The sequence below is a fragment of the Odocoileus virginianus genome, chromosome 2 (genome assembly GCF_023699985.2).
Source record: "Odocoileus virginianus isolate 20LAN1187 ecotype Illinois chromosome 2, Ovbor_1.2, whole genome shotgun sequence".
NCBI lineage: Eukaryota > Metazoa > Chordata > Mammalia > Artiodactyla > Cervidae > Odocoileus > Odocoileus virginianus.
Genome location: NC_069675.1, coordinates 46,693,302 through 46,813,638, shown reverse-complemented (window position 1 = coordinate 46,813,638; position 120,337 = coordinate 46,693,302). Strand labels below are relative to the sequence as shown.

General features: G+C 43.9%; 1 protein-coding gene, 1 long non-coding RNA gene and 1 other non-coding gene across 7 annotated transcripts; 1 reads left to right on the top strand and 2 right to left on the bottom strand.

The window, feature by feature from the left end:
• Positions 1 to 28,238: 28,238 nt before the first annotated feature.
• On the bottom strand, positions 28,239 to 101,511 carry ST3GAL5 (ST3 beta-galactoside alpha-2,3-sialyltransferase 5). 5 transcript variants are annotated; one of them, XM_020889448.2, is made up of 7 exons: positions 101,295 to 101,511; positions 72,259 to 72,382; positions 68,692 to 68,806; positions 56,704 to 57,047; positions 52,837 to 53,023; positions 51,470 to 51,628; positions 28,239 to 46,795 (listed from the first exon to the last, which is right to left on the bottom strand). In XM_020889448.2, exons 1-7 carry the CDS (start codon positions 101,377 to 101,379, stop codon positions 46,547 to 46,549), a joined length of 1,263 nt encoding a protein of 420 aa, XP_020745107.1. In that variant the 5' UTR covers positions 101,380 to 101,511; the 3' UTR covers positions 28,239 to 46,546. The 5 variants fall into 5 exon arrangements, with proteins under 5 accessions (XP_020745107.1, XP_070335580.1, XP_070335588.1 ...); XM_070479479.1 differs by lacking the exon at positions 101,295 to 101,511 and adding an exon at positions 100,833 to 101,036; XM_070479487.1 differs by lacking the exons at positions 72,259 to 72,382; positions 101,295 to 101,511 and adding an exon at positions 58,533 to 60,318 and having other exon boundaries at positions 68,692 to 68,777.
• Positions 72,507 to 72,579, bottom strand: TRNAE-UUC (transfer RNA glutamic acid (anticodon UUC)). Its single transcript has one exon. It is a non-coding gene; the product is annotated as a tRNA-Glu (tRNA).
• LOC110134783 (uncharacterized) lies at positions 94,623 to 100,872 on the top strand. The gene is made up of 3 exons (XR_002313166.2): positions 94,623 to 94,756; positions 99,955 to 100,096; positions 100,786 to 100,872. It is a non-coding gene; the product is annotated as an uncharacterized lncRNA (long non-coding RNA).
• Positions 101,512 to 120,337: the final 18,826 nt, after the last annotated feature.

The following is a 120,337-nucleotide window of genomic DNA, read 5'->3' as shown; positions in this document are numbered from 1 at the left end:
TTTCTTCAGTTTAACATCTCCCTACCCGACCCCAGGTCACCACCAAATCCCAGCCTGAAAACAGGAGACTATAAAATACGATGCCCAGTGGAAAGGTCATAAGCAAATATGACAGCTGGCTGGGCCTCTCACCCACACTCAGCTGAGCAGGCATCCAGGTCTTGCCTCTGGGAGAAGAGATGCAGGGCCTAGACCAGCCACATTCCTCTCCCTAGGCTCTCCTATAATCAAAGCTTGTCCAGAGGCAGCTGACTGGCAATACCGTGGAGAGGAGGGGACAGGACAGAGCCTGCCCCTGCCCTAAGAGGCAAGTGGAGCCCTGAATTTAGCCGGGTACCAAGGCTATACCCCAAACCACCTTCAAAGACATCTGGTCCACAGACACCATGCGTTCCTCTGCTGGGATTTCATTTCCACAACCAGAACTTTCTAGAATTTTCCTCTTGCATGCACACATATGCATGCAACTCACACCCTATTTTTTTTTTAATTTTAAATAAAGAACTCAAAATCCTTCCAAGTCCCAGGAAATAAATCACCATTTTTGGAGAAGAAAATAGAAGAAAAAAGCAAGCATTTGGTACACATTGGGATAGCTATGTTGACCTCTATTTTCTAAATAAAAATCAGGGTAAGGGGTTTAACAAAAATTTTAGTGCCTCTTGGTGTGAGAGGCAGCCAAGGAAGTCAAATGCTGTAATTTGGGATCAGCCCCAAGATGAACAGGACTAGGATTTTTAAAAACAAAGAGTTCAATGATCCTCTCCACTGGGAACTGTAGCTAATATTTCCCCATCATAAAGGCTCTGAAAAGTCCTGCGAAGTCCCATTTAAAAAAAAATTTTTTTTTTTGTGGCTCTGCTGGGTCTTTGGTGCTGTGTAGGCTTTTGCAGTGAGTAGGGGCTACTCTTTAGTTATGCATGGGCTTCTCATTGTGGTGGCTTCTCTTGTTGGGAGCACGGGTTCTAGGGAGTGCAGGCTTCAGTAGTTTTGGTATGTGGGCTCAGTAGTTGTAGCTCCCAGGCTCAGTAGTTGTGGCCCATGGGCTTAATTGCTCTGTGGCATGTGGGATCTTCCTGGACCAGGGATCAAACACGTGTCTCTGTTGGCAGGTGGATTCTTTACCACTGAGCCACCAGGGAGTCCTAAATTTATTTTTGTTGAATGAAATATTCTTTAAATTCTATAGCACATTACAATTCTCAGAAGTTTTACATACATGATTTCATATAATCCCATAAGAAACCTTTTTAAAAATAATTTAATTAAATTTTTATTTAAAAATAAATAAAAATTTAAATTTAAGAGGCTTTTAATTTAAAAATTTAATCCCCAACCCCTCTATTGCCCTTCCTTTATTTCTTTTTTTTTTTTTTTGGCCCCTGCATTTAAATTTGAGAATTCAATGTCTCCCAAACTTGTTTGAGCACTCACTACATTAAAAAAAAATTTATTGCCATAAAATGTGTATAACATAATATTTATCATTTAAATCATTTGAAGTGCCCTAAATAAGATATGATGTTTTGAAACCATAACAACTAACTATATTGCAGATTTTTTCATCATCCCTAAGAAAAACTCTGTACCCATTAAATAATAACTTCCCTCTTCCCCACCTCCTCCAATCCCCACCCCTTGTAACCTCTATCCTACTTTCTACCTCTGTAAATTTGCCTATTCCAGGTACCTCATTTAAGCAGAATATAATATTTGTCCTTTTCGGTTGGGCTTATTTCAATAAACATAATTTTTCAAAATCTGTCCATATTGGGATTTCCTAGTAGTCCAGTGGCTGAGACTCTGCGCTTCCAGTGCAGGGGACCGGGGTTTGATCCCTGATTAAGGAATTAGATCCTGCATGCCACAATGAAGATCAAAGATCCTACATGCTACAACTAAGGTCTGGTGCAGTCAAATAAATAAAAATAAATATTAAAAAACAGATCTATCCATGTTGAGCATATTCCTATTTATGGCTGTATAATGTTCCACTGTACATGTATGCTACATTTCATTTCTCCATTCATCTGCTGATAGAGTGTATTTATTCTTTATTTCATGCCCCTCTCACAGGACAAGCTTTCCCCCGCTCTGGCCCCGGTGGCTCAGTGGTAAAGAATCTGCCTGCAATGCAGGAGACACAGGAGATGCAGGTTCGATCCCTGGATTGGGAAGATCCCCTGAAAAAGGACATGGCAATCCATTCCAGTATTCTTGCCTGGGAAATCCCATGGACAGAGGAGCCTGGCAGGCTATTGTCCACGGGTTCACAAAACATTGGATACGACTGAGCACTCACACATGCGTCTCACTGGATACCACTGGCAAGGCAAGGTCCATGGAACACAATCTGGGGACTGCTGGTATCAGGGCCACTAGAACATTCGGCTTTTGGATAAGCTAGGATTTGCTTGTGCATGTGGTTGCCCCAGGCACTGCCAGAGGGTCTCTGACCAGCTGAGTCTCCAAACTGAAGGCAGAGGCTACAGCTTTGAGAGGACTTAGGAGAGGGGGCTCAGCCGTCAGCACTCAGGGGAGTGCACACTGGAGAGCCTTGCTCTCCAGCCCTCACAGGACCGTGGAGGGGGTGCTGTGGGGACCTGCTGGGATGACTGACAGCTCCGTGCTGGTGACATCTGTCAGGGCGGCCTCCCTTGGCTTTGATGACAGGACTGGATCAGAGCCAAGCTTGAGGGGAGCAGTTGCCTGAGAGGCCCCAGCCCCCTTTCGGCAGCCTCATAGGTGCACCCTGTCCCGCTCCTCAGGGAGCTTGGACGGACTGTTCTGAACCACTGCCCCTCCCATCAGCACTTCCCACAGGCAGACCCACTGGGCTCAACGCCCATTTCCAGTGGGCCTTCTCCTGCACTCTCCTCTCCCAAGCACAGGGATGTGGGAAAAGCAAGTGAGGAACCGGCCAGAACCAAGTGCCCTGTGACTGAGGGAGAACATGGCCCTCTGGGAACCCAGAGACCTGGGGTCCAGCTTGGCCATACCCTCAGTTCCCCGAGTGACCCATCTTGAGTGCAAGTAGACAGTGGCTCTGTGACCTCCAAGGTTGCTCGTAGCTCATTTCCAACCTGGGCCCCAAACTGCCTGCATGCCTGAGTTCAAGGCTCATATTACAGCCCACACGGGACCACACGGAGCCTGAGGTCTTGCCTCCTTCTTGCTAGAACAGCTTTATTTCTCCTCTTGAGGGATTCTTTTGAACCAGGGAATAACTGGAAGGAGCTGATAGCTTCCAGAGTCGTTAAACAAAACAAACACCAACAGAGCATCTTTAGAGATATTACAAATAAATGAGTAGCTGTCCTTCTGATCCGGGTAGAGGTCACCTCCCCTGACTCCTGACCTGCCCCTCCCTCAGCGAAAGGTCCTTTCGCCTTTATCCAGATTCCACATGCCTTGCCTTGGGCCTGTTGGGACAGCTCCTTGTCCCCTAGTGGCTCTGTGGCTTGTCTCTCCAACCATCTTGCTGGCTCGACTGTGGGCTCCTGGAGGGCAGAGAATAGGTCTGTCTGTCACCACATTGCAGGACAGTCCTAGGCCCTGAGGCCTCAATCTACAGCCTGAGCTGGGAGGGCTCTTGGGGTTTCTTTGCCCTGGTGAGAAGCTATGGGGTGAGCCCCGAGGGCCCTGTCATTCCACTCCAGCCCAGGATGTCTGGCAGAGCCCCACAGAGATGCAGGCCAGGGAGAAAGTCTTAACATGGTGAGAGTCCTTAGCAGGAAATGAATAATGAGTGGGAGCCGGATGGAACTCACAGGGAAGGGAACTCCAGAAGTAAATTGAGGTTCTGAGTTCAGTTCAGAGGGTTGAAGTGAAGTGGTCACACCCACAGGCAGGCTGCTTGTTCCTCCCAGGGCCTATGTGCCTCTTCCTCCAGGTCCTGGGCCCACTGAGACCCACCCTCTCAGACCTCAAGGCCCCTCTCCATGATCAGGAGCTCATGGAGTCCACTCTGCAGGGAGCCAGGCCTCTCTCTCTTCTGTTGGAGCCCATTGGCTTCCGCTGTCTCCTGCTTTCCCCTCCCCAGCCTGGCTTCCTCAGTCCATGGATTCAGGAGGCAGCACTGTTTCCCAGGCACCCCCTCGGCAAGTACAGGTGCCAGGGATCCTGATCCTGGTTCTCAGCCCTGCTGCTCACTGGCTGCTTGACCCATGGCAAACACCTCCCACTCTCTGAGCCTCAGTTCCTCTATTTGTAAAATATGTGGTTCATGGGCATAATGACTATAGGCCTCTTACAATTAGATAATTTCTCTGTCCAGAAAATGTCACTCAGCCCCAGGGTGAGCTGAAAATCTGTTTCATTTCTATTTGAAATTCGCCTGCCCTGTCCCTCCAGGCATCATCCACATCAGGAAGGAAGAGGCATTTCATAGCATCTGCTTTTCTCACTCAGGACAGACCTTCGCTGGCCTTTCCCCAGCAACTCCCCGTCGCCCCCCCGCCCGGCTCCTCACAGGGCTGTGGCCTTCCTCTGGCCCGGCCCTCGTCGGGGACTCATTTCCTCCTCCCAGCCTTAGCACTTTTCTAAGGAGCCAGCACCAGTCCCAGCGTCCTGGAAGCTTCCTCAGAGGCAGGACTGAGATCAGGCCCCACCCGGCAGCTTGGCAAGCACCGACTTGCTGTTGATGGGATTTAATTAACACAGGGATCCGCTCCCCTCCCGGCCACCCGGCCCTGGGTGAGAGGCGGCCTCCTTGGAGCTCAAGGACACAGGGCCCTCCATTGTTCTCCAGAGACGGCCAGCTGCCCCATGCAACGGCTTGTCGGGCTCATCAGCTGCTGTCCTCCTGGTCCTCCTTGCTCTCGCGGTTCTTTCCACGTCCCTGCCCAAGGGGCTTGTACAAGTGCCCACCCTCTGTGACAGAAGTCCTCCACCAGGCTTGGGCCAGCCCATCTCCTTCAGGATGTTGGTCCTTAGTTCCCATCAGACTTGATCTGTCAGCCAGCACACTGGACGCAGCCCATCCATCCCCGCCGTGAAGCACAGCCCAATCTCCCTGGGTTGCCCCCTCCCTCCCTGGCTACTCCTCCTTAGCCTCCTTTGCTGGTTGGGATGCCCTGGGGTCTGGTCCTCAGTTCCTGCTATCTCCCTCCCTCCCACCCTCAAGACTGCATGACCTTTGTAGGTTGTTGACTTCCTAATTCTTGTCTGCATCCCCCAGATGGCGAGATCCCACTCAGAGTGAGCCAGGTCCTTGCAGTGACCTCCAATGGGCCCACCTGCCCTATTACCTCCCTGACTTCACTCTGGTTCTCTGACACAGTGGAATCTGTCTGCTCCTTGGCCTTGGCATCAGCTGTTTCCTTACCTGGAATGCTCCACTCCTAAATATCCCCATGACTTGTTTCCTCCCCTTCTTCAGTTCTTGGATCAAATGCCACCTTCTCAGTGAAGCCTTCCCTGATTGTTCTATTAAGTGAACCCCTTCCCCCACCCCACACTCTTCTTCCCCTGGCATTTTCTCCATCTTTTTTCTCTGTTCTGTTTTTCTCCACGCTATATCTTTCAAGTGTACCTGGGGGTCTTTGGTTTCCTTTGTTTTTTATGGATGATCTCCTCCCTCTGAAAGGTAAACTCCATGGAATCAGGGATGTTTTTTATGTTTTAGTCACTGTATTCCTAGTGCCTGGCACATAGTAGTTAATCAACAAATATTCATTGAATAAATGAGCGGGTATTTCACTAGATGTCCTTGTACATATGTCTTCATGTTCTGTATTTTGTTTTTTTCTTAACTTTTATAGAGGAGATCCTGGAAGTAGGGTCATTCTGACAAATGTACACACAGAGTATTTTTAATTTTCATAAACAACTCTAGATTACTTTCCCAAGAGGCTATAGCAGTTTAAGCCCATTGCCTTGCTTGTGCTGGATGCTCTTACACTTGACTTCATGCCAGTATGCTGCGGGAGGGGAAAATCACCTCATTGTTTTAATTTTCATTTTCCTGACTGATTAGAGAAGAACATGCTTCTTAATTATTTACTTGTGAATTTTCTTGTTTATAACCTTTGCTCTTGTTTTTTTGTTTTTGGTGGGAGGGGGGAAGATTTACCTTTTCTAATGAGTTTGCAGAGGGAACCCTCATTTCTTAAAAGAAAATCCCATACAATTCTGATACTTATGGAAGTGTTGGAGCAATTGTTCTAGAGTGACCATCCTCCTGGTTTGCCTTCCCTGACACACAGCACAGTCCCCCTGTGCATTTTGGAATTAAAGATGTTTTAAAGTGTTTTTTTCTTGTTGATTTTTTGTCTCTTCTGCAATGTACTCGTGTTAGTTTAAAAAAAGATATTAAAAAAGGATCATAGGAAAATCCTTGTGTTGTAATGCCAAATGGAAAAAACATTTACAATTAGGGTGTACTTTTGATGACAGCTTCATAAAAAGGATCTCTGTATATAGAAACTCTAGCAGTGAATCAGCCGAAGTGAAAAGCGTGGGATTATGTATAATTTTTCCCTACTATGGGAGGCAGGCAAGTGAGGGGAAAGGGGGTGGTAGTGAGTCCCTAGAGGAGAAGAATAAGCCATTGAAATCACGGCGCTTGGTTTATAGCTCTCTCCCTTGGGCCTTGGGAGACATCACTAATTATTGCTTCAGTGGTTCCTCCCAAGCCCAGACTCAGCCTTAGAACCTTTCTCAATGCAAGAGTACAGGGAGGGACTAGTCATAGCTCAGAGCTTGCAGGCAGATTAAACCCACTTGCCCAATCCTTGTTCAGTGCTGTCAGCATCAGCCCTGGAAAGGCCGCTCTTGCTGGGGCAGTAACATGCTCTCCCGTGTCCTCCTGACTCCACCACAGCTGCAGTCTGGTTGACTGTACCTCTTCAAAAGTGCCCTGAATGAGGGGGGTCTTTACAACTTGCATTGGTTTTCAACCCATCACTGATACCAAGCATCACTTTCTGAAATCTCTTTTCCTCCTGTTCCCTTGGACTCGTTGGAACTGCGAACACTGTCCTCAGCATGGACACTTAGATGCTTTGCCCACACCCTGGCACATCCCCTTGGACACCACACCTTGGCTGCTCCCACTTTTGGACTAACTCTCTGTTCTGACTTCTGTTCCAGTGGCATGCCCCCCACCCCCTACTCAGCTGCAATTTCAAGCCCTGGTCCTATGACTGCTTGCCCATCCTCACTGTCTAACCAGACCCCTGGCCCTGCCCTTTTGCTGCCCTGTGCTTGGCTTGTCTCTGATCTGAGAGATTACCTCGAAAGTCTCATTGCAGGACACCCAGGAATTTCTCACTAACATTCTTTCTAGACCAGCTTGGGGAGGTGAGTTGATTAGAAAGGATAGGAAGAAATACTGTGTATGTTTCTTTTCTGTTTGGGGGAAAAACAGTAAATGATACAGAAAAATGACAGAAATGGATGAAATGACTGTGAGGGTAATTCAGTTACCTGGAGATACCCACAATGACTGGGCTGGCAAATATCCTCTCAATCACCTCTCAGCCTCCGCGCCCATTAAGATCTGCGTCTATCAACTGTCTTGAATGAATCCACAGTTATTCGACCTGTGTTTTTCACTCCTCCATCTGTCACAAGCATTTTCAAGGATGCCAATGATGAGAAACATGCTTTCCCTTTTCCAAGAATGTAAATTATATTCCACAGCGTTCTTTTCCTTTTCCCCACCAGCACATCTGCACATTTGCTTCTTCGGAGGCAGAAACTTTACTTGTGTACCATTTCCCTCCCATAGTAACAGACCACCCATTTTTGGTTGGGTGTCCAGCCACTACAACAAAAATGATACCTCCCAGCTCCCCTTAACTGTGTGTGGTCATGTGACTGAGTTCTAGCCAACAGCGGGTGAGCAGAAGAGGAATATGTGCAACTGTTTGGATGTGTCCTGTGGCGGTCTTACATGTGTTCGCAAATTCTTTCACACTCATTTCATTAAGGTAAAGCCTAATTCCCATCCCTTCCTTAGATATATGCTATACTTAAGGACTTATGCCTTTTTTTTTCCTGAAAAATTTTTAATTGAATGGAAGGTTGTTTAAATTCTATAGTGCTTTACAATTTTCAAAAGTTACACACACATGATTTCATATAATTCCATAATAACCCTCTTTCCCCCTACCCCTATACTGCCCTTCCCCTCTTCTTTTCCCCACTGGCAACCACTAATTTGTTCTCTACATCTATGAGTCTGCTTCTTTTTTGTTATATTCATTAGACTGTCATGTTTTTTAGTTTCTACATATAAGCAATAGCATACAGTATTTATGTCTTTCTGTGTCTGACTTGCTCCACTTAGCAAAATGCCCTCCGAGTCCATCTGTGTTGCTTCAAATGGCAAAATTTCATTCTTTTTTTTATGGTTGAGTGTGTGTCCGATGTGTGTGTGCTTGCCTATATATATATATATATATATATATATATATATATATATGTATGTATATATATATATATATGTATGTATGTATGTATATATATATATACACCAAACACACATATATATACCACACTTTAGATTTATTTTATTTTTTGTTATTGAATTACAATAAAGAAATTTCTTTATTGATTTATAATGTCCCAGTCTCTGAAGTGCTGCAAATTGACTCAGTTATACACTTATAGATGTTCTTTTTTTTAATATTCTTTTCCATGTGGTTTATCTCAAAAGACTTTGATATAGCTCCCTGTGCCATATGGTAAGGACCTTGTTTATCCATTCTTAATGTAACAGTAAACATCTACCAACCCCAAACTCCCAGTCCCTCCTTCTCCTTTCCCCTCTCCCCCTTGGCAACCACAAATCTGATCTCTGTGTTTGTGAGTTTGTTTCTGTTTTGTAGATAGGTTCACTTGTGCCATAGTTTAGATTCCACATATATGTGATATGATGTAGTATTCGTCTTTCTCTTTCTGACTTAATTCACTGAGTATGGTAATCTCTGGGTCCATTCACATTGCTGCAAATGGCATTACTTTGCTCTTTTTTTTAATGGGTGAATTCCTTGGTGGCTCAGACAGTAAAGAACCCACCTGCAATGTAGGAAACCTGTGTCCAATCCCTGGGTTGGGAGAATCCCCTGGAGAATGGAATGGCAACCCACCCCAATATTCTTGCCTGGAGAATCCCATGGACAGAGGAGCCTAGTGGGCTACAGAGCCTGGGTGGCAGAGTTGAACACGACTGAGCAACTAATACTTTCACTTTCAACAATCGATTGTATACATGTACCACATCTTCTTTATCCACTCATCTGTTGATGGACACTTGGATTGCTTCCACACCTTGGCAATTGTATTGCTTCTATGAATAATGGGGGGCAGATACTTTTTGGATTAGTGACTTGCTTCTAACGGGTAGAATATGGCAGAAGCTGTGTGTGACATGTGAAGTGAGGGGGCAGAGGGCTTCCTCCTTGCTCTCTCTTGTAATAAGTGCAATGGGGAAGACAACTGCCAAGTCATGAGGATAATCAAGAAGCCCTCTGGGACTTCCCTGGTGGTCCAGGAGTTAAGAATCTGCCTGCCAATGCAAGGGACATGAGTTTGATCCCTGGTCCCCACATGCCTCGGGGCAGCTAAGCCCACACCCTAGAGCGCTTGCATTGCAACAACTACTGAGCCTGTGCACACTACAGACCGTGCTCTGTCATAAGAGAAGCCACCACAATGAGGACCCGGAACACCACAACTAGAGAGTAGCCCCCACTTGCTGCAACCAGAGGAAGCCCGTACACAACGACGAAGACTCAGTGTAGCCGAAAGTCAACTAAAAAAGAAAAAGAAGCCTTAAGGAGCGGCCCATGTGGCAAGCACCTGAGGCTTCCTGCCAATAGTCATATGCCGGAATCATTTTGGAAGTGAATCCTCAAGCCTCGGTCTAGCTGGCATTCGGAGGATCTTGGTTTCGGTCAGTGTCTCGACTGCATCCTCTGATCTCATGACTTGCTGAAACTGAGATGCTTGTTGCTTTAATTAAATAAGTTCTGGGGTAATTTTCTATGCAGCAACTAACACACACCCTTAAGAGGATGGGCAAGCCTCTGCTTCCCCTTCACCCTCTCTCTGGATGGAAGGTGGGTGTGGGGTGTGCCATCCTGGATCTTTCAGGTGAGGGCAATGTGCTAAGGATGGAGGAGCAACAATACAGATGGGGTCCAGGCCTTTGATGGCTTCATAGAGCAGAGTCAGCATAACAACTCACTCTTCCATCTGACAGGGAAGTGAACATCTACCTTAATAAAGCCAAAACTTCCCCAGCAAAGTTGAGCCTCCCTGGTGTGTGGGTACCAGGTGTGTGAAGCTACTGATGGTCTCCATCCTTGGTCCAGTGGAGCTATATACTGGGCTGGCCAAAAAGTTCATTCAGATTTTTTTCTACACAGCTTATGGAAAAATCCGAATGGACTTTTTCACCAACCCAATAACTGTTGTCATTTTCCCTGAGTGCCAGGATGAGAATACGATTGAGGAAGCTTTGGATCTCGATCACAACAGCTGAATTTGATCCTAATAAAGACTCTGCAAAGTGAGCTGATGCTGAGTTTGACACGTGCTTCTCTCCTTGATGGGCTTCCCGGGTAGCTCAGCTGGTAAAGAATCCGCCTGCAATGCGGGAGACTCCACTTTGATTCCTGGGTCGGGAAGATCCCCTGGAGAAGGGATAGGCTACCCACTCCAGTATTCCTGGGCTTCTCTGGTGGCTCAGGTGGTAAAGAATCCACCTGCAATGCGGGAGACCTAGGTTCAATCACTGGGTGGGGAAGATCCCCTGGAGAAGAGAACCCACTCCAGTATTCTTGCCTGGAGAAGTCCATGGACAGGGGAGCCTGGCAAGCTAAAGTCCATGGAGATGCAAAGAGTCATACACAACTGAGCAACTTTCACTTTCCCTTTGATAAGCCTCCCCTCCCCGAGTGATCATGCCCTGACGGGGTCTCTCAGACCTTGGCAAGAGAGAGCTGGCCCCACATCTGTGCAAACAGGAATGTCCTTCCTTCTCCACCTGAGAGGACCGCTCTCAGGGGACTTTGACTGCTCCTCTCTTCCCCTCTGAGCAGTCTCCACATCCCAACCTGACTTCTCTTCAGGCTCAGCTTTTCTCTTTCCTACATCCTTGTTCTATTTGTCCTTTGTGTGGTGTCTGCCATCGAGTACTGACTGGGCAAGGTGCTTCATTCTTTTCTCCTGGATGAGAAGGGGGGCTCCCAGGCTGGAGTTTATACTGGGAAGAGATGTCTCATGGAGTCCATGAGAAGACTCTCTCTTTGGTGATGGGTCAGGAATGCTCACTGTTACCCTCCACTCCCAGATTCTGTAAGCCTGCCTAACATCATGCTTTGGTTTTTTTTCAATATGGCTTCACATTGCTTATTTGATTTAACTCAAACCCTATGATGTAGGCTGGGTGTCAGTTACCCCTTCTCACTCCAAGGAAGCTCAGGCCCAGGGAGGTGATGAGTCTTACCTGCCCAGGAGGTCAGTGGTGTCACTGAGACTGGATGAAGGCACCAAATCCAGGAATTCTATGACCTCATCAGGCGTCTTGAAGGTATCAAAGGTTTCAGGCTCCCTTGTTGCACTGTTGTGCCTCCTCCTGCCGCGAGCGGATTGGATGGAGAGATTAAGCTTAGAGAGCATGGACAAATGGAGAAGAACGAACAGCTCTTCCCACTCTTCAGCTTGTGGCGACTCCAACCGTCTTTTGTGCTACCATTAGGGTGAGTCTGGCGCCCTCAAGAGGCCAGGGTGGGAAAATGGGCTGCATCGCCTTCTGGGAACTTAAGCCTAAAGCCAAGGGGCTCAGGAAATGTGCATCAAATTGTATTATCTAGGTACTTCAGAGAGGAGCTCAAGTGAGGATACCGGGGAAGGCCTGTTCAGGGAAGGCCCCACTGGGTCCTGCTCAAGTACATATCCAGTAGCCAGATGTGCCTAACAAGCAACTTCAACGTGGCCATCCAAATGAAGGGGCTTCCTAGGTGGCGCTAGTGGTAAAGTACCCACCCAGAAGATGAGGGTTCAATCCCTGGGTTGGCAAGATCTCCTGGAAGAAGGAATGGCCACCCACTCCAGTATTCTTGCCTGGAGAATCACCATAGACGGAGAAGATTTAAAAGTCTTATATCGTGACTTGATTTTTGTATTTTTAAAGTAAAATATCATTAATGCATTTTTATATGTAAATATTCTTATTGTCGCTCAGTGAAAACATGCCTAATTTTAATATAGTCAAATTAGAATCTTTTTCTTTATGACTGTTTTTGGCATGCTGCTTAAAAAATCCTACCCTATCTAAAAAATAGAGATATTTTCCTATAGCATCTTCTATGATTTAGTTTTAGCACTTATATAAAGGTTTTTTTAAAAAAATTTTAATTGGAAGATCATTAACTCATTTTATATTGATTACATGTTGAAATAATTATATTTTGGATATCTTGCGTTAAATAAAATTGAAAAAGAATAAAGCCATAGGTCTGGAATCCTTCTCCTTACCTGTGTAGTTTGCTTTCCTACAGGAAGTACCAGTAACTGCAACCTTTTTGAAGAATAAACGTTTCATGCTCATGGTTCAAACATGGTGTGATACAAAGAGAATGCAAGGAAAAATTTTTTCTCACTGCTGTCACCAGCACCCAGTTCCTTTCTTAGAGGCATCAATATTTCCTACTTTTGTATATCTTTTCTGAGAAATGTTTTATATATACATGCAAATACATATATTCACATATGTGTGCATGCATATATGTGTATATGTATGTATATATTTACTTCTTGTTTTATTTCACAAATAATCACATATTATACATACTGCTCTGTGGCTTGCCCTTCTCCACACTCCCACAATATTTCAGAGTAATCATAATAAACATTTATTAGTAGTTACCATGAACTAGGTACTGTCCTAAGAACTTGATACCTATTAATTGTCTTAATTTATTTAATCCTCACAATAATCCCACGAGGTAACGTTATTATTTTTTCAACCCTATGCATAATGGAAACCATGCAAACTAAAAAACACAGAGATAGTATTTTTCAATCATCATGCTATTAAAGATCAACAAGCTTGCTAACATACCATGTGAGAAAGAGTGTGGGGAAATTGCCAGCCCATAGATTGTTGGCAGGCAATTTAGTAACATCATTCAAAATTATAAAGGTTCATATCTTTGGCGGAGAAATTCCACTTCTAGGAATTTTCCCTGCAGATACACTTCACCAAGGCTGAATGACTTGGGCACAAATTGTTCATATAGCATTGTTTCTAACAATGAAAATTTGGAAACAGCTTAAATGCACATCAGTAGGGACTGGCTAAATAATTATGATATATTGCCATCCATTGAGTGAAATACTAAGTTGTGATTTTAAAAGTGAGAAAACTCAGCTCCCCTGGTGCCTCGGTGGTAAAGAATCTGCCTGCCAATGCAGGAGACAGGGGTTCCATTCCTGATATAGGAAGATCCCACAAGCCGCAGAGCAGCTAATCCTGTGCACAGCAACTGCTGAACCTGTGTTCTGGAGCCTGGGAGCCTCAGCTACTGAGTCCATGTGCTGCACCTACTGAAGCCTGCACCCCTAAAGCCTGTGCTCTGCAACAAGAGAAGCCTTTGCAATGAGAAACCTGTGCACTGCAACTAGGGGAAAGCCCTTGGAGCAATGAAGATCCAGCATAAACAAACAAACAAAAAAAAAGTGTAAAAGGCATCAAAGTGGATTCTACTCATTAAAAAAAAAATGAGCAAACTCTTTAAGCATAGAGGTCAGTTGCTCCCCAAGAGGGAGAGTGTTTTAGTCTGTTGGGGCTGCTACAACAAGATACCACAAACTAAGTAGATTGTAAATAACAGAAATTTATTTCTCACAGTTCTAGAGGCTGAAAAGTTCAAGATCAAGAAGCAGGCAGATTCATTATCTGGTGAGAGCCTGCTTACAGTTTGATAGGTGCCTGTTTTCCCCCTGTGTTCTCACAAAGCAGAAGGGACTAGAGAGCTCTCTGGGCCCCTTTCATAAGGGCACTAATCCCATTCATGAGGGCTTCACCTTCATGACCTAATCACCTCCCAAAGGCCTCATCTCAAAATACCTTGGCACTGGGGATTAAGTGTCGACAAGTACATTCACACAGAGGAGGGACACAAACATTCAGTCTGTAGCAGAGGGGCAAGGCAGTGCAACGTAATGGTTTAAAATCCAGCTATGAGCCACGCTCCTAGGTTTTCATTCTGGCTTTGCTGCTTATCAACTGTGAAAACTTAAGACTGTCACTTTACCTCTCTTCACCTCTGGTCTGAAAAGTGAAGATTGTAATAACAACTTGTGATACCCCCAGCCAACTCAAAGACAAGTGATGAATAAATTGTTGTTCAGTTGCTCAGTTATGTCTGACTGTTTGTGACCCCATGGACTGCAGCACACCAGGTTTTGCTATCCTTCACTATTTCCCGGAGTTTTCTCAAACTCACGTCCATTGAGTGGGTAATGCCATCCAACAATCTCATCCTCTGTCCTCTCCTTCTCCTCCTGCCCTCAATTTTTCCCAGCATCAGGGTCTTTTCAGCGCTTTCCTTCAGGTGGCCAAAGTATTGGAGCTTCAGCTTCAGTATCAGTCCTTCTAATGAATATGTAGAGTTGATTTCCTTTAGGATTGACGATTTCCGTGCTGTCCAAGGGACTCTCAAGAGTCTTCTCCAGCACCATAGTTCAAAGGCATCAATTCTTTTTTTTTTTTTTTTAGTCCAACTCTCACATCAGTACATGACTACTGGAAACACCACAGCTTTGACTACACGGACCTTTGTCAACAGAATAATGCCTCTGCTTTTTAATATGCTGTCTAGGTTTGTCATAGATGAATAAGTACTTACAATTATATGCCACTGGGATTTTGTGCGTGTTTGTTACACAGCATGATTGTGGTAACAGCTAACTGATACAAGCACATGGTAGGTGCTTATTAAATATGCTTAGTAGGAAACCAAGAAAGCTCTTTCCTTATCATGGGGTACTTCACAGTTTACCTGAAGAGTGGCTCCATATAAGACCCAAACAGAAAGCTCACAGTTAATATCCAAAGTATCACCAAAGCACTGGGGTTTTATTTATTCAACAGGCTGTGTTTTGAGTACTAGACATTCTGGAAGCTAAGGTACATACAAAGAGTAAGGATTGGCCCTCGTTCTCAGAGCTCTCAATCTCTGGAAGGAAACTTGCAAACAAGTTATTATAAGGGGAATATCACTTGCTATAACAAAAGTGTGGACAAAGAATGCAAAAGAGAGGAAAAGCACATTACACCAAGGTGGATGGGGAGGGGGGCGTGGTGGTGGCAGAGATGGCTTAGGAAGGGGATGGGGGATGGTAAGGAAGGAAAGGATTTAAAGCTGCAAAGGTAAACTGAATCCAGGGTGGGAAGGACCTTGAGGGCTCTGGAAGAGCATCTGAGTGCCATTCTCAGGGTCCGAGAGAAGGTGGTAGGCTCTGGGGCAGAGTAGCGCCATGTTCAGGTTTGTGTTTTGGGGGCGATAACTCTGGAGCAGATGTGAAGGGGCACCCTGGAGGTGGGGTGCTTAAATCTTATTTCCTGTTGCAGTCGGAACTGACTGGGGACAACTTCTGGGGACGGGATTGATCTGGGGCCATGTAACCTCAGGTGTGGAAAGGGGAGGAAAGCAGGGGCTGATAACCAGAAAAAGCCCTTTCTTCCAACTCCCCTGCTAGAAACTGTATCAGTTAGGAAGGTATTTGGCTGCAAGGGGCAGGAAGCCTGGTTATAGAGGTTTACACACACCAGGGGGTCTTTTTCTCATAATGAGAAATCAGAAATCAGCTATAACATTGCTGTTGTAGCTCAACAACTCTGAGGTTTCTTCTGGCCTTTTCTTAATTATTTCTTCAATTGAGATACAGTTGATTTACAATGTTTCAGGTGTACTGTGAAGTGATTCAGTTAAATATACGATTACATCTTTTTCATATTCTTTTCCAATATAGGTTTTTTTATAAGATATTGAATATAGTTCCTTGTGCTATACAGTAGGTCCTTGCTGTTTATCTATTTTATATATAGTAGTGTGTAATTGTTAACTTCGTATTCCCAACTACCCCTCCCTGCTCCCTTTCCCCTTTGGTAACCATAAATTTGTTTTCTAAGTCTATGAGTCTGTTTCCATTTTGTATATAAGTTCATTTGTATCATTTTTCTGAGTCCATATTTAAGTGACATCATATGATGTCTTTCTCTGTCTGACTGACTTAGTTCACTTAGTATGTCCATCCATGCTGCTGTAAATGGCATTATTTCATTCTTTGTTATGGTTGAGTAATATTCTCTTGTATCTGTATTCTCATATATGCCACATCTTCTTTATCCATTCACCTGTTGATGGACACTTAATTTGCCTCCATATCTCGGCTACTGTAAATAATGCTGCTATGAACATCGGGGTGCATGTATCTTTCCAAGTTAGCCTTTTCATTTTTTCTGTTTATGTGCCCAGGAATGGGATTACTGGATCATATGGTAACTCTGTTTTTAGTTTTTTTCAAGGAACCACAACATACTGTTCTCCCATAATGGCTGCACCAACTTACTTTCCCACCAACAGTGTAGGAGAGTTTCTTCTGGCCTTTTCTTTGTGGTCTTAGATGACTGGTATAGCACCATTTCCTTCTCCAGGGAATCTTCCCGACCCAGGGGTCAAACCGGGGTCTCCTCCATTGTAGGTGGATCCGTTACCTACTGAGCCACCAGGGAAGCACCCTGGGTATCATGCCCACATTCAAAACAAAACAGAGACAGAAAGATGAAAAGAGAGAGGCCACATCAGCTGAATCTGTCCCCTTTTATTAGGAAAGCAGAAGCTCCTGGACTTGACACTGTGAAGTCCACTGTGTCTCCCCACTTCTACTCCAGAGATTCGCTGCAGTGGGTCCCAGGTAGTCCCTATCTCCCCTAACAGGAGCCCTTAGAAGTAGATCCAGCTGCTGTGTGACTGGCGTTAAGCAGCGCAGGGAGGGCTCCCTGGGTCACCTGACACAGGTGCTGAATACCCTGTGGGCCTTTTCCAAGCTGAGCTGGTGCAGAGGGCCTGGGGACTGCTGCCACTCAGAGTCCAGTTTCCTAGTAGCAGAGAGTTCTAGTAGCAATATGCTCTAGGGGCTGTATTGTCCATATAACTCTTTGGCTTGCCTCCATTCCTGGCAAGTCCATTGTGCCCTTATGCCGGAGTTATCGGCCCTCCAAAGTTCAACTTGGTGGCTGTATCAGTCAGGAGAGGATGAGTTAGGTTGTGGTAACAAATGCCCTTAAAAGTGTAATGGCTTAGGGACTGGCCTGGAGGTCTGGGGGTGAAAACTCTGCACTGCCAATGCAGGAGGCATGGGTTCTATCCCTGGTCGGGAACAAAGATCTCACATGCTACAAGGCTCAGCCAAAAACAGTTGGGGGAAAAAAAAAAGATACATTTAAAAAAAAAGTGTAATGACGCCAGTCAGGATGGCTGCTATCCAAAAGTCTACAAGCAATAAATGCTGGAGAGGGTGTGGAGAAAAGGGAACCCTCTTACACTGTTAGTGGGAATGCAAACTAGTACAGCCACTATGGAGAACAGTGTGGAGATTTCTTAAAAAACTGGAAATAGAACTGCCATATGACCCAGCAATCCCACTTCTGGGAATACACACTGAGGAAACCAGATCTGAAAGAGACACGTGCACCCCAATGTTCATCGCAGCACTGTTTATAATAGCTAGGACATGGAAGCAACCTAGATGCTCATCAGCAGATGAATGGATAAGGAAGCTGTGGTACATATACACCATGGAATATTACTCAGCCATTAAAAAGAATTCATTTGAATCAGTTCTAATGAAATGGATGAAACTGGAGCCCATTATACAGAGTGAAGTAAGCCAGAAAGATAAACACCAATACAGCATACTAACGCATATATATGGAATTTAGAAAGATGGTAATGATAACCCTATATGCAAAACAGAAAAAGAGACACAGATGTACAGAACAGACTTTTGGACTCTGTGGGAGAAGGCGAGGGTGGGATGTTTCAAGAGAACAGCATGTATATTATCTATAGTGAAACAGATCACCAGCCCAGGTGGGATGCATGAGACAAGTGCTCGGGCCTGGTACACTGGGAAGACCCAGAGGAATCGGGTGGAGAGGGAGGTGGGAGGGGCGACCAGGATGGTGAATACATGTAACTCCATGGCTGATTCATGTCAATGTATGACAAAACCCACTGCAATGTTGTGAAGTAATTCGCCTCCAACTAATAAAAATAAATGAAAATAAATAAATAAATAAATAAATAAAAAGTGTAATGGCTTATAATGGCTTAAACACAAAGATTTATCTTGTTTATTTTATTTTATTTTATTTTATTTATTTTTTTTTTATTAGTTGGAGGCTAATTACTTTACAATATTGTAGTGGGTTTTGTCATACATTGACATGAATCAGTCATGGATTTACATGTGTTCCCCATCCCGATCCCCCCTCCCACCTCCCTCTCTGCCCGATCCCTCTGGGTCTTCCCAGTGCACCAGGCCCAAGCACTTGTCTCATGCATCCAACCTGGGCTGGTGATCTGTTTCACTATAGATAATATACATGTTTCAATGCTGTTCTCTCGAAACATCCCACCCTCACCTTCTCCCACAGAGTCCAAAAGTCTGTTCTATACATCTGTGTCTCTTTTTCTGTTTTGTATCTTGTTCATTTTAAATGTCCATCATGAATCTACTCAGATCTCTGTTCTATTTCTCCCCACTATGGGATGGAAGGAAATCCAACCAGTCCATCCTAAAGGAGATCAGTCCTGAGTGTTCGTTGGAAGGATTGATGTTGAAGCTGAAACTCCAATACTTTGGCCACCTGATGCAAAGAACTGACTCATGTGAAAAGACCCTGATGCTGGGAAAAATTGAAGGCAGGAGGAGAAGGGGACGACAGAGGATGAGATGGTTGGATGGCATCACTGACTCAATGGACATGAGTTTGGGTAAACTCCAGGAGTTGGTGATGGACAGGGAGGCCTGGCGTGCTGCAGTCCATAGGGTCAAAAAGAGTTGGACACAACTGAGCAACTGAACTGAACTGAACTGGGATGCAGGCTAATGAATGGCCACCAATTTGAACTTGCTGGTTGCTGGAACAGAGGGACAGGAAAGATCTGGAGGGTCCTGACTGGCATTTAAATGCTTTGACTTTGGAGAGACTCATATAATTTTTACTCACAACTCACTGGTCGGGACCAGTCACATAAATCAGTTCAGTACATGACTAATGGAAAAACCATAGCTTTGACTAGATGGACCTTTGTTGGCAAAATAATGTCTCTGCTTTTAATATGCTGTCTAGGTTGGTCATAGTTTTTCCTCCAAGGAGCGTCTTTTAATTTTGTGGTTGCAGTCACCACCTGCAGTAATGGCCCCACCCAACAACAGAGGGGCCCCTGAGGTGTGATCCTACCACATGCCTGGAAGAGAGAGTGGAAATGGCCAGTGAACAACACTCATGATCAACATAGTGATTTGGGGAAAGTTGTCTAATTCCTCCAAGCTTTCTTTACTTTGCCTAAAAATGGAGCTCCTAAGGCAGAAACTGTGTGTGTGCCCAGTCGCTCAATCATGTCCACCTTTTTGCAACCCCATGGACTGTAGCCTGCCAAGCTCCCCTGTCCATGTGATGTCTTAGGCAAGAATAGTGGAGTGGGTTGCCATTTCCTTGTCCAGGGCATCTTCCCCACCCAGGGACTGAACCCGTGTCTCCACAGACCGATTGTTAAGTGGCAGTTCAAGTCACCAAATGAGTTCTGTTCAGCTCAAATGCAGCCCCGAACATCACACATGTGAGAGAGGGAACTTCAGAGCAGAGACTGTGGAGGACAGGCTGAAATCCTCCATGCACAGATACCCATGTGACCGGGGCTGTATCCACCACAGATCGCTGTGCTCAGGGTGCGAGTGACCCCTGGAAAGCCCCTGACTATGAGGGGTCCCCAGGGATCTCTTTCTGGCCATGAGACACCGCCGCCACCCCCCAGTGTCACAGCCCCTGGGGGAGGGGATCAGACCTCTCTTCCTCAGATGGGCTACAGCCTGCAGCCCAGGTAGCTCACAATCTCCTGGGACCCCAAGATGCCAAGGGCTGGGGCTGGCAGGAGCCTGAGATGGAGCCACACCAGCTCCTTGTCACAGGTGAGAGAACAGAAACTCAGTGAGCGTGAGTGAGTTGTATAGACTCACACAGCCAGTTAGGGAAAGAGGCTGAATGATTTCGGACTAAGGTGGAGGTGCTGTGGGCAGGTTTAAAAGCAGGCATTGGACAAGCCTCCCCCCACCTCCCCCACCCCTGCCCCCGCCCCGGGTACAGCCTAGACCAGCCCCTCGGTCACCGGGAGCCCTCCCCACCCCCATGAAATCAGAGAGGTTTCCAGCTCGTAATTTCTTCCTCCAGGCGGCATGGGAGGGGGGGGGGGGGTGAAGCAGTGGGTCACGCAGGCAGTCCGGCCCTCGCCTCCCGCCCTCAGCGCCCACACCAGGGCGGGGAAGGGGGTTGGGGGGGGCTGGGGGGAGGCTCGGCGGCCTGGGCATGGGCGCCCTCTGCCCCCCAGGGACCCCCGCGGGCGCCCCAGCCCTGTGTGGGCTGCTTTGACTCTGCGCCGGGAGCCGAGCTTAGGCAAACCACGCCGCACTGGACGCCATTCAAGCTTTTACAGGCCCTCAAATTGGGGCTGGAGCCGGAGAGGAAATACTAAAATCCTGTGTACACAACTTCTGTCTGTGCGCGCCGGGCTCCGGGAGAATCAGGCGCGGGACACATTTGCACTGTTTTAAGGGTTCCACGCCTTTCCCCCTGTCCTGCTTTGAACAGGGAGGGGCTGATGTGTAGCCTAAAACCTAGGCTGCTAGGCATGGACCTGGGGAGGGGTCTGGAGGGGGCGGAGAGGGGCGGAAGGGAGTGGGGAACTGAACTTTTTCTCCTAATCTCAGGATCTATAAGCCACAGAGACCATGGCCCACGACCCTTCTCTGGCAGCGGAGAGATGGTGGCTTAGAAGGTCCCTAGAACCAGGCAGGTGGGGGAGGGAGGAGGAGAAGTGGGCCGGGTGTTCAGGCAGGGGTGTGGAGACAGGCTCATTACTTTGCTGTTCTGTGACTGTGACCATCTTTTCCCATCTGTAAAATGGGTGCAGTCATTGTAAGGTGATAGTACCTCTGAGGTTTCCTGTGAAGGTTAAAGCGATGATGTGGAAGACAGGGAAACAGCTCAGAGTCTGGAGCATCCTATGTGCTGCCCAAATAGCTGTTGCTATTATTTATATGCTGTAATAGCCAGGCACTTGCTAAGTGCTGCACACAGTTGAATTTCTTTCATGCTCACAGTAGCTGTCATATTTGAACAACATTTTAGGTGAGAAACTAGAACACCAAGGAACCCAATGACTCACCTAAGGTCACACAGCTAGTGATTGCCTGGGTTGGGACTTGAACCCAGGCAGTCTGGTTCAGAGTCTTAGGTGCTTTGCTGCCCTCCTGAAGTGCTGGTCAGCTGTATGTGCTCGTGGCATCCTCAGCCTGACACGTAGCTCCCCACGCTTGCCCCCTGCCCGTCTTCCCTATTTCATCCCTGACAAACGCCTTTGAACATTCCCCACCACCACACATTCTCCTGATTCTGAACCTGGGCCCCTCCTGTCACCTCTCAGCCTGGGCTCAGCCCCTCTCCTAGCGCAAGGCTCTGTCTGCTGACCATCAGTCAGTGCGTCAGGTCCTCCCAGGCCCTCCCCACCAGACAGGGTACCCCACACTGTCCTCACCTTCAGGTCTCCCATCCCCTTGGCCTTGGGCCACCTTGAGCTGTGGATGTCTTCATCTCCCTCATTCTGGTCCCTCATCAAAACCCCTGCAGGTTTGACCCAGTCTCTCGTGCAGACAGGAATCCCCATTTGGGGGAATTGAATTTTCACTGATGGTAAATCTGGGCTGTTGGGTGACATCACATTGGTGACCTCCAAGAGGGAAACAGAAAAGGGCCTGGAGCCAGCTTGCTCGGAGGAGCTGGGGGACAAGGTGGGTGCCAACTGCCTGGTGCTGACATCGGCCGCCAACCCAGGAAACAGGACAGTGAGAGTGTGGCCTGGGCTCCCCTGCCCACCCCTGCCTTTAATTTCCCTAATTGTCCTGTCATCAGGGCCTTCCAGGAGCCCTGCTCAGCCTCAGGGATGGACAGACACCTCACAGGGTCTGAGCTCCTTCTGATGGGGCTGCCCCAAACAAGCTGCCTACAATGGGCATCTGATCTTCAGGCCTGTCCATGCTCCACATGATGCCAACCTCAGCTTGAGCTATGCTGGCCTGTACCTGCACAGTGCACCATCTAGACCTCTGCTAGGCAACTAGAACCCCCGCCATCCTGCTTCCCCCAAACAGCCCAAACCCCTGGGCCCACGTTCAAGAGGCTCAACTCTGTTGTGGAAATAACATGGCCTTTGGAATCCAAAGAGGTCTGGGTTTCAGTGCAGTTCCATGAGGTCTTGGCAAGTCACTTTGCCTCTCCTGTGTCAGTTTCCCCACAGGGTGATGGTCTGTATCTCATTTCTTTGAAATTAAGTGACATGAGGGGTCTGAGCAGGCCTGGCATATTATGGGAGTGGAATTGATGGTGGGGTTAAAGAGGAGTCACACGGTTGTGTTGACCTGGACCCTCCAGAGAGTCTGGAAGCTGGCCTGAGTGGAGACCCAGTGACCTAGTCCCAGGGATTAGACAGCTCCTCTGGGTTTTTTTTTTTTTTTTTAATTATTTAATTTATTTTTTTTTAAATTTATTTTTTCATTTATTTTTATTAGTTGGAGGCTAATTACTTTACAATATTGTACTGGTTTTTGCCATACATTGATATGAATCAGCCATGGATTTACATGTGTTCCCCATCCTGAACCCCCCTCCCACCTCCCTCCTCATCCCATCCCTCTGGGTCATCCCAGTGCACCAGCCCTGAGCACCCAGACAGCTCCTCTGAAAGGGGAGGGGGGGTGGATGCTGGATAGCACATCTGCTCCATACAGCTGTGAGTGCTGGGGGCCTCCTTGAGATGAGTCCTGCAGGCTGAGGCAGAAACAGGCTACACGGCATGACAGTGCCCTCTGCTGGCCAGGCTGGGCTGGCATCGGCTGCGCCTCGGTGCAGAGTGACTCTGTAACACTTGCCACCTGCAGGGCCTCCACATCCCTGGACTGGGCAGGCGGGCCAGACCCTGGCGTGGAAGGGACCTGGTAGGTGTGAAACCCATTTCTGCTTTACAAATGAGAAAACTGAGGGTCGGAGAAGTGAGGTAAATTGCTGTCGAATGGCTGAGCCAGACCTGCCCTGCAGTGGTGTTGTTCTGTTGGTGGTTCGGTAACAGAATTCTCGCCTCCCACCCTGCGATGCTCTTCCTCCTATTCCAGGAAGAATCATTTTATGTAAATATCATAGGACTCAAACGCTGGAAATAGTGCCCTTCCCTATTTCGTTAAAATCAAATTAGACCTGGGGTGGGGGAAGGATAAATTAGGAGTTTGCAATTAACATATACACATTACTATATGTAAAATAGGTTGTCAACAAGGACCCACTATATAGCACAGGGAACTATACTCAATATTTTGTAATTACCTATAAACAAAAAGAGGGACTCCCCAAGTGGCTCAGTGGTAAAGATCCAGCTGCAGTGCAGGAGGCTCAGGTTTGATCCCTTGGTTGGGAAGATCTCTTGGAGAAAGGAATGGCAACCCACCCCAGTATTCTTGCATGGTGAATTCCATGGACAGAGGAGCCTGGTGGGCTACAATCTATGGGGTCGCAGAGTCAGACACTCCTTAGTGACTGGACACACACACACATAAGTAAAAGGACTCAGAAAAAGAATATATACATAAGAATATATATATATATATATATATATATATATATATATATATTGCGACCCCATGGACCATAGCCCCTCAGGCTCCTCTGTCCATGGGATTCTCCAAGTAAGAGAACTGGAGTCGGTGGCCATGTCCTCCTCCAGGGGATCTTCCCAAACCTAGGGATTGAACCCAGGTTTCCTCCACTGCAGGCAGATTCTTTACCGTCAGAGACACCAGACTGTAAATTAGCTATACTTCAATTAAAAAAAAAATCAAGTTAGACCTGACTTCACCTTGCCAGGGCTGAAGAAGCATTCGCTGTTACTTATTTTTGGAGGTGGGGTTCCTCCTCCCTAGGCCCGTGCAAGCAACCAGGAGCCTAACGGGATGCAAGAAAAAAGGGGAGGGGGAGGCAAGGGAAATATTCAGTGTGTGGGGGCCACTGTGAGAGCTTCACATTTAAGCCTTCAGGAGTTTCTGCTGCTTCGTCACCAAGATCAGCAGCCCCAGGGCCTGGAACCACACCCACGTGCTCCCCGGACGTCCCACACAGCTTACCGTTGCCACCTGAGGCTCTGTCCCTTCTGGTGGGCACTGCTACTCTGGACCACCACTCTCCCCAAACCACCTCTTTCTCCTCTCCCCAAACCCCCAGACCACTTCCCTTAAATTGTTCCAGATCCTGAAAATAAAAGCAGGAAAGGTAGGTTGAATACGGGGAGGAAAACAGATTAAGAACAAAGGGTAAATGATTATCTCGGGAAAAGCTCCTGCCCCCCTAAACTCTGCAGGGCAGCAAGTTGTGCCTGTGGGAAAATGCTATGTACTTGAAGTGATCTTTTTGCTGCAGCTGAAGCCAACAAGACGTGGGTCCATCAGTGAGCAGATTGTGTTGTGTTGTTAGTCCCTCAGTTGTGTCCGACTCTTTGCAACCCCATGGAGCCCACCAGGCTCCTAGGTCCATGAAATTCTCCAGGCAAGAAAACTGGAGTGGGTTGCTATTTCCTTCTCCAGGGGATCTTCCTGACCCAGGATTGAATCCGGGTCTTCAGCACTGCAGAACACTTTTGAGAGTCTCTTAGACTGCAAGGAGATCAAACCAGTCAATCCTAAAGGAAATCAGTCCTGAATATTCATTGGAAGGACTGATGCTGAATCTGAAGCTCCAATACTTGGGCCACCTGATGCGAAGAACTGACTCATTGGAAAAGACTCTGATGCTGGGGAAGATTGAAGGCGGGAGGAGAAGGGGACAACAGAGGATGAGATGGATGGATGGCATCACCAACACGATGGACACGAGTTTGAGCAAGCTCCAGGAGTTGATGAACTACAGGGAAGCCTGGCATGCTGCAGTCCATGGGGTCACAAAGAGTCAGACATGATTGAGGGACTGAACTGAACTTCTGCATTGCAGAACTTCTGCATTTGAGCCACCAAGGAAGTGGGTGAGCAGGTTGATTCAATCCAACTGAAGAAGCCTGGGGGAGGAAGGGACTTCCCTGGTGGACCAGTGGGTAAGACTCTGTGCTCCCAATACAGGGGGCCTGGGTTTCATCCCTGGTCAGGGAACTAGCTCTCATGTGCTGCAACTAGAGAGCCCACGTGCTACAACTAAGACCTGGCAGAGCCAAATAAATACTAAAAAAAAGAAGAAGCCTGAGGGAGGGGTCATGAGGAATGGAACATGCTAATTCATGTTCCAATTAAGCCAATAAAAGTGAAAAAAGAGTTTATGGAAATCCGGGTAAAGGGTTAAATGCCTAAGGAGCCTAGGTTGCAAAGCCATTTCTATCTGAAAGGGATGAACTTGGGGGCCTCTCCTTGTCATCTCAGGGCTTCCCTTGTGGCTCAGGAGGTAAAGAAGCCATCTGCAATGTGGGTTCGATCCCTGGGTCAGGAAGATCCCCTGGAGAAGGAAACGGCAACCCACTGCAGTTTTCTTGCCTAGAGAATTCCATAGACAGAGGAGCCTGGCAGACTACAGCGCATGGGGTCGCAAAGAGTTGGACACGACTGAGTGACGACCACTTGCATCTCAAAATATACAAAGGGCCTGGTGGATCCAAACTGCAGCCCTCTGCACTCTGGAGCTACTAGATCCACAATTCTGTCTTGAAGTTCTGACCAAAAAACATCCACCACTTGGCCATACACTATCAGCCATGTTACCAGTTCCCTGAGGGTGGTGCCCTTGGCCTGCTGGAAACAGTGCATTCGATTCTTCAAGGGTCCTTTTCCAACCCGGGAAAGTTTAGGTTTAAACATGAAGATGAAAAGATAAATTAAGCCCTAAGGATCAAACTATTAAGTTTAGGAGTAACCCTTGTATTTATTGTAGCCCATGAGACTTCTCTGTCCATGGGATTTCCCAGGAAAGAATACTGGAATAGGTTGCTGTTTCCTTCTCCAGGGGATCTTCCCAACATAGGGGTGAAATCTGTGTCTCCTGCATTGCAGACAGATTCCTAACTGCTGAACCACCAGGGAAGCCCAACCCTTGGATCGTGGTTTCTTTAAAGTATTATAATAGTTAAGAGATTCTAGCACATTGAAGACTGATAGATTAGCCTCATGCATTTTATTTTTTATTTTTTTTGTTTGTTTTTTTTCCATTTATTTTTTATTAGTTGGAGGCTTATTACTTTACATCATTGCAGTGGTTTTTGTCATACATTGAAATGAATTAGCCATGGATTTACATGTATTCCCCATCCCGGTCCCCCACCCCTAGATAATATACATGTTTCAATGCTGTTCTCTTGAAACATCCCACCCTCGCCTTCTCCCAGAGTCCACAAGTCTGTTCTATACATCTGAGTCTCTTTTTCTGTTTTGCATACAGGGTTATCATTACCATCTTTCTAAATTCCATATATATGTGTTAGTATACTGTAATGGTCTTTATCTTTCTGGCTTACTTCACTCTGTATAATGGGCTCCAGTTTCATCCATCTCATTAGAACTGATTCAAATGAATTCTTTTTAATGGCTGAGTAATATTCCATGGTGTATATGTACCACAGCTTCCTCATCCATTCTCTGCTGATGGGCATCTAGGTTGCTTCCATGTCCTGGCTATTATAAACAATGCTGCGATGAACATTGGGGTGCATGTGTCTCTTTCGGATCTGGTTTCCTCGGTGTCTATGCCCAGAAGTGGGATTGCTGGGTCATATGGCAGTTCTATTTCCAGCTTTTTAAGAAATCTCCACACTGTTTTCCATAGTGGCTGTACTAATTTGCATTCCCACCAACAGTGTAAGAGGGTTCCCTTTTCTCCACACCCTCTCCAGCATTTATTGCTTGTAGACTTTTGGATAGCAGCCATCCTGACTGGCATGTAATGGTACCTCATTGTGGTTTTGATTTGCATTTCTCTGATAATGAGTGATGTTGAGCATCTTTTTATGTGTTTTTTTGCCATCTGTATGTCTTCCTTGGAGAAATGTCTGTTTAGTTCTTTGGCCCATTTTTTGATTGGATCATTTATTTTTCTGGAGTTGAGCTGGAGGAGTTGCTTGTATATTTTTGAGATTAATCCTTTGTCTGTTGCTTCGTTTGCTATTATTTTCTCCCAATCTGAGGGCTGTCTTTTCACCTTGCTTATAGTTTCCTTTGTTGTGCAAAAGCTTTTAAGTTTCATTAGGTCCCATTTGTTTATTTTTGCTTTTGTTTCTAAATTCTGGGATGTGGGTCATAGAGGATCCTGCTGTGATTTATGTCGGAGGGTGTTTTGCCTATGTTCTCCTCTAGGAGTTTTATAGTTTCTGGTCTTACATTTAGATCTTTAATCCATTTTGAGTTTATTTTTGTGTATGGTGTTAGAAAGTGTTCTAGTTTCATTCTTTTACAGGTGGTTGACCAGTTTTCCCAGCACCACTTGTTAAAGAGATTGTCTTTTCTCCATTGTATATCCTTGCCTCCTTTGTCGAAGATAAGGTGACCATAGGTTCGTGGATTTATCTCTGGGCTTTCTATTCTGTTCCATTGATCTATATTTCTGTCTTTGTGCCAGTACCATACTGTCTTGATGACTGTGGCTTTGTAGTATAGTCTGAAGTCAGGCAGATTGATTCCTCCAGTTCCATTCTTCTTTCTCAGGATTACTTTGGCTATTCGAGGTTTTTGGTATTTCCATAAAAATTGTGAAATTATTTGTTCTAGTTCTGTGAAAAATACCGTTGGTAGTTTGATAGGGATTGCATTGAATCTATAGATTGCTTTGGGTAGTATAGCCATTTTGACAATATTGATTCTTCCAATCCATGAACACGGTATGTTTCTCCATCTGTTTGTGTCCTCTTTGATTTCTTTCATCAGTGTTTTATAGTTTTCTATGTATAGGTCTTTTGTTTCTTTAGGTAGATATACTCCTAAGTATTTTATTCTTTTTGTTGCAATGGTGAATGGTATTGTTTCCTTAATTTCTCTTTCTGTTTTCTCATTGTTAGTGTATAGGAATGCAAGAGATTTCTGTGTGTTAATTTTATATCCTGCAACTTTACTGTATTCGTTGATTAGCTCTAGTAATTTTCTGGTAGAGTCTTTAGGGTTTTCTATGTAGAGGATCATGTCATCTGCAAACAGCGCGAGTTTCACTTCTTCTTTTCCTATCTGGATTCCTTTTACTTCTTTTTCTGCCCTGATTGCTGCGGCCAAAACTTCCAAAACTATGTTGAATAGTAGTGGTGAGAGTGGGCACCCTTGTCTTGTTCCTGATTTCAGGGGAAATGCTTTCAATTTTTCACCATTGAGGGTGATGCTTGCTGTGGGTTTGTCATATATAGCTTTTATTATGTGCCTCATGCATTTTAAATATGTAATAGTATTTAGACTTTTGAGTTTCAGTTGGAAAGGGAAAGAAAATTTGATTCCATTTTTGTGAATATTTTGAGATTTTAAAGAAAGCTGGTGCTTCATTATATTAATACATCTTATTTCTTAGGCTTATAAGAATTTGTTGCTTGGAGATATTTTGCTTTGTTAGAGAACCAAAGCAGAACTGATTTCTCTAGGCAAGAATACTGGAGCAAGTAGTCATTCTCTTCTCCATGGGATCTTCCAGACCCAGGGATCAAACCTGGGTCTCCCACACTTCAAGCAGATTCTTTGTCATCTGAGTCACTAGGGAAGCACCATGAGAATTTATCACTTGGAGATATTTTGCTTTGTTAGGCCACCAAAGTGTTTACAAAGAAAATAAAATATATTAAATTTATGAATGCAGTTCAAAGTGTTTAGGGGAATTTAATTAAGTTTGTAAATGAATTTTCAAAAGAGCTTAGTGTCCTCAAGTTAATAGATCATTAATCAACTAGAATTGAAAGGCACTAGACTCATGTTGCCATATTTATAAACAGAATAACAAGAGTTATAAACTGAACATAACAGCTTGAGGATAACTAGGTAATTTCTATGTTATGAAGGGAATATTAATTTAAAATCTAAGTAGTCCTTTGTGGTCTATTCTCAGACTTAAAAAAATTATTCACAGAGATGGCTATTAATGCAAATAGCTAATATTTATGGAGTACTTTACGCAGATGATCTCATTCCATCTTCTATTCCAGATATTGTTGTTGTTCAGTCATTCAGTCCTGTCCAACTCTCCATGATCCTGTGGACTGCAGCACTCCAGGCCTCCCTGCCCTTCACCATCTCCCAGAGTTTACTCAAACTTATGTCCACTGAGTCAGTGATGCTATCTGTCATCCCCTTCTCCTCCTGCCCTCAATCTTTCCTAGCATCAGGGTCTTTCCCATAGAGTTGGCTCTTCACATCAGGTGGCCAAAGTATTGGAGCCTCAGTTATAGCATCAGTCCTTCCAATGAACATTCAGGGTTGATTTCCTTTAGAACTGACTGGTTAGATCTCCTTGCTGTCCAAGGGACTCTCTAGAGTCTTTTCCAGCATCATAGTTCAAAAGCACGAGACAGTGGGAAGTCAGGAACTGGCTCAAAGCCACACATCTAGGAGGTTGTACAGGTTGGACCTGAGTTGTTTCTTACAGAGGCTACACTGTTACCCACAGTGCTGGATGATCTCTGGGGCTTGGGTTTCCAGGGTCTGCACTGAGGTTCCTGGGGAATGGCTCACACTTCGCTAACTTTTATACCAGTGAATGAGAGCTTGTCTGCACCCCCACCTGCCCCACTTCCTTGGTGCTCAGCACAAATAGGGAAGGGGTTTCTTTTTTTTTTTTTTAATATCTATTAATTTTTGTATACATTTGCTTCAAGTCCAATTTTCCCTTCAAATGTATGTCTTCAGGATTCTTTTTTAAAGATATTGAGATATAGTTGATGAACGGCTTTCTTGCCTTGAGAACCCCAGTAACAGTATGAAAAGGCAAAAGATATGACACCAAAAGATGAATCCCCCAGGTCAGTAGGTGTCCAGTATGCTATTGGAGAAGAGCAGAGAAGTAGCTCCGGAAGGAATGAAGTGGCTGAGCCAAAGCCTAAATGATACCCAGTGGTAGATGTGTCTGGTGGTGAAAGTAAAGTCCAATGTTGTAAAGAACAATATTGCATAGGGACGTGGAACATTAGGTCCATGAATCAAGGCAAATTGGAAATGGTCAAACAGGAGATGGCAAGAGTGAACATCAACATTTTTGGAATTAGTGAACTAAAATGGATGGGAATGGGTGATTTTAATTCAGGTGATCATTGTATCTACCACTCTGGGCAAGAATCCCTTAGAAAAAATGGAGTTAGCCATCATAGTCAAGAGTCCAAAATGCAGTACTTGGGTGCAGCCTTGAATGTGACAGAATGATATCAGTTCATTCCCAAGGCAAAACATTCAACATTAGAGTAATCCAAGTCTATGCCCCAACCACTAATGCTGAAGAAACTGAAGTTGAATGGTTCTAGGAAGACCTACAAGACCTTCTAGAACTAACACTGAAAAAAAAAGATACTTTTCATCATAGGAGAATGGGATGCAAAAGTAGCAAGTCAAGAGATACCTGGAGTAACAGGCAAATTTGGCCTTCAAGTGCAAAATAAGCAGGGCAAAGTCTAACACGGTTTTGGGAAGAGAACACGCTGGTCATAGCAAACACCCTCATCCAACAACACAGTAGAAGATTCTACACATGGACATCACTAGATGGCCAATATTGAAATCAGATTGATTATATTCTTTGCAGCCAAAAATGGAGAAGCTCTATACAGTCAGCAAAAACAAGACGGGGAGCTGACTGTGGCTCAGATCTTGAATTCCTTATTGAAAAATTCAGACTTAAATTGAAGAAAGTAGGGAAAACTGCTCGGTCAATCAGGTATGACCTAAATCAAATTCCTTATGATAATACAGTGGAAGTGACAGATAAATTCAAGGGATGAGTTCTGACAGAGTGCCAGAACTAGGGATGGAGGTTTGTAACATTGTATAGGAGGCTGTGATCAAAACCATCCCCAGGAAAAAGAAAGGCAAAATGATTGTCTGAGGAGCCCTTTCAAATAGCTGAGAAAAGAAGAGAAGTGAAAGGCAAAGGAGAAAAGGAAAGATATACCCATCTGAACGCAGACTTCCAAAGAACAGCAAAGAGAGGTAAGAAAACCTTAACTGATCAATGCAAAGAAATAGAGGAAAACAACAGAGTGGGAAAGACTAGAGATCACTTCAAGAAAATTAGAGATACAAAGGGAATATTTCATGCAAAGAGGGGCACAATAAAGGACAGAAATGGTATGGATCTATCAGAAGCAGAAGATATAAAGAAGAGGTGGCAATAATACACAGAAGAACTATACAAAAAAGGTCTTAATGACCCAGATAACCATGGTGGTGTGATCACTCACCTAAAGACAGACATCCTGGAGTGTCAAGTCAAGTGGGCCTTAGGAAGCATTACTACGAACAAAGCTAGTGGAGGTGATGGAATTCCAGTTGAGCTATTTCAAATCCTAAAAGATGATGCTGTGAAAGTGCTGCATTCAATATGCCAACAAATTTGGAAAACTCAGTAGTGGCCATAGGACTGGAAAAAGCCAGTTTTCATTCCAATCCTAAAGAAGAATAATGCCAAAGAATATTCAAACTACTGCACAATTGCACTCATTTCACATGCTAGAAGGTTAATGCTCAAAATCCTTCAAGCTAGGCTTCAATAGTGTGTGAACCGAGAACTTCCAGATGTTCAAGCTGATTTTAGAAAAGACAGAGGAACCAGAGATCAAACTGCCAACATCCATTGGATCACAGAAAAAGCAAGAGAACTCCAGAAAGACATCTACTTCTGCTTCATTGACTATGTTAAAGATTTTGACTGTGTAGATCACAACACACTGTGGAAAATTCTTAAGTAGACAGGAATATCAGACCACTTTACCTGCCTCCTGAGAAACCAGGACAAGAACCAACAGTTAGAACCAGACATGGACAATGGACTGGTTCAAAATTGGGAAAGGAATACATCAAGGCTGTATATTGTCACCCTGCTTATTTAACTTATATGCAGAATACATCATGGGAAATGCCAGGCTGGATGAAACTCAGCTGGAATCAAGATTGCCGGGAGAAATATCAACAACCTCAGATATGCAGATGACACCACCCCAATGGCAGAAAGCAAAGAGGAACTGAAGAGCCTCTTGATGAAGGTGAAAGAGGAGAGTGAAAAAGCTGGCTTAAAACTCAACATTCAAAAAACTAAGATCATGGCATCCAGTCCCATCACTTCACTGCAAATAGACGGGAAAATAATGGCAATAGTGACAGACTTTATTTTCTTGGGCTCCAAATTCACTGTGGATGGTGACTGCAGCCACGAAATTAAAAGATGCTTGCTTCTTGGAAAAAAGCTATGACAAAACTTGACAGCATATTAAAAAACAGAGACATCACTTGGCCAACAAAGGTCTGTATGGTCAAAGCTATGGTCTTTCCAGCAGTCACGTACAGATGTGAGAGTTAGACCATAAAGAGGGCTGATGCTTTTGAACTGTGGTGCTGGAGAAGACTCTGGAGAGTCCCTTGAACAGCAAGGAGATTAAACCAGTCAATCCTAAAGGAAATCAACCCTGAATGTTAATTTGAAAGGTTGATGCTGAAGTTGAAGTTCCAGTACTTTGGCCACCTGAGGCAAACAGGGACTCATTGGAAAAGACCTTGATGCTGGGAAAGATTGAAGGCAGGAGGAGAAAAGGAAGACAGAGGATGAGATAGTTGGATGGCATCACTGATTGAGTGGACAAGAGTTGGAGCAAACTCCAGCAGACAGTGAAGGACAGGGAAACTTGGTGTGCTGCAGCCCATAGGATCACAAAGAGTTGGACAGGACTGAGCGACTGAACAACAAGGACAGCACTGAACCCATGTGCCTACAGCCTGCGCTCTGCAGCGAGAAGCCTGTACGCCACAACTGGAGAGGATTCCACACACAGCAACGAAGACCCAGAGCAGCCAAAAAAATTTTTTTTCTAATAAACACATTAATTTAAAAAATTTGCCTAAAATAAGGAACGATGATATTAACATAACAGTATTGTTTCTTTTTTACCTTTATAATACAATGAGCGTCCATGTACTTTAAATTTTTTTAATTAATTAATGTATTTGACTGTCCTAGGTCTTAGCTGGGGCATGCCAAATAGTCTATCTTCCTTGTGGCATGCTGGATCTTTAGTTGCAGCCTGCAAGCTCTTAGTTGTGGCCTGTGGGATCTAGTTTCCCAAACAGGGATTGAAGCCGGGCCCCTGCATTGGGAGTTAGCCACTAGACCACCAGGGAAATCCCTCCAGGATTGTTTCTAGGTAACAGAAAGTTCAGGTGGGATTGGTGATTGAACTATAAGAGAAATTATCATTGCCCAGAGATGGAGGCAGTGACTAGGGGAACCTGGTGTCTAATATTTTGTGGACAGTGACTGTGTCCACAAAAGTATGATGATGGTTGCCTCCTGCTGTCAGGGTGTTGTGATCACTGTCACTCAGATTTAAATATGGGTTGTACTGGGCTTCCCTTATAGCTCAGTTGGTAAACAATCTGCCTGCAATGCAGGAGATCCAGGTTTGATTCCTGGGTCAGGAAGATCCCCTGGAGAAGGAAATGGCAACCGACTCCAGTATTCTTGCCTGGGAAATCCCATGGATAGAAGAGCCTGGCACACTACGGTCTACGAAGTCTCAAGAGTTGGACATGACTTAGCAACTAAATCAATCAATCATGGATGCTGAGGAGCAAAGACGTGGGCTATGCTGGGTCACATGCATTGTCTCCTGATCGCTTGTCTAGACCATCGTCTCCACTGCAGGGTCTGGAAATCTGAAAACCATGGTCCCTGACTCTCTTGCCTTTCTACCTGTGAGGTTCTGGGGATGACGGGAGGCAATGGAGGGAGACTGGAAGGGGGAGACAGGAAAAGGCTTTTTAGGAGTGGGGGCTACTGGGAGCAGCTCTCCAAGGAGCACTGGTGGTGGTTCTTGTAACACTGTTGCTCTTTGCTTCCTGCAGGCATGAATCTGTAAGTAGCTTTAACCTCCACTTTGTTCCTATAGCAATCCAACCCCTTTATCACTAATGCTCTGTGTTCAAGCCTCTCTGTTTAAAATATTTACAGTGCTTTCCATTTTGCCCATTGGATAGACAAAGGTCTCATTCTGTTGTTTGCTTTTTGTGCTCAGCTCTTTGATTTGAAGTTAGATCCATCTTGTAGCATCTACATCAGGTCTGGTTGCCTCTAACTGCTACGTGGTACTTCATGGGGTGTACATGGACCACACTGGACCCATCTCCTTCTCCAGGGTGGACACCTAGATTGCACCCACCAACATGCTATGATACATATTTTAACATATTTCCTTTTTAGACCTGTGTGAGAATTTATCAGCAATTAAATTATATACCCAGGATTGAAATTGGTTTGTCATAGATCAAAGGTCTCTGCTACTTTTGACCAAGCATTATAAGATCATGATCTTGAGTAGCACACTTCCCTCAAAATATTAGATGATGCTACAGATGTTGCTGTTTAGTTGCTAAGTCGTGTCTGACTCTTTGTGACCCCATGGACTGTAGCCCACCAGGCTCCTCTGTCCATGGAATTTCCCAAGCAAGAATACTGGAGTGGGTTGCCATTCCCTTCTCCAGGGGCTCTTCCCGATCCAGGGATTGAACCCAGGTTTCCTGCATTGGAGGAAGATTCTTTACCATCAGAGTCACCAGGAATTTGTTACCTGTGAGATGTTGCCTATCAGTTGCCTAAACTGAGTCGTTTAGTGGAAGAGCCCTGGAATTTTCTGCATTTGGAGTCTGAGATCCAGGCTAGCTGGGGAGGAGGCAATGTCCTGTAGGAGACAGACATGCTAGGCTGTGGCTCTGAAGACTTGATGGGGAGGCCCCACTCCAGACCTGGGTGTGGGAGAAAAGAGAGCCAATGTGACCTGTGAGAATGGATGATTTCTCAGGAAGAGATTACAATGGAAGGGGGAAAAAAAGAGATCAAGAGCAGAGACTTGGAAGGGGGAAGGGGAACCCAAGGAGAAGTGATCAGAGATAGTGCAGGAAGGAGGGAAGTAACCCTAGCTGAAGAGGGAGGCCTGACCTGCACAGGAAAGGGGCCGACTCCCTGCTCTGGAAGCCCAGTGCTGTGAGAGCTGCCATACACCATATAGACACGAGGTGGCGCTGTGGCCCATTCTAACAGCCACTCCTCTTAGTGTCGGGGTTTTCTCCCTACTGGGCTTCCCAGGTGGTGCAGTGGTAAAGAATTCGCCTGCCACGCAGGAGACTCGGGTTCAACTCCTGGGTTGAGAGGATCACCTGGAGAAGGAAAATGGAAACCCACTCCAGTATTCTTACCTGAAAAATTCCATGGACAGAAGAGCCTGGGAGGCTACCATCTATTGGTGTCACGAAGAGTTGGATGCAACTGAGGAAGCACGCACAATTTCTTCCAGGCTACAGTCCGTGGAGCTGCAAAGCATTGGACATGACTGAGCGACTAACACTTTCAAAGAGAAATTAATGTGTGTTGCCCTCCCCACAACCCTCCCTCCGCACGCCTTCTTTTTTGTTGTTCAGTTGCTCAGTCATGTCCGACTGCAGCACGCCAGGCTTCCCTGTCCGTCATCAGTTCCCAGAGCTTGCTCAAACTCATGTCCATCGAGTCAGTGATGCCATCCAACCATCTCATCCTCTGCTGTCCCCTTCTCCTGCCTTCACTCTTTCCCAGCATCAGGGTCTTTTCCAGTGAGTCAGTTCTTCAAATCAGGTGGCCAAGGTATTGGAGCTTCAGATTCAGCATCAGTCCTTCCAATGAATATTCAGGACTGATTTCCTTTAGGATTGACTGGTTTGATCTTCTTGCAGTACAAGGAACTCTCAAGAGTCTCCTCCAACACCACAGTTCAAAAACATCAATTCTTTGGTGCTCAGCCTTCTTTATGGCCCAACTCTCACATCCACACATGACGACTGGAAAAACCATAGGTTTGACTAGCCAGACCTTTGTCAGCAATGTTTCTGCTTTTTAATATGCTAAGTTGGTCATAGCTTTTCTTCCAAGGAGCAAGTGTCTTTTAATTTCATGGCTGCAGTCACCATCTGCAGTGATTTTGGAGCCCAAGAAAATAAAGTTTGTCACTGTTTCCGTTGTTTCCCCATCTATTTGCCATGAAATGATGGGACCAGATGCCATGATTTTAATTTTTTGAATAAGTTTTGAGGCAGATTTTTTACTCTCCTCTTTCACTCTCATCAAGAGGCTCTTCAGTTCCTCTTTGCTTTCTGCCTAAGGGTGGTGTCATCTGCATATCTCAGGTTATTGATATTTCTCCCAGAAATCTCGATTCCAGCTTGTGCTTCATCCAGACTGACATTTCACATGATGTACTCTGCATATAAGTTAAATAAGCAGGGTGACAATATACAGCCTTGACGTACTCCTTTCCCAATTTGGAACCAGTCTTGTTCCATGTCCGGTTCTAACTATTGGTTCTTGACTTGCATACAGGTTTCTCAGGAGGCAGGTAAAGTGGTCTGGTATCCCCATCTATTTAAGAGTTTTCCACAGTGTGTTGTGATCCACACAAAGTCTTTAGCATAGTCAATGAAGCAGAAGTAGATGTTTTTCTGGAGTTCTCTTGCTTTTTCTATGATCCAATGGATGTTGGCAATTTGATCTCTGGCTCCTCTGCCTTTTCTAAATCCAGCCTGAACATCTTTAACAGATGAGAAACCCAGAAAGGGATGTAGCTTGTCCCAAAGCACACAGGGGTGTCATGGCCGAAGTAGGGCCGAGTTACTCACCAGGCCCAGCTCTCCAGCACCACGCACTTTTCAGTCTTGCCAGCAGTGAAATCACCTTTCTTGGTTATTCCTATCCTTTCTGTTTCAGGGTTCCCCACCTGCCCCACCTCCATTATCCTTCCACCTGCAGCCAGCCTCTAAGATACGTTTCAGTATAAACTAAATCAGGTTGAACACACCATGAACACCCTCTGGTGGTTCCATCTTACCCTGATATTCATCTTACTGTGGCCGACAGGGCTTGCCTGCTTCTGGAAGCTTGACTCTGAGTCTATCTACACTTGCCTTTTGGGTTTGCTCTGATAAAGCTGGTTGTGCGGTGCCACCTTCATCAGTCCGTTTGCTCTGTTTCCCGGCTCTTCTCCTCTCCCCCACCGACCCCTTTGGTCTCAGGCTGACTCCCTGGGTATCCCCTACCTTCTCCACAATGCCCTCCCCTCTGCTCTACCGCCTGTGTGGTCATGTTCAGGTCTTTAATGTTTCCTTCCCCTCGAGACTCAACAGTGGGGTGGGAAGCCAGGGTCCATTCTGTCTGCAGCCTGTCCATCAGGGTCCAGTCATGGTTCTAGGAAGGCAGTTGCACTAAGGATGACTGTGCTGGCAGAGCAGCGATGGCCAGCACCCGGTGTCACAGGACAGGATCGTCAGGGGCCAGGCCACTGAGTACTAAGATACAGCCAAGAACATCTGTTTGGAACCACAAGCAGAGCATCAGCTGTTTTCAGCATTTGAACAAATGGTGTTCAGTACAGAACAGTCTGCCAGAATGGTTAGCCAGAGCCACAGAATCAAGTCCGCAGAAGGACCCCTCACTGTTGCTCTTACCTTTGTATTCCAGGAGCTGGTATATTTCAGTGTGTGGGCAAAAAACAAAAAACAAAAAAAACTGAAACTTGGTTTCAATTCCAAGTTTTGGAGAATGTGGGGCTGCATCTGGAGCAGGTAGGAGTCAACATGGTCTTTGTTCTGACTTGGTCAGACCCTCTCCCAGAGATGGAGACAGCAGACCCTTGAGCCAGACAATGACAATAATGTGAAAGCATGCGATTGCTTGTGGACATACCAACTTTGGTCTGTTGGCCCATAGGATCAACACTTCAAAATATTTCCCACTCTTTTCTCTCATACGAGGCTGGAAACTTTCCTGGTGGTCCAATGGTTAAGAATCTGGCTTCCAATGCAGGGGACGCAGGTTTGATCCCTGGTCAGGGAACTAAGATCCCACATGCCTCGGAGCAACTAAGCCTGAATGCCACAACTAGAGAAATCCTACACACTGCAACCAGGACCCAGTGCAGCATCGTCCCTCCCCCTGCCACCAAAAAAAATAAATAAATAAAAGAGCGGTACCAATGGGTGTTAATAGAGGTTTTAGATTTCCTCAGTGCATAAGCCAGACAGCTGCAGGGTTACTGCAACACAAGTTTGTTATGCAAAGGAGGTCATACACAGAGACTTCAAAAAGGCTAAGGAAATGAAAAATGATCTAAATTAGCTTTTCTTCTATTTCATATCTCAGTGCTAAATTATATTTAACATTGTTTTTTATTTTTCCAGAAGTATCCAAAATTGGACAACAGAAATCAGATAGTCTTTTGTTTCTGCAGGAAGTTTTGACATTTGACAAACAGAAACAAGTCTGTGGTTTTTAAATCTGGCTCCCCTCTGCAGGCCAGAAACTCCTCAGTTGTCAGCTCAATTCTGCCAACTTCCTGAAGAGGAAGGATTCTTTCTAGCTGGAGAGATGCTAAATCAATGTTCAGTACAGGATGTGAACAGGGGGTGGGGTGGGCAGAGGAAAGGGAAGACAGGAAGAAAATCAGTATTAGCTCTTTATAGAGAGAGGTTTGGGGGAAATTCTGGAAAGACTTTGAAGCAGCTGCAGGCTGAGATGCAAGGGTCAGGAGAACCCTTTCTGAAAGCTACTCCAAATGTCTTGGCGTCAATACTTGGTGTGTGTGTGTGTGTGTGTGTGTGTGTGTGTGTGTGTATGCTTAGTCGCTCAGTTGTATCCAACTCTTTGTGACCCCATGAACTCTTGCCCACCAGGCTCCCCTGTCCATGGAATTTTCCAGGTAAGCTACTGGAGCCAGTTGCCATTTCCTATTCCAGGGGATCTTCCCAACCCAGGGATCGAACCGAATCTCTTGCATCTCCCACACTGGCAGGCAGACTCTTAACCACTACACCACCTGGGAAGCCTCATAAATACTTTTTAAGAAACAAAAAACAGGTCACTAGGAATAAGTATATAAAACAATGAGTATGGTGATTATACTGTTTAAAGCCAAAATCAGGATATTTGACCTGCTAATTGGACAGTGTAATTGGAACTGAGACTGACCACCCCTTCCAGATGGGGGCTCCAGGCCGGCATGCATGAACCGGAAATGTTTGCCTGGAGAGCAAAAGGTCGCCCAGATGGTTTCCTGTTCCTGATTAGGCTTCCAGATCATGTATGGTGGTGGTGTTGAGAGAGCAAGAGAGGTTAGTAAGAGGACAGAGGGTCTGTCCTTCTGACTTCTCCTCAGCTCAACCCTCAGGATCACAGTGCACACTGTGTCCCTAAATTTAGGTCAAATTTGCTAAGAAAAGTGACATAAATGAGCCATAGGCAAGACAGGGAGGAAAAGAACACTGCTGGGACATTCCTCTCAATCTTTTGTTTCAGGACAAGACTTTTGGTTTACACTGGAATCTACAGTTTTGCTTGTTTGGAGTATGTGTATGCATGTGTAATCTGAATCTCACTCACTCTTTATACTGGAAGAGGAAGCAGCTCCAGAACAAGACCTGAGTCAGAAGGCAGGTTGTTTTTGGCTGCCCCCTCATGACTTGTGGGATTTTAGTTCCCTTATCAGGGATTGAGCCTGGGCCCCAGCAGTAAAAGCGCTGAGTCCTAACCACTAGACAAACAGGGAATTCCTGTGTCCACTATTATTTTAAAGACTGTCCAGTTCAAAATGCATCCTATCTTTCGCAATTTTCTTTTTTGCATATATTTATTCATTTGTCTGCCTCCAGTCTACTTGTGACATGCCAGATCATCATTATGTCATAAAGGATCTTTCACTGCAGTGCAGGGACTCTCTAGTTGTGGTGTGTGGACTCAGTAATTTAAAACTTGTGGTTTGTGGACTCAGTAATTTAAAACTTGCAGATTTAGTTGCCCCGCAGCATGTGGGATCTTAGTTCCCCAACCAGGAATTGAACCCAAGTCCCCTGCCTTCCAAGGCAGACTCTTAACCACTGAACCACCAGAAGTCCCCATCATCTCTTTTTTATTTCTATCATCTTTTAAAAATAATCTTTATGGAGTAAACCATGTGCATATATATATATATATATATATTTTTTTTTTTTAAAGAGAAATGTGTAGGTAAAATAGAGATGTATTATCTTGGTTTTCCCATTTCCATATAATAAACTCACTAAGACTGCCTTAAATGCAAAACATAGAACCTTTGATTCAGGAATTCCTGTTAAGAGTCAGAAACCCCAACCCACACTGCGATACATACCTCTTGGTGGGTATTTGAAAAGATAAGGTACACAGATTAAACTTCTATTTTAGAAACTTCTGCAATAAATTGGTTTTCAAAAACATATGGGCATGATACAGCCATTAAATAGAACTAATAAGTTTTTACACATTATTTAAAATCATTTAAATCGTTAGGATAATTATATAAAGAAAAAGTGGTATTATAGAACTCATGTCCAGCTGTTCGATGCTCAAAAGTCAATATATGAGGACTTCCCTGGTGGTCCAGTGGGTAAGAATCCGCTTACCAACACAGGGGACATGGGTTCAATTCCTGATCTGGGAAGATTCCACATGCCACAGGATAACTAACCGGTGCTCCACAACTACCGAACCTGTGCTCCAAAACAAGAGCAGCCAAAACAGTGAGAAGTCTAAGCACCCCAACAAAGAGCAGCCCTTGCTCACCGCAACTAGAGAAAGTTCAAGAACAGCAACAAAGACTCAGCATAGCTAAAAATAGATATTTTTAAAAATCTATAGGCAAGACAGAGACAAGCGTTGGTAGAAAGGAAAGTTACTTTTAATTAGAATGCCAGCCATCTGGGGAGATGTTGGACTCAATGCCACCCCTCAAACCATCTCCAAAGGTTATGCTCGGCCGTGAAAGTTTTTGAAGGGAAAAAGGGGAAGTAATCTCAGTTAATCATTGAGACAGGGGGTCAGAGTCCTTGCCATCTCCCATGGTGTGCAGCCTTGCCGACTTCTTGTGATTTTTCTTTAGGTGCTCTCTTGTTCACACAGTCTGTTCTCAAGATTACTAAGCAGGAAAGGAGGGACACTATCTGGTCATCTGTAAATTATTAGCACTTATTCTTCATTTCTGCTTCTTTGATCAACAGAAAGAACCAACACATTAGGCAAGGTATTGTGTGATCAAAAGATCTGAAAGGTGTGTGAGGGCTTGAAGTGAGTAGAGCATGGGTGGTGCCTGGTTTAAAATTAGTGCAAGGGACCTCTGCAGAGAGCTCTTTCCTGCCCAAAGTGCTTACTGTGACCGCATTTATTTATTGCATTAATCACCTATATGTCCCTTCCCCTTAGCATAAAAGACTGCCTTAACCCAGCTTATAGACCCAAGAGTTCACCGTTAACAATCTTAAACCATCAGCTGACTGTCTTCAAATTCCACCAAAGATATCAAATAAACTCAAACATATTTGGACTTCTCTGTGGCCACCAGACAGCGCAGGGGACATCGGTTCAATTCCTGGTCTGGGAAGAGCCCACGTGCCTCAGAACACTAAGCCCGTGCCCAGCAACTACTGTGCCTGTGCTCTAGAGCCCTCTAGAGCAACTGCTGAAGCCCAAGTGCCTAGAACGCCACAAGAGAAGCCACCACAATGAGAAGCCTGAGCACCACAATCAAGAGTAGCCCTCACTAGCTGTAGCTAGAGAAACCCTGTGTGCAGCAGTGAAGATCCAGTGCAGCCATAAGGAAGAAAGAAAAATCTTAAAACATCAAACATATTTATTTAATGCCAACAATAGGCAAGGTCTTTTGTGGGTGCTATGGTTTAGTCGCTAAGTCGTGTCCGACTCTTGCGACCCCGTGGACTGTAACCTGCCAGGCTCTTCTGCCCATGGGATTCTCCAGGCAAGAATACTGGAGTGGGTTGCCATTTCCTTCTCCAGGGAATCTTCCCAACCCAGGAATTGAACCTGGGTCTCTTGCACTGCAGGCAGATTCTTTACTGACTGAGCTATGAGGGAAGCCCGTTGAGCTATGTGGGTGCTAGAGATGAAATAAAGTATAAAATTCTGTCACTTGAGAGTTTATAACTTAGTTCCGGATGTACTCTCAAATTCTCATTGCTTTAGGACTGATAGTCAATTTCTTCCCACCCCAAATGAATTATCCAGAGAGGATATCTGGGTATGTTATAGGTAACAAAATGAAACTACTTTTGAGCTTGATTTTAGTCATTAATGGCTCTCATCTGCACATTTTCTCTCTGCTAATTACCATCTGACAATTTAGAGAGGTATTTCATATCAAGGACCTAACCAGCATTTTATGGGCTTCCCAGATGGCTCAGTGATAAAAACAATCTGCCTGCCAATGCAGGAGACTCGGGTTCCATACCTGGGTTGGGAAGATCCCCGGAGAAGGAAATGGCAATCCGCTCCAGTATTCTTGCCAGGGAAATTCCATGGACAGAGTAGCCTGGTAGGCTGCAGTCCATGGGGTCTCAAAGAGTCAGACACGACTGAGTGACTTCACTTTCACTTTTCACTTTCATGCATTGGAGAAGGCAATGGCAACCCACTCCAGTGTTCGTGCCTGGAGAATCCCAGGGACAGTGGAGCCTGGTGGGCTGCCGTCTATGGGGTCACACAGAGTCAGACATGACTGAAGCACTTAGCAGCAGCAGCAGCAAGGCTTGCAGGATCTTAGTTTCTGACCAAGGACTGAAACCCCACTCTTGGAAGTGAAAGTTCAGAGTCCTAACCCCTGGACCACCAGGGAATTCTTTGTCTTTAAAACCAATTTTCTTGAAACTGATTTTCTTTGCTAAATATATATATCTATAAATCATATATGTGTGTGTGTGTGTGTGTTGGTTGTAAGTAAATACAGATAAATTCCCTGTTCTGTGAACACAAAAACAGGCTAGAATGGCCTTGGGATGTAGGAAAGAAGAGAAAGAGACTAAGAAATTTGGGTCAGGGTGTCTGGCCCTCCAGGGAAGGGCAGGTAGTGCATTAAGTCCTCAGTCTCTTCACCTGGTGGTCTGTACTTCAGTTCAAGAGCTAAGCATGTGGTCCATCTTGAGGGTCAGCATTTGGGAAGTGGGTGTTGGTCCCACAGGCAGCTAACCGGGGACCTTCATTTGTTGTTGTTGTTTGGTCACTAAGTCGTGTCTGATTCTTTGCGATCCCATATACTGCAGCTTGCCAGGCTTCTCTGTCCTTTACCATCACCTGGAGTTTGCTCAAACTCATGTCCATGGAGTTGGTGATGCCATCCAACAATCTCATTCTCTGCTGCCCCCTTCTCCTCCTGCCTTCAATCTTTCCCAGCATCACGGTCTTTTCTAATGAGTTGGCTTTTTTCATCAGGTGGTCAAAGTAGTGGAGCTTCAGTTTCAGCGTTAGTTCTTCCAGTGAATATTCAGGGTTGATTTCCTGTAGGAATGACTGGTTTGATCTCCTAGCAGTCCAAGGAACTCTTAAGAAGTCCGTGGCTTGTCAGGAACTGGGCTGCACACAGGAGGTGAGTGGAGGGCGATTGAGCAAAGCTTCATCTATATTTATGGCTGCTCCCCATCACTTGCATCCCCCTGATCTGTAGAAAAATTGCCTTCCATGAAATCAGCCCCTGGTGCCTAAAAGGTTGGGGACCACTGATTTAGATCACGTAATGCCTGCTAGAAATGAAAAGTTGAGAGGCATGGGCCCAGGGCTGACATTAGCTTAAATGAAAGCTGGCAAGTGCTGGACTGACTGCTTCCTAACGCTTGTGCAAGGCAGGGGCACAGGAGACCACACACACCCATGAGGTGGTGGACACAACACTGGGAAAGCTGTCCAAGCGTTAGGCCCTAGCTGCTTCTTATCTTCTTAAATAAACATCTGGGTTTCTCTAGTTTCCCAGGTGGCTCAGAGGTAAAGAATCCACTTGCCATTGCAGGAGACACAGGAGATGTGGGTTTAATCCCTGGGTTGGGAAGATTCCCTGGAGAAATGGCAACCCACTCCAGTATTCTTGCCTGGAGAATTCCATGGACAGAGGAGCCTGGTGGCTATAGTCCATGCGGTCTTCTCTAAGTAGCCCCTGAGGATGAGGGGGTGGAGATGCGTGGTGCAGGCCTGGACCGACCTGAATCACAGAACAGACGCTGACCATCTTCCTGAGTCTCAATATTCAAAGCTAAGTCTCACCACTAAATACATATATATATATATATATATATATATTTTTTTTTTTTTTTTTTGGCTGTTGCTGGGTCTTTGCAGTATCGCAGGCTTTTCTCTAGCTGAGGCGAGTGGGGGCTACTCCATAGTTGCAGTGCTCAGGATTCTCATTGCTGTAGCTTCCCTTATGGGCTCTAGGCATGTGGGTTTCAGTAGCTGCACTGCTCTGGGCTCTAGAGTGCAGACTCAATAGTTGTGGAACACGGGCTTACTTGCTCCAAGGCATGTGGCATCTTCCCGGACCCGGGATCAAACCTATGTCTCCTTCATTGGTAGGTGCATTCTTAATCACGGAGCCACCAGGGAAGCCCTTAAGTCTCACCATTTAATGGGTGAGATGTGTCTTAAAGAGTAGAAAGCAAAATCCATAGAAAAATTTTAAGAAAAGATATAAAATCAGAGAAATGCTATTTAGCTACTCGGGCCCTTCTGAGCTTGGCCCCAGACCCCTGGAGATCCGAGGGACTTGTTCAGGGCTATGACCCAGCTCTTTGCCCTGCCCAGGCCGAGAAGCTGGCAGATGTGGGAGCCACTGGCCTTGTCTGGGGATCAGAGCTGCACCAGGGCTGTGGGTGACATAAGAATTGCAGGGGGAGGGGGCAGCGGTACCTAGAGAGCTGGAGAAGAGACACAGGGGGAGCGGGAGGTCCCTTCATCCCCCCTCTACTGTCCCTACAGTGAGGTCCTGCCTGGCAGGGGCATCCAAGAAGGACATTTTACTACACTTATAAACTTCTTTTCTTTAAAAAAAAAAAAAAAACACTCAAATTAACTAGCTCGTAGGAGTTCCTCAAAAGCTTTTATTCTTTTTTTTTGACCGGCACACTGCCTGGTACACACTGCCAAGTAGGCATTCAAAAAAAAAAATTTTTTTTTTAAATAGGCAATTTATAACACCGGGAAGATTTCATTTCAGTGTTTCCGAAAACATTCCTAGAAAGAGTTTACTCCCCTACGACTCCAGAGATTAGAGGTTTTGTGCTAATTTTTATAAGCCACCTCAGAGAAGACAGTGGAATAATTTGGATGAACACTTAAGTGTTTGGAAGGGCAAGTTAAAAATTCCCAGAAATCTAAGAGTTGTCCTAATTGCGGGGAAGATCGTGGCTTCTGCCACCCAGGGCAGCTTTGCAGCAGTGCTCAGAGGACACAGAAAAGAGTCTCAGTGTCCCTCCCTGACCAGAGGCTTCCAGGACATTTCTCCTGCTTGCTTCCTCTAAGACTTCTGGTGGAAGGCAGATCAAGAGAGAGGGACCGTGAATTCTCCAAGTGGCCCAGGCCTCACACACTAGCTTGGCCCAACCAGTGGTTTAACTACCGAGCATGTCACCCTGAAAGTGCGTGCGACATTTGTCCCACCAAACAGACTAACAGAGACCCAGAATCAGGCATTCGGGACTGTCATCAAAGGAGTCACCTCCCTTCTTCCACATAATGACCTGGGATTCTGTGTGCAGTAGACAGGAACAGAGCTTTTACAAATTAAATAACTTCCTTACCATACAATAAAACATCATGACATACAATTCTCTTTGGGAAATCTTTCCCATTCTCAAAATTAACTTACAAAATTTTGTGCAAAAACACTGGCCTCAAATAAATAGGGGGAGAAAGTGGGAAACGCAGAACTTTTGTGGTTGCTTTTGTTTTTTAAATTAAAAGCTAAAAAACACTGGCTGCACTTCAAAGTACTTGCAGAACGAGATTCATCAAGAAGGCTGTGAAAAACAGCCCTCTGGGTCAGAGCTGCATTTTTTTCTTTTTTGGCTGTGCCTCACAGTATGTGGGATCTTAGTTCCCAGAATGGGGATTGAACCTGGGCCCCCAGCATTGGAAGCATGGAGTCTTAACCACTGGATGGCCAGGGAAGTCCCCCAGAGCTGCATTTTCAAGTGAGGTTTTTTGGGTTCAAAATTCACTATAGATGCCTCCACTGAGATCTCTCACAACGCCCTCTCGGACCAGCTTCAGGAGGAAACTGGTCTCTGTCGTCACATTGTGCATGGTCTGAAAGTTCATGGCAGCCATGCAGAGATTGTCGAAGTAGTGCAAAGGGGTTCTGGGTTGGTTCAGGGCGTAGCTAAAGCCCGCCAAACTGACTTCATCACACAGATGCGTGGCTAATACGACGGCAATGACACCAATCGTGGGGACGTTCTGCAAAGGAGAAGAGACAAAGAAAAAAGGCCTTAGCACAGTCACTGCTTTCCAGGTTCGCTACATGCACAAATATGTACTTGGGACTGCAACTTGATACATCACACCATTTTACGTATCAGCCAATTCTAAAGTCTGACCTGCCATTCAAGTCAGGAATCTGGACTCTAAAACATGGTCTGTGATATGAATTCTTTTTTCTTTTCGAAAGTATTTGTTTATTTATTTGGCTGCATGAGCTCTTAGTTGCAGCATGTAGGATCTAGCTCCCTGACTAGGGATTGAACCTGGATCCCCTGCATTAGGAGCATGAAGTCTTAACCACTGGACCCCCAAGGAAGTCCTGATGTAAATTCTTTGAACATATCAGCGAAAAGCAGCCTGGCGGGTCCTTTAAGCACCAAGCTAAAAGGTATTCTTTCTAAAACCTTCACCCACCAGCCCTACAAAGGATGCCCATAATGGCAAATCAAACTCATGTCCTCTCTCACATGACAAAAGTTCACAAGGGCTGCTCTGGGATAAGTGGCCATAGCCCTTCTTGGGACATGGATTCTGGAGCCCACCCTGTCCTGACTGGCTCCTGGCTCCATACAGCTTCTGCCTGAGAACAGAGGGGACTCAGAACCTGCCCTGTGAAGATTGTGTTCACCCCTTACCTACAGGTTAAGGCCCCCATCTGTTTTCCTGGCAAATAATGTCCCTAGGTAATTTTCACATGTCCTGTTGCTCAGTCAATTTCTGCTTATTCTCTGATTAAGCAAGTACATTTTAAACCTCAAATTATGGGCTTTCACATTTGGGTTTTTTCCCCCTCAAATGTACCCTTACTGACTTTGGGCTAGAATGCCAAATGTCCAATTCTGAATTCTGACTGTATCGCAGTTTCCTCTTCATGTCTGACATCTTGCTGCTAGTATACCTAGAAGCATGCTCTCTGAATTTCCAATGCAGTTTGTAGATAAAGATAACACACAGGGTGGCCGACAGGAACATAGAGAGACTTCCTGGAGGCTACTGCCCATCTATCTACTACTTGATATTCTTTTGCATCTACTAACATATTCATCTGAGCTGAGTCTGTGGCTTCTACAAGCAACTGTCCTTTTCTGTCAACTAGGACAACAGGGAACCCTTCAGAGTTCATAGATGAAGGTGGGATTAGGAAACATCGTGGGAGCCCACCATTCAGTAAAAACTGCTTCCTGATGCCCAGGGTGCCGTGTCTACCTCTCAAGTCAGCCTCCCTTATTATGAAGGAACTCAACAGTCATTTTGCAGGTTTGCAAACAGAAACCAAGGGAAATTGATCCATAGAAAGCCTGTCTGTGGCATGGGCTTAGGACTCTCAGGTGGTGTCCCGTCTTCTCCACTGCAGCCAGCTCGGCACCCAGCAGGTCAAGAATTTGTTGTTGTTCAGTCACAGTTGCTAAGTTGTGTCCAACTCTTTTCGACCCCATGGACTGCAGCACAGCAGGCTCCTCTGTTCTCCACTATCTCCTGGAGTTTGCCAAATTCATGTTCATTGAGTCAGTGATACTATCTTAACTATCTCATTCTCTGCTGTCCCCTTCTCCTCCTGCCTTCAATCTTTCCCAGCATCAGTGTCTTTTCCAACGAGTCAGCTCTTTGCCATCAGGTGGCGAAAGTACTGGAACTTCAGCATTAGTCCTTCCAATGAATATTCAGTGTTGATTTCCTTTAGGATTGACTGGTTTGATCTCCTTGCAGTCCAAGGGACTCTCAAGAGTCCTCTCTAGCACTACAATTTGAAAGCATCAATTTCAATAGGCTATTTTAATCCTTGGCTATTTGACCTTAGCTATGATGAACCACCTAGAATAGCCTTGCAGATTATGTCTAATTTCCTTATAATAAAAATTTTAGAGTAATAAAAATTTTAGAGTCCTTTCCAATTTCCCTATTCATATTTTAAATTGATATATACATTGCCAAACTACCCTCCAGAAAAAGTGCCAACTTAAATTCTACCTACATTCCTGCCAAACAAGGACATTATCAAGCTGTTAAATCTCTGCTAAGAAAACATGAAAAAAATGTCATTGTAGCTTTAATTCCCTTTTATTTGATTACTGGTGAAGCTAAACAATTTATCATCTATTCCTTGGCTGAATTAATTTCTTTTGTGAATGTCTGTTCAAATTCTTTTCCCATTTCTTTTTTGGCTCATTATTTTCTTTTTGATTTAATAAGATCTTCCCTGGTGGCTCAGATGGTAAAGCGTCTGCCTATAATGTGGGAGACCTGGGTTCGATTGCTGAGTCGGGAAGATCCCCTGGAGAAGGAAATGGCAACCCACTTCAGTACTCTTGCCTGGAAAATTCCATGGACAGAGGAGCCTGGTAGGCTACAGCCAATGGGGTCACAACTGAGCGACTTCACTTTCACTTAATGTTTTGAGAGTATTTACTCCATTGTTTCTATAATTTTCCCCCCACTAACTTTGTTTCTGATATCCTTTTCTATTTAGCAATTTCATATTTTATGTAATTAAATTTTTAAAGGTTATTTTTAAAATAAAATCGACCTGCAAACAAAGCCTGTGCTTAAATAATACTATGGAGTAAAATAAAGTAAAAATACTCTATTAATACTATCTAATAAAGAAACCAGGCCATTTAAAAGATATAGAAATCTAGGTATATTTATAGTGAAATCTCTTTATAACTTAGTTTAAGAGTCTTGCTGCAGTATGTTATCTTTTTTTAGAAAAATTGTCTTGTTAAAAGTGATGCCAACAGGTTAAAAATTGTAAGTTCACATTCTGGGGGACCGCACGTGCTCCACGTAGGGGAGGCCAGCTAGAGCCAGTCAGAGACCTGACAGTCACTGGTAGGGGATAGGGCCACTTTCCTCTGAGAAGGAAAAGGCACCACGGGTCCTGCACATGTTCCTGCAATGGCAGGAATCACATGGCCCTCCTGGGCTCCCCATGGATGGAGGGCAGAGCCCCAGAGGAAAATGGCAGCCTCTGAAGGGAACCACTTCCACCATATGAACTGTTTCACCTGAGCTGGGTACCCAAGCCCGAGGCTGGAGCCAGAGTCAGATTCAGCTCTTACTGAAGATCTCCCAGACGTGGAAATGGCTACCCACTCCAGTATTTTCTCCTGGGAAATCCCATGGACAGAGGGAGGCTGTTGGGCTACAGTCCATGAGGTCACAAAGAGTCAAACACAACTTAGCAACTAAACAACAACATTCAGATACTTACTTTACTTAACAACCACAGAATTCTTAATTTAAAATTTATATAGCTGTGTTAAATCATCTTTTTATTTAGAATTTGGTTCAAAGGGCAAATAGACAAAGCTGCTCATCTGTCTATTGGATGAGGACTCCTGAGTCCAGTTCAGTGTTGCAAATTCCCTCCTGGATCAGTCCCACCTCCTAGGAGGTATCTCAGGCCCCTGGTGTGGGTAGCAGAACCTCACATTTAAAAATTCCTTGCTTTCCCTTATATATAAATGTTCTGCTTAATATTCTGTTTAAAAATGATTTCCACTGGTTTTACAGAAGTTTTATTTAGAGACACAGGAGGTGGCCCTAGTGGTAAAGAACACACCTACCAATACAGGAAACCTAAGAGATGCAGCTTTGATCCCTGGGTTGGGAAGATCCCTTAGACAAGGAAATGGAAACCCACTCCAGTATTCTTGCCTGGAGAATCCCATGGACAGAGGAGTCTGGTGGGCTACGGTCCCTGGGGTCACAAAGAGTGGGACACAACTGAGGTGACTTAGGACAGACAGTTCTTTAGATCATGAAGAAACAAGTAAAAAAGGCATCTCCAACCAGAGCCACACAAGCAGACTGCAGGTAAAGAATCTACTGCAGTGAACCATCTACAGCACAAAGGTTCTCAGAGTAGGCTGCAAAATAAAACTGCCTAGGAACTTTGAAAATCCCAGTGTACAGACCACAGCACAGACAAATGAAATCAGAATGTTTGGGGTGTGGGACTCAGGCATCAACTGAAAAGCACTGCTCAAGAGCAGGGTTGCCCAAGCTTTTTGGCACTAGGGACCGGTTTTGTGGAAGACAACGAACCTGGGGGTTAGGGATGGTTTCGGGACGATTCAAGCACGTTACATTTATTGTGCACTTTATTTCTATTTTTATCATATTGGCTTTACCTCAGATCATCAGGCATTAGATCCTAGAGGTTGTAGACCCCTGATCTACAGAAATTGCCTATTTACCATCACCTATGTATGCGTGCATGTGCGTGCTCAGTCATGTCCAACTCTTGGCAACCCTACAGACTGCAGCTTATAAGGGTCCTCGGGACTGATGATAAATGTCAATTTTCTCTTAAGTTGCCTGCAGTGCTAAAATGTAGACAACTTTTCTGGAGTCTTGGAGTAACTTTTTATGTATTTCTGGAGTAAGAATACCTTAAATAACATCTCAGTGATCGAAGTGCTAACTATACTAAAGAGCCGAGCCATTGGGGGTGAAAGGATTAAACAATGGGGAGCCCCTAAGGTCAAGATGTCGAGAGATAAACACACACGGAACATCTAATCAACGATGAGGTGTCATCTCTGGAAGATGGTCCTGGGTCTACAGCTGAGCTTAACTGAAAGGCATAGAGACGGCTCCTTTCCAACACAGAGAAGAACAGTTACGTATCAGCAGTGACAAAAATACCTTATCTCGGCCCCAGAACCTTGACTGAGGCTCTGAGTATTGAAGGATATCAAAGGCAGTCTCTTTGATAATCACTGGATTCAAAATCCTGAACTGTTTCGGCTGCAGTGGAATTTTTTCCGCCACCTGCTTCCAAAAGAAGAGCCGCACCCAAAATGGCTAAGGAAAGAGAGCAAGCAATCATTAGCGGGAGTCAATCAAGTTATCGGAGGAGGGGGAGAATGTGGCCCCTGCTAATGAGGGCAAAGCTGTGGGTGTGGCCCACCCACACACACACATGGGTGTGTGTTCTGCATTCTGTGGAGAAGTCCCAGAGCCATGCAACTCTAAGGATCTGATTCAGGAAGGTGGCACTGGACAAGGAAAGGAACGGCAGAAGCAACTCATCGGTTTGGGGAACGAAATTCTTAAGGTAATGGCCTCAGATGGTAGGTCTTTTCAGGATCCAAAGCCATCATTTTGTCCAGGGAAGATCAAGTAAATAGATTCAGTTTGAGGCCCACTTGTGTTCAGGCCCCACCACGCCCCTGCCCCCATCCACTTACTCCACTTCCTGTCTGGTGATATCTCGTCTGACTGTAAATCATTTCATATGTGCTTCATGTTTCAACTAGAAAAACTACCCAGAGGAAATCCAGAGGACCCCAAGAAGTTTTGGAGACACAAATTCTCCATCATGTGAAGCTTCTCTAAAGAGTTTGATACGTCCTATTAATTTTACAGTCAGCCAGTTTGTGCAAGTGCATATAAATGCACACACACTCTTTAAAAGTTGACCTCTAAAATTTATTTCAATATAATGGGGGGGGCCTCATAAAGTAGGGTGATCAATTACTATAAAGACAAACAAAAGGAATACCAAATCAGGGCCATCTTATCCACATCTGCCCTTCTGGAACGCTATGAATTGACTCCAACAAGAGCACCACCAATCAAAGCATTTTTGGAGACGCTCTTTGAAAGGACCCCTCAGAGAATTTATGGATATTCTTCTGAGCAGCCTTGATAATAATTTATACTCATGCACATAAGTCTAATTTCTGAAAACAGCCAGAAGCCATGTAAATTCAAGTCTGGTAAATCAGCTGGGTGGTCAACCTCAACCATAGCAATTTTGGTCCCATACTTTTTATTTCCACTAAGTAATGATACTGGTTTCCATGTGTGACTTGGATTCTGAAAGTAATTTCCCAGGGGGAGTTCTGAGGGGCTTCGACAAAAGGAGTGGCTATTTGAAAGACAACACAAAAGCATGAATGTTAACTTAAAAATGAAAAAAAAAAACCCAAAAAACCTGTAATTCCAATTAGAGAGTCCTTCACTTTTTACAAAGGCACACATCCAATGGGTGAATTTCTAGTGCTTACCAGGGTTTCATTTTTGACCATTGCCTGAAGCCAGTTGAAGTCAACACTCTTAAATAAAACAGCAACAAACAAGTCACTGGAATAATATTCAAGGTCAGACAGAGGTGCACCTTCTGGATAAGTCATCCTTATAGTAGTTTTATTGCCAACATGCTCCGAATATCCTTCAACTGGTGCGTTGTTTAACCTATTTAAGTAAAAAGGACAAAGATAAACTGACATTAACCACTTAATCATGTGAAAAATTTCTGCAGCGTATTTTTCACATTTTTTAAGGACTGGGAATGAGGGTATGGCTGGGGATAGGGTGCCTCCCCTCCAGCCAGCCCCATCATCCCTCAGCTCTGCCCTTTCCAGGTGTTGATGAGCGAAGTCTTCAGTCTGCGAACTCGCAACATCCACCCAGATCCAATCTATGAATGACAAGCAATTCCATCTAGCCCTGCCATGTTAAGCCAACCTAAACACATTACACTGTGTGTGTTCTCTGGGCATTAGTAATGTTTCCTTGAAAGCTTTCCATTGTGCTCAGATATTAGCGGTTCTTGCCAGAATTTCAAAAAGATAATCAGAAAAGAAAACCTAGAAACCGCGGCAAAGCAGACACAAACCATAGTTACACAGACGGGGTTGGGCCCGAGGAGGGCACTGGGCCCAAGTGTAAAGTGAAGTGAAAGTCGTTCAGTTGTGTCCAACTCTTTTCAACCCCAAGGACTGTAGCCCACCAGGCTCCTCTGTCCAGGGTATTCTCCAGGCAAAAATACTGGAGTGGGTCGCCATTCCCTTCTCCAGGGGATCTTCCTGACCGAGGGATTGAACTAGGGTCTCCTGCATGACAGGCAGATTCTTTACCAGCTAAAACTACCAGGGTGCAACCTGGTCTTAAATTAAAGTAGGAATTTGGGGCACTGACCACTGCTAGATAGAAGGAGGCTTTGCCAGTATGGATGGTCGGGGGCCTAAGAATTCTTCCTAAAGCAGTATCACTCACCCAGGTACACAGTTTTGAAATCTCAAGAAAAGTCTGTTTGGTCTTTACACATCTGTATAAACCTTTCTTTTCCATTCTACTGCCACTTCCTCTTCTAGATCTCAGATACCTAAGTCCTAGATTATTAAAAGATATTATTAGACATGACAACTAAATGCAAAGAATGATCCTGAACCAGTTACATTCTTTTTCTTTTCCTTTATTTATTAAAAAAAATTTTTTGGCCATACTGTGAGGCACGTGGGATCCTAGTTCCCCAGCCTGGGATTGAACCCATGTTCCCTGCAGTGGAAGTATAGAGTCCTTAACCACTGGACTGCCATGGAAGCCCCTCCATTTTTTTTTTAAATAATGGACACTACTGGAATAACTGGTGAAATCTGAATAAGGATTGTAAATAAGTCTCTACTGCATCAGTGTTAATTTCCTTATTCTGAATTATCATCTTGTAGTTCTATAACAGAATGTCCTTGTTCTTAGGAAATGCACACTTAAGTATTTAGGTGTAAAGAAGGAGCTTGAAATTTGCAACTAACTCTCAAAGGGTTCAGAAAAGAATAACAAAATATAAAGAGAGAAAATTACAAAGCCAGTGTGATCAAGTGTTATCAGCTGGGGAATCTTGGAAAAGGGGAGCTCTTTGTATGACTCTAGCAACTTTTCTGTTAATTGTAGAACTGCTTTAAACCTGAAAGTTACCCACCAAAAATTTTTCAACTGATTTCCCTTACTCCCTCCTTAGGTCCCAGTGCCTATGCATGACGTTCATGCCTCCCAGTCTGGCCCCATCATCACTGGGCGTCTAGCCAGCCCCTGTTCCCTCTCTCTCTCTCCTCCTGCCAGGCAGGGCTCCTCACCCAGATTTCCCTGCCTGCTTTCTTCAAGGTCAAATACCACCTTTCTTTTAGGGGTTGTGAACAATATCGGGGTGAGAGAAGATGAAACCGCTTCCTGTAGTTCTGGCTGCTTCCTGTAAGCCAGACACTGTCACGTGCTCTGAATATTCTCATTTTTTGTTTCTTCTAAAAAATTTTTAATTAATTAATTTTTACTTATTTATTGGCTGCGCCAGGTCTTAGCTGTGGCATGCAGGATTTAGTTCCCTGACTAGGGATCAAACCTGGGACTCGTGGATTGGAAGTGCAGAGTCTCAGCCACTGGACCACCAGGGAAGTCCCTGAAGAGTCTCGTTCTGTGTTGAAGCTGTCTCATTAGCCAAATCCCACCTTTCCTCAAGGTCAGCCCAAGGCCGCCCTTCTCGTCCACTGCATCTGTCCTCTGGCCAGAGTGTGCACCCCAGTCTCTCACTCTGTCTCCTCCCGTATCCCACGTGTGCACCGTTAAGATGGGCACAGGGTCCGTCTACCTCTTCCAGTGCAGCCTGTGCACAACATCACTCAGCTGCTCACACAGAGCTGGGGCTGAGGTTCGGGAAGCCTCAACACTCTGCGTTTGGAGTGTCAGGGTCTGGTCAGAACTCCAGGCCCTATGGTGCCTCCATGTCTTCATCTCTGACGCTGGCTAACAGGATGGCTTCACCAAGGCATGAGACCCACCGGAGCCCATGACAGCGTCTGGCACACAGAGAGCCCCCACAGGAAGGAAGCAGTTACATCCTCCCTCACCTCAACAACTTCCACACCCCTGAAGCCCTGACCCCACTCCCATACTTCACACATTTTGCCTTAAAACTTGTTCCTTGTTTCTTCACTCTCTTGGCCCTTACAAAAAAGTCTGGTTCTTTCCTAGAAACCTCTTACACCCCCTCCCCTTTCTTCCATAGCTCCTCCTCCTTCCTATATATCTTCCAAACATCGCTCCTAACAGCTACTCTAGTATTCTTGCTTGGAGAATTCCACGGACAGAGTAGCCTGGCCGACTACTATCCATGCGGTCACAAAGAGCCGGACATGACTGTGTAACTAACACTTTCATTTTTCACCGAGCATCTACCACAAGTCTGACACTGTTCCACATGTTTTACACCTGTTAACTCATTTTGTCTTCACAGTAACCCCATGAGCTCTGTGCCATCATGGCCTCCATTTACAGATGAGGAAATCAAGGCACAGGACAGTGAGGAAACTTGCCTGAGATCACAGCTACTGGTGACAAAGGCATTATGTAGACATATCACCACTTTCAGGCTCAAAATGTCTGCGATGGATCTTGTCATCCTTCGTCACTAGCCAGAGATTTTCCTCAACTATCCAAGTGGTTCCACCAACATCTTAGACCTCAGACTGGAAATCCTGGTGTTTCCTAACATGACTGTCAAACTATCAGCAAATTCTGTAATTCAGGATGACTGCCTATTGCCTGTAGTGAGCATGATTAGTCGCTTCAGCCATGTCTGATTCTTTGCAACCTTATGGACTGTAGCCCACCAGGCTCCTTTGTCCATGGGATTCTCCAGGCAAGAATACTGGAGGGGGTTGCCGTGCCCTCCTCCAGGCGATCTGGTGTTTAAATGCTTCTGTGTGTTTTCTGGTCCCAGTGAGGGCCACCTTCCAGATTCACCCACCCGAAGTCCAACTCCTAGAAGCCAGGTGTCCCACTGACTCAAGTATGCCCCCTTTCCCCACATCCTCCTCCAGGCCCTGCCTAGCCTTCCTCCTTCGCTGGCTTATTTGAATCTATCCATCCTTCCAACCCTCAACTCCACTGAAAAGGTTTTTACCAAAATGAGGGTCAGTACCGCACAGTTTGGAGCATCCAATCATTTCATGTCTTTGTTTCAACTTCTCAAAACGTGAGTCCCTGGAAGGCAGGGACATGTGGGGTTGTTCTGGGTGCTTCCTGTTTCTGGTGCTGCCCTGACCCACGGCAGTGAGCTACAGCCTAGAGGACAGAGGCTGGTCTTCAAGCCACCGTACCGTATCACGACATCAAACTGGTTCAGGGCGTGGCCCAGCTCCAGTCCGTGGAGGATCCCGCCGCTTCCGATGACCACACAACGCTTGCAGCTCTTGACTCTCAAGTGTTCAGGAAAGTCATGCTCTGGCAAGAGTTCCAAGAGGGTCTGGACTTTCCCAGAGAACTTGCGGAATCCGAAAGGAGGGTCATACTTGTACTCAGCCTCGCTCTCTGAGGGGACCTTCATCACGAACGGTGGTAGGTCCAAGCTATACCTGCTCCCAAAGAGCTGTGCCATCGACCTCTTGGCAAACTGGGGCCGGCACTCCTTCTGCAGGACTTGCTGGGCATACTGCTGGGCTCTCTGGAACGAAGCACACAGACCTGCGTGTCAAAGGCTTGTAGGCATTAGAAGTACACCCTGCCAGGTGACAAGACACTGGGCCCTGCGGTGTTTGATGTAGCTCCCTTGTGGATGACTGACTTGTAACACAAAACAACTGCATTTAAGAGTAAATTTATGGGCCTTTCCTGGTGGCCCAGTGGTTAAGAATCCTCCTGCCAACGCAGGGGATGAGGGTTCGATCCCTGGTCCAGGAAGATTTCACTTGGTGAGGGGTAATGAAGCATGTGAGCCACGACTACTGAGGATTTTATGTGGCTCCCTCTAGAGACCGGGAGCCACAACTACTGAGCCTAAGCGCTGTAACTACTGAAGCCCCTGGGCCTAGAGCCTGTGCTCTGTAACAAGAGAAACCACCGCAAGGAGAAGCTCTTGCATGGCAACTAGAGAGAAGTCTCCACTCTCTGCAGCTAGAGAAAGCCCATGTGCAGCAACAAAGATCCAGCACAGCCAAAAATAAATAAACTTTTAAAAATACTTTAAAAAGAGCCAATTTATGCTAGACATTTGAGAGAAAAATCTAGGAGAACCACATGAAAAGGAGATAAACTCAATTAAGATGTTTCATCGCATGAGTGAAACAGGAAGGCCCTCACCTCCCACCCTTCCAGCCTGGCTCGTGCAAATAAATCCAGGATTCAAAAAGGTGTTTAAGATTTCATTTTTTAAAATCTTCTCAGAAGATTTCATGGTTCATAAAATCCTGACATATGCTATAACACAGATGAACCTCAAAGACAGACTCATCTAAATAAGCCAGTCACAAAAAGACAAGTACTGTAGAACTCCACTTACAGAGAGTATCTAACATAGTCAAATTCACAGAAATAGAAAGAATGGGGGTTTCTATTCTATTCTAGAATAGACTGGTGATACTAGGGGCTGGGGGGAGGGGATAGTTTCAGTTTAACAAGATGGAAATGTTCTAGTGTGAATATATTTAACAGGACTAAACTACATTTAAAAATAATAAATATGGTAAATTTTAAATTAAATTTAAATTTTATGGTGTTTTTTTAAACCATAGTTTAAAAGAAAAAAGATTCCTAGGGACTTCTCTGCTGGTCCAGTGGTTAAGACTCCACACTCCCAGTGCAGGGGGCCCGGGTTTATGCCCTAGTTGTGGAACTAAGATCCCACATGCCGCACAGCGTAGCCAAAAGAGAAAAAAAGAAAAAAAGATTTCCTGTTTCAGGTTCCTATCTAGTGGGATGAAAAACAGGATTATTTATCTTGTTAGGGTAACAAGCTTCACAGCCTGGAATGGAAATTAGGTGTAACCTACAACTTTGTCCTGTCAACAAAGAAGTTGCCTTGGTTTTGTATACAATTTTCCCTGCAACATTAATGTTTTGCATCAACAAGAAATGACTGCTAAAGGCCAAGTACACTAGCCTGGCTGAAGGCAGCTGGACACGGACAAACATGGAATAAATGGCCGCTCACCCCACAGTCTGCCCTTTGGCTCAGTCTGGCCAAACGCTGCCTTGGAACCGTCTGGCAGGAAGTTCTCCTTCATCTCTGTGCTCTATGTCCTCATCACATGCCGCAGCCTTGGCCTTGCCTTATCCCTCCTCCCATCAAACTGCATGTGCATGCCTGTGTGTGTGTGTGCATGCACGCGCGCGCGCGTGTGTGTGTGTGGTCCTCTATTTGCTGGGATATTTATTTTTAGTATTGAACATGTCTTTTGAACCGTGTCAGTACTGTTACGAGGATTATTATTGCTGTATACAGTTCTAAATGTTTGCCTCAACCATGTTTCTCAAAGTCATGTCTGATTTTTGCATGATAAAATTTTTGTAGAAACAATTCTCTGAATATAGCAGAACCCCCTCCCTATTTTTAAAATTACAGCTTCAAAAAGTTTTTAGTACTGGAAAAAGCACACTGTTTATATCTTTTACATCTTGAGGATCTGGCCCCGTGCCTGGAGAAGGGACGTGATGTTTTTGGAACCTCGGACAATGCTGCAGACATAGTCACAGTCTCAGGTCACCAGCATGACACCTAGGACACCTCATAAGATGGTCCTATCTTCACTTTGTGGGTTCAGGGCAGTTCACCCAGAAGGACACAGCTGAGCTGGCAGGTCACCTAGTCCCAGGCTCCTATGATCCTAGCCTCTGCCCACAGTCAGCAGCTGACAATCACCATTGAGAGCAAGAGTTTGAACTGGCATCTTTGCAAGGAATCAGTGAGAAAGCCAAGCAAGAAGCCAGCTGTGACCCAAGAAGACCCTGAACGGAGGCCTCACCATGACCAGGCCTCCAAGTTCAGTGACACTCCGCAACCACTGGCACTTAACGCCAGACTGTGCGGGCAGGGCAAGCAGAGGGACCACGTGTACTGTACACACTTGTCTCTAGACCCCAGGCCTGAGGGTTATTAACAGTTTTCAGAGAACAAAAGGTCTAATTCTTCATTACGGAAGCACATCCCAAGCATCTTGTTTTACAAATCTCCTGGGGTAATAAAGAATATCAGAAAAGTATCAGGAGACAGAAGCCTCATGACTGACTCAGGACCGGAAAGAGAGGTTAGGTGATGGAGTCAGAGACCGGAGCGTGACTCTTCTGGCTGCCGAATTTTCTCTTTAATTTGAAAGGAGTGAAATTTCCATTCTGGCAGAGAGTCCCATCTCAGGCTTCAAAGTGAATTTTCTAGACCATGAGCAGAGCCCCTTCTGACGGTGACCCCTCCTGTCCTTCATTCACAGCAGGTGCAATAAACCCATCCCAGAGACAATGTCCTCAGTGCCACTGGAAATGACCAAAACCACAGCAATTCCTTTTCCTCTTTCGTTTCAATTTGTTGAAACATGTTGTAACACGCCCCACAAAAGTCTCAGCCTCCCTCCTTCCTCTTCCCCGCTTCAAAGCTCAGAAGAAAAATGCCCAGGGAGGACAGCTCGCCTTGCAGAGCTGTAGTCAAGACCAGAAGCATCACAACCTTCCTCTTCTCTGCTGCAGACAGCGCCAAAGCTGGGAGCTGGAGCAGGCTGGTGAGGAAGGACACGGTGAGTCTGTCTGACATCCATCCTGAGTTAGGACCACTGCCAAGCAGAGGACTGTGGACTCTCTCAAAGACACAGGAAGGCCCCTTTGCTCCCGAATCGACACAGGGACACAGGAGATTCAGTTTCTGAAAGACTTCCAGGCTGAGCTTGCTGACTGCCCATGACTGAGAATAAAAGACATCAGGCAGCTTCAGTTGTCAATGACACAGCCATCTGCCACGGAAAACCACAAAGTGAGAACCCACAGAGGGGTATTAAAAAGTGAATTTTCTTCAGTAGAATCTCCATGTTCAGTTCTACCCCATAATTTTTAGGACAGTCCTTCTCAGAAATATAGGTAAGTGGCATAATTCTGAGTAAAAGGCAATGTTTTATTTATCGATTTAAACCCAGGACAGGGAGCAGTATTTGGGTTGGACGGGGGTCTGAGGTCTGGAGCTAACCAGACACGTGTAGGAACCCAACTCAGCCACAGACCACATGAACCGAAGGTATGGGTTACGTTATGAAACTTTCACTTCCATGTTTGTAAACTCTGGCTTAACACCCATGGGTTAGCTGTCTATAGCTTTTACCTGGTTAAAGGCAGAAAAATCTGAATAACCAAGTCACAGAGAGAACAGTATGATAAAATCTCAACCAGCCAGTGGTTGCCTGGGGCTGGTAGTTGAGGGTAGGGAATGGCCACAGAAGGGGTGAGAGGGAATTAACATGTGATGAAATGTTCTCAATGGGATTGTGGTGATGGAGGTATAACTAACTATAAACTTACTAGATGCTCCTTCTAGAACTAACACTAAGAAAAGATGCCCTTTTCATCATAGGGGACTGGAAAGCAAAAGTAGGAAGTCAAGAGACACCTGGAGTAACATGCAAATTTGGCCTTGGAGTACAAAATGAAGCAGGGCAAAGGCTAACAGAGTTTTGCCAAGAGAATGCACTGGTCATAGCAAATGCCCTCTTCCAACAAAACAAGAGAAGACTCTAAAAAAAAAAAAAAAAGAGAAGACTCTACACATGGACATCACCAGACAGTCAATACTGAAATTAGATTACATTCTTTGTAGCCAAAGATGGAGAAGCTCTACACAGTCAGCAAAAACAAGACTGGGAGCTGACTGTGGCTCAGATCATGAATTCCTTATTGCAAAATTCAGACCTAAATTGAAGGAAATAGGGAAAACCACTAGACCATTCAGGAATGACCTAATCAAATCCCTTACGATCATACAGTGATAGTGACAAATAGATTCAAGGGATTAGATCTGATAGAGTGCCTGAAGAACTATGGACAGAGGTTTGTGACATTGTACAGGACCATTCCCAAGAAAAAGAAATGCAAAAAGGCAAAATGGTTGTCTCAGGAGGCCTTACAAATAGCTGAGAAAAGAAGAGAAGTGAAAAGCAAAGGAGAAAAGAAAAGATAGACCCATTTGAATGCAGAGTTCCAAAGAATAACAAGGACAGATAAGAAAGCCTTTCTCAGTGATCAGTGCAAAGACATAGAGGAAAACAACAGAATGGGAAAGACTAGAGATCTCTTCAAGAAAATTAGAGATACCAAGGGAACATTTCATGCAAAGATGGCACAATAAAGGATAGAAATGGTACGGAGCTAACAGAAGCAGAAGATATTAAGAAGAGGTACCAAGAATACACAGAAGAACTGTACAAAAAAGACCTTAATGACCCAGATAACTACGACGGTGTGATCACTTACCTAGAGCCAGACATCCTGGAATGTGAGGTCAAGTGGGCCTTAGGAAGCATCACTACAAAAAAACCTAGTGGAGGTGATGGAATTCCAGTTGAGCTATTTCAAATCCTAAGAGATGATGCTGTGAAAGTGCTACACTCAATATGCCAGCAAATTTGGAAAACTCAGCAGTGGCCACAGGACTGGAAAAGGTCACTTTTCATTCCAGTGCTAAAGAACATTCAAACTACCGCACAAGTGCACTCATCTCACATACTAGCAAAGTAATGCTCAAAATTCTCCAAGCTAGGCTTAAACAGTACATGAACCATTAACTTCCAGATGTTCAAGCTGGATTTAGAAAAGGCAGATGAACCAGAGATCAAATTGCCAACATCCATTGGATCACAGAAAAAGCAAGAGAATTCCAGAAAAACATCTATTTCTGCTTTATTGACTATGCCAAAGCCTTTGTGTGGATCACAACAAACTGTGGAATATTCTTCAAGAGATGGGAATACCAGACCACCTTACCTGCCTCCTGAGAAATCTGTACGCAGGTCAAGAAGCAATAGTTAGAACCAGACATGGAACAATGGGCTGGTTCCTAATTGGGAAAGGAGTATGTGAAGACAGTATATTGTCACCCAGCTTATTTAACTTACATGCAGAGTGAATCATGAGAAATGCTGGCCTGGATGAAGCACAAGCTGGAATCAAGATTGCTGGGAGAAATATCCAATATCAACAACACTCCTCCAACTGGGTGCTTAAAAGGAGGAGTAAGTCTTATGGCATGTATATTTTATCAAAAGACACTTTTAAGAAGAAAACAATCAGACAATCTGGATCTAGACCCAGTTCCAGATCTCTTTACCATAGTGTTGTTGTTCAGTCTCTGAGTTGTGTCCGACTCTTTGCAGCATGCCCGGCTTCCCTGTCCTTCACCATCTCCCCGAATTTGTTCAAACTCATGTCAGTGATGCCATCCAACCATCTCATCCTCTGTCGCCCCCTTCTCTTGATTTCAATCTTCCCCAGCATCAGGGTCTTTTCCAGTGAGTTAGCTCTTCACATCAGGTGGCCAAAGTATTGGAGCATCAGCTTCAGCATCAGTCCTTCCAATGAACATTCAGGACTGATTTCCTTTAGGATTGACTGGTTTGATCTCCCTGCTATTGTAGTATAAACTCGGTTAAAGCATGAACCCGAGGTCTAGGCTTCGGTTTCCTCACCTCTGTGAGACCACTGAAGGATAGTCGGGGGAAAGTAAGGACACCAGGGAGAGAAGGATCAGTTTGGAAGTGTGAATGCCTGGACTGATTTAAAACTCAGCCCAGGGTTACTCTGCTTAGTTCATTTTTTATTTATTTATTTTTTGGCTGCACTGTGTGGCAGTTAGGATCTTAGTTTCCTGACCAGGGACTGAACCCAGGCCTTCTGCAGTGGAATCATGGAGTCCTAAGCACTGGACCACCAGGGAATACTCTGCTTACTTTAGATATCTGAGTGTGGGTCTATGGAGTCAGAGAAAAGACATAAACTTGGCCTTGATGAACAGCCCAGAATGCAGTCCCCAGGGTGATGATGTGTGGTCTTTAGTTCCCGAGAGAAGGTCAAGTTCAAAATGGTGCTACCAAGTGGTGCCAACCTAAATTGATGTGACTATGACCTTGTCTCTCTTCAAATATCTCTTAAATGCAACTTGGCACCTGCATCACACTCAAACTGTCCTAGCAACACTGCAGAGACCACCATCAGTCTTTTTGCATAAGTTGCATATTAAGAGACATTTTAAATAGAAAATACAAAACCCACGCAAACACTTGGCCACAGCTATACTTCTGCTGTACTCATACTGGCAGAATGTAATCAGACGTTCAGAGTCCAACAGGGTTATTGGTCTTGCAAGCTGCTGAATGTTGTCAACAAAGCTAACAGGGCCCCACTCACATGACTCTGAGATCTCCTGCTGATATACAACCACAATCATCAGATTCATCCAAGCGCTCTTGGTAGGACGGGTCAGTCTCCACCAAAGCCTGGACACAGAGATTTCTCTATAGGGAGCTCATACTGAACACCACCTCCCAGCCATTCACACCAGCCAGTTTCCCATCCACTTCCTCTATAACGGGGACTTAGACAACGGTTTCTCTTCCTGTTTAGTGATGTGGGACCAGATATCAAATTTAGGAGCTGCTCAGAGTCTAGTCAAAGCTATGGTTTTTCCCATAGTCATGTATGGATGTGAGAGTTGGACCATAAAAGAAACCTGAGGGTTGAAGAATGGATGTTTTCAGACTGTGGTGCTGGAGAAGACTCTTGAGAGTCCCTTGGACAGAAAGGAGATCAAACCAGTCAATCCTAAAGGAAATCAACCTGAATGTTCATTGGAAGGACTGATGGCTGAAGCTGAAGCTCTAATAATTTGGCCACCTGAGGAGGAGAGCCAGCTCATTGGAAAAGACCCTGATGTTGGAAAAGACTGATGGCAGGAGAAGAAGGGGGCAACAGAGGATGAGATAGTTGGATGGCATCATCAATGCAATGGACATGAGTTTGAGCAAACACCGGGAAATAGTGAAGGTCAGGAAAGCCTGGCACATTGAAGTCCATGGGGTCACAAAGAGTCGGACAGGACTGAGCGACTGAACAACAGGGTGGAATTCAAGGTTTTTCATGCTCTGGTCCTGTCTCCTTTCAGTCTCATATCCTGCTATTCCCCACCCGATATCCTTAGCAGCATCTAACTCTTGCTGTTTCTCTCCTTGGCCATGCTTGCTGAGACAGGTGCTTTTTGGCACAGTCATGACCACTGTGAGAAGCAGGGCATTTTGACAGAGTCAACAGTGCTAACATTTAAAAGTGTCAAGTAATAGAATAAAAGATGCCCCTCATCTCACCATGATTAGAGCAGGTTTTCACTTTCTACTTTATTAATTTCCAGACTGAGACTTGAACAAACCTGTTTGACTTACACAACCACATCCCCATTCCTCCTCCTTTCCACACAATTATGGGGCACTTTCTAATTGGAAAAGATAATGATCTTTTAGAAGTCTTTCAGAACTGGGTTGATGTGGCTGGTCCCTTGGGCTGCCTCCTGGGTCTCCATTTCCTGTCCCTTCCTCTTCGGGAACCGCAGTGTCATCATCCCTTCTCCAGCAGGCTCCAGGAGGTACCCTGCTCCCTCCACCCCTGCTCAAGGACTAGTCAGGAATCCTTACTGAAGCCAACTGGGACAGGGCACTAGCACCCATAAGAGGCTGTTACTGGTTCAACAGTGAACTTAAGTTTAAAACTGGTCCCACCAGTCTAAAGGGGGAATTCATGTTGCATGGCTTAGGGGGAAGAGGAGGGAGAGCTTTTTTTCTGTCTACTGGGAATTATGAAGAGTCAAAGAGGAGGTATCTGTCTTATTCCTCAAAGGAATATTAAATGTAATGTATATTACTGTAGGGACTTCCCAGGTGGCACTAGTGGTCAAGGACCCACCTGCCAATGCATGAGATGTTAAAGATGCGGGTTTGATTCCTGGGTTGGGAAGATCCCTGGAGGAGAACATGGCAATCCACTCCAGTATCCCTGCCTGGATAATCCCATGGACAGAGGAACCTGGCGGGCTACAGTCCATGGGGTCGTAGAGTCGGACACGAATGAAGAGACTTAGCACGAACACACACATATTACCGTTAAATTGCCTGTTAAAACTTAACCATGGGTTATCTGTACAATCTGGAGTTCAAAGAGGAGACATCACGCCGTCGTTCATGTAACCTCTCGCCTTCCTCTAATACAGCTCAGTAATAAAAAGACAAATAACCCAGTTAAAAATTGGGTGGAGAATGTGAATAGACATTTCACATGCAGGTGAAGAGCTACACCTTGATTGTAGATTAAGGGGTTTTTTCCTGCCTGATACAGGCAGGGCTGGGACGGTGGGGTGACACAGGGGCTGAAGAGACTGGCAGGAGCCAAGTCATGCTCCTGGGATGAACTGAGTCGGCAAACGTCTAAGGACAGAAACAGCAGGAAAGAAAGGCCCCATGATCAGCAAGACTACTGAGACACAAGGGTTCTGCACAAGCCACATGTGCATTTATTATCTATGCTCTTTTCATGTACGTTTATACCTCTTTGTCCCACAAAAAAATCTGAGGCACTTCCAAGCATATACAGATTAGAAACACATGAGTAAAAACCATAACTAGAAAAAGGGCTCTGTGCCTGTTATCTTACTGGACTCTGATGACCACTCCATTGCACACATGATGTTATCTGCTCCCCACAGCTGAGAAAATAGGGACTCCGAGGTTCAATGTCTGGGTCGGGAAGATCCCCTGGAGGAGGGCATGACAACCCATTCCAGTATTCTTGCCTGGAAAATCCCATGGACAGAGAAGCCTGGAGGGCTGCAATGGTCCAAGGGGTCACAAGGAGTCGGACACGACTGAAGCAACTTAGCAGGCACGCACATCAAACAATTAAGTCACTTGCCCAAGGTCTCACTGTAACTGAGTGGCATTTAGATTTGAAACCAGGTCAAAGTTGAAGCTCTCTGCTCTCTGCATCACACTACCTATAACTTCTGGCTTCTTCTTTGTGGACACTTTCTACCCAGGTTGGAGCAGAGTCACCAGGAGCCTGCACTCTGAAACCACACTGCTGGGTCCAAGCCCTGACTCAAGCACTCAGGTAACCTTAGACAGGTTATTTAATCTTGCTGTACCTACATATCCTCAGCTATCAGGTAGGGATAATAACAATAGCTTTATCTCCAGGACTATAATCAGGGTCAAATGAACTTATATTGCAAAATCATTTTTAGAAGAGCTCCACAGTATATGCACTTCCCAGGTGATGCAGCGGTAAAGAATCCACCTGGTAACGCGGGATGCACAAGAGACGTGGGTTCAATCTATGGGTTAGGAGGATCCCCTGGAAAAGGAAATGGCAACCCACTCCAGCATTCTCACTTGGAAAATTCCATGGACAGAGGAGCCCGGTGAGCTACAATCCATCAGATCACAAAGAGTTACAGATATGACTAAGCGTGTGCGCGTGCGTGCACATACACACACACAATATACTAGATTAACTAAACTAGCTAACTAAACTAAACAACATGCGAAATGCTGGGCTGGATGAAGCTCAAGCTGAAATCAAGATTGCCAGGAGAAATATCAATAACCTCAGATATGCAGATGACAGCACCCTTTTGGCAGAAAGCGAAGAGGAACTAAAGGGCCTCTTGATGAAGGTGAAAAGAGAACAGTGAAAAAGCTGGCTTAAAACTCAACATTCACAAAAACGAAGATCATGGATCCAGTCCCATCATTTCACAGCAAATAAGACAGGAAACAATGGAAACAGTGCCAGACTTTATTTTCTTGGGCTCCAAAATCACTGCAGATGGTGACTGCAGCCATAAAATTAAAAGATGCTTGTCCTTGGAAGAAAAGCTATGACCAACCTAGACAGCATATTAAAAAACCAGAGACATTACTTTGCCAGTAAAGGTTGGCATAGTCAAAGTTATGGTCTTTCCAGTAGTCATGTATAGATGTGAAAGGTGGGCCATAAAGAAAGCTGAGTGCCAAAGAATTGATGCTTTTGAACTGTGGTGTTGGAGAAGACTCTTGAGAGTTCCTTGAACTGCATGGAGATCCAACCAGTCGATCCTAAAGGAAATCAGTCCTGAATATTCATTGAAAGGACTGATGCTGAAGCTGATGCTCCAATATTTTGGCTACCTGATGAGAAGAACTGACTCACTGGAAAAGACCCTGATGCTGGGAAAGATTGAAGGCAAGGGGAGAAGGGGATGACAGAGGATGAGATGGTTGGATGGCATCACTGACTCGATGGACATGAATTTGAGCAAGTTCTGGGAGTTGATGATGGACAGGGAAGCCTGGCATGCTGCAGACCTTAGGGTCACAAAGAGATGGACACGGCTGAGTGACTGAACTGAAACTAAGTGTGAACTTGGGCCAGCAGCTTAACCTCTCAGGGCTTCATCTGTATGATGCAGAGAACACTGCATGACAATTAAATATAATTTAATTTACAAAGATAATATATGTAAAGCACCGATATGTGTCAGTCATCATTAATACCATGATACTTTACTAAAAATCATCTCATCTTTTGTCCAGGGCTGAACATTATCAGATAATTTGCAACTCCATCAGTGGAATTAGCATTTAATATGTCAATTGATTTTAAAAAATAAATACACATTGAAGGAAAAATCCTGAAATACAATGTGAAATCATTAAAACAAAAAAATTAAACACAGAAATGACACACAATAGGAAAAGAATTTCTTCCTGATCTGCTTTAAGAACATGTACATTGACAGCATCACAGCATATTAACTTCACGAACCTCCAGGCCATAGGCCAACCAATCCATGATCTGTTAGAACTGGGCCACACAGCCAGAGGTGAGCAGCTGGCAAGCAAACAAAGTTTCATTTCTATTTACAGACGCTCCCCACTGCTCGCCTTACTGCTTGAGCTCCGCCTCTGTCAGATCAGCAATGATATTATAAATGTAATATGCTTGAATCATCCCAAAACTATCCCCATTCCCACCCCAGTCCATGGAAAAACTGTCTTCCACAAAACCCATCCCTAGTGCTCAAAAAGTTGAGGACCACTGCCCTATAGGATCAAATAGAACTCATGTTACCCCATGACTTCAGTGAATGAAGGAAGAACAAGGAGGGTGAGGTGGGTGCTTTGAAGTGCAAAGGTTAAGTGATTTCCCTTCTGCTTATAACTTTCATGAACATTTACTTATAACACTTTAAAGATGATATTACTATTTAAGTATACACTTGGAAATATTTTAATTTAAACCACACTGATGGAATAGCTAACCTTTATGCGATCAGGATCCATGAAAGGCATTCTTTTCATGTCACATTCTTCAGTAGTATGATTTAACTTGAGGATATAAAAAAGGATCCACACTCCAAATACAAGCAGTGTACACCTAGAAAAAAAATTAATGAGGCACAATGACACTGTCATGAAATAATCAAGAGAGAACACGTGAAATAACTGAAAACCTAATCCAAATTGAGTTTGTCTGACATGCAGCAAGAAAGTACAGCCTTTAAGATGACCTCGTAGGGTGGCATTTCTTATTTTCCTAACAAGATAAATGAGTCACTTATGACTGTCTTTGTTATAAACAAGAAAAAGTTTTCTTCTGCAAAGGCACCACAGTAAAATCTGAATCACAATAAATATTACTGGACTTCAAAAACAGCTAATAAATTTTGAGCTACAGAACCTCATCTTTAATCATTTGCTACTTTAAAATAGCCCTTCAAATTCTGTAAGATTCCACTTACATGAGATGCACCTAGTCAAAATGTATTACAGAGACAGAACCTAGAATGTTGGTTGCCGGGGGCTAGAGGAAGCGGAGGATGGGGTAGTGTTTAATGGGTACAAAGGATCAAGCTTTTCAAGATGAAAAGAGTTCTGGAGGTGGATGGTGTGATGTTGTATAACAGTGTGAATGTACTTAATGCTGATGAAACTGTACACTTAGAAATGGTTAGGACAGTAAATCTAAGATATTTTACCATAATTTAAAAAAACTGGGAGAAAATACTGTGAGCTCTTCCATAAAAAAAGAAAACAAAATAAACAATCTACTTATTAGTCTTCTAAAAAATTATACCCAGAAATGAGACAGAATGAACTAAGACAGTACCACTAGTCACCTTGAAGACTACCTGTGAAAACAATTTTTAAAACTCTGATAAATTTTTTTTAAAAGCCTAATAAATTAAAACTATTCTACAGTTAAATACACACACACACACACACACACACACACACACTGGGAGAAAAGAACTGAGTTTAGTCCTGGTTCTGGAAATCTCATTCTTTTTGGCCAGGCCATGAGGCTTATGAGATTTTAGTTTCCCAGCCAGGGACTGAACTTGGGGCCAGGCAGTGAAATGCCAAGTACTAACTGCTGGACTGCCAGGGAATTCCTAAGAAATCTCGTTTTACTAAGCTCCCCAAGGGTTACTGACAAAGTAAAGGTTAAAAAAATTTAAATCAAGTTTAAGAAGCACTCCTTTAAATAATTTGTGTTATTGAAAAAACAAAGTGAAGGAATAACCTTAAGGGGAAAATAATCTATTTTTTAAAGAAAGGGACAGTTTAAAAAATACAGCATCTAGAATAGTATATTGTACACAGTAGATGCGAAATATTTCCTAGTATCTGAGGATTATGACACAAGAAAGTATCACTAGGAAGTGGGAGGTGATATATGTATAATTATGGCTGATTTGCACTATTGTTTTTTTTTCATTTATTTTTATTGGTTGGAGGCTAATTACTTTACAATATTGTAGTGGTTTTTGCCATACATTGACATGAATTAGCCATGGATTTACATGTGTTCCCCATCCCAATCCCCCCTCCCCTCCCTCCCCACCCCATCCCTCTGGGTCTTCCCAGTACTCAGCCATTAAAACGAATTCATTTGAATCAGTTCTAATGAGATGGATGAAACTGGAGCCCATTAGACAGAGGGAAGTAAGCCAGGAAGATAAAGACCAATACAGTATACTAACGCATATATATGGAATTTAGAAAGATGGTAACGATAACCCTATATGCAAAACAGAAAAAGAGACACAGATGTACAGAACAGACTTTTGGACTCTGTGGGGGAAGGCAAGGGTGGGATGTTTCGAGAGAACAGCATCGAAACATGTGTATTATCTAGGGTGAAACAGATCACCAGCCCAGGTTGGATGCATGAGACAAGTGCTCAGGGCTGGTGCACTGATTTGCACTATTGTATGGCAGAAACCAACACGACATTGTAAAGCAATTTCCCTCCAATTTAAAAACAAATTTACAAAAAGACTTCTTGATTCACATTTCAACAGAGTCCACCATGAAACCTGAACAAGTATCTCAATTCTTCTGTGGGATCAAATACGGAAGTGAGTGGGATGCAACCATTTGTATAAAAGTGAGTGGGATGCACTCATTTGGGTAAAAATAGGTAAGTGAGTAGGATGCACCCATTTGTGTAAAAATGGGTAAGTGAGTGGGATACAACCATTTGTGTAAAGAACTGAAGGTGTGGGGAGGGAAATACACACATAAGAGTATTTGTTACACACACAAGACTGGTAATACTAGTCATCTTTAAGTGGAAAGAGGACGTGTGGGGAGCAGAGATGATGAGTATCTTTAATCTGTTTTGAATCTTGTGAAGGCAGTTACTACCTATTCCTTTCTTCAGCCCTCAGTAAAGGTATTATATTCAGTGTATTAATAATTCCTTTATTTTGATTAGAAAAGAAAAAAGGGGGGAATTTCCTGGCAGCCCAATGGTTAGGACTTCAAGCTTCCAATGCAGGGGATCAGGGGAACTAAGATCCCGTAAGTCATGCAGCATGGACGAAAAAAAAAAAAAGAGGAAGGAAGAAAAGATTAGTAGCAGGTTCAGTGTTTACAGCACTGATTTTGCTGCACTGTAATTCCTGACTGTGAGTCTGTCCCATCCACACTGTATGGAGTTGGGGTCCTGGGTCTATATCCCACTTGGCCGGTACCCCGCACAGGGCCAGGCATGTGGAAGCCTTGATGATTACTGGTTGATGATAAAAGGAGATGTTTATTAATATACACTTTCTTTTCTACCCATGTCCTTCCCAAATTAGTAAAATGAGGTGAGAGACTAGATTTCAGGGTTGGATTTCTAACCAGAGACATGAAAAAAAAGGGTAATTTACCACCTGGTTTTGCTGGTACCAAATAAAACCGAAAAGATCACCCCTTTAACAATTCTTTCTCTTATTAATGACTTCCCAGGTGGCTCAGTGGTAAAGAATCTTCCTGTAGGCAGGAGCCCCGGGTTCAATTCCTGGGTTGGGAAGATCCCCTGGAAAAGGGAATGGCAACCCACTCTTGCCAGGAAAATCCCAAGGACAGAGGAGTCTAGAGGGCTACAGTCCATGGGTTTCCAAAGAGTCAGATACATGAATGAACACATATGCTCACACTCACACTTCTTATTAGGATGGAAGGGTGATCTGGGTGGAATACTTCTCATGCGTTTTAGTGTTGAATGTTAAATGTTATTCAAATGCCTGCAGGGCATTTTAATTAACCGCATTTTTAGACTCATTGGAAATAGCGAAGGGGAAGCCCTCTTTTGTTGGACAGCAGTGGGAAGGGCTGTGACCTGGAAGTTGCAGGGCCTGGCGGCCCCCTAGGCCAGCACTGCACTGCCACCAAGCATGACCTGATGCAGGCAGCTGGGGCACATGTGCTCTGAATCCCGACTCAGACATGCCTTTAAATGACTGTGACCAAGTGTAACCAAGGGGCTCTCACTGAATTTTTCTCCCAGTTCTGCCCAAATCAGAGGCCTCTTGTGGCCCGAGGGCCCCGTCTTACTTGAGGATGTCTTTTAGCAACAAGTTGGGTCTTCGCATCTTGTTCTGAGCTCTGGTGTACCATTGCAGGGAGGGCCGTGAGCAATCGCCTCTCAGCTTCACGCGGCTGTGGTCACTTGGCATTGCTATGAGAGAGGAGAGGGAGGAGGAAGGGAAGAGGCAAGTAAGTTTGGTAGATGAAACTTTTAAAGAAACCTTTTTCGCAGGGGTGGGGTTGGGAGGCACATTGTGTGGCTTGCAGAATCTTAGTTCCCTGACCAGGGATTGAACCTGGGGCCTCAGCAGTGAAAGCACAGAGTCCTAACCACTGGACCACCAGGAATTCCCTAAGAAGCCTTGATGTTGCACAGCCGTACCGTGTAATACTACTCAGCCAGAAAGAGGAGTGATGGATTGATAGACACAGTAACCGGATGAATCTCCACCTGAGCCAATACTAAAAGGTTACACACTGTAGGATTCGATTTACATAATGTTCTTGAGATGACAAAATTACAGAAATGTAAACGGATTAGTAGTGGTCAGGAGTAAGGGAAGGAATGATGGAAGTGGCTGTGGAAAGGCAACATGAGGACTCCATGTGGGGATGGGAATATTCTGTTTCTTGATTGTATGCCTGTCGATATCCCAGCTTCAATAATCTACAGTTTTGCTCCCATTAGGGGGAGGGGCTTCCCAGATGGTTCTCTGGTAAAGAATACTCCTGCCAGTGCAGGGGATGCAGGAGACTTGGGCTTGATTCCTGGATCGGGAAGATCTCCAGGAGTAGCAAGTGGCAACACACTCCAATCCATTCTTGCTTGGGAAATCCCATGGACAGAGGAGCCTGGAGGGCTACAGTCCATAGGGTCACAAATAACTGGACAAAACTGAGCACACACAGACACACACCACTGGGGAGAAAAGGAGTAATCTGTGTTATATCTTACAACTGCCTGTGACTCTACAACTATCCAAAAATTAAGTCTAGTTTTTTTTTTGAGCCTTTACCTTTTAGAGATACATATGAAACTATTTACAGACAAAACAGGAGACGTGAAAAAACTGCTTCAAAAAACAGGAAGGGTATAAGTGTGTATGGGAATAGCTGAAACAGGATGAACCTTAAACTGCTATTGAACCTAGGCAATGGGTACACAGGGCTCACTATACAATTCTCAATGATCTTTGAAATTTTGTACCATAAAAGTTTAAAAAGAAAATGTACGTTAAAAAGGAATGTACACAGAGGAGGAGGGTTACACTAAGGAAAAAAGAAAACACGGTAATTTTAAAAGAAGTTTTTCTTTAAAAAATATGCATGTTCTGCGGTACGCTGCCTACTTCATCTTTTCAATTAATTTTATTCTCAGATTCTCAATTTCTAAGTAATATTCCAATGGGTATTGTAGTAGACATTGAAACATCTCCCCCCATATCAGGTTCCCCTCTCCTCTCAGTTGAACAGAACACTGGATTTTTAGCGGGGCACATGGCCTCCTAGAATAAAGACGACATTTCCCAGCCTCCTTTGTGGCTAAGTATAGTCTCATGGCTAAGTTCCAGTCAGTGGAAAACAAGCAAAAGTGACTTGTACAACTTGAGGGTGCATCTCTAGGCGAACTTTCCTTTCTCCTTTATCCCTCTTCCTGATGGCTGAAATATTGAAACCCGATGAGCCACTCTGGCCCACACACAGCACATCACCCAAGGGATGGAGGAGCAATAAGAGAGAAGAGACCTGGGTCTTTGGGCCACCCTTATGGACAGGGCCACCCCTATGGACAGAGCCACCAATCCACCTTGGACCACCTGTCTCTGGACTCTTACATGACAGAAATAAACTTCTGTCTTATTTAAGAAACTGTTACTTAAATCTCAGCTAGTATACGCACCTATAGCATCATGGTACATTTATATATTAATTTAGGAAGTCATATCTTTACTATACTTAATCTTGTAGCCAGGAGGAAGTTATATCTCATTATTCACTTCATTTCCCCCATTAGCGTTGTGACATTTTCTTTGGGGAAAAAAAAAGAAAACTTTTCTCCAACTGACATTCAAGTATTTGATGTTTTGCTATCATTAACACTCTCCCTCAACTCCAATTCTAACCGTGCAGCACTAGAATGTAAGAATTTTCATAGACCTGTGTCACTCCATTTGAATATTAGAAGAAAAAAAAAACATGCCAAGGGCCTCATGAGCAAATTTCTGTTGAGGAATCTACTGAATTCTTAAAGGAGAAATGAGATCAACTGAGACCATGGAAGGTTTTCAACCACCATAACTCTGTGGTTACTTGAACACAGTCAGCCAAGTGGAGGGTCCCAAGGGGCTGCTTATTACCAAGACACTTATAAAGTGGAAGTTTCTATGACGCCTGTGTTTTTATGAACAGAATGACACTTCATGCCCAAGTGGACCTCCCGAGAACAAAGCAGACGGTGCTATTAGAACCTGGATTCTGCCCTTGCCTACGGCTTGCACCCTGGACAGCGCTGTGGGTTGTGGCCTCTACTCTCTCTCTCCTCTTGGCCACTGCAGACTGCAAACTGCATTCCCAGACTCTCCATTGTGCCACCTGGCTTCCTGCTGAGTCGTAACTGTGGACCATCAGGGTGGAAGCCTGGAAGGCAAGGGCAGGAGGCGGCAGCCTTTCTTTTCCCTGGCTCCATGACATGGGAGCAGAGGTGATGGGGTTGTGCGCAGGTAACTCCAGTAGCAGCTGGGGCTGCCAGCATCATAGGTTTCTACCTGATAGAGAGGATAGCACCTCCAACAGTTCTGTGACAAGTACGAGCTTTGGCCCAGGGTGACAGTAGCTCCCTGGTCACTGGCCCCTGCCCTTGCCTTCCAGGCTTGCACCCCAATGGTTCAGGGCTTAAGTAACCTGCATCCTTTAGGCACTCTGGTTTCTGGCCACAGTTTTCCAATCCAGCTCCATCAGAGGCCTTTCTTCAATCCTGTCCACGTTCCTTCCTGGTGTCTCTGGACAGGAAGCATCTTCTGGAAGCTCCTTCTGTGCTCACCCTGTCAGTTTCTGGTCAGGTTCTCTCTCCCCAGCCCCTTTCTAAATGCCCAGCTTCCTTCATGGGTCTCTCCTCCCACCATGACGGCCCAGCTGCTCCTTCATTCAGTCTGCAAACCACGCTGGGTGCCTTAGAACCACACCTCCACTCCCACCTCTGCAATCATCAACTCCCCCATGCATGGCACAGGACTCCAGGGTCCCGGCCCCCACTCTCTGCACCATTTTCTCCTTGCAGAAGTGGAAGTGCTAGTCACTCAGTCATGTCCGACTCTGCAACCTCATGGACTGCTGCCCATCAGGCTCTTCTGTCCATGGATTCTCCAGGCAAGAATACTGGAGTGGGTTGCCATTCCCTTCTCCAGCGGATCTTCCCGAACCAGAGATCAAACCTGGATCTTCCACATTGCAGGCAGATTCTTTATTGTCTGAGCCAGCAGGAAGCTCCTTCATCCTTAAACCCTCTCCTTCTCTGTGAAGCTCATTTTAAACACCATAATCACCCCCGGGGCACTCCCCTATTTCTATTTACCATTATGAACAGAAACTTCCTGTGTACATTTTAGGTTTCCTCTACCCTTTTGCTTGGATGACTGAGCTGCAGGGGTAGGATCTGGCACAGAGCAGGACCTTAAGAAACATCCCAGGGATATCTCTGGAGGTCCAGTGGTCAAGAATCTGCCTTCCATCAGAGAGGATTTGGGTTTGATCCTTGGTTTGGGAAGTGATATCCTACATGATGTGGAGCAACTAGGCCCATGTGCCAAAACTAGAGAACATGCATGCTGAAACTTGAAAAGCCTGCATGCCACAACAAAGATCCAGCACAGTCAAAAAAGAAAGAAAGAAAGAAACATCCCACATGGAATGAATATGTGTTATGTGCCTGTAGTCTGTCATCAAACAAGATAAACTCCCCACCACCAAAATGTACTTTCCCAATGATATTTAAGATTCAAATTAAAACTGAATGTGAACAGCAATTATAAGAGCAAATAGTAAAATGTAAACTCTACTGAACTATCTAACACACCTGCATACATGCATCCAAGTCACTTCAATAGTGTCTGACTCTTTGCAACCCCATGGACTGTAGCCCACCAGGCTCCTCTGTCCATGGGATTCTCCAGGCAAGAATACTGGAGTGGGTTGCCATTTCCTTTTCCAGGGGATCTTCCCAACCCAGGGATTGAACCTGGGTCTTTTAGGTCTCCTGCATTGGGAAGCAGGTTCTTTACCACTAGCATCACCTGGGAAGCCCTTCTAACATGCCTGCTGCTGCTAAATCACATCAGTCGTGTCCGACTCTGTGCGACCCCATAGATGGCAGCCCAACAGGCTCCTCTGTCCCTGGGATTCTCCAGGCAAGAATACGGAGTGGGTTGCAATTTCCTTCTCCAATGCATAAATACATGTAATCATGTTCTGGGGTGTATCTATTCAAACCAGGAGAATTTGATTTCCCACGAAGTTTCACTTGGGCTGGAATATCTTCTTTCAACTTAGAAGGGACCATTTGGAGTCTATGTCCCTCAACACAACAAAAGGAGGGCCAACCTGAGTTGTCTTCACAGACTTACAGCTGACATACAGTTAAGTGGCATTAAGGTGCTCCTTCGGAGAACCCAGGGGTTTATAATCATGCTCATCTCTACACCATCTGCACTGTGTCCACACATTTCCTTGGTCTTTAATGTTCTGTTTGAGACTTTCCTGTGATCCAGTGGGTTAATAATTCCACATGTCATGGGGCAACTCAGTTGTGTGCACCACAACTACTGAAGCCTGTGCACCCTAGAGTGTGTGCAACAAGAAAAGCCACTGCAATGAGAAGCTCATGAACTGCAAGTAGAGAGTAGCCTCTGCTCTCCACAACTAGAGAAAAGCCTGGGCATGGCAACAAAGACATATAAATCAATTTCTAAAAGTGTTCTCTTTGGTGGACGATGGCATGCAATTGAAGGTTCCATTAGAACACTTATCATGAGACAAGTTACTCATAATTTTTTCTTTTGAATAGACATTTCTCTCTTGTCTTCCCCACTAGAATATAGATTCCAAGAGAGTAGGTGTCTTTGCTCACCACTGAGTTCACAGTGCTTAGGATGCTAAGAGGGACATAATAGGCAACTAATACCTATTTACTGAATAGATACTCCGTTTCTTACAAGGTTTCAGAGGTGATGGTGGTTTCAGGCATTCCTCCAAGGACGTGTGTTGGCAGGCCATCACCATCTGCCCTGTGGCACTTTCCTGGTTCCCAACTTGTCCATCTCCTTCATGGGCAGCTCCTCCCACTCCTTCCAAGGGCTAAGATCCCAGGACTGATGAATATCTCCCTCCTTTCATTCAGTCTGCCAGGGTAAGAGCCTCCACTAATCCCTTCTGTGCAGAAAAGACCTGGCTTTCAAAATTACATATTCCCACTCACATATAAAAATGTAACAGCTGCTTCTCAAATGTTTATATATCTAATGAGCAAATCACTCTTATTAAAGACCTGATGAAGAAACATTAGGGCAAGGTCCAGGCTTTCAGTCTGCTTGTAGATTGGCACTAATGGTTTCAAATTAAGAATTAACCATCCAAGATAAGAGTACGACATATACTGCAAAGCAGTGTGTGAAAAATTGTTAGATAAACTACACAGGCAATTACTGGTGCAACAAAGATTAGGGCACTAACATTTATTGGGGGGAATAATCCAACACATGATATCATTAAGTCCTAAATCACTAAAACACCTACTTCACTGGCCTGATATCTGCATTTAACCTGATAAATTTAATCTGCTGAAAGTCACACATGGAGAAGTAGCGGGCTGAGAATTCCAACCATCTTTATCCATGCCCTTCCATGTAGGGGTTGCTTAGGGAGGGTAGGTATTGGAATAGGTGGTAGACCTGTATGTGAAGGGTTTTTTGGGTTTTTATTTTTTTAACAGTAAAGGCAGGCTTCCCGGGTGGCTCAGTGGTAAAGAATCTGCCTGCAAGCAGGACATCCAGGAGACACCAGTTTGACCCATGGATTGGAAAGATCTCCTGGAGAAGGGCATGGCAACCCACTTCAGTATTCTTGCCTGGAGAATCCCACAGACAGAGGAGCCTGGCAAGCTACAGCCCATGGGGTTGCAAGGAGTCGGACATGACTGGAGTGACTGAACACGTGCACACGTGCAAGATTATTAAAAGCAAAAACTCAAAGCTGATGAAGCAGTAAATAAAAATGACATGGTTTGTCTGGGAAGATGAACAGGTACAGCCTAGATATTAACATGGCAGCCAAAAGAGCATGCCCTTCTAGGTGCGAGGTGTCTGAGAAGGACTGCACAGCAGGAGAGAAGGAAGCCTCACCAGGCTGCCCGTGGACAGCGGAGCAGGATGCTGGGTGCTTGAGGGGAACGGTAGCCTGAGGCACATCCAGCTGAGAAAGAAGACAGGATGAGGACAGACATGGATAGAGAAATCACGAAGACTTGCACCGAAAGATGCAGGCCAAGACCAATTTGGGTCCCGGTTACGGAAAGAAACAGGAATGGAAGTCAACTTTTGTAGTTTAGTGATGATGGCCATAGGACTAGAAAAGGTCAGTTTTCATTCCAATCCCAAATAAAGGCAATGCCAAAGAATGCTCAAAGTACCGCACAATTGCACTCATTTCACATGCTAGCAAAGTAATGCTCAAACTTCTTCAAGCCAGGCTTCAACAGTACGTGAACCATGACGGATTTAGAAAAGGCAGAGGAACCAGAGATCAAATTGCCAGCAACCACTGGATCACTGAAAAAGCAAGAGAGTTCCAGAAAAATATATATTTCTGCTTTACTGACTATGCCAAAGTCTTTGAATGTGTGGATCACAACAAACTGTGAAAAATTCTTAAAGCAATGGGAATACCAGACCACCTGACCTGACTCCTGAGAAATCAGTATGCAGGTCAATAAGCAACAGTTAGAACTGGACATGGAAAAAGAAACTGGTTTCAAATCAGGAAAGGAGTACGTCAAAGCTGTATATTGTCAGCCTGCTTATTTAACTTATATGCAGAATACATTATGAGAAATTCTGGGCTGGATGAAGCAAAAGCTGGAATCAAGATTGCCGGGAGAAATATCAATAACCTCAAATATGCAGATGACATCACACTTATGGCAGAAAGCAAAGAATTAAAAAGCTTCTTGATGAAAGTGAAAGAGGAGAGTGAAAAAGTTGGCTTAAAACTCAACATGCAGAAAACTAAGATCATGGCATCTGATCCCATCACTTCATGGCAAATAGATGGGGAAACGGTGGAAACAGTGATAGACTTTATTCTGGGGGGCTCCAAAATCACTGTAGATGGTGACTACAGCCATGAAATTACACTTGATCTTAGCCAAAAGGGCGACAAGCGATAGCCATGAAATTAAAATACACTTGCTCCTTGGAAGAAAAGTTATGACCAACCTAGACAGCATATTAAAAAGTAGAGACATTACTTTGCCAATAAAGGTCTATCTAGTTAAAGCTATGGCTTTTCCAGTAGTCATGTATGGATGTGAGAGTTGGGCTATAAAGAAAGCTGAGTGCCACAGAAGTGATGTTTTTGAACTATGGTGTTGAAGAAGACTCTTGAGAGTCCCTTGGACAGCAAGGAGATCCATCCAACCAGTCCATCCTAAAGGAAATCAGTCCTGAATATTCATCAGAAGGACTGATGCTGAAGCTGAAACTCCAATATTTTGGCCACCTGATGTGAAGAACTGACTCATTTGAAAAGACCCTGATGCTGGGAAAGATTGAAGGCGGGAGGAAGAGATGACAGAGGATAAGATGGGTGGATGGCATCACTGACTCAGTGGACATGAGTTTGAGTAAACTCCGGGAGTTTGTGATGGACAGGGAGACCTGGCATGCTGCAGTCCATGAGGTTGCAGAGTCGGACACAACTGAGCGACTGAACTGAACTGATGATGATATGAGGAACTTGAGATGATAAATAACTAGACAAAGACACCCCAGAGGCAGCTGGAAATGCTCCCCCTGGGCTCCACAGAATACCCACCCTTCCAGCCAGCCTTTCTCAGCAGGTCTGAGAGTGACATCCTGAGCCAGTCAACAAGATGAAGTCAATTCACGTCTCTCCTGTGAACCTCAACTGGTACAAGTCACACCCAACCACAGGAAAGCAGAGAAGATAATTACTTGAATTGTGCTTGGGGTTTGTGTTTTAGATGAAGAGCTCTACCTGATAAAAGAGGACAGGAGGAAAGATAGAAAGCCTGCCCCAGGAGGAGACGGCTCTGAAATGTGCAGAGATTAAACATTCCCTGGTGCCAAGCAGGAGCAGGGGCAGCTGGGTGAGGAGGGGAGACCCACCCTGTGGGCAGAAGGAGCAAAGCAGAGGTCTGGGGAGTTTGGGAAGCAAGTGAGCTGGGTGCAACTGAGAAAGTATGGTCTGGGTGGGGGCATAGGCAGGAGTTAAGGGCAATACTGTGGGTTTGTTGGACATTCCAGGGCTGGCGCCACATCTCGGCTGTGAATGTTGACACAGCACACAACTACCTGCTTCTCCACGGATGTGCCTTCTGTCCCCAGGCAATGACTAACGGGGTACAGAAGGCTTGGGATCACTTTGAGCAAGCAATTCAAGCTCCTTGGGGGACAGCAGAGACGACGATTCCTATTTCAGGCTCTGCTTCTAGGGAAGCGTGACTCATACAGTAAAGAATCTGCCTGCAGCACAGGGTACCAGGGTTTGATCCCTGGGTGGAGAAGACCCCTTGGAGGAAGACATGGCAACCCACTCCAGTATTCCTGCCTGGAGAATCCCCATGGACAGAGAAGCCTGGAGGGCTATACAGTCCATGGGGTTGCAAAGAGTCAGACATGACTGAGCAACTAACAGTTTCACTTTCTAGAGAACCTGACCTAAGATACACCATTATGTCTGCAGGGTCAATGTATGGATGACGGCAGAAGGTCATGGATAATCATGAGAAGAAACCTTGAAGATTTTATTCGGTGTGGTGGTAGGGGTCATGATATGTGCACAAGCATCACTGGGGAGGCAGCAGGGATGTGATGGAAGTGGCGAGCTTGAGACAGGGCTGGCCTCAGCAGCAGACCTTGTGCCCTGGTTGCCATGCTGGTGGCCAGATGGACAGGAAGGGCTGCAGAAGAGATGGGCTTGAGGTAGGTCAGATGTGGTGAGCAGGCAGGATGGAGGAGAACTCAAGTGTCAGGGATGTCACAAGAAGGACAGGTGAATCCCCAGGGCCTGTGGGCCATCAGGCTGATAGACCCCATGCTTGGAGCCCTGGGGAGGGATCTGAGCTGGAGTTTCAGCCAAGGGTTTCAGCTAAAAGAGCGTATCTTTTCTTTTTGTTTTTAGTTGCACCTTGAGGCATATGGGATCTTAGTTCCCTGACTAGGGATCGAACCTGGGCCTCTGCAGTGGAAGCCCAGAATCCTAACCACTGATCCCCCAGGAAGTCCCCGGGGGTGTCTTCTTCTCACAGAACGGGAAGTCCAGGGACAAACAGAGCAGGTCTGGCACAGGGGCTCTCAAAGCCGTTGGTGTTCCCGGCTCCCACCAGTATCTGCTCCAAACTCCAGGCTGGAAGGAGGTGAGGGATGAACCAGAGAGGAAGGGGAGGCACCTCCATCAGGGGAGGAAAAACTCCTGGAAATCCCTGACAGTCTGCCAGTTCTGTTCCTTTGGCCAGAACTGCATCACGTGACCACCCCCAGCTTCCAGGAAGGTTTCACATGCTGCACAGGCTGCTTCCTGCATGGAATGAGAATCCTGCCAGTGAGGAGGGTGGAGACAAGGAATATTTCAGAGTCAGAAGTAGGGCCATCGATGCCTTGATAAGGGCATGGAGCTGTTTGGATAAAGGGACAATTAAGGCTGCTCTACAGAGATTAGATCCCCAAGAAGAAGAACAAAGAGCAGAGCCTTCCAGGGATTGGAGAGAAGAGGAAAATGCTGCTGGAAATCAGACAAGGATACCTTCAGTAAAATCTGTGACTCTGCATGACAATTCAAGCCCATAACACTCCAGACATTCAAGCATTTAAGAAAGGAGTACATAGTTCCTAAACAAAATGCAGTTTGAATTGCTTTAACCTAAAAAAGTAATACAGGTGTCCCCACTAAGCTGACTTAAAATTCAACATTCAAAAAATGAAGATCACGGCATCCAGCCCCATCACTTCATTGCAAATAGATGGGGAAAAAATGGAAACAGTGACAGACTTTATTTTCTTGAGCTCCAAAATCATTTCAGATGGTGACTGCAACCATGAAACTAAAAGACCCTTGCTCCATGGAAGAAAAGCTATGACAAATCTAGACAGTGTATATAAAAGCAGGGACATCACTTTGCTGTCAAAGTTCCATATAGTCAAACCTATGGTTTTTCCAGTGGTCATGTATGGATGTGAGAGTTGGACCATAAAGAAGGCTGAGTGCCGAAGAATTGATGCTTTTGAACTATGGTGTTGGAGAAGACTCTGGAAAGTACCTTGGACATCAAGGAGATCAAACCAGTCAATCTTAAGGGAAATCAACCCTGAATATTCACTGCATGGACTGCTGCTGAAGTTGAAGCTCCAATACTTTGGCCACCTGATGTGAAGAGTCGACTCATTGGAAAAGAACATGATGCTGAGAAAGACTGAAGGCAGGAGGAGAAGGGGATGACAGAGGATGAGATAGTTGGATGGCATCACCAACTCAATGGACATGAGTTTGAGCAAGCTCCAGGAGATGGTGAAAGACAAAGGAAGCCTGGCATACTGCAGCCCATGGGGGTCACAAAGAGTCGGACGTGACTGGGTGACTGAACAATGACAACCACCACTGTACACACAAAAAAGGATGACTTCTACTTTCGTCAGTTCCTCCAGTGTGCTCTGTGGGGAGACTGAGATGAAATAAAGGATTGAGGGACTTCCCTGGTGGTCCAGTGGTTAAGACTCTGCTTTCCACTGCAGGGTGCACAGCCTCTATCTCTAACCTGAGAACTAAGATCCCATATTCTGTGCAGTTTGGCCAAAAAGAAAAAAAAATGAGAGAGAAATGAAGGATTGAGTCCGCACTGTAGAAACCTAAGGTCCAGGGAAATGACAAGAATGTGACTAAATGGTGTTGGGGAAAGTGGTGGGGAAGGAGGCTGTTCAGAGGTGTGGTGCCTGACACACAGCACAGACACAGACACAGTGTGGTCTTACCAAAGCCCATCCAAGGGCACTGTCACAAAAGCCATGGGGCTAGGATCCAGAAGCTGAGAAGCAGTAGGTGAGAACGAAGGTCTAAAGTAAACTTTCCTCTACCCTGACCCGACTGGGAGGGGAAGCTGTGGGAGGAGGGGTATAGTTAAGTTGGAAAAGCTCAAGAGCACACCAGTCAGTGTCTTCCCTGGGGCGCATGGAGTCTTGGGGACTTGTGCACCTTGCCTGACCAAGCAGAACGCCATCCTCATACAAGCTAGGAGGCTAATTCCAAACCAGTTTCAGCTGTGGAACTCTTTTTTTTTTTTTTTCCAACAGGAATGCTCATTTTGAACCCTAACATATAACACAGATAAGAGGCACTGAGTTGATCTTTTGCAGGGTTTCTCTGCCTCGGCACTGCTGACATTTGGGGCTGGGTAATACTTCGCTATTGGCGCCCCTGGTGGCTCAGTCAGTAAAGAATCTGCTGGCAATGCAGGAGACACAGGTTCAATCTCTGGATTGGAAAGATCCCCTGGAAAAGAAAATGGCAACCCACTCCAATATTCTTGCCCAGAAAATTATGGACAGAGGACAGAGGAGCCTGGTGGGACAGTCCATGGGGTTGCAAGAATTGGACACAACTTAGCAACTAAACCACCAATTCTTTGCTGTAGTTGGCAGGAGGTTGCCTTGTGCACTGTGGGCTGTTTCATAGCATCCCTGGCCTCTACCCACCAGATGCTGCTAGCATCTCTGGTCCTCCCTTCTCTCCCAGCTGTGACAATCAAAAATGTCTCCACTGTCTCTTGACTTAACCCACTGGGATAAAGTCTCTCTATATATTAAAACCTCAACACTGCTGTATTTTTTGTTGTTGTTGTTGTTTGTACTTATTTATTTTTTTGGCTGCACTGGATCTTCATTGCTGCACTCAGGCTTTATCTAGTTGTGGCAAGCGAGGGCTACTCTTCATTGCCCTGCTCGAGCTTTTCATTGAGGTGGCTTCTCTCGTTGTGGAGCACAGGCTCTAGGCGCATGGGCTTCAGTAGCTTCAACATGAGGGCTCAGTAGTTGCAGCTCACAGACTCTAGAGCATGGGCCCAGTAGTTGTGGAGCACAGGCTTAGATGCTCCACGGCATGTGGGATCTTCCTGGACCAGGGATTGAAGCTGTGTCCCTTGCATTGGCAGGCAGATTCCTATCCACTGTACCATCAGGGAAGTCCCAACACTGCTGTATTTTTAAAGTATTTCAGGTAATGAAGCAATGCAAAAACTGAAGACTGTGGGCTAAAAACTGCTGTTGCTTGAACTTTATCTAATAATTTTCTAGATTTGGTTTGGGTTGCATAATCTCAAGAAATGTTTACTCATCAAGGTATGGGGTGCTGTTCTCACCTCTCTCATGGGACAGGAACCAACTGGCAGGCACAGACAGGCCTGCGTTCAGATACCAGCCTGCAGAGGTGGGGTTCACAGGTGTGCGGGGGTTGGTGGGGAGAAGGACTGCTTTCACTCCTGGATCCACACAACTTAATCATCTCATTGCACTCCCACCAACAAAGGTGGGAAACCTCTGTTCTATGGGACCTTCCTATTTCTGTTGGGTAGGCAGTGGCTCAGTTCTATTTTAGGAATGTGAAATTTCGTTCATGAGGTCAAAACCACAGCAAACCTGCTGGTGAGAGCATGGATGCTGAGATCACGCTCAATCATCATCCCATATCTTCTAGTCTTCGTTCAATTTAAATGTTTAGGGCCTCCACCCATCTCGGCCTGAGATCCTCCAACCTGACCAGTGCAGGAGAACCACTCACTGCTGTAACACACATGGATCCCCAGACCTCATCCCCAGACCTTTCTGCCTGGCAGGACCAGGAGAGGATACCAAATCTGCTTTTTAAGCAAGATCCCTCCAAGGTATGAGGGTGGGTGCGGCTGTTTGGGAAACTGCTCACCAGCAAGTTTGCACAGCTGTGAGTAACAATAGAGTTTAGCCTAAAGAATTTCCGATCTGCCTGCAAACTGTGTAAAAATTATGAGGACCTATCTTCTAGATAGAAAATTAAAAGTGTTGCTCTGTGAATAAGTAGTCTGTGTGCATGTATGCTCAGTCGCTTCAGTCATGTCCAACTCTTTGCAACCCTTTGCAACTCTTTGCAATCCACGGGATTCTCCAGGCAAAAAAATACTGGAGTGGGTTGCCATGCCATCCTCCAGGGGATCTTCCCGACCCAAGGATCAAACCTGAGTCTCTTATGTCTCCTGCATTGGCAGGTGGATTCTTTATCACCAGCGCCACCTGGAAAACCCGGATATGTAGTCTATACTCTAATTTTGACCACCTACCAAGATGCAAACACTCGCAAGACGACTGAGGTATGCTTTGTAATCTACTTCTAATTAACTGGTATACTTCAATGTTGAGAATACATGATGACTATCATTCAATTGCCTGTTTTTTATAGGTTTAAAAGCATTAAAGGAAGTTAGGTCTGAGCCCTTGGACTACATAAACATTTTCCAAAGTGAGAACATGCCTGGAAACTTCAGATGTTGTTCCTTCAAGGTTTCACTGAAGTGACAAAAGATGTTAGTTAAGAACACAGCAACTCAAAACACTCTCCGACATAAATTACAGCAAGATCCTCTTTGACCTGCCTCCAAGAATATTGGAAATAAAAGCAAAAATACACAAATGGGACCTAATTAAACTTAAACGCTTTTGCACAACAAAGGAAACTATAAGCAAGGTGAAAAGACAGCCTTCAGAATGGGAGAAAATAATAGCAAATGAAGAAACAGACAAAGGATTAATCTCAAAAATACACAAGCAACTACTGCAGCTCAATTCCAGAAAAATAAATGACCCAATCAAAAAATGGGCCAAAGATCTAAACAGACATTTCTCCAAAGAAGACATACAGATGGCTAACAAACACATGAAAAGACGCTTAACATCACTCATTATCAAAGAAATGCAAATCAAAACCACAATGAGGTACCATTACATGCCAGTCAGGATGGCTGCTATCCAAAAGTCTACAAGCAATAAATGCTGGAGAGGGTGTGGAGAAAAGGGAACCCTCTTACACTGTTGGTGGGAATGCAAACTAGTACAGCCGCTATGGAAAACAGTGTGGAGATTCCTTAAAAAACTGGAAATAGAACTGTCATATGACCTAGCAATCCCACTCCTGGGCATACACACCAAGGAAACCAGAACTGAAAGAGACACGTGTTCCCCAATGTTCATCACAGCACTGTTTATAATAGCCAGGACATGGAAGCAACCTAGATGTCCATCAGCAGACGAATGGATAAGAAAGCTGTGGTACATATACACATGGAATATTACTCAGCCATTAAAAAGAATACATTTGAATCCGTTCTAATGAGATGGATGAAACTGGAGCCCATTATACAGGGTGAAGTAAGCCAGAAAGATAAACACCAATACAGTATACTAACGCATATATATGGAATTTAGAAAGATGGTAACGATAACCCTATATGCAAGACAAAAAAAGACATAGATGTATAGAACAGACTTTTGGACTCTATGGGAGAAGGCGAGGGTGCGATGATCTGAGAGAACAGCATCGAAACATGTATATTATCAAGTGTGAAACAGATCACCAGCCCAGGCTGGATGCATGAGACAAGTGCCCAGTGCTGGTGCACTGGGATGACTCAGAGGGATGGGATGGGGAGGGAGGTGGGAGGGGGGTTCAGGATGGGGAACACATGTAAATCCATGGCTGATTCATGTCAATGTATGGCAAAAACCACTACAATACTGTAAAGTAATTAGCCTTCAACTAATAAAAATAAATGGAAAAAAAAAGAAAGAAAACAGATACTGATTACCAAAAAAAAAAAAAAAAGAAGAGGAGAGCAAGTCTTGCAGGGACAAATCCATGGTCCTCCTGCACCATCTCTATCCTGGTTTTTATTCAAAAGTTGCCTCCTTGATCACCCTCTGTAGCACTGCATTCCCACCCTAAGCCCAATGATTCACTCTTCTGCTTCATACAGTCATCACAACTCATCCATTCATATTTGTCTACTTTCTGCTTTCCCCACTAAAACATAAGATTGCTAGAGAAGGGACTGTTGTTGTTGTTCATTGCTGCCTCAGATTCTAAAACAGTGCATAGCATGTAAAAGGCACTTAAATACTTGTTGAATCAATGAATACTTCATACACTTATCAGGATTCATCCGTATTTGCCTACTTTCTGCTTTCCCCACTAAAGCACAAGATTCCTAGAGAAGGGACTGTCAATGTTGTTCACTGCAGTTACCTCAAATCCTAAAACAGTGCCTAGCATGTAAAAGGCCCTTAAATATTTGTTGAACCAATGAGCCAATGAATACATGAATGCGCTGATCAGTGGCCTGCAGCCAGATCCACACAGAAAAACTAACCCAAACTCAGCAAGATCCTAACAAGAGGCAGACGCGAAGACTAGATCCTTCCATGAGTCCAGATGTCACATTCATTGGTTGGTTGTGCAGCGTCCAGAGCACATAGAGAGCACTGATGGGAATTCTTTTTCCATCAGGAATCTCTGTGTGTGTACGGTGAGGAAGGGGGATAAACATAATCCCATGACTGTCCCACCCACCAACACGGAAATGAAAGAGCAACTGGAATACCATATACAGGTGAACTCTAAAAAAGCAGGACTCACAGAAACAGAAAATAGAGTGGATGTTACCAGGGGCTGGGGAGTGGGAGCAATGTGGAGGTGTCAGCCTGCGGTGGTAAGTTCTGGGGCTCTATTGCACAGCATGATGGTTATAGTTAATAACAGTGTACTGCACACTTGAAAGTTGCTAAGAGAATAAATTTTAAATGTTCTAACCACACACACACACACAAAAGATAATAATTATGTGATGCAATGGAGGTTTAAGCTAAGGCTATGGTGGTAATTATTTTGCAGCAAATAAGTGTATCAAGTCAACATGTTGTACACCTTCGATTTACACAAGTTGCATGTCAATTATATCCCAATAAAGCTGAGGGAGAAAAACAACTTAAAAAAAAAAAGCAACTGGTTCTGTTTTTCAAGAAAAAAGAGAGAAAATACTTAACTGTTTGGCTGTTGCCTGTTACATGGTGGCCAAGTCACCTCTCTGAAGATGTGTGCTAGTATGTTCAAAGCAGGTTGGGTGATAATGTGAAGTTACACTCTGCCTAGGAAGTCACCTTGGCAGCTGTAGGTCTAGTCAGGCAAATGTGTGGATTAGAGCTGGCTGACCAGATGCCCAGGGGAGAAGAGCAGGCATGATGCCTTCTGGGACACAGTGGTGAAGACGGCAACAGGAAGTTGGGGAAAGAACTTCCTCTCAGGTGTAGCCACACTGAGTGGTCTCCAACCCATTCTCTACAAAACCAGTTCTGAAAAGAGCTGTGTGGTCGGAAATGATTTCAGTAGTGACCCTGGAAAGGACAGCCACCGCGAGCCCTGGCCTCTGATGCTACACTGGCTGCAACACCACGACCCAGAGGTTTTCAGGCAAACTTTATTTTTGGACGTAACCTCAAATACACAGAGAGACTGCCAAAAGAGTACGAAGAATTCGCCTTGCTCAGACAACCTGCTTGTTACCATTCTACCACATTTGCTTGGTGATTCTATTTTACGATATCCATACTACTTTTTTTAACCACTTGAAAGTAAGCTGAAGGACACAATGACATTCAACTCTAAATGTTTTAGTATTTCCTAAAAAGGACACTCCCAGACACGCCAAAGTATGATGATAAAAATCAGGAAATTATTATTGTTTTAATACTATTCTCTACTCTAAAGACGTCAGACAAATCTCTTTAGCAGTCCCAATGATGGCCTCAGAGCAAAAACAGGAACACACGTCCAGAACTGCATGTGACATGCAGCTGTCATATCTTTTTAGCCTCCTTTAATCAGAAACAGTTCCTTTATCTTTCTTGACCTTGGCATTTTTTGAAAAGTACAGCCTAGTTGTTTTGAAGAATGTCCCTCAGTGGAGATCTGTCCATTTCTTCATGACTAGATTCAAGATACACATTTCAGGCAGGAATTTCCCAGAAGTGGTGCTGGTCCGTCCAGATGTGTTTTCTCCAGAGGCCCCTGACATTGTTTTTGTCCCAATACCGTTGATGAAAAATCAATTGGTCGAAGTTGTGTAAGGCAAATTTATCCACTATCAAGTTACTCTTTTCCCTTTGTAGTTAATAAGTAACTTGATGGGAGATACTTAGAGACTAAGTAACTATCCTGTTCCTCATCTGATCTACTGGTTTCAGCAGCCAGCATGTGGATAAAACTCTGTGTGAAGTCAAGTAAAGTCAAACTTCAGAAAGGAAAAAACCCCAGAGCTGGCTGAAGCAATAGCTGATGAGCAAGAACAAGCATTGAGACTTCTGTCTCAGACTTAATTTTAATAACCCCAGGATATGTTCAGTCCTAAAGGATATCAACCCTGAATATTCATTGGAAGGACTGAAGCTGAAGCTCCAATACTTTGGCCATCTGATTCGAAGAGATGACTCACTGAAAAAGACCCTGATGATGGGAAAGACTGAAGGCAAAAGGAGAAAGGGGTAGTAAAGGATAAGATGGTTAGATAGCATCACCAACTCAATGGACGTGATCTGAACAAACTCCGGGAGGTACTGAAGGACAGAGGAGCCTGGCGTGCTATATAGTCCATGAGGTCATGAAGAGTCAGACACAGCTTAGCGACTGAACAACAACTAATGTTTACTCTTAGCTGTTAAGAAAAAATATCTCTAGATTTGCTTTTGAAAGTATTCTGTAAGTACTTATTACTATGCTGGGTTCTCTTATGTGAGTCACGCCTGCTGGACACGGCCCTTCATTTACAAAGAGCAGTGGCAACACCCAAGTTCAGAGGTCTGACAGCTCGTCATCCTCACATGGAGGCCTGGCTCTCCAAGGCCACTGCTGAAGGGTCACAGTGGATTTCTGGTCCACTATTGGTGCACGTGAAGCTAAGTCGCTTCAGTTGGTTCTGACTCTGCAATGCTATGGGCTGTAGTCTGCCAGGCTCCTCTGTCCATGGGGATTCTCCAGGCAAGAATGCTGGAGTGGGTTGTGAATAAGCCAGACTGGAGTTCCTAAACCTGGCTGTGCCTTACTATAAGGCAATGCAAACTTGAGATTTTGTTTTTAAATATAGTTCCCATAGTGGTCCTATATTTAAAAACAAAACACTAACCCTCCATTAAGCTGAAGCTCCAATACTCTGACCACCTGATGTGAAGAACTGACTCATTGGAATAGATGCTGGGAAGGACTGAAGGCAGGAGAAGGGGATGACAGAGGATGAGATGGTTGGATGGCATCACCGACTCAATGGACATGAGTTTGAGTAAGCTCCGGGAGTTGATGATGGACAGGGAAGCCTGGTGTGCTGCAGTCCATGGGGTCGCAAAGAGTGGTACATGACTGAGCGACTGAACTGAACTCTCCATTGCCTTATAGTAAGAACAGCCAGGTTTAGGACCTCCAATTTGGCTTATTCAAAAAAACTTTTTTAAAACTCTGTTATCACAAAGTTAAAAGCTTCAGAAAGAACATGTTGAATTCACACACTGGTTGTTACACTACAACACAGTGATGTCCACATCCCTAACACTATGCTCTATATTGCATCTGCCTTTCCTCTTGGCATATGTATATTTTATCAGGATTGGGATCATATTACTTATACTAGACACCTTCAGGCTGGGTTCCACTAGATATTAAGCCCTACAGAAAAGGATTTATGTGTCTATTTTCTTTTTTTTTAACTTTTAATTTTATATTGGAGTAGGGCCGATTAACAATGCTTTGATAGTTTCAGGTGAAAAGCAAAGGGACTCAGTCACACATACACATGTATTCATTCTCCCTCAAACTCCTCTTCCATTCAGGCTGCCACACAACATTGAGCAGAGTTCTCCATGTTATACAATAGGACTGAGTGTCTATTTTAATTTTCTCAAGGATGGTCTATAACTCGAATCACTCCAGAAGCATGGGAGAGAAGTTAATTCATAATATATTGTGGTTGGCCAAAAAGTTCGTTTGGGCTTTTCTGTAAGATATTATGGGAAATCCCAAATGGACTTCTTGGTCAACCCAATATGATGATGACCTTAGAGCATTCAGGCTTAATCCTCTTGTAGAGCCCCAGCTGGGGAGGGCTGGTCTGAACTGTTATATAATTTGCTTTGTTCACCTAATGATCCTTTAAAGAGACATGTTATAAGCATATACCAGGCACTGGGAATATAAAGAAAATTAAGACATAGCCTTTCTCTTGAAATGAAAAATCCATCCAGGGAAAACAAAAATACCTAAATACTCAAAATGCCAAAAAGCGGAGGCGTGGCAGTACGCCTGGGGTGCCCCAAGCAACGGAACACTAGTGCCATCAGATGAAATCAGGGAAGCATCCCTGAGGAGATGAACTGTAGATGGGTCCTTTAAGCATAGACTAGACCTCAGAGACAGAAAGGAGAGAGAGAGCAGGTATTCCGGATGGGAGGACGGGCATGCCAAGATGCCCAGGGATGGCTGCTCCAGCCAGATCACAGAGGGTCTGGGGGAAAGTGGGAGAAGATGTAGCAAAGAAGGAATCATTAGACTTCCATGGTGGTCCAGGGGCTAAGACTCTGTGCTCCCAATGCAGGAGGCCCAGGTTCAATTCCTGGTCAGGGAACTAGATCCCATGTGCTGTAACTAAGAGTTCGCATGCCAACTAAAGATCCTTTGTGCTGCAACTGAGACCTGGCACAGTCAAATAAATGAATAAATAAACATCAAAAATTTAGAAAAGAAAGAATGAGGGCCTCCAAATTGGCCTCAGAGGAGGAGGTGACTCTAAGTGATCCTTAAACAGGAGGGCAGAGGGCTCACACAGGGATGTAAGAGGCCACAGGAGGGATGGTCAAGGGGCTCTGATGACCATCAGCCATCAGGGCTGATGGAGCAGCTGAGCCAGAGCAGGGATGGAGAGATGGGGGCCGACAAAGAGTGGTGAAGGAAGAGGCCACAGAACTTGGTGACTGAGCTGGCAGCAGCTGTTCTTTTAGCACCCAGCCTGCTGAGATCCAGCCTGCATAACAAATTCAGGCTGCTAATAGAAAAAAAAAAAAAAAAAGCAAAGCATGCAAGAAGGCCCCACCAGCTGCCACCATTCCACCATGCACTGAGACAATTTCACGACTGAGGCAGGGGTACCAGAGGGGGATGCGAGGAGGAGGCCAGAAGGGATAAGACAGGACACTGGAGTAAACTGAGGTAACTGCCAGGAGAACTGCCCAGGTCCCTCCAAGCTCTAACAAAACATCTTATGCAATATCTCTTGGGCGGTGGGCCCCCATGTGACAGCAAATTAGACATGCAGAAGATGCTACAGCAGAACACATCTGTGGCAACCTCCTGAATGCCACAAATAAAGCAAAATCTAAAAGCTACCTCTTCAGTGGAAGATCTCCCTCTTCATCTAAAGGGAATACAAGTAGTCAGGCTGAATAAATAATACTTAATAGGAAAAAGCAAAAGTCAGTAGAATGAACACTTAACAACAGTAACTCTGGGATCCAATATGAATAAGCTTCAATATGGGGACCTTTCCCTAAACTGGAGTATAATGGGCGAGTGTGTAAATTCTAAAATAACCAAGATCTCTCCTCCCAAAACAAAGGGTCAGGGTATGGGTTCTTATGCTTTGAGATTATGAAGAGACATCACCAAATAGGACCTTAGCAATATTCCTCAGGGAGCAGATAGCTGGTAAGTGGGGAAGGCAAGGTGGAGGATTCAGTAGGCAGTTTATGCAGTAATCTGGTATAGTGGTCCCTTGGTATCTACAGGAAATTGGTTCCAGGTACACCTCCACTGCTTGGACACCAAAATCCATGGATGCGCAAGTCTTTTATATTAAATGATGCAGTATTTGCATATAATCTATGTATATCTTCCCGTATACATTTTAAATCAGCTCTAGATTACTTATAATACCTAATACAATATAAATGCTATGTACATAGCTGCTGGCACACAGCAAACTCGTTTTGTTCTCTGGAACTTCAGGAAATGTTCCTTTTTGAATATTTTTGATCTGCACTTGGTCAGCATGGAGGGCTGACTATATTCAATAACACTTTGTGTCCTTTAGGAACAGAAGAACCAAAGTAGTCATATAAAACGACAAATCAGAAAGTGATAATGACCCCAGAAAAGGAACTGGAGGAACACTGACTGGGAACAACCAGAAGGTTGACAGGCCCTGGCCTTTGAGAGCCTGAAAGAGAGGAACAACCACAGAAGACAAAGGAAAGTTTTGTTTGAGTTGTTTTAAGCTCAAAACAAGTTAAGCGTGTTTGAATTCCTAAAACCGACAACATGCATTCAGGTCTGTGAGAAGCAACACTAAAACATACAATTTCCTTTTATGTCTAAATCACACATCCCTTTTACTCTCTGCTCCGAAAATTTGGAAAACCAGCTCTTGGGCAGGATCCCAAACAGGCACACTGTCATTCATGTAACCTCGTTTTTAATCAGGCAGAGAGTATGTGCCTGGGGGTATAGCAAGAAGCAACACAGATATAGCCTGTTTTTTAAAGAGCTCTCATCTCATTTGTAAAATTAGACAAGTAGATCCATCACCAATGCTATTATTTTCCTCAATTTTCTTGTTAACTTATTCTACATTGGATATGAGGGCAGTGTTAGGAGATATTTTACATTTGGGGGACATGGGTGTATTGTGTGTTTGGGAGGGAGCTTAGAAAAGGCTCCCCCCACTTCTGGAAGGAATAATGGGTAGGACTTGGTGGGGGTTGGGGAAGCAGGTGCCCCTGAGCAGGGATAGCTGGCACTACAGTGAGTGTTTGAAGGTCCAGCCCCGGAGGGAACAACATACTGAGAGGCTGCAAAAGGAAGCAGCGCATGCCATGGTAGGCTGGAATTTTATCCTAAGATAAAAGAAGCAACTGTGGGATGGGGATTTCAACTGCAACTGGATTTTGGAGAGACACCTCTTGAGGCAGGACTGGAGATGTGGAAGTCCTATTGTGAAGCAGGACCAGTGAGGAAGTTGCCATGGAGACCCGACACAGTGAGGATGCTGTGCCTGGAAACGCAGGAACCTGGACTAGGGACCACCTCAGATCAACCTCTCAGGAATTTCGATGGGAGTTCTTCTGATGGGTGGGGTGTGATGTGCTGAGTGCCGCAAAGACAGAGATGCGTTTGCCTCATCCACCACCTCCAGGTCAGTTTGCCTGAGTCTGAATCCCTGCTCTGCCCCGTACAGTTTCTTGACCTCCCTGAGCCTCAGTGCCCTCATTTGTAAAATGAGGATAATAACAGTGTCAAACTTGTATGGCTTCTGTGAACATTAAAAGAACATACATACATATATGTCTGTATACACATAATATAACATATATGTGCCTGAGGGCATAGCAAGCAGCAACACGCAGCCTATACATATACATATATAACATGTATATAACATGGCCTATACATATACATATATAATATGTCTAATACAGGTAAGGATATAGTGAGTCAGTACAGCATTTATCTTTATTTCTGTCCTATATTTTATAGCATGTGGGTTTGTTGTAGAGAGTAGTATATAAGATTTTCAAAGAGTCACCCTCTGTGAACCACAAAACACTCTTAGATTCTCATGAATCTCCATTCGCTTGGTAGATAATTGGACCCCTCTACTGTTAGCTCTGACTGCCCTCTTTATCACCATAAATATCTTCAATGTTTATAGGAGGCAAAGATACCATGAGCCACATGTGGCTGCTGAGTAATTCAAATATAGCCCATCCAAACTGAGATGTGTTCTCATGTAAGATACACACAAGGCTTTGAAGGCTTAAGTTTGACGAGAAGAATGTAAAATAGCTCAATAACAACTTTTGTATTGATTAATAATATTTTATACATATTGGTTTAATGAAAATAAATCATTAAAATTAATTCACCTGTCTAAAAAAAATCCTTCTAATCTTTTGGGTTTAATCTCTAATCTCTTGGCTATGTTCCTAACTTAATTTAGTTGACTGGGTTATTAATTTTTGCCTATTTTCTTACTAATATGAGTCATTAAGACTGCATATTTCCCTTACTTTATTTAGTTGCAACCCACAAGCTTTAGGTGTACAATTCATTCTACAAATTTTGACATATCTTTTTCCATTGCTGTTACTTCTTGATCATTTAAATCTAAATACTTTCAAATTTAAATTTTCAAATATGTTTTTAAATTATATTTTAAAACTGATATATAATTTAGTTTTGTTGAATTCAGAGAACTTGGTCAATATGATACTAATTATTTTAAATATGTTAGAACTTACTTTATGACCTGGTGTATGTTCAAGTTTTGTAAAAGTATACTCTTCACTTGCTGGAACCATGTTTTCTATTTAATTGGTTTGATCAAGCTTACTAATTGCTTTGCTTCTTAAATCAATCCCTTGTTGGTTTTTAGTTAGCTTGTTCCATCAGTTACTGAAATAGATATGCTAAAATCTCTCATTATGTTGTCACATTTGTCAACTTTTTTTTATCATTCTGTCACTTTTTACTTTGTATAGTTTGGAGCTGTATTATTAGGTGCATACTAGTTTTTTTTTTTTTCTTTTAATCTTCCTGGGAAACCAAAACTTTGATCCATTGGTTTCCTTTTAATTTTTTAAATGTAGCTATTAGAAAATTTTAATTATATATATATGGCTTGGGTTATATTTCTACTAGACAGAGCCACTCCAAAGGAAGAATAAACAAGATAATCAGGTACCAAATCCTGGTAAGGACTTGATTGCAGAAAATGACAAGCAAAACACAGAGAGTGTTGGCAGCCCTATTTGAAAAAAAAAAAAAAAAAGTACCACAACTCTGTCTTCCTCTTTTGTTGCTGGAGTCTAGATTGGAAATGAAAACAAGATGTTTGTGAAAAGCAGAAATGAGGTAGAGAACAAGAAACAAGAGGATATAAAAGTAGAAGCTGAGGGGAGAGAAAAGACTAGAGAAGAAGGAACACTACATGAATAACAGAAAAACAGCTTCTGCTTTAAGCTCAACACATATAAGCCTTTAATTATGAAAATGACACCTCGTCTTAAAGGCAGACTTCATGTTCAAAACACAACATCCTATTCCATCAAAACAGACTTTTCAAATGTGTTATTTGTATCTATTTTTCCCTCTTTAATCATATCACATCACATGAAACGGAATCATTAATTCCAGATATTTAAAACTTGAAAAGGGGAAGAATTCATGGGTATAAGAAGTTGATGAACCATCCAATATTACTTAATTCTGGATATTTTTCTGCACTCTAAAGGGCAACAAAAATGTCTTGCATGGCCTCAAAAGACCAAACAAGAAATAGGCTTTTCCTCTAGGACGTGGGGGAATTCTTAAGTAGAAACCCAGAGGTACAGGGAACACAAGTCACATAACTAAAAACAAAGCAGAGAAAGTGCGGTCTTAGAAAAGGTAAGGGAGGAGAAGTTCCCTGGGGTGTCTGTGCCAGTCTGGCCAGAGACAACCACTTCCTGACCACAGAGGCTCATGGAGCTAAAGGGCTCCCCAGGGCTCAGCCTGTCCTGCCGCCTGACCCAGGGTCCTGTGGCCTGACCCAGGGCGGCCTGTGGCCTGGAGGTGATTGCACTAGCCGAGAATCTACAGCGCACAGCCACGTGGTAACTGATCGCGGCTCCTGGCACAAGTCCTTCCTCAGTCTCCCCGGTTCAAAGTCAGTGTTGAGCTAATCAGTTAGTAGTGAGGAACTACCCAGGCAAAGCTAAGTATACACACACCCGTGACCCAGGAATCACACCCCTACATAGACCCTCATCAGAAATGCACATACAGGGGCTTCCCAGGTGGCACTGGTGGTAAAGAATCTGCCTGTCAATGCAGCGGACACAAGAGACACAGGTTCGATCTCTGGGTCTGGAAGATACCCTGCAGTAGGAAGCAGCAACCCACTCTGGTATTCCTACCTGGAGAATTCTATGGACAGAGGAGCCTGGTGGGCTACAGTCCATGGGGCCATAAAGAGCTGGACACGACTGAGTGACTGAGTACACTGATGGTCCAGTGGTCAAAACTCCATGCTCCCCATGCAAGGGCCCTGGGTTCAATCCCTGGCCAGGGAACCAGAACCCACATGCCACAATAAATAAAAAAAATTAAATAAATATAATACTTTAAAAAGCTGTTAAAAAGAGAAATATGTATACACACACACACACACACACAAAGCCAGGTATGAAAACAGTCACGGCAGCACTAACTGTAATAGCCAAAGCTGCCAACTTCTCAAGTGTCCATCAACAGTGCAAAGACAAAGATATAATATATTATTCACCCACAGGCCCAATCAGTAATGAGAATGAGCACCCTACAGCGAGAGGCAGCATCTGTTGTGAGTCTCAGAAACCCAAGTCTGAAGGAAAGAAGACAGACGCTGCAGAATTCCAGGGATACAAGTTCTAGAGTCAGCAGGGGTTCTCTTCCAGGACGTAGTGACTCAAAGGGGACCCATGGGGTGCTCCTGCTTCTTGATCTCAGAGCATGGTATGCTGAATCTGTAAAATCTGTTGGACAGTAATCCACTTAGGCCTACTTTTCTAGCATGTATGCTATACTTAGAAAAACAAGATAACACTCTTCTAAGTAAGACAAGCCTGGTAATGTCCTTGTACCTCTCTAACCTCGTTTTTCTTCTGCTCGCTACATCTTCCTTGCTCCCCCTCTGCATCTATGCTCAAGCTGGGTCTCTCTCCCTGATGGCCTACATGTCACCATCCACAGTGATGGTTTCCTCCCACACTAAGCCAGTGATTCACCCACTTCTGGATGCCTTTGCTACCTTAAACCTCTCACACTGATCCAGCCCCTTGCTGCTGCTTCTCGGCAGACAGGGAGTGCGTACCATTGTTAATGTGCGTATACTTCCAGTTGCTTTCATTCTGCCAAGGCTTCCCAGATGAACCAAAACACAGAGCATGCCCTCTGGGAGCACCTCCACAGGCAATTCAGATTAAATCGATTAAAACTGCTTCTCAGGAACTAGAAGGGTGTGCAAAGGGAGCCGTGACCTTTCTTCCAAGACTCTCCCTTCTGCCCCCAGCACCTGGATGAACTCCCATAGAAGACCTGAAACCTCTTCTATTGTCTCTTTCACCTCCCAAGAGCCAACCTGCTAGACAAACTCCTGCCAAACAGGCCAGCAGGGCAAATAGGGGAGGACTGGAGGAGGCACATCAAAGAACAAAGGGTTTTTTTCTTATCCTGCCTTGAACATAGTCTTAAAATTCAACACTATTACTCAGCCAAAAAAAAAAGAACAAAATTGCTGGGAAAGAGTGAGGGCAGGAGGAGAAGGGGACGACAGAAAATGAGATGGTTGGATTGCATCACCGACTCAATGGACATGGGTTTGGGTGGACTCCGGGAGTTGGCGATGGACAGGGAGGCCTGGTGTGTTGTGGTTCATGGGGTCGCAAAGAGTTGGACACGACTGAGTGACTGAACTGAACTGAACTGAATCCCATTTGCAGCCACACATATGGACCTACAGACTGTAATACTGAGTGAAGCAAGTCAGACAAAGACAAATATCAGAGGATATCGCTTATATGTGGAATCTAAAAAAACTTATTTACAAAACAGAAATAGAATCACAGATGTAGAAAATAAACTTATGGTTACCAAGGGGGAAAGAAGAGGGGAGGGTTACTTGGGAGACTGGGATTGACATATATACACTACTATATATAAGACAGATGAACAACCTACTGTATAGCACAGAGAACTCTTATTCTGTACTGTATAATGAATGGTCTATATGGAAAAAAAAAAAAAAATATATATATATATATATATGGCTTCCCCAGTGGCTCCACGGTAAAGAATCTACCTGCAATGCAGGAGATACAAGGTTCCATCCCTCGGTTGGGAACATACACTAGAGAAGGAAATGGCAACCCACTCCAATATTCTTGCCTGGGAAATCCCATGGACAGAGGAGCCTGGTGGGCTACAGTCTAGCATGTATGCAAAAAGTCGAACACGACATAGTGACTAAACAACAACAAATACATATTTATATATAACTGATTCACTTGGCTGTACAGCAGAAACTAACACAACACTGTAAACCAAGTATATTCCAATAAGAACTAATAAATTAATTCAAAAAAATTCAATACTAACCTATTGTGGTAATATGAAACAATCTGGCAGTTTACTCCAAAATTATAAGCATTTTCAAAACAGGCAGTCATTAATATGCATGTTTATAATTAATGCCTGTCAGCCCTCTACCTCTCCCTTCCACAAACACCTTCATGCCTTCCCACCTCACCCACTTTTTTTCTTGCCTAGAGGAACACCCAACAACTAATCATAACCAAGATTCATTTCATCTCACAGAAACAGCATTCCTCAGACAACAGAGAGACCTATGAAGAGGTTCACTATACCCTGGTCACAGGGCTCTGCCAGTTCACATCAGTCTCTCCTCGTCCAAGCCCTGGCTGGAATTCAGGTGATTCCTGGCTCTACGACCAGAAATGTAAGACATTCTCCTAACCTGTCAAGCTTTCAGGATTAGGCAAGTGAAACCACAACCCAACCTGACAGTTTCTGACTCTGTGCCCCTTCACTCAGCAGACAGGATTCCTCCCCAAGGTTTTTCTCTTCTGCGGAAGCAGATTACCAAGAGGGCTCCGTTTAACACCAGAGGGCAGGAGCCACTTCTCCTTCCTGTTTGTAATCCCAAAGTCAGATCCATGCTTGGCCTGATGAGCAGGTAAACCAAAGGGGCAGATGTAGGCTGGCAGGTAAAAACCATTTTCCCTTTTAAACAGACTGATACCTAATGAAGCAAAGGCCACAGACATGAACTAAGACATGAGGACATAAAATTTGTCTTTCCAGTGAGTTAGTGATTCTGCAGGACCCTCTTCACTGGTGAACACATTTGCCATCAGAACCAGAGAACCAGAGGCCTGAAAGGGATCTTGGCCATCCGCAGGTCAAGCCTCCCACTACAGATTAGGAGATGGGAGTCTTACACGTTGGCCAAGGTCACCCACCTCTTGTGGGGTTGGGCAGGACCTATCTTCTTCCTATTCGAAGACGCTCTCAGAAAATCTTATATTACTTAACACACTAAAGGGGCATATGAATGCATGCCCACGTCAAGCCACTCCTTACAATTCAGGAAACACCAAAGGTCACCAAAATGTGTCTCTTCCACAGGGCTGGCCGCACAGAGTGGGCACGAAAGGTCACTGGCGAATTTCTACCTGCAGACACTGCACATCACGCCTTCCCGATGGATGTGAAAGACAGCCGCCGGAGCTGCTAGTCACCGAGGGTCCCCCAGTCATGTCCCGGGGAAATGAGTTAACTGGGCTCTCCTGGCTCGGAAGCTTCGAGCAATGAATTAAACCCCAAGTCGCTGCGGAACACAGAGGGGAAAGGGACACCGCGCCTGGAGCGCACATCCCGGCCATTCACCCCTCCGTCTCCACCGCGTCCACACTTGCGCGGGCCGCGGCGTACCCAGCCGGTCCGCTCCGCGCGAGGCCACGACTCCCAGCCCGTGCCCCCGCCAGGCGCATTTGGGGGAGCCGTGCCCTGGGCGCTGCCCGTAGGAGGCTGGGGCGGAGCCGCCGGGCCCAGCCACTCGGGGGCAGGGACCGATCGCCGCCGCCGCCCCCGGCCAGCGGGCCCCGCTACGCCGAGGAGGGGTCTGCGCCACGTACCTCGGCCGGCAGGTGCCGCCGCCGCCGCCTCGGTTCGCGGCTGCAGGGGACGCCGCTCCGCGCCGCCCGCCGCCTTCTTTCGCATATTAGGGAACGGGCGCCAGCCTGCCTTTAGTCCCGGGCCCCGCGCCCCGGCCCGCCCCCAGCGCCTCGCTAGCGCCCATTCAGTACCGGACAGAGCGCTCCCCGGCTCGGATGCGGAGGAGGGGCGTGGGGCGGGGCCGGGAGTCACGAGGATACTAGAACCAATCACAGCGCGCGAGGGCTCCCGAGCCTGCCTCGCTCCCTGGACTCGCACCCCTCCACCCTGCGGGGCTAGGGGAGCCGGGCGCCCCCAGCTGGACGCACGTCGGGCTGTGTGCTGACCCTGGAGGGGTTCCCGGGCACCCACCGCCCTCGAGATCTCTGCGCGCGGTTAGATGGTGAAGGAACAAAAGGTGTTTGGACTGAGCGTAGGCTTTACTGCGCAGAGGACTCGTAGACGCGGAGCCGCTGAATGAAGGGGCTTTATGGAGTCACGTGCTTTATTCTCTAGGATGGACCAGCAGACAACACTGGATTGGAGTTCCTCGGGCCCTGGAGACAACGAGAGCTGCCTGAATGTATCTGGGGATTTGCTGAACAGTTTTATGTTGTTCCAAGTATTGGAGAAAAGTGAGAGAGCACTAGTTTCGTGGATGGGTTATTGAGACTGCAGAAGTGAGTCACACTAAATGTTTTAGTGGCAGAGTATGAATGCGAACCTGCGTTTGGAGTGCTCATTTCCTAATCTCTGGAGTTCCCCTTGAGTCTGGAGAGGAACTGTCACACAGTTTTTAAAAGCGTGAATATTCGTGAATCCCCAAGTTCAGGAATTAAAAGACTTGAAAGCACGGATATGTTGTTTCTTTAATACAGCCAGGTGTGTATAATACGCCTTGCGACATTTCTGTGCGGTAGGACTTGTTGACTCTTCAGTAAGGTCAGTGAAGTTGTTCTGCTTTCAGAATTTCCTTTGGGGTTGGCGAACACAGGGCATCCCGGTCATGTGCCTGTGATGTAGGTTCCGGTTCCAGTTTGAAAAGCAGGATCCTAGACACGGAGCCAAATATATTTGCATAAACGGAGAGTCTTGTCACTCTTTTTTTGCAACAGTTTGCACACGGTTTGCACAGTTCTAAACAGGGCTTGGAGTTGTCTGTGCTCTTCCCCCGCTGGGGGCAGAGGGACTGGGGGGAAAATGTGGGATCTTGTGTAACAAAGATCAGGAGGGAAAACTTGGAAAGGAAATGATGGAAGGACTGCCTTCACACCTTTCAAAAGGATTTTGTCCTAAAACTGTTTCTCGATTGATTATTCAAAGGTGAGGACATGTGAGCATTTTTAAAATATTGAAGGAAAAGTTGTCACTAGGAGATCTGTATCCTGGGTGTTGGCCAAGGCTGTCTAGCAGAGCCAAGGCCTAGCTCTCTGGGATAAGTGACAGCTGCAAGGAGAATGCTAAGCACCTCAGCCCCTCTCTTGGAGATAAGCAGAGGCCTGCCTTATCAGACACTCTTTACTTTTATCTGCCTCAGCTGCTCTTCTGCTTTTCTCCCAGATATTCTTTATTCATAAAGCCAGACCTCATTTGAAAGTATTTATTAGAATGGGTACAGCTGATCTTCCAGTCAATCCACCACTAGCAGAACCATTGTTGTTGTTTAGTCATTCAGTCACTCAGTTGTATCAGACTGTTTGTGACCCCATGGACTGTAGACCAGACTCCTCTGTCCTTGGGATTTCCCAGGCAAGAATACTGGAGTGGGTTTCCATTTCTGTATCCCGCACTGGTTGGCAGATTCTCTATCATTGAGCCATCAGGGAGCCCAGCAGAACCATGGTGAGGCCTTACCCCCATTCTCCTCTCCTGTGCAGAGACCTCATCCACCCACCTCCACATTTCAGCTGCCCTGAGGCAGGCAAGAACCAGATACCCTTTATGGCTGGCATGAGGCTCAGCAGTACCCTGGCTTGGAAGGTTGTGAGAAAGACTGACTTTGTGCAACAAGATAAGCCGTGCTTTTAATTCTCCTTCCACTAAGCTGCAGGGCCACCTTTAGTTACTTCTGGCCATAATACAGAGCATGCGAGATCATAGTTCCCCAAGGAAATCAACCCCAAATACTCTATAAAGTGGAAGCATGAATGGCCACTGAATGGCCAGGGAAATCCCCACCACCCTTAGTTACTGTTCAGGGTTATGACAGAGATCCCCAAACAATAGATGAGAATCAGCCACTGGATCTCAAAGCCTCATAGGTGTGTGTGTGCTCAATCATATCTGACTCTTTGCAACCCAATGTACTATGGCCCACCAGGCTCCTCTGTCTGTGGGATTTCCCCAGGCAAGAATACCAGAGCAGGTTGCCATTTCCTACTGAGGGGGATCTTCCAGGCCTAGGCATCGAACTCATGTCTCTTGAGTCTCCTGCATTGGCAGGTGGACTGTTTACATTTGCTCCACCTGGGAAGACCTCAAGACAGATACTGGTCTCAGAAAAACCTTTGGACCCTGGCTAGCAAAATGGTGAGGCTGCTTGTGAATTTGGGACAGCATCCACAATTTTGTAATTTGTTCATTACTTTATGCTCATTACTTTGGTCATTCTCATAGCAGATACTGTGATTGATTCCAACATCCATTTCATCTTCCCCCTTCTGTGATGCAACATACAGTTAAGGTAAGCCTGCTCCACTCTTAGCTCTATGACTGGGCTCTGATTGGTCCAAGTCAGTGGTTCTCAAAGTATGGTCCACAGACCTCTGGTCAGGGGTGTCCCTTTCAGACAACCTTTCAGGGGTGACCTTTCAAAGAATCTCTGAAGTCAAAATTATTTCATTGTAATCTAAGAGATTATTTTCCTTTGTTTATGATAGTGCAAAAGCAAAGGTATGCAAAAGGTGTTCTGGTGCTTTCCCAAAGGAAGGGCACCCAACTGTAGTAGTGTTTTCATCACCACACACTCATGGTAGGAAAAAAGAAAGGCGGTTTCATTTGAGAATTTTCTGGATGGAGCAGCAAAAATGTGATTAACTCATTAAAAGCTCAGTCTCTCTTGAGTACACACCTTGTAAATATTTTACATGGAAACTGCACATAAAACACTTGCTGCAAATTGACGTGATGGTTATGCAAGAAGAAGCACTCATGAAGTCATTTGAGTTGCAAGCTGAAATAGCTGGTGGGTTTTTTGTTTTTTCTTGGAACTCCATTCTTACTTGAGAAAACAACTGACAGATTATGGTTATCTCAACTTGGGTGTTTGGCAGACTTTTTCTTGCAAATGAACTAAGCAAGCCTATCTCTTCAAGGAAAACAATTGACTACTTGTTACCAATCTTGAAAAAATTTTGGATTTCAAAAGAAATTTGGAATTTTGGAAAACTTGTGTCACTGTCAACTTGATAGTTTTTCAGTATTTAGGGACTTTTCTGATGAGATCAATGGTAATATAAGTGAATGTAAGTTTTAGTTATTGGGTAATGTATTGTGTGCCAATATTTGGAAGACCTACATTTACTTAGTGAATCGATGTTTTTCAAATGACTAATGTATGATGTTGCAAAATCATATATGGGTAAAAGATCTATTTTCAATGCAAGGCAAACTAAACTTTATTTTCTTAATATAAAGCAGATTATATTTATTGTCCATGCCACGCTGCATTGGGACTCTTAGTCCCCAGCTAGAGATTGAACCCATGGCCCCTGTATGGAAGCTTGGAGTCCTAACCACTGGACTGCCAGGGAATTCCCCAGTGGATTTTAATTTGGCAACATGGCAATGGCACTCCACTCCAGTACTCTTGCCTGGAAAATCCCATGGACGGAGGAGCCTGGTAGGCTGCAGTCCATGGGGTCGCTGGGAGTCGGACACGACTGAGCGACTTCACTTTCACTTTTCACTTCCATGCGTTGGATTGGAGAAGGAAATGGCAACCCACTCCAGTATTCTTGCCTGGAGAATCCCAGGGACGGGAAAGCCTGGTGGGCTGCCATCTGTGGGGGGTCGCACAGAGTTGGACACGACTGAAGCGACTTAGCAGCGGTAGCAGCAAAGTTTATAGTAAGAGTTCAGATTCCACAATGCAACGAACCATTAAGAAATTACCTCTTGGACTTCCCTGGTGATCCAGTGATTAGGAGCCTGCCTACCAAAGCAGGGGAGACAGGTTTGATCCCTGGTCTGGGAAGATGCCACATGCCTTGGAAAAGCTAAGCCTGTGTGCTGCAACTACTGAAGCCCAAGTACTCAAACCCTATGCTCTCCAACAAGAGAAGTCACCATAATGAGAAGCCTGAGCACCGCAACTACAGAGTAGCCCCCATCCACAGCAAGGAAGACCCAGTGCAGCCAAAAATAAATAAATCAGTAAATAAATAAAATTATATAAATAAAGAAATAACCTCTTGTAGAGTTTTGCTGTACTATCAAAGAAGAATATCCATAATATTCCTGAAAGACTATTAAAGTACTCTTTGCTTTTCCAATTTTGTATCAATGTGAAGTAGGTTTTCTTCACATAATTTAACCAAAACAACTTGTAACATTGAATGCAAAAGCAGATATGAAAATCCAGCTGTATTCTATTAAGCCATACTTAAAGAGACTTGCAAATGTGTTTTTTTTTAAAAACCATTCTTCTCACCATCTTTTTGTTTTTGAAACATCAGCCTTTTTGTCAACATGTTAATATGCAATTTTATTATTTATATGAATTATTTTATTATTTTTAAAGAATTGTTTTTTCTTTCAGTTTTATTGAGATATAATTGACAAACAGCACTGTAGAAATTTAAGATGTACAACGTGATTTGACTTACATACATCATGAAATGATTATCATAAGTTTATAAAGTAATTAGCCCCTAACTAATAAAAATAAATGAAAAAAATTAAAGAAAAAAAGAAATGATTATCATAAGTTTAGTAAACACCCATCATTTCATCTAGATACAAAATTAAAGAAATAGAAAAAAATTATTCCCTCATGTAAGAACTCTTAGGATTTACTCCCTTAGCAATGTTCGTGTGTAATATACAGTAGTGTTGACTATACTTATCATGTTGTACATTACATCCCTCATACTTATTTATTTCATAACCAGAAGTTTGTACTTTTTTTTTCCCGGAAGTTTGTACTTTTTGACTGCCCTCATCTAATTCCACTCCTGCCATTCTCTGCCTTTGGTAACCACAAATCTCATCTCTTTTTCTGTGCGTCTGCTTGTTTGCTTGTTTTTAAAGTATATTTGACCAACAGCACTATGTTAGCTTCTGTTACACGATATAGTGGCTCAATATTTTATACATTTCAAAATGATCGCGATGATGAGTCTGGTTAAAATCTGTCACCATACAAAGGTATTACATAATTACTGACTTAAAACTCAACATGCAAAAAAACTAAGATCATGGCATCCAGTCCCATCACTTCATGGTAAATGAATAGGGAAACAATGGAAACAGTGACAGACTTTATTTTCTTGGGCTCTAAAATCAACTACAGATGGTGATGGTAGCCATGAAATTAAAAGACCCTTGCTCCTTGGAATAAAAGCTATGATCAACCTAGACAGCATATTAAAAAGCAGAGACATTACCTTGCCAACAAAGGTCCATATAGTCAAAGCTATGGTTTTTCTGGTAGTTGTGTATGGATGTGAGAGTTGGACCATAAGGAGGGCTGAACGCTGAAGAATTAACTGATGCTTTCAAACTGTGGTGCTGGAGAAGACTCTTGAGAGTCCCTTGGACTGCAAGGAGATCAACCAGCCAATCCTAACAAAATCAACCCTGAATATTCATTGGAAGAACTGATGCTGAAGCTGAAGCACCAATACCTTGGCCACTTGATGCTAACAGCCAACCCCACTGGAAAAGACCCTGATTCTGAGAAAGACTGAAGACAGGAGGAAAAGGGGGGCGACAGAGGATGAGATGGTTGGGTGGCATCATTGACTCAATGGACATGAGTTTGAGCAAACTCTGGGAAATTGTGAAGTTAGGGAAGCCTGGCGTGCTACAGTCCATGGGGGTCACAAAGAATTGGACAGGACTGAGTGACTGAACAACAATATTCCCCACACTGTACCTTATATAACAATTGCTCATTTATTTTGCAAATGAAAATTTGTATCTCTTAATCACCCTCACCTATTTCTTTCCCCCTTCACTTCTCTCCCCTCTGGCAAAAACTTGTTTGTTCCCTGTATCCATAACTCTGTTTCTGTTTTGTTATGTTTATTTGTTTTGTTTTTTAGATACCACATGTAGGTTAAAGGTTAAATCATACAGTATTTGTCTTTTCCTATCTGACTTATTTCACTTAGCATAGTACCCTCTAACTCCATATATGCTGTTACAAATGGCAAACTTTCATTCTTCTTTACAGTTGAGCAGTATTCCATTTTATATATACATATATATGTATATATAACATCTTTTTTTATATATACATATATATGTATATATAAAACATCTTTACCCATTTATCTATTGATGGACACTAAGGTTGCTTCCATATCTTGGCTATTGTAAATAATGCTGCAGTGAACATAGGGGTGCATGTATCTTTTTGAGTTAATATTTTCATTTTCTTTAGACGAATACTCAGGAGTGGAATTGCTAGATCATACGGTAGGTCTATTTTTAATTTTTGGAGGAATCTCCATACTGTTTTCCATAGTGGCTGCCACAGTGCACAAGGGTTCCCTTTTTTTCAACATCCTTGCCAACACTTGTTATTCGTTGTCTTTTGATGATAGCCAGTCTAGCAGGTTTGAGGTGATATTCCTTTGTGATTTTGATTTGCATTTCCCTGATGATTAGTAATGTGGAACTTCTTTTCATGTTCCTGTTGGCTACCTGTATGTCTTCTTTGGAAAAATGTCTGTTCAGATTCTCTGCCCATTTTTTAATACATTGTTTGTTTTCTTGTTGTTGAGTTGTCTGAGTTCTTTGTATATTTGGGGTATTAAACCCTTATTGAATATATTGTTTACAAATGGCAGAAGATTTCTTCTCCCATTCAGTAGGTGGCCTATTCATTTTGTTGGTAGTTTCATTTGCCACGCAAAAGCTTTAGTTCGATGTAGTTTCTTTTGTTAATTTTTGCTTTCAGTTTCCTTGCTTATGGAGACATATCCCGAAAATATTACCTATGAGGTCAAAGAGCATACTACCTATACTTTCAGGTCTTACATTTAAGTCTCTAATCCATTTTTACTTTATTTTTGTGCATGGTGTGAGAGAATAGTTCAGTATGGCTCTTTTGCATGTAGCTGTCCAGTTTTCCCAACAGCATTTACTAAAGAGCTTCTTTCCCCCATTGTATATTCTTGTCTCTTTTGTCATCAATTAATTTCTCATGTAAATGTGAGTTTATTTCTGAGCTCTCTGTTCTGTTTCATTGATCCACGTGTCTGTATTTGTGCCAATACAATACTGGTTTGACTACTGAAGGTTTGTAGTTTGGAATCCTCCAGCTTTTTTTTTTTTTTTTCAAGATTGTTTTGGATACTTAGGGTCTTTTGTGTTTCCATATAAATTTTGTAATTGTGTGTTCTAGTTCTGTGAAAAATGCCATTGGCATTTTGTTGGGTTTTGTGTTGAATCTGCAGATTTCCCTGCATAGCGTGGTGAGTTTAACAATATTAGTTCTAGGCTGTGAATATATCTTTCCATTTGTTTGTGTCATCTTCAGTTTCAAAAGAATCTTAAGAGTTTTCCAAGTATAGGTCTTTAATCTTTTTTGTTAGATTTATTCCTAGGTGTTTTATTCTTTTTAATGTGACTGTAAATGGGATTGTTTTCCTAATTTCTCTTTCTGATAATTCACCATTAGTGTAAAGAAATGAAATTGATTTCTGTGTATTAATTTTGTATCCTACAATTTTACTGAATTCATTAATGAGTTCTAGTAGCTTTGGGCAGCATCTTTAGGACTTTCTGGGTATAGTATCATGTCATCTGCAAACAGTGACTATTTTACTTCTTCCTTTCCAATTGGATTCTATTTCTTTCTAAAATATATATATATATATATATGTATATATTATTGACATATAGTTGACTTAAAATGTTTCAGGTGCACAGAAAGGTGATTCAGTTATACAAATACACATATATTATTTTTAAAATTATTTTCCATCTTAGGTTATTGACTGTAGTTCTGTATGCTACACAGTAAACCTTTGTTGCTTGTTGCATATCTATGTTATAATTAGAAATATAGCATTCTATTCATACTAAGTCAAATAAATGGAATCAAAGTGTCATAAAATTTTAGGCAAAAATTCATGTTTTCTAAAATATATATATTAAACATATTTATATATAAACCTATACAAAAGCTTTTCTATTACACTTGATAAAGACTTGAGAAAGAACATAAAAATAAGTAGAGATGGAGAAATTGGAGAACATAAACTAGATGAAATGGGAACACTGAATATGAAATAGAAAAAGTGAAACAAACTAAATAAAAGTAAAAGATCATCATATAGTCCAGTTGTTTTTAAACATGACTGCTCATTAGAGGAGCTCTGGAGAAAAAAAGCAATACCTGAGCTTTTGTATTTTTCAAAAAATTTCAAGATAATTTCTGATATGCATCTGGATTTTAAAAAGTGATTACAGGTTTTTCTATTAGATCCTAGTTTTGGTGATATAGAGTTCTATTCTTTTTCTGTTGACCAATCATGATACAATGGTATTAAGTGAGTAATAGTTACATAATCACAATAGTAAAAGATGTTTATCAGTTTTCACTGATAAAATAGCCAGACAAAAAATAAAAGATATTTACAATTACAAGCCATAATGGGAACATGATTAACTTAACAATATAAAATAATTACATACAATTTTGGAGGGGTGTCAAGTAGAGTGATGTTGTAAGTGGAAGTACATATATGCACATGTTTTCATCCACCCAGCCAGTCTATGTCTTTGGTCAGTACATTTAATCTATTTACATTTAAGGTAATTATTGCTATGAATGATACTATTTGGAGAAGGAAATGGCAACCCACTCCAGTATTCTTGCCTGGAGAATCCCATGGACAGAGGAGCCTGGCAGGCCACAGTCTGTAGGGTCGCAAAGAGTCGGACGCAACTGAAGTGACTTAGCATGTGCACATGATCCTATTACCATTTTCTTAGTTGTTTTGGGTTTATTTTCTGTAGGTCTTTTCCTTCTCTTGTGTTTCCTGCCTAAAGAAGTTCCTTTAGCATTCACTGTAAAGCTGGTTTGGTGGTGCTGAATTGTCTTAACTTTTGCTTGTCTGGAAAGCTTTTGATTTCTCCATCAAATCTGAAGGAGAGTCTTGCTGCGGTAGAGTACTCTTGGTTGTCGTTTCTTCTCTTTTATCACTTTAAATATATCATGCCATTCCCTCCTGGCTTGTAAAGTTTCTGTTGAGAAATTGGCTGATAGCCTGATGGGAGTTCCCGTGTATATAATTTGTTGTTTTTCCCTTGTTGCTTTTAATATTTTATCTCTGTCTTTAATTTTTGTCAGTTTGAGGACTGTATGTCTCCGTGTGTTCCTCCTTGGGTTTATTCTTCCTGGTACTCTGTGCTTCCTGGACTTGATTGACTATTTTCTTTCCCATGTTCAGAAAGTTTTCGCTATTATCTCTTCAAATATTTTCTCAGGTCCTTTGTCTCTCTCTCTTCTTCTGGGACCCCTATAATGCAAGTGTTGGTGCATTTAATATTGCCCCAGAGGTCTCCTAGGCTGTCTTCATTTCTTTTCATTCTTTTTTCTATATTCTTCTCTGTGGCAGTGATTCCCATCTTTCTGTCCTCCAGGTCATTTATCTGTCCTTCTGCCTCAGTTATTCTGCTATTAATTCCTTGTAGTGTATTATTCACCTCTGCTTGTTCTCTAGTTCTTCTAGGCCATTGCTAAATATTTCTTGCATCTTCTCAATCTTTGCCTCCATTCTTTTCCTGAGATCCTGGATCATCTTCACTATCTTATTCTGAATTCTTTTTCTGGGACATTGCTTATCTCCATTTCATTTAGCTGTTTTTCTGGGACTTTATTTTGTCCCTTCATCTGGGACATAACTTTCTGCTTTTTCATCACGATTAACTTTCTGTAATATGTTTTTGTATTAGCTGCTGCGAGACTGTGCTTCTTGCTTCTTCTGTCTGCCCTCTGATGAATGAGGCTAAAAGACTTGTGTAAGCTTCTTGATGGGAGGGACTGGCAATGGGAAAAACTGGGTCTTGCTCTGGTGGGCAGGGCCTTTCTCAGTAAAACTTTAATCCAATTATCTGCTGATGGATGGGGTTGCTCTCCCTCCCTGGTAGTTGTTTGGCCTGAGGCGACCTAGCCCTAGGCTCTATGGTAGGGTTAATGGCAAACTCCAAGAGGGTTTATACCAAGGAGGAACTTCCAGTGCCACCATCCCTGTGGTGAGGCCCTGCCAACCCACACCTCCACAGGAGGCCCTCCAACACTAGCAAGTGTTTTGGTTCAGTCTCCTGTGGGGTCACTGCTCCTCTTCTCTAGGTCTTGGTGCATGCAAAATTTTGTTTGTGCCCTGGAGTTTCTGTTGCCTCAGTCCTCTGTAAAGCCTATAATCAAATCCCACTGGCCCTCAATTCCAGATTCCCTGGGGACTCCCAGTCCCTTTGTTGGATCCCCAGGCTGGGCAGCCTGATGTGGGGTTCAGAATCTTCACAATAGTGTGAGAAATTCTTTGTATTATTGTTCTCCCACCTAGTGGGTATGGGATTTGATTTTATCATGATTGCATCAATCCTACCATTTTGCTGCAGCTTCTTCTTTGTCTTTGAATGTGGGGTATCTTTTTTTTTGGTGGGTTCCAGCATGCTCCGGCTGATGGTTGTTCAACAGCTAGTTGCAATTTTAGTGCTGTCACAGGAGGAGATAAGCACATGTCCTTCCACTCTGCTATCTTGAACTGGAAGCCTGGATTCTGAACAGAATTATTTTTCTTATGTGATTGCCATGGCTAGGAATTCCAATACTATATTGAATAAAAATGGTTAGAATGAACATCCTTGTTTTATTCCTCATCTTAGAGGAAATGCTTTTAGCTTTCACCAGTGAGTGTAGTGTTAGCTGTGGGCTTGTCATACATGGTCTTTATTATGTTCAAGTATGGTCCCTCTATACCATCTTTATTGACAGTTTTATCACAAATCAGTGTTGAATATCATCAAAAGATTGTTCTGCGTCTACTGACATGATTGTATGATTTTTATTTTTCAATTTGTAAATGTGGTGTGTCACACTGATTGATTTGTGGATATTGAACCATCCTTGCATCTTTGGGCTAAATCTCACCTGATCATAATATATGATCCTTTTAATGTATTAGTGAATTCAGTTTGCTAATGTCTTACTAAGGATTTTTGCATCTTTGTTTATCAGTGATATTGGCCTGTACTTTTCTTTATTGTGTGATATCTTTCTCTGGTAGTAGTATCAGGGTGATGTTGGCCTCATAGAATGAGTTTGGAACTATTCCTTCTCTGTAATTTTTTAGCATAATTTGAGAAGGATAGGTGTTAACTCTTCTCTAAATGTTTCGTAGAATTCATGAAGTTTTTTCTGGTCCTAGACTTTTGCTTGTTGGTAGCTTTTGATTACTGATTCAGTTTTATTGCTGGAAATTGGGCTGTTCGTATTTCCTATTTCTTCCTGGTTTGGCCTTGGGAGATTGTACATTTCTAGGAACTTGTCTATTCCTTCTAGGCTATCTATTTTATTGGCATAAAATTATTTGTTGTAATCTCTCATGATCCTTTGTATTTCTTCAATGTTGATGAATTTACTTTCTAATTTGGTATTGATAAATAAAATCTCCATTTAAAGGATTCTTTGGGCTCCTCATTAATTTTTGTGAGTGTAGAGGAGTCCTGAGACTAGAGTTTAAGACTTACTGGTTTCAACCACACATATTTTTCTCATTCTCCTTGCCAGTAGGATTGGTTCATGGATGGCCACAGGAACCAGGCTGTTCCAATCACAGAAGACTGTGGGAATTTATCAGATCATATGAGAGAGATGTTCTCATACCATGCTAGACAAGGGCCAGGCAATGTGTAGTCCTAGAGATTACTGATAAGGCCTTCAAGTAAGAACTTATGTTGTGGAGAAAATACAGAGAGAGATTAGAAAGAAACTATGCCTTTTTGACATTTTGAGCTACTTGATCAAATCAGACCTGCAGTCCATCCTTGCAGTTTTATAATCCAATGAATTCCACTGTGGTTAAACTAGCCAACCTTACATGCCTTCTGTTACTGCATTATGTACTTTTTTGTGTTGTTTTTTTTTCCTCAACAGCTGCCTAAGGCCTCTGGATAATATGCTTTCTAGGGTTTACTCATTCAGCTGTAATCACTACAACACAAATTAGCTTGTAAGGTGAATTTGGAAGGCATAGGAGGTTCTGGGAGGTAAAAAACCTAACACAGATGAGTAGCGTCAAAAGTGCCAACATTTTTGAGAGGAACAAAGAACCATGGCATCTGATCTTGACTAGCGAGATTACAACAGATTTTTATTTTCTTTTGTTTTCATATATTCTCAAATTGGATGACCTGAGCATGTATCACTTTTATGTTGAGGAAAAGTAGAACTATATTCTTATTTTTTTAATAGCTCAGTGAATGGGGGCACAGACTCAGAGCAGGTTGGAAAGGGAGTGCAGATTGCTCCCTTGGTGAGAGAACTCTTGAGGTAAAATTGCTAGCAGGGAAGAAAGAAGATCTGTAAGGCATGCAAATGGGCTTAGAAAACAAACTTCCTTTCATTTCCAGTGTTGCCCAGAACCAGCTTTAAAGATTCAAGGGAATGAATAACGTCCTAAAAGGGTAAGAAATCATTAATCATGCTTCAATCAAATTGGTTGGAATAGTTTCAGTTAAAAAACAGAGATCAATGTGAAGATTATTCCAACACTGAAAAAGTTTCAAGACATACATTAAATGAAAACAAACAAACAAACAAAAGGATAGATTGTATGCAAATTTTTCCATGTGGCCAATAACTGGAAGATAACTTGGAAAAAGAAACCAGTTATGGGATAAGGGTGATGGGGTCATGAGTAATCTTTCTTCCTTTTTTAAGAAATGTACTTCCATGTTGCTAAATGTTATTTTTTACAATAAATAAAAACAGGGAAGTTGTTGGTTCAAATTACCGAGGTCTCAGGGGTATGGTTTTTCCAGTAGTTATGTACGGATGTGAGAACTAGACCATAAAGAAGTCTAAGTACCAAAGAATTGATGCTTTCGAACTGTGCTTTGGAAAAGACTCTTGAGAGTTCCTTGAACTGCAAGGAGATCAAACTAGCCAATCCTAAAGGAAATCAACCCTGAATATTCATGGGAAGGACTGATGCTGAAGCTGAAGCTCCAATACTTTGGCTACCTTATGCAAAGAGCTGACCCACTGGAAAAGACCCTGATGATGATGATGATGATTGAGGGCAGGAGCAGAAGGGGGCAAAAGAGGATAAGATGATTAGATAGCATCACTGTCTCAATAGACATGAATCTGAGAAAACTCCAGGAGATAGTGCAGGACAAAGGAGCCTGGTGTGCTATAGTCTGTGAAGCTGCAAAGAGTCAGACACGACTTAGTGACTGAACAATAACAATAACAGAGGCCTCTCCAGATGCTCTATTTTCTCCTGCCAAATGACTATCGTCTGACACCAAGACAGAAGCTGCACCTTCCCCAGGGACTGGCATCCTTGAAACTGCTAGGGATGATGCTGATGTGACTATTTTGTAAGTGGCCAGAAAGGAAGGAAGGAAGGAAGTTGTAGCAACCAAGGCTGAGGATGTGTGTGAATTGGGGGCTCAGGAATCCCTCCCCCTCCACCACTGCCTCCTGGGGGTTCTGGCCCAGGGATTGTCTTCATCTTTTACCCCTGGTGGGTTTCACCTTCTGTTAGACTCCCATTCAAGTTCTTTGGGGACTCTGTGCTTCCCTCAGTCCCCAGAGGCTGGTGCACAGCTGCAGTCAACAGAACACAGACTCTGTCTGCTGACCTGAAGCACAAAGGAAGTTGGTCCCTTGAGGTTTTTCTAGGAATGTTTCCTGCGAACAATCAAGGGAGAAGCAGGAGTAAAACAAACAAGGGAGGGAAAGAGTACAAAAGCATCAGGGGAGACTGTTGGCAGAGGGCAGTTTATTGAGGAAAGAGTTCTGCAGAGACTGAATCCTTTTGGAAGCTATGGGACGCGTCTTCACACACAGAGATTCAAGCAGGCCCTCATTCCATCCATCCTCCACCTGTATGTTCATTGCACAAACATTTGCCAAGTGCCTGTTACGTGCCATAATTATTATTAGCATAAGGTATGCTAATCAAGATGTTGAGCTGCATTTTATCTTCACAACTTCCCTTCGAGGGAAGTATATCTTGTCTAAGGAGAAACTTAGGGAAAGGAAATAAACTACCCAAGATCATATGGAAAGAAAATAACCCACCAAGATCACATGGCTAAGAAGTAGCAGAATCAGGGTTCGAACCCAAGCCATCGGACTCCAGAGTCCACCTAAGACACTGGTCCTTGCTTCAGGACCTTTAAGACCTTCTGGACCAAATGGAAGAGAAAGACACTTGAGAATAAATAAACAAACAAAATCGGTCACACAGTGAGATATAAGAGAAAGACAGTGAACAAAGCACCAAGGGAGCCCCAAGGAGACATGGCTGGATCTGCCTGAGGGCTCAAGGACACCTCTTAGAGGGGTGAAACTTGAATGTGGCATTGAAAGTTAAGGTAAATATAGAGGTAGCTACATTAATTTGGGGCTGTATTAGTTTTACTGTTACTGTATGACAAATTACCATAAACTTAGATTAAAACAACACAAATTTACTATCTCACAGATTTTGGGAGGAGAGGTGGGGAGAACACATTATGCACCATATGGCATGCAGAATCTTTGTTGACCAAACAGGGATCAACCCCATGCCCCCTGCGTTGGCAGCACAGAGGCTTAACCACTGGATCACCAGGGAAGTTCGCACTATCTCACAATTTAAGTTCAAGTACAGTGTGACTGGATTCTCTTCTTAGGGTCTCATGTGATTGAAATCAACATGTTGGCCTTGGCTGCAGTCCTCATGTGGGCTTGGGATCCTCACTCAAGCTCACTGGTTTTGGGGCACAGTTTATTTCCTCATAGTTATGGGCTTGCAGTCCTTGTGTTGTTTGCTCACTGTTGGCCAAGGAACCACCCCCAGCTCCTAGGGGCTGCCCATAGTTCCTTGCTTTGTGGCCCTTTAGGAGGTTCACAACACAGATGTTTGCTTCCTTCCAGGCCAGCCAGAGCAGAGCTCCATGACTTTCTCTTTTGTTACCAGTCGAACAAAACTTTCTGCTTTTAAAAACCTCATACGATTAATTCAAGTCTACTCAGAAGAATCTCCTTAATTTTTTTTTATTTTTATTTATTTATTTATTTTTATTATTTTTATTTATTTTTTTTATTATTTTTTTTCCATTTATTTTTATTAGTTGGAGGGTAATTACTTTACATCATTGCAGTGGTTTTTGTCATACATTGAAATGAATTAGCCATGGATTTACATGTATTCCCCATCCCGGTCCCCCCTCCCACCTCCCTCTCCACCCGATCCCTCTGGGTCTTCCCAGTGCACCAGGCCCAAGCACTTGTCTCATGCACCCAACCTGGGCTGGTGATCTGTTTCACCCTAGATAATATACATGTTTCAATGCTGTTCTCTTGAAACATCCCACCCTCGCCTTCTCCCACAGAGTCCACAAGTCTGTTCCATACATCTGAGTCTCTTTCTCTGTTTTGCATATAGGGTTATCATTACCATCTTTCTAAATTCCATAAATATGTGTTAGTATTCTGTAATGGTCTTTATCTTTCTGGCTTACTTCGCTCTGTATAATGGGCTCCAGTTTCATCCATCTCATTAGAACTGATTGAAATGAATTCTTTTTAATGGCTGAGTAGTATTCCATGGTATATATGTACCACAGCTTCCTCATCCATTCATCTGCTGATGGGCATCTAGGTTGCTTCCATGTCCTGGCTATTATAAACAGTGCTGCGATGAACATTGGGGTGCACGTGTCTCTTTCAGATCTAGTTTCCTCAGTGTGTATGCCCAGGAGTGGTATTGCTGGGTCATATGGCAATTCTATCCCCAGTTTTTTAAGGAATCTCCACACTGTTCTCCATAGTGGCTGTACTAGTTTGCATTCCCACCAACAGTGTAAGAGGGTTCCCTTTTCTCCACACCCTCTCCAGCATTTATTGCTTGTAGACTTTTAGATAGCAGCCATCCTGACTGGCTTGTAATGGTACCTCATTGAGGTTTTGATTTGCATTTCTCTGATAATGAGTGATGTTGAGCATCTTTTCATGTGTTTGTTAGCCATCTGTATGTCTTCTTTGGAGAAATGTCTGTTTAGTTCTTTGGCCCATTTTTGGATTGGGTCATTTATTTTTCTGGAGTTGAGCTGGAGGAGTTGCTTGTATATTTTTGAGATTAATCCTTTGTCTGTTGCTTCGTTTGCTATTATTTTCTCCCAATCTGAGGGCTGTCTTTTCATCTTGCTTATAGTTTCCTTTGTTGTGCAAAAGCTTTTAAGTTTCATTAGGTCCCATTTGTTTATTTTTTCTTTTATTTCTAAAATTCTGGGATGTGGGTCATAGAGGATCCTGCTGTGATTTATGTCGGAGAGTGTTTTGCCTATGTTCTCCTCTAGGAGTTTTATAGTTTCTGGTCTTATATTTAGATCTTTAATCCATTTTGAGTTTATTTTTGTGTATGGTGTTAGAAAGTGTTCTAGTTTCATTCTTTTACAGGTGGTTGACCAGTTTTCCCAGCACCACTTGTTAAAGAGGTTGTCTTTTTTCCATTGTATATCCTTGCCTCCTTTGTCGAAGATAAGGTGACCATAGGTTCGTGGATTTATCTCTGGGCTTTCAGTTCTGTTCCACTGATCTATATTTCTGTCTTTGTGCCAGTACCATACTGTCTTGATGACTGTGGCTTTGTAGTATAGTCTGAAGTCAGGCAGATTGATTCCTCCAGTTCCATTCTTCTTTCTCAGGATTACTTTGGCTATTCGAGGTTTTTTGTATTTCCATACAAATTGTGAAATTATTTGTTCTAGTTCTGTGAAAAATACCGTTGGTAGTTTGATAGAGATTGCATTGAATCTATAGATTGCTTTGGGTAGTATAGCCATTTTGACAATATTGATTCTTCCAGTCATTGAACACGGTATATTTCTCCATCTGTTTGTGTCCTCTTTGATTTCTTTCATCAGTGTTTTATAGTTTTCTATGTATAGGTCTTTTGTTTCTTTAGGTAGATATACTCCTAAGTATTTTATTCTTTTTGTTGCAATGGTGAATGGTATTGTTTCCTTAATTTCTCTTTCTGTTTTCTCATTGTTAATGTATAGGAATGCAAGAGATTTCTGTGTGTTAATTTTATATCCTGCAACTTTACTGTATTCATTGATTAGCTCTAGTAGTTTTCTGGTAGAGTCTTTAGGGTTTTCTATGTAGAGGATCACGTCATCTGCAAACAGAGAGAGTTTCACTTCTTCTTTTCCTATCTGGATTCCTTTTACTTCTTTTTCTGCCCTGATTGCTGTGGCCAACATTTCCAAAACTATGTTGAATAGTAGTGGTGAGAGTGGGCACCCTTGTCTTATTCCTGATTTCAGGGGAAATGCTTTCAATTTTTCACCATTGAGGGTGATGCTTGCTGTGGGTTTGTCATATATAGCTTTTATTATGTTGAGGTATGTTCCTTCTATTCCTGCTTTCTGGAGAGTTTTAATCATAAATGGATGTTGAATTTTGTCAAAGGCTTTTTCTGCATCTATTGAGATAATCATGTGGTTTTTATCTTTCAATTTGTTAATGTGGTGTATTACATTGATTTGCGGATATTAAAGAATCCTTGCATTCCTGGGATAAAGCCCACTTGGTCATGGTGTATGATTTTTTTAATATGTTGTTGGATTCTGTTTGCTAGAATTTTGTTAAGGATTTTTGCATCTATGTTCATCAGTGATATTGGCCTGTAGTTTTCTTTTTTTGTGGCATCTTTGTCTGGTTTTGGAATTAGGGTGATGGTGGCCTCATAGAATGAGTTTGGAAGTTTACCTTCTTCTGCAATTTTCTGGAAGAGTTTGAATAAGATAGGTGTTAGCTCTTCTCTAAATTTTTGGTAGAATTCAGCTGTGAAGCAATCTGGTCCTGGGCTTTTGTTTGCTGGAAGATTTCTGATTACAGTTTCGATTTCCTTGCTTGTGATGGGTTTGTTAAGACTTCTATTTCTTTCTGGTTCAGTTTTGGAAAGTTATACTTCTCTAAGAACTTGTCCATTTCTTCCAAGTTGTCCATTTTATTGGCATAGAGCTGCTGGTAGTAGTCTCTTATGATCCTTTGTATTTCAGTGTTGTCTGTTGTGAGCTCTCCATTTTCATTTCTAATTTTGTTAATTTGGTTCTTCTCCCTTTGTTTCTTAATGAGTCTTGCTAATGGTTTGTCAATTTTATTTTTTCAAAAAAACAGCTTTTAGCTTTGTTAATTTTTGCTATGATCTCTTTAGTTTCTTTTGCATTTATTTCTGCCCTAATTTTTAAGATTTCTTTCCTTCTACTAACCCTGGGGTTCTTCATTTCTTCCTCCTCTAGTTGCTTTAGGTGTAGAGTTAGGTTATTTATTGGACTTTTTTCTTGTTTCTTGAGGTAGGCCTGTAATGCTATGAATCTTCCCCTTAGCACTGCTTTTACAGTGTCCCATAGGTTTTGGGTTGTTGTGTTTTCATTTTCATTCATTTCTATGCATATTTTGATTTCTTTTTTGATTTCTTCTATGATTTGTTGGTTATTCAGAAGCATGTTGTTTAGCCTCCATATGTTTGAATTTTTAATAATTTTTTTCCTGTAATTGAGATCTAATCTTACTGCACTGTGGTCAGAAAAGATGACTGGAATGATTTCAATCTTTTTG

Coding starts and splice junctions, on each gene's coding strand:
- ST3GAL5 (XM_020889448.2), bottom strand. CDS start 101,379: ATGCGAAAGAAGGCGGCGGGCGGCGCGGAGCGGCGTCCCCTGCAGCCG. Junction 68,807..72,258: donor TTGCTAAAAGACATCCTCAA/GTAAGACGGGGC, acceptor TTTTTTTTCTAG/GTGTACACTGCTTGTATTTG. Junction 57,048..68,691: donor TGGATCCTGATCGCATAAAG/GTTAGCTATTCC, acceptor GCTTCGTTCCAG/AGAGCCCAGCAGTATGCCCA.